At 45.3% G+C, this 144,179-nt stretch overlaps 1 protein-coding gene across 1 annotated transcript; it reads right to left on the bottom strand.

Moving 5' to 3' along the window:
• Positions 1 to 41,645: 41,645 nt before the first annotated feature.
• On the bottom strand, positions 41,646 to 137,308 carry DHH (desert hedgehog signaling molecule). Its single transcript, XM_068267677.1, has 3 exons — positions 136,413 to 137,308; positions 48,518 to 48,779; positions 41,646 to 43,424 (listed from the first exon to the last, which is right to left on the bottom strand). The coding sequence occupies exons 1-3, from the start codon at positions 136,710 to 136,712 to the stop codon at positions 42,796 to 42,798; spliced, it is 1,191 nt and encodes a 396-aa protein (XP_068123778.1). The 5' UTR covers positions 136,713 to 137,308; the 3' UTR covers positions 41,646 to 42,795.
• Positions 137,309 to 144,179: the final 6,871 nt, after the last annotated feature.

The raw sequence follows: 144,179 nt of genomic DNA, 5'->3' as shown, positions 1-144,179 counted from the left end.
AGTATTAGTACAGAAAATTTGCCTTTGGATATTCATTTTTAGTGTTGTTAGGAAATGGATTATTAGATGATACCAGAGCTGATCAATGAGATGCTAATTTTCTGAGTTGATGCAAATCTTGTTTCAATTTGAATTCAGCTTGTAACTTTTCAGTTGTCCTTTAAGCCTAGGCTATTTAGTTATGCAGCCATCTCCTCCCAGTGCACTCTGGGAGATCAGGTATTGTTTCTGCTCACTTGGTAACACACAACAAACAAACTTTCTGCAGTGATGCACCCCACCAGCAGTAAAAATGTTGCCATCTGTGATACATTTAAAGGATACCCCAACTGACATGTGACATGATGAGATAGACATGTGTATGTACAGTGCCTAGCACACAAATAACTATGCCGTGTTCCTTTTTTTCTTTCTCTGCCTGAAAGAGTTAAATATCAGGTATGTAAGTGGCTGACTCAGTCCTGACAGACAGAAAGTGACTACAGAGTGACCCTTACTGATAAGAAATTCCAACTATAAAACACTTTCCTAGCAGAAAATGGCTTCTGAGAGCAAGAAAGAGGTAAAAAGGGGAATTTCTTATCAGTGAGGGTCACACTGTAGTCATTTCCTGTCTGAGTCAGGACTGAGTCGGCCACTTACATACCTGATATTTAACTCTTTCAGGCAGAGAAAGAAAAAAAAAAGGAACACAGCATAGTTATTTGTGTGCTAGGCACTGTACATACACATGTCTATCTCACCTTGTCACATGTCAGTTCGGGTATCCTTTAAGATTGTAAATCAGGGATAGTAAAGATTTTACAATGGGCAAACGATTATTAAATAATTTCTAAAGTAATATTGTAAAAGAAAAAAATAAGACATTTTAATTATTCATTTACATTCAGTAAAGTTACTCTTTAACCCTCCTGGCGGTATAAAAAATTCCGCCAGGAGGCAGCGCAGCAGTTTTTTGTTTTTTTTTAAATCATGTAGCGAGCCTTCGGCGATCTCCAATCAGGAAATCCTGTTCAAAGAACGGGATTTCCTGGAGGGCTTCCCCCGTCGCCATGGCGACTGGGCGGGATGACGTCACCGACACGTTAGCTGTACACGTTAGCTGTTGGACACAGGTCTGCTGGTCGTAGTGCATCAACCATAACCCAATAATCCTTCACCACCACTACTGGCATCTAGTATCCACTCAGTGGCGGACACAGCCAGCAGTGGGCCCCTGTGCAAAATTGTAATTGTGGGCCCCCTATGACCTGCGGCGCGCGTGGCTACAACCTGCGGTGCGCGAAGCGCGCCGCGGCAAAAAATAGGTGTGGATAGAACCTGCGGCGCGTAGCGCTGCGGCAAAAAAATGGGCGTGGCAATGACTGGCAATGAGGGCGGAGCTAACTAACTTAAAGCGAACCTGGGGTGAGGGTTTATTTCCTTTTAAACAATACAAGTTGCCTGCTGGTAACGCTGATCTATTTGGCTGCAGTAATAAACTGAATTACACCAGCAACAAGCATGCAGCTAATCTTCTCAGTTCTGACAATATTGTCAGAAACCCCTGACCTGCTGCATGCTTGTTCAGGGTCTATGGTTGAAAGAATAAGAGGCAGAGGACCAGCACGGCAGCCAGGCAACTGGTATTGCTTAAAAGGAGAGAAATATGGCAGCCTCAAGATTATTCTCACCTCAGGTTCCCTTGAAAAGTGCAATGCAAAGACAGTGGGCCCAAGTTTTGGTGACCCTTTCCCCAGAAAATTCACATAATTGTGCAGGTTTTCTCAAGAAAATACACATCATGTCGGAAGATATGCCCAGAAAATACGTGCAATCATGTCGGTAGATATGCCCAGAAAATACGTGCAATCATTTCGGCAGATATGCCCAGAAAATACGTGCAATCATTTCGGCAGATATGCCCAGAAAATACGTGCAATCAAGTCGGCAGATATGCCCACAAAATACGTGCAATCAAGTCGGCAGATATGCCCAGAAAATACGTGCAATCAAGTCGGCAGATATGCCCAGAAAATATGTGCAATCAAGTCGGCAGATATGCCCAGAAAATATGTGCAATCATGTCGGCAGATATGCCCAGAAAATACGTGCAATCATGTCGGCAGATATGCCCAGAAAATACGTGCAATCATGTCGGCAGATATGCCCAGAAAATACGTGCAATCAAGTCGGCAGATATGCCCAGAAAATACGTGCAATCAAGTCGGCAGATATGCCCAGAAAATACATGCAATCAAGTCGGCAGATATGCCCAGAAAATATGTGCAATCATGTCGGCAGATATGCCCAGAAAATACGTGCAATCATGTCGGCAGATATGCCCAGAAAATACGTGCAATCATGTCGGCAGATATGCCCAGAAAATACGTGCAATCAAGTCGGCAGATATGCCCAGAAAATACGTGCAATCAAGTCGGCAGATATGCCCAGAAAATACATGCAATCATGTCGGCAGATTTGCGCAGAAAATACATGCAATCATGTGGCAGACCTGCCCAGAACATACACCTGCTAATATAAATAAAAAAACAAAAACATTTACTCACCTGCAGCAGCAGACCTCCTGTCCCAGCCTCCATCCGGCGCGCAGCTCCCATGGGTGGTTGGGTGGATAGGTAGCCTGGTGGGTGGGTGAGTGGGTGGGTGGGTAGGTAGCCTGGTGGGTGGGTTGGTAACTAGCCCGGTAGGTAGGTAGCCTGGTGGGTGGGTAGGTAGGTAGCCTGGTGAGTGGGTGGGTAGGTAGGTAGCCTGGTGGGTGGGTGGGTGGGTAGGTAGCCTGGTGGGTGGGTTAGTAACTAGCCCGGTAGGTAGCCGGGTGGGTGGTTAGGTAGGTAGCTGGGTGGGTAGGCAGGTAGCCGGGTGGGTGGTTAGGTAGGTAGCCGGGTGGGTAGGTAGGTAGGAAGCCTGGTGGGTGGGTAGGTAGCCGGGTGGGTAGGTAGGAAGCCTGGTGGGTAGGTAGGTAGCCGGGTAGGTAGGTAGCCGGGTGGGTAGGTAGCCTGGTGGGTAGGTAGCCTGGTGGGTGGTTAGGTAGGTAGCCGGGTGGGTAGGTAGGTAGCCAGGTGGGTGGTTAGGTAGGTAGCCGGGTGGGTAGGTAGGTAGGAAGCCTGGTGGGTGGGTAGGTAGCCGGGTGGGTAGGTAGGAAGCCTGGTGGGTGGTTAGGTAGCCGGGTGGGTAGGTAGGTAGGTAGCCGGGTGGGTAGGTAGCCTGGTGGATGGGTAGGTAGCCGGGTGGGTGGGTAGGTAGCCGGATGGGTGGGTAGGTAGGTAGCCGGGTGGGTAGGTAGGTAGCCAGGTGGGTGGTTAGGTAGGTAGCCGGGTGGGTAGGTAGGTAGGAAGCCTGGTGGGTAGGTAGGTAGCCGGGTGGGTGGGTGGGTAGGTAGGTAGGAAGCCTGGTGGGTGGGTAGGTAGCCGGGTGAGTAGGTAGGAAGCCTGGTGGGTGGTTAGGTAGCCAGGTGGGTAGGTGGTTAGGTAGCCGGGTGGGTAGGTAGGTAGGTAGCCGGGTGGGTAGGTAGCCGGGTGGGTGGGTAGGTAGGTAGCCCGGTGGGTAGGTAGGTAGCCAGGTGGGTGGTTAGGTAGGTAGCCGGGTGGGTAGGTAGGTAGGAAGCCTGGTGGGTGGTTAGGTAGCCGGGTGGGTAGGTAGGTAGGTAGGAAGCCTGGTGGGTGGGTAGGTAGCCGGGTGGGTAGGTAGGAAGCCTGGTGGGTGGGTAGGTACCCGGGTGGGTAGGTGGTTAGGTAGCCGGGTGGGTGGGTAGGTAGCCGGGTGGGTAGGTAAGTAGGAAGCCAGGTGGGTGGTTAGGTAGCCGGGTGGGTAGGTAGGTAGGAAGCCTGGTGGGTGGTTAGGTAGCTGGGTGGGCAGGTAGGAAGGAAGCCGGGTGGGTAGGCAGGTAGCCCTTTGAGTATCCGGGTGGGGGGCCCGACTCCCATCCTCCCTCTCTCCCTTCCTCACCTCGGAGGGCCCCCCTCTCGATATGCGTGGCGGGAGAGCGAGCGAGCGGCAAATGCAGGAAGTCTTCAGGGCTCCAGGCAGACGCTAGAGGCCCAGCCGCTTGGTCTCCAATATGTCGCCAACTCTGTCGACATATTGGAGACCAAGCGGCTGCCGGCGGAGCCCTCTAGCGTCTGCCTGGAGACCCGGATTTGCCGCTCGCCGCGCATACCGGGAGGGGGGCCCCCCGAGGTGAGGGAGAGAGGGAGGATAGGAGTCGGGGCCCCCCGGGGGAAAATAAAATTAAAAAAATATATATATATTAAAAAAAAAAAACTTAATGGGCCCCTGAAGAAAACGGAACTTCAGGGGCCCTCGTGCGGCGGCACGGCCTGCACGGCCGTATGTCCGCCACTGTATCCACTACTGCCTCCGGTATGAGGCCTCAGTGCAGAATCAGTGTTTTTTTGGTCTTTTAACTGTCATTAAACTACCTCAGCCTGACCATAGGGACTTGAAAACCGCGATCGCCTGCATTCCCACGAACATGCACACAAGCACGGCGGCCACACACCACTACACAAAGATTGCCACTGAGAGGACTAACATTTATGTCCTGGAAGTGTCAACTAGAAAAACAATGATATGCTCACCTGACGTGATCACTAAAGCTCTTTGCGGTTGTTTGCGGTGCGTTAAACGCAGCGTTTCGTCTGTTAGTGAGAACTGGGCCTAACCTTTACACTACTTATGGCTGTGTATGCATGCCAGATGTTTTAAATCATTTAATTCCACAAATTAACGAATATACTTGTGATTGCTGCCCTTTAGAGATTAAAACACGACTCTGCGTCAACTACGTAATTTTTGGTGGGACTTTTGCCATGGATCCCCCTCTGGCATGCCACAGTCCACATGTTAGGCCCCTTGAAACAACTCTTCCATCACTTTTGTGGCCAGAAACAGTCCCTATAGGTTTTAAAATTCCCCTGCCCATTGAAGTCTATGGCGATTCACCTGCTTGCCAACTTTTGCAGAAAATTTGATGTTTGCTACATCACTATATTAACCACTTTGAAACCCTTGCTACGCTTATCTACTCCCCACAGAACTTTACCTGGGGCTCAGGGGAGTAAATAGGCGTACTTGTGGTAAACAGTGTGCTGTATGCCCAATAAACTATCGGATTATGTATATAGGGTATCATTTTAACCGTGACAAGTGAGAGAATAGATTTTGTGGTGTTTGACAACTGAGGGATAAGTCATGTGATTTTTTTTACCGGAAAACTGAATGAAAAGCAATAAAACTGTTATTTTCATGTACTCTATACCCCCAAATAAATACTTGTAAAAACAACAAAAGTGACAGCATTGAAAAGAGAATACATAGTTACCCTAGGGACTTAGCTTTTAAAATATGTATGCCATGAGAGTGTATTACTGTTAATCATGAAGAAAAGGGCTTTTAATTACTGATAGAGTACAATGAGAAAACAAAAAACACAAACCAGAAACTAATATATTTTCACCATACATTGTACTAGGAACATTATTTAAATGTTGAGATAACCAGGACAAATTAGCAAATAGAATGTGTGTGTTTTACCTATGGTAACATTGTTTATTTGAAAACTATAGTGGATGGAAATGGAGAAATAGTGTATTTTTTCTTTTTTTTTTCTCATTTTTCCCTTTAAAATGCACAGATAATAACATAATTACTAAAAGCAAATATCACCCTCACAAAGCATAATTTGTGGCAAAAAAAACAAGATATAGATCATTTACATCTGATGAGTAGCAATAAAGTTATTGGTGAATGAATGGGAGGAGCGCTGAAATGTGAAAATTGCTCTGGTTTTTAAGCAAAAAACCCTGTGGTGCTGAAGTGGTTAAAATACATTCAGACAGCTCCTTTGTCAAATGGCTCAAAATATTTGCAATCCTTATGTGCAATGTACTATGGGAATCCTTCATAATTCTTTAACTGATGGCAGTACCAAGCTGTCACACTAGATGGCAGTGGTGTAAAACTTCCAGCAAATTTTATGTGTAATTCATAAACTGCATAGAAGACAAATTGATGGATTTAGGGCTCGTTCACACTAAGGGAGTTTTTGCCCTTTATTCAAGCGCAGGCGATTTTCAAAATCGCCCTAAAATCGCTTGTGCAATGATTCCCTATGAGAGAGTTCACAGCTGAGCGTTTTGTTTCCGAGTCGCTCAGGAAAGCGGTGCCTGTACCATTTTTGAGGCGATTTTTGCTTCAATGGAAGGTATAGGAAAAATGTAAACACTCACAAATTTGCTTTGTGCAGCGATTGCGTTTGCGGTTTTCAGAATACATTGTATTTATTCTTTTCCGGGTCAAAGAGTTCACTTCCTGATTTGTGTCAGGGAGTGAATTTAAAAACTGCTCTGGAAAAGCACTTAGAACAGCGCTTTTAACAAAAATTGCGTTTGCGTTTTTCGTTATTAGATGTGAACAAGGCCTCAAAGTGAGTGTAAAGGCAAAAAGAAAAAAGAAAGTTTGGAACTTACCTATGGACAGAGTAACCAAGCATCACAGGGTGACCCAAACTACTAGGAATGTATAGGGGGGTAAAAGGAACCAAAAAGCCCTCCTACTAAAAAAGCAAAGCTTGGTGTAATTGCCTTCTTAAAACAGAAGGAAATTTGCAATAATTCAGTTATAAGTGAACATTTGTGGGTACCCACAATGCACTACCACTGAATATGCAAATTATCCCTTTTCGCCCCTTGTTAAGCCAAGCAAGCATCCAGAACCGCTGGTGTACAGCAAGCCTATAGCTTTAAGTTTTACACAGCCATATCAAACCCACATGTAGACAGCCTATTTCGGACTTTTAGTCCTCATTAGTACATGGCAGGGATTAATAAGGCTGTATGAGATAGGGCTTGGACCAGTACAACAGAGTAACCAAGCAGCTCAGGGTGACTAGTGCCGGGCCGAGGCATAGGCTGGAGAGGCTCCAGCCTCAGGGCGCAGTGTAGGAGGGGGCGCACAATTCATTCAGTTGTCATTCCTAATTGTGTATGAAGCAGAAAGAAATAAGAAAAGGGGATACATAGCAGTGACTTCAAGCCAGATAACTAGATATTAAGGTGTTGGGGAGGTTGTGGGCCCTGTGGCCCTCTTAGTCTAATAGCAATCAGTGTGTGATGGCTGGGGTGGGAGGGATGGAGGGGCGCACTTTGGTGTCTCAGCCTTGGGTGCCGGAGGACCTTGTCCCTGCTCTGAGGGTGACCCAAACTACTAGGAATGTATAGGGGATAAAAGGAACCAAAAAGCCCTCCTACTAAAAAAGCAAAGCTTGGTGTAATCTGCCTTCTATGGACAGGGAAGGCTCTGGATTCTATAGAGCTTTCCCTGTCATCTCTTACCCCTCATTCCAGTGTCATCAACCCCGTTTAATTTGCTGCCTCAGTCGGCTTTGGAAGTAATTGTGTACCCAAGTGCTTCCGAAGATGGAAAGCTCTGTACAAGCACAGGCATCTATGCCTGGCTTCCTATACAGGGGCACCTATGCCTGGCTTCCTATACAGGAGCACCTATGCCTGGTTTCCTATACAGGGGCACCTATGCCTGGCTTCCTATACAGGGGCACCTATGCCTGGCTACCTTTACTGCGGGCACCTATAGCTGGCTGCCTATACAGGGGGCACCTTTTTCCTGGCTACCTATACAGGGGCACCGATGCCTGGCTTTCTATACTGGAGGGATAAATACTGCATCGCATCGCAAACAACGTTCTCAAGTCCATTGGGAAGGGGGGGATGACAATTTCTACTCCCTCCCCCTGCGTCCAATTTAGCCTAGAAACTGCCCTGATCACAGTGGCTGTACTGTTATGGAGCATGGTGGAGGGGGGGGGGGGGGGGGGGGGTGGAATCATAGTGACTGACCACACCTGTTATATAATCCCTGGCAATTTAGAGGTACAGACTAACCAGCAAGCTCATGGTGACCCAGAACTCATTGGAGTGTGTAAGGGACTACAATGGTCCTAAAAGCCCCCTTACTAAGATGTTAAGAAAAACAAAAATTTGCTTTCCTAAAACAAAGAATTTGCGATAATTCAGGTTGGAGTGAGCTCGAGATGTCTCCCAGGCACCACTGCTGAATATATGCAAATTAACCATTGTACCCTTAGAAGCTAAACACACCTCCAGAACCGCTGGAATGCAATGATGTGTCAGCTTGTAAATATGTACAGAGCCATAATAATCCAACATGCATACAGACTGTTTCGGATTGTTTGATCCTCATCAGTGCATGGCATGGATTAATCTGGCTCTATGGAGTAGGGCTTGTAAACCGAGAGGTACAGACTAACCAGCAAGCTCATGGTGACCCAGAACTCATTGGAGTGTGTAAGGGACTACAATGGTCCTAAAAGCCCCCTTACTAAGATGTTAAGAAAAACAAAAATTTGCTTTCCTAAAACAGACATGTTGGATTATTATGGCTCTGTACATATTTACAAGCTGACACATCATTGCATTCCAGCGGTTCTGGAGGTGTGTTTAGCTTCTAAGGGTACAATGGTTAATTTGCATATATTCAGCAGTGGTGCCTGGGAGACATCTCGAGCTCACTCCAACCTGAATTATCGCAAATTCTTTCTGTTTTAGGAAAGCAAATTTTTGTTTTATTTTTGTTTTTGTTTTTCTGGCAATTTAGGGGAGGGGAAAGGGGGCAAGAATGAGGGGAGAATCAATGTTTTGTTGCGGTGCCCAATGATTACACACTGCTTAGGTATCATGTTTTGTTTGTATTTTGCTTATTTTTGTGATTTTTTTTGTGTGTAAGAAATGTGATCTGTAATATTTACAGGATCTTCTCAAAAAATTAGCATATAGTGATAAAGTCCATTATTTTCTGTAATGTACTGATAAACATTAGACTTTCATATATTTTAGATTTATTACACACAACTGAAGTAGTTCAAGCCTTTTATTGTTTTAATATTGATGATTTTGGCATACAGCTCATGAAAACCCCAAATTCCTATCTCAAAAAATTAGCATATTTCATCCGACCAATAAAAGAAAAGTGTTTTTAAAACAAAAAAAGTCAACCTTCAAATAATTATGTTCAGTTATGCACTCAATACTTGGTCGTGGCATGGAGGCAATCAGCCTGTGGCACTGCTCAGGTGTTATGGAGGCCCAGGATGTTTCGATAGCGGCCTTAAGCTCATCCAGAGTGTTGGGTCTTGCGTCTCTCAACTTTCTCTTCACAATATCCCACAGATTCTCTATGGGGTTCAGGTCAGGAACGTTGGCAGGCCAATTGAGCACAGTAATACCATGGTCAGTAAACCATTTACCAGTGGTTTTGGCACTGTGAGCCAGGTCATGCTGAAAAATGAAATCTTCATCTCCATAAAGCTTTTCAGCAGATGGAAGCATGAAGTGCTCCAAAATCTCCTGATAGCTAGCTGCATTGACCCTGCCCTTGATAAACACAGTGGACCAACACCAGCAGCTGACATGGCATCCCAGACCATCACTGACTGTGGGTACTTGACACTGGACTTCAGGCATTTTGGCAATTCCCTCTCCCCAGTCTACCTCCAGACTCTGCCACCTTGATTTCCGAATGACATGTAAAAGTTGCTTTCATCCGAAAAAAGTACTTTGGACCACTGAGCAACAGTCCAGTGCTGCTTCTCTGTAGCCCAGGTTAGGCGATTCTGCCGCTGTTTCTGGTTCAAAAAAGTGGGTTCATGCTTCCATCTGCTGAAAAGCTTTATGGAGATGAAGATTTCATTTTTCAGCACAACCTGGCACCTGCTCACAGTGCCAAAACCACTGGTAAATGGTTTACTGACCATGGTATTACTGTGCTCAATTGGCCTGCCAACTCTCCTGACCTGAACCCCAGAGAATCTGTGAGATATTGTGAAGAGAAAGTTGAGAGACGCAAGACCCAACACTCTGGAGGAGCTTAAGGCCGCTATCGAAGCATCCTGGGCCTCCATAATCCTCACAAGTTTGTGTCAGGCAGCAAAAAGTCTAGAACCGGCCCTGTATATAGGGGGCATTTATATTTATTAGCAGATGTTTTCATGCCATCACCGACACGCAGCCTTCTCTCTGTCACACATACACAAGCAGGGCCGGATTTGTACTCTTTACCACCCAAGGTCACTGTCAGCAACCGTTCCCCTTCAGTAAAGATAGCCAGATGGCACCCCCCCCCCCCCCCCCCCGGTATAGGTAGCCAGATGACTCTTCCCCTCCTCCAGTGTAGGTGGCCTGATGAACCCCCCTCCCCCTCCAGTATAAGTATCCTGATGACCACTCCCCCTCCTTCTAGTATAAGAAGCCAGATGACCCCCCCCCCCCCTTCCGTATAGATAGCCTGGTGAACCCCCCCTCCAGTATAGGTAGCCAGATGACCCTTCCCCCCTCCAGTTTAGGTATCCTTATGACCCTTTCTTCTAGTTTAAGAAGCCAGATGATGGTCTGATAACCCACCCCCTCCGGTATAGATAGCCAGGTGACCCTTCCCCCTAATATAGCCTGCTGCTCACCTGTCCTTTATCCTGTGGTGCCCTAGGCAATGGCCTATGTGGCCTTGGCTTAAATCTGGCCCTGTACACAAAAGAAGACAAGTTCTCCTGCTCTAGTTACTTATCTCCTGTGTTTTTGTGACATTTGTTTCATGTCTTGTTTATAATCAACACCCCCATTTACTGTACAGGGCTGTATTTTATGTTGATACTTGATAAAGTATGGGTAAGGACGACCTGCAAAACTTCATTCAAATGACATTACAAACATTGACCGGCAGAGGGCAGTATATACTATTATTACATAAATAATTTGCTTCTGTTCTGTTTTCAATAATAATAAAAATCTCCATTTGCTCTCTAAATTGGGGGAAAGCTACCATGGGAACAAAGTAAAATAAATCAGTGATTCTTTTAACCACTTAAGGACCATGAGCTTAAACTTAAAAGACCAGGCCATTTTTCACAAATTGGGCCACTGCAGCTTTAAGGCCTCGCAGCAGGACTGCACAACTCAGCACACAAGTAATTCCCCCTACCCCTTTTTCTGCCCACCAACAGAGCTTTCTGTTGGTGGGATAATCGCTCTCAGGTTGTTTATTTTTTATACAAATATTTTTTTTTTATTTTTTTTTTTAATAAACCTATTTTTTTTTCTAATTCCCCCTCCCTCCCACAGCCAGCCAATCAGTGCGATTGGCTGTCATAGGCTTCGTCTCCTAGCGGCAATTGCCATGCAAGCGGAGATGATCGCGTGCGCTCTCCTGTAAAACACGCCCAAAGAACCTAACGCCGATCGGCATTAGGCGGTTCTGAGGCTGCCGCCACGGTCATGCCTGTTGGCGTGTCGCAGTCCTGAAGAAGTTAATGGAAAATTGCATTGTATAATTGAAGTAAAGTTATTTAATTTATCTCCTGCCTGTGATTTCTATAATTCCTAGAAGGAGGAAACTTCGCGGGTGAACTTCGGAGTTGGACTGCAGCCTCTAATTACATGACTCCATGGTGTGTAAACTTCCAGCAATGCCACACGTTGTCTGGGTGATGTGGAAGACAGTGACTCAGTGGTGTAGAATTAGGCTACATTCACAGTAGCACGATGCGGTGCGACTTTATGGATGCTTCTCAATGCAAAAAGTCGCACTACAATAGTAAGTCTATGAGACGTTCAGAGAGCATCTGGTGTGATGCGTTCTAATGGACAACAGTATCCCAACGCAGTGCATGCAGTGCATTAGGGCCTCAATATACAAAATAATAATAATAATTCACTAAGGGCAGTTCGGTAAAATGATTTAGGTCCGTAAAATATCGCATTCGGTATTTTACACTTTATTTTCCTGCATGCAGTAGAAGTTTGGTAATATACCGAAAAAACATGCTTCAACCCACTGAGCCCAGCTTGGTAAGACTCACTAGCTTTGGAGCAGGTCAGGCAGGAAGTTGTGAGTCTTCCCACAAGTGGTGTGCATGAGTCAGGGTTTTTTTTTCTGTGTAGTGCATCCCCAGCACCCCTTTAGATTTAAGATGTGCTGCAGCAACTAGATGGAGCTCTTCTGTATACCAGTATATAGATTTGTACATCTACATAAATACAGAAAAGCTTTTTTAAATGTCTCCTTTCATTCTGCCACTCTAAAGTCCCGCACTCCAGAGTATCGGATCAAATGAGGTGAGAAGCAGGGCTGTGTGGCTATTCCTATTGGCTGTCTGGTTCTCCCTATTGGCTGTCTGCTTCACAGTGGCGTTTCAAGGGGGTGGCACAAGGAGCAGCCCCCGCCCCCGGTCTCAGCATGGAGGGGGGTTAGTGCTGCCCAGAACCCCCCCCCCCCTGCTAGAGAAGATGCCTGCCTGATCACCTGCCCCCACCAAGGCGCCCCCCCCCCCCCCCCCGCCGCTTTAACTTCTCTGCCTCCCGGTCCCCTCCTCCAGAAAGCCCGGATCTCCCTCCAATACCTGGCGGCTGATACTTCACACTGCATATCCGCAGTGACCGGCAAGCAGGCAGTGAGCAGTGCCCAGTAAAGGCGTTTTGTACAGAAAGTAAACAGGTGTCACTTCCTGTATACAGCGCTGTTACTGGGCACTGCTACACTGCCTGTTCGCTGGTCATTGGAAGTATTAGTCAATGGAGGGGGATAGGGGCTTCTGGAGGAGGGGACCGGGAGGCAGAAAAAGAGGTAAATCGGTTGCGGGAGGTCGGGGGGGGGGGGGGGGTACCTATACTGGCTGCATCTATTTCTGGCTACTTGTACTGGCTGCACCTATTCCTGCCTACCTTTACTGGATACACCTATTCCTTGCTATATATACTGGCTGCATCTATTCCTGGCTATCTATACTGACTGCACCTATTCCTGGCTACCTATACTGGCTGCATCTATTCCTGGCTACCTATACTGGCTGCATCTATTCCTGGCTACCTATACTGGCTGCATCTATTCCTGGCTACACCTATTCCTGGCTACCTATACTGGCTGCACCTATTCCTGGCTACCTGTACTGGCTGCATCTATTCCTGGCTACCTATACTGGCTGCATCTATTCCTGGCTACACCTATTCCTGGCTACCTATACTGGCTGCACCTATTCATGGCTATCTATACGGGCCTAGGGCATCTGACACCCGGTGCTGAGTATTAAACGACACCCCCATGAATAGGTGTAGCCAGGAATATCTGCAGCCAGTATAGGTAACCAGGAATAGGTGTAGCCAGGAATATCTGTAGCCAGGAATAGGTGTAGCCAGGAATATCTGCAGCCAGTATAGGTAACCAGGAATAAGTGTAGCCAGGAATATCTGTAGCCAGGAATAGGTGTAGCCAGGAATATCTGCAGCCAGTATAGGTAACCAGGAATAGGTGTAGCCAGGAATAGGTGTAGCCAGGAATATCTGCAGCCAGTATAGGTAGCCAGGAACAGGTGCAGCCAGTATAGATAGCCAAGGGGTGTCATTTAATACCCAGCACTGGGTGTCAGATGCCCTAGGTACACTTCTGCTACATCTGTCAATGTTACTACATGGAGATAGTAAGCTACCAGCTGGTCAGACCTGGAGGTACCGTATTTCGCGCCGTATAAGACGCTCCGGCATATAAGACGCACCCAGGTTTAGAGGGCAAAAACCAGGGAAAAAAAATATAAACTAAACCTGGTGCGTCCATATTTCAGGAGCGTCTTGTACATGACCTCCCCCAAATGGTGCCCTCCTGTGTCCCCATGTCTCCCCCAGGTGTCCCCCTGTCACCCCCAGTTGTCCTCCTGTACCCCCATGTGTCAGTGCTGTACCCCCATGTGTCAGTGCTGTACCCCCAAGTGTCCTCCTGTCCCTCCCAAGTGTCCTCCTGTCCCCCCCAAGTGTCCTCCCAAGTGTCCTCCTGTCCCCCCAAGTATCCTGTCCCCCCAAGTGTCCTCTTGTCCCCCCCAAGTGTCCTCCTGTACCCCCAAGTGTCCTCCTGCCCCCCCAAGTGTCCCCCAGTGTCCTCCCAAATGTGCTCCTGTCCCCCCCAAGTGTCCTCCTGTCCCCCCCAAGTGTCATCCTGTCCCCCCCAAGTGTCCTCCTGTCCCCCCAAGTGTCCTGTCCCCCCAAGTGTCCTGTCTCCCCAAGTGTCCTCCTGTCCCCCCCAAGTGTCCTCCTGTACCCCCAAGTGTCCTCCTGCCCCCCCAAGTGTCCCCCAGTGTCCTCCCAAATGTGCTCCTGTCCCCCCCAAGTGTCCTCCTGTCCCCCCAAGTGTCTTCCCAAAGTGCTCCTGGCCCCCCGAGTGTCCTCCCGAGTGCCCTCCTCACTGTGTATCCCACTGTGAGCCCCCCCCCCTGTTGCCGGGTCCCCCCCCTGTTGCCGGGTCCCCCCCTCTGTCGCCGCCCCCCCCCCCCTCTGTCGCCGGGTCCCCCCCTCTGTCGCCGGGTCCCCCCCTCTGTCGAAGCGGCAGCGTCAGAAGCTTACCTCCTCCATCTTGCCCGCGGCGACTGAAGGCCTCCGGCACCTGTGGGCGGCTTCCTCTAGTGCCGGCTTGTAATGACGCGTCATTGATGACGCGTGATTACAAGCTGGCACTAGAGGAAGCCGCCCACAGGAGCCGGAGGTCTTCAATCGCCGCGGGCAAGATGGAGGAGGTAAGCTTCTGACGCTGCCGCTTCTCACAGAGGGGGACCCGGCGACACAGGGGGGGTGACCCGGCGACACAGGGGGAGGTGGAGACAAGCGGGGAGGACTCACAGCGGCAAGGCAGGGAATACCCGATGGCGTCGGGTCGGCGGTTTGTATCGGCGGGCGTCCGTAAGTCGGGGATTCCCTGCCTTTGCCGTATAAGACGCAGGGACTTTTTCTCCCCATTTTTGGGGGAGAAAAAGTGCGTCTTATACGGCGGAAAATACGGTAAATACTGAACACTTTTACTTGATTAACTGAATTCTTTAATCTTTGTAAATTGCAATTTCTTGACATCTCTTTAGGTATTTACCACACAAGTAAGTAATTTACCTCACTAGTCGGTAATTTAACTTTTCAGTGCAGTAATAGGTTTAGCGAAATGGCATTTGGCAAGGTGATCGGTAAAATCAGCTGTTTCTGCATTACTGAATGCGGCAATACTTAGTGAATTGAGGCCAATTTGTGTGTTAAAAGTGCCAATGGAGCGTTCTTCTTATTGACTGTAAGCTTTACTCAGAGCCAGATCATCCACAAGGCAAACCTAGGCAGTTGCAGAGAGTCTAGGGGCATGGCAGATGCAAGCCCCCACCAAATCTTACGGAAAAAAAAAACAGGTGATCATCAGAGGTGGGCAAACACTGCTATCTTGCCTAATTCCATCTTAAACTTTTTCTAGCTTTACTGTATGCAACACAAATATTGCATATCGTGTGATGCGTCTTTTTTGTTCCGGTGCATTGCGTTTCTATTTTTACAGGGAACACAAAGCTACTCCCACTATGAACTTAGCCTGAAAGCTTGCAGCCACAACCAAGTTTCTGTTCCAGAGGGCCTGCCTAGGGCCCTTCACCATCCCAGCACTGCCAGACATAGAGTGCTGATGACTCCAGCCTTGTGTTGCAGAGGACCATTGATATATCAGTGGACCCCAGCACTGCCAGACATAGAGTGCTGATGACTCCAGCCTTGTGTTGCAGGGGACCATTGATCTATCAGTGGACCCCAGCACTGCCAGACATAGAGTGCTGATGACTTCAGCCTTGTGTTGCAGGGGACCATTGATCTATCAGTGGACCCCAGCACTGCCAGACATAGAGTGCTGATGACTCCAGCCTTGTGTTGCAGGGGACCATTGATCTATCAGTGGACCCCAGCACTGCCAGACATAGAGTGCTGATGACTTCAGCCTTGTGTTGCAGGGGACCATTGATCTATCAGTGGACCCCAGCACTGCCAGACATAGAGTGCTGATGACTCCAGCCTTGTGTTGCAGAGGACCATTGATATATCAGTGGACCCCAGCACTGCCAGACATAGAGTGCTGATGACTCCAGCCTTGTGTTGCAGAGGACCATTGATATATCAGTGGACCCCAGCACTGCCAGACATAGAGTGCTGATGACTCCAGCCTTGTGTTGCAGAGGACCATTGATATATCAGTGGACCCCAGCACTGCCAGACATAGAGTGTTGATGACTCCAGCCTTGTGTACTAACAGAAAAGGGAAGCGGAAAAAAAGAATTCCGTTGCCATAATGCATGTTTGATGGTTTATTCATTTGTTCCTCAAGAAACTCTGCTATATAAAATGCATACATATCCGGCCGTCCCAGCACCTTAGTGGGGGTGGTGATAAAGCCTTTGTGTGTTTACACTGAGAAATTCCTTTTTTAACCTATAAACCAAATACATAAATGACAGAATTCTATTAAACATTAACTGTAACAGGGTGTGTATCAGAGATCATAACAATGACAAAGTAACTATTTATTTGTGTTCAATGTGTGCTCTTCAACTGCCACCGACAAAAGGCACCAGCATGTTTTCCCATTCTCAGAGGTGAACTCCGGGTGCCCAGGTTAAAAAACTTGCGTTAATGTAAGCTCCTGTTTAAATACAAACTATATATACAGTGGGTTGCAAAAGTATTCGGCCCCCTTGAAGTTTTCCCCATTTTGTCATATTACTGCCACAAACATGAATCAATTTTATTGGAATCCACATGAAACACCAATACAAAGTGGTGTACACATGAGAAGTGGAACGAAAATCATACATGATTGCAAACATTTTTTTTACAAATAAATAACTGCAAAGTGGTGTGTGCATAATTATTCGGCCCCCTTTGATCTGAGTGCAGTCAGTTACCTATAGACATTGCCTGATGAGTGCTAATGACTAAATTGAGTGCACCTGTGTGCAATCTAATGTCAGTACAAATACAGCTGCTCTGTGTCAGCCTCAGAGGTTGTCTAAGAGAATATTGGGAGCAACAACACCGTGAAGTCCAAAGAACACACCAGAGAGGTCAGGGATAAAGTTATTGAGAAATTTAAAGCAGGCTTAGGCTACAAAAAGATTTCCAAAGCCTTGAACATCCCATGGAGCACTGTTCAAGCGATCATTCAGAAATGGAAGGAGTATGGCACAACTGTAAACCAACCAAGACAAGGCTATCCACCGAAACTCACAGGCCGAACAAGGAGAGTGCTGATCAGAAATGCAGTCAAGAGGTCCATGGTGACTCTGGACGAGCTGCAGAGATCTACAGCTCAGATGGGGGAATCTATCCATAGGACAACTATTAGTCATGCACTGCACAAAGTTGGCCTTTATGGAAGAGTGGCAAGAAGAAAGCCATTGTTAACAGAACAGCATAAGAAGTCCCATTTACAGTTTTCCACAAGCCATGTGGGGGACACAGAAAACATGTGGAAGAAGGTGCTCTTGTCAGATGAGACCAAAATTGAACTTTTTGGCCAAAATGCAAAACGCTATGTGTGGCGGAAAACTAACACTGCACATCACTCTGAACACACCATCCCCACTGTCAAATATGGTGGTGGCAGCATCATGCTCTGGGGGTGCTTCTCTTCAGCAGGGGCAGGGAAGCTGGTCAGAGTTGATGGGAAGATGGATGGAGCCAAATACATAGCAATCTTGGAAGAAAACCTCTTGGAGTCTGCAAAAGACTTGAGACTGGGGCGGAGGTTCACCTTCCAGCAGGACAACGACCCTAAACATAAAGCTAGCGCAACAATGGAATGGTTTCAGTGTTCTCCCCAGAATTTTTTTCCAGCCGGGTGGCATGAAATAGTAGCCGGGTGGCATGAAAAAGTAGCCGGGTGGGTTGAGATGAAAATGCAGGGCAACTCTGCTTACAGCATAGAAGGAGGTGAGGAGGTGAGCCGATGACAGCCGGGTGGTCACCAAATCTAGCCGGGTGGAGCACCCGGCTAAAAGAGCTTGGGGAGAACACTGGGTTTAAAACAAAACATATCCATGTGTTAGAATGGCCCAGTCAAAGTCCAGATCTACATCTAATCGAGAATCTGTGGCAAGATCTGAAAACTGCTGTTCATAAACGCTGTCTATCTAATCTGACTGAGCTGGAGCTGACTTGCAAAAAAGAATGGGCAAGGATTTCAGTCTCTAGATGTACAAAGCTGGTAGAGACATACCCTAAAAGACTGGCAGCTGTAATTGCAGCAAAAGGCAGTTCTACAAAGTATTGGCTCAGGGGGCTGAATAATTATGCACACCTCACTTTGCAGTTATTTATTTGTAAAAAATGTTTGGAATCATGTATGATTTTCGCTCCATTTATCACGTGTACACCACTTTGTATTGGTCTTTCACGTGGAATTCCAATGAAATTGATTCATATTTGTGGCAATAATGTGACAAAATGTGGAAAACTTCAAGGGGGCCGAATACTTTTGCAAGCCACTGTGTGTATGTATATATATATATATATATATATATATATATATATATATATATATATATATATACCATCTGCTGCCTTAAAGGACAACTAACCCGGATCACACTTTATAAATTAAGCACAGAGGTATGTTTGCAAGGAGGATACATACCTCTGTGGGCTTAGTTAACTAAGTTCTGCTTCCACCAGTTTCTGTTATACCCCCCAGAAAAGTTTGACTTTCTCCAAAAGTCAAATTTAGGAACAGGAAGAGGCAGTCCTCCCTACCCCGCCTGTTACACATCTCTTTTCCACCTCCTTGCCACCATCTGTGGAAGTTCCCGTGCTTAGTGTCCTTGGGCTTCTCATCGGTCCGAAGTGCTGCAGTTCCCCATTGGTGCCTCTCTCATGAACAGAACTTGTGTCAGTATGGGACTGGCTGCTGTGATTGCCAGTTACAGTTGCTTGCTGCTGGAGAGGGGAGGAAGGTAATACTTACTGCTGCTGATTTGGGGTGGGGGGGCACTAGACCACCAGGGGGATGTTCAGGGAATGAGGGACCACTAGATCTCCAGGGGTATAAAGTGGGCGGACATATACTTATCAGCATATGCAGCAAAGATGGAGGTGTGGAGGAGGGTCAACCCTCCTCTGCGCCTCCTTCTTTGCTGCTTGTGCTGATAAGTGTATGTTTTATGCTGTTCTGATTTTAAAGAAATCTTGAATTAAAGCTTAGGAAGTTTTTATATAGAATATAGCGTTGTTGCTCCTGGATTCTGTTTCTGTTTGTAAGCCATGATTTATAATTACTCTCCTGCTTAATTCCTAACTGCTACTGCACACAATTGCTCTTCTGTGACCAGTGTGAATTTGTATTCCCCCCCCCCCCCATCTTGGTTTCCAGACTCAGGAATTGCTGCTAGTGATGGTCATGTCTAGGAGAACTCATGGAGAAGCACGTGATCAGTTTGGTCAGGTGATATATAGGTAAGTCTCTGATTTGCTAGTCATGATCATGTGCTAAAGCAGGATGAGATCACAGCAAATCAGAGCTTTGCAAATCTAGCAGCTGATCAAACAAATCACATGCTTCTCCATGCGTTCTCCTAGACATGACCATCACTAGTGGTTTGCCGACCAGACTTGCAGGTTTCATGCACCAACTCTCCCATTGTGATAGCACTGAAAGCAAGGTTGTAACAATCACCTCAGGCCTCCCCCCCCTCCAAAAATGTCAGCAGTGGCAGCGGGCAGGGAACTCAGACTCACCTCTTCCACGTTCCATGCGATGGAGGTCTGGTCTTCTCTGTTGCCGCGCCTCACTCTACTTCCTGCCTAACAGTGCCTGCTGCTGCTGTAATTTCTGGAGGAGGGACCGCTAAAGGTACAGCCCAAGGTGAGGAAGGCGGGAGTCAGGCCCCCCTCCCCACCGCTGTGTGTGCCCGCTGCTCCCTCCTCCTGTGTTCCGCCCCTAAAAAGGACCCTGTACTATCTATACTGTGGGGAACGTATACCTGGCTATACTGGGGGCACCTATACTTGGATATCTATACAGGAGGCACCTATACCTGGCTATCTACACTGGGGGAACCTATACCTGGCTTCACTGGGGGTTCCAATATCTGGCTATCTATACTGGGGGCACCTATACCTGGCTATACTGTGAGCACCTATACATGGCTACCTATATTGGAGGCACCTATACCTGGCTATCTATACTGGGGGAACCTATACCTGGCTTTACTGGGGGTACCTATACCTGGCTACCTATACTGGGGGCACCTATACCTGGCTATACTGTGAGTACCTATATCTGGCTATCTATACTGGGGGCACCTATACCTGGCTATACTGTGAGTACCTATACATGGCTACCTATACTGGGGGCACCTATACCTGGCTATACTGTGGGCACTTAATTATACCTGGCTACCTATACTGGAGGAACCTGTACCTGGCTATCTATACTGGGGGCACCTATACCTAGCTATCTATACTGGGGGCCCCTACTATCTATAGTAGGTATAATCTATGAGCCCCATTATATACCTGGCTAATGGCTATACTGGGGGCACCTATACTAGTTATGCCCCTCACTGAATGGATAGTTAGAGTACGAACTTTAGAAAAACCAGCAAGCACAGTCGGGTGCTATGGTGTTAATATTTTGTGATGTGTAATTCAGCATTCTTTCAGATAGCCACATGTGTGCTAATCTGTGCAGCAAGTCGCCGGATTTCCAGCTATAGAGCTTTCAGTGGGCTAAGCTTGAGGGAAATGATGTGTGATCATTCAGAAATTATTTTTTATAAAGCGTTAGTGTAAGAATTAATATAATGAATTCACTGTAGTTAAGGCTTTAAAACCTTGATCAGATTATTAACCAAAAATCTCTTTTTTTCATATGATTAGCTTGTGTAACAATAGTACATTTCCACATTTCCTTGTTCTCACTGGTGGCGTGTCCTCGATTAGTTTAGGTGATCTCCTCCTGCCTTATGTGTGCATAAGAGCCGTGGCTGGGGCCAGTGCTCCAGTCTGAACCATAAGGCCCCTTTTACACGTGCATTGAAAACCTGCGTTGCGATACTGTTTTACCGCTAATGCAACAGCAATGCAAGTCAATGGAGCCTAGCACACTTACCGTGTCGTGTTGTGCCGGTAGTGTCTGATCCGCCACAGAGCCGACGCAAGGGCAGCAGTGCAATACCGCCAGACTTCGGCGGCAGCGGAAGTAATGTAAGTCAATGGACGATGCAAACCCTTTAAAAAGGTTGGCAGAGGCATTGCGGTGCGCATGCGCGGAACAATGGAAAATGACAGGGAATGCCAGTGATGTACTTCCTGTCCAGCAGGGAGTACATCACTAGGCGGGAGGGGGGAGAGACACTTTGCATATGACCCTGTCAGCGTACTCTGTCTCAGGCTCATATGTTTGTGGTTTTGTGAGTTGCAGTGCGATTTAATGCACACAAGTGTAAAACTGGCCTTAAAGAAGAACTCCAATAAAGCATCATAGGATCAGGCATTGAATATGAATATACTTAGTCATTTCTTTCAGCGTTTTTTGTTTTTCATAAATTATCAATTGCAGAACCAATCAGTAGGCCCATCCATACACCTGATGTGGCAAAACGACTGATTACTCTCTAATTGGAGTCGATTTAAAGAGGAACTGATTCTCCACACACAGCACATTGATTTGTAATAGATTCCAGATGGGAATCTACTAAAAATTGCTTGAACCGCATCCTTGTACTGTTTGCAGTGCAATGCTAGGGGACCATCAATCTGTCCCCGTTCTTGCCCTGCTTCCGATTGATGTACATCTTCCGCCCTGTCCTACTGAAACTTTCCATAGATTTTTGGTCAAAACCGATTGATAGTTGATTAATCAGACATTTTAGGGGAATCAATTCCCAGCAGATTTGAACAGGAAGATCAATACGTGTATGGGCACCCTAACAGAACAGAAGACTATTTGACTTTCAGGCCCCCTGCACACTGCAAATCCAAATTGCGATTGTGATTTGCGATTCCAATTGTCACTGTATGCACTAATTACCTTCAAGGCTGGTTCACATACTGTGTGTGCGATGCTCTGACATGTATGTCATTGTAATGCAATATGTCTCCAGCACTTTGCTGCACTGCATGAATGGCAGCACAGCTTCTGTCCAGACAACTGTGCAGTACTGAATTATATTGCACCACACTGATCATCCACAAGGCAAACCTAGGCAGGTTCGTAGGGCCTGGAGAGAGTCTAGGAGCCTGTTGGATGCTAGCCTGCACCAAATCTTGCTAAAAAAGCAAGGTGACCATCAGTGGTGGACAAAAACTGCTATCTTGCCTTGGGCCCCATTTCATCTTAATCAATTTCTACACTGATCCACAATAGAGATGTGTGTTGGGCTCCTAAAACCTGTGCTGTGCACTGCACCATTGCACAATGGATGTTGTGCGTCTGCTGTCCACTGCGCTACTGCACATTGGATGTGTGTGCCTGCTGTGCACTGCACTACTGCCCAATGGATGCTGTGTGCCTGCTGTGCACTGCACTACTGCCCAATGGATGCTGTGTGCATGCTGTGCGCTGCACTACTGCACAATGGATGTTGTGTGCCTGCTGTGCACTGCACTACTGCACAATGGATGCTGTGTGAATGCTGTCCACTGCACTACTGTACAATGGATGCTGTGTGCCTGCTGTACACTGCACTATTGCCCAATGGATGCTGTGCGCATGCTGTCCACTGCACAAAGGATGTTGTGTGCCTGCTGTGCACTGCACTACTGCACAATGGATGCTGTGTGCCTGCTGTGCACTGCACTACTGCACAATGGATGCTGTGTGCCTGCTGTCCACTGCACTACTGCACAATGGATGCTGTGTGCCTGCTGTCCACTGCACTACTGCACAATGGATGCTGTGTGCATGCTGTCCACTGCACTACTGCACAATGGATGCTGTGTGCATGCTGTCCACTGCACTACTGCACAATGGATGCTGTGTGCATGCTATACACTGCACTACTGCACAGTGGATGGTGTGTGCATGCTGTGCACTGCCCATTGGATGGTATGTGCCTGCTGTCCACTGCACTACTGCACAATGGATGCTGAGTGCCTGATGTCCACTGCACTGCTGCACAATGGATGCTGTGTGCCTGCTGTCCACTGCACTACTGCACAATGGATGCTGTGTGCCTGCTGTCCACTGCACTACTGCACAATGGATGCTGTGTGCATGCTGTCCACTGCACTACTGCACACTGGATGCTGTGTGCATGCTATACACTGCACTACTGCACAATGGATGTTGTGTGCCTGCTGTCCACTGCAGTACTGCACATTGGATATGGTGTGCCTGCTGTGCAATGCACTACTGCACATTGGATGTTGGGTGCCCGCTGTGACTACTTCACAATGGATGTTGTGTGCCTGCTGCTGTGCACTGCACTACTGCACATTGGATGTTGTGTGCCTGCTGTCTACTGCACTACTGCACAATGGATGCTGTGTGCATGCTGTCCACTGCACTACTGCACAATGGATGCTGTGTGCCTGCTGTCCACTGCACTACTGCACAATGGATGCTGTGTGCATGCTGTCCACTGCACTACAGCACAATGGATGCTGTGTGCCTGCTGTGCACTGCACTACTGCACAATGGATGCTGTGTGCCTGCTGTGCACTGCACTACTGCCCAATGGATGTTGTGTGCCTGCTGTGCACTGCACTACTGCACATTGGATGTTGTGTGCCTGCTGTCTACTGCACTACTGCACAATGCATGCTGTGTGCCTGCTGTCTACTGCACTACTGCACAATGCATGCTGTGTGCATGCTGTCCACTGCACTACTGCACAATGGATGCTTTGTGCATGCTGTGCACTGCATTACTGCACAATGGATGCTGTGTGCCTGCTGTGCACTGCACTACTGCCCAATGGATGTTGTGTGCCTGCTGTGCACTGCACTACTGCACATTGGATGTTGTGTGCATGCTGTCCACTGCACTACTGCACAATGGATGCTTTGTGCATGCTGTGCACTGCATTACTGCACAATGGATGCTGTGTGCCTGATGTGCACTGCACTACTGCCCAATGGATGTTGTGTGCCTGCTGTGCACTGCACTACTGCACATTGGATGTTGTGTGCATGCTGTCCACTGCACTACTGCACAATGGATGCTGTGTGCCTGCTGTCCACTGCACTACTGCCCAATGGATGCTTTGTGCATGCTGTGCACTGCACTACTGCATAATGTGTGGCTGCTGTGCACTGCACTACAGCCCAATGGATGTTGTGTGCCTGCTGTGCACTGCACTACTGCACAATGGATGCTGTGTGCCTGCTGTCCACTGCACTACTGCAGAATGGATGCTGTGTGCATGCTGTCTACTGCACTACAGCACAATGGATGCTGTGTGCCTGCTGTCCACTGCACTACAGCACAATGGATGTTGTGTGCCTGCTGTCCACTGCACTACTGCACAATAGATGCTGTGTGCCTGCTGTCCACTGCACTACTGCACAATGGATGTTGTGTGCCTGCTGTGCACTGCACTACTGCACACTGGATGTTGGGTGCCTGCTGACCACTGCACTACTGCACAATGGATGTTGTGTGCCTGCTGTGCACTGCACATTGGATGTTGTGTGCCTGCTGTCTACTGCATTACTGCACAATGGATGCTGTGTGCATGCTGTCCACTGCACTACTGAACAATGGATGCTGTGTGCCTGCTGTCCACTGCACTACTGCAGAATGGATGCTGTGTGCATGCTGTCCACTGCACTACAGCACAATGGATGCTGTGTACCTGCTGTCCACTGCACTACTGCACATTGGATGTTGTGTGCATGCTGTCCACTGCACTGCTGCACAATGGATGCTGTGTGCCTGCTGTCCACTGCACTACTGCACAATGGATGCTTTGTGCATGCTGTGCACCGCACTACTGCACAATGGATGCTGTGTGCCTGCTGTGCACTGCACTACTGCCCAATGGATGCTGTATGCCTGCTGTGCACTGCACTACTGCACAATGGATGTTGTGTGCCTGTTGTGCACTGCACTACTGCACATTGGATGTTGTGTGCCTGCTGTCTACTGCTTTACTGCACAATGGATGCTGCGTGCATGCTGTCCACTGCACTACTGCACACTGGATGCTGTGTGCCTGCTGTCCACTGCGCTACTGCAGAATGGATGCTGTGTGCATGCTGTCCACTGCACTACAGCACAATGGATGCTGTGTGCATGATGTCCACTGCACTAGTGCACAATGGATGCTGTGTGCCTGCTGTCCACTGCACTACTGCACAATGGATGATGTGTGACTGCTGTCCACTGCACGACTGCACAATGGATGCTGTGTGCCTGCTGTCCACTGCACTACTGCACAATGGATGCTGTGTGCATGCTGTCCACTGCACTACTGCACAATGGATGCTGTGTGCATGCTATACACTGCACTGCTGCACAATGGATGTTGTGTGCCTGCTGTCCACTGCACTACTGCACATTGGATGTTGTGTGCATGCTGTGCACTAGGGCAGTGCACAATGGATGTTGTGTGCCTGCTGTCCACTGCACTGCTGCACAATGGATGCTGTGTGCCTGCTGTCCACTGCACTACTGCACAATGGATGTTGTGTGCCTGCTGTGCACTGCACTACTGCAAACTGGATGTTGGGTGCCTGCTGACCACTGCACTACTGCACAATGGATGTCGTGTGCCTGCTGTGCACTGCACATTGGATATTGTGTGCCTGCTGTCTACTGCATTACTGCACAATGGATGCTGTGTGCATGCTGTCCACTGCACTACTGCACAATGGATGCTGTGTGCCTGCTGTCCACTGCACTACTGCAGAATGGATGCTGTGTGCATGCTGTCCACTGCACTACAGCACAATGGATGCTGTGTGCCTGCTGTCCACTGCACTACTGCACAATGGATGCTTTGTGCATGCTGTGCACTGCACTACTGCACAATGGATGCTGTGTGCCTACTGTGCACTGCACTGCTGCCCAATGGATGCTGTGTGCCTGCTGTCCACTGCACTACTGCACAATGGATGCTGTGTGCATGCTGTCCACTGCACTACTGCACAATGGATGCTGTGTGCCTGCTGTCTGCTGCACTACTGCACAATGGATGCTGTGTGTATGCTGTCCACTGCACTGCTGCACAATGGATGCTATGTGTATGTTGTCCACTGCACTGCTGCACAATGGATGTTGTGTGCCTGCTGTGCACTGCACTACTGCACAATGGATGTTGTGTGCCTGCTGTGCACTGCACTACTGCACATTGGATGTTGTGTGCACGCTGTGCACTGCACAACTGCACACTGGATGTTGTGTGCATGCTGTGCACTGTACTTCTGCACACTGGATGTGGTGTGCCTGATGTGCACTTCACTACTGCACATTGGATGTTGTGTGCATGCTAGGCACTGCACTACTGCACAATGGATGCTGTGTGCATGCTGTACACTGCACTGCTGCACAGTGGATGTTGTGTGCCTGCTGTGCACTGCACTACTGCACAATGGATGTTGTGTTCATGCTGTGCACTGCACTACTGCACAATGGATGTTGTGTTCATGATGTGCACTGCCCTAGTGCACAATGGATGCTGTGTGCCTGCTGTGCACTGCACTACTGCACAATGGATGTTGTGTGCATGCTGTGCACTGCACATTGGATGTTGAGTGCCTTTTGTGCACTGCACTACTGCACATTGGATGTTGTGTGAATGCTGTGCACTGCACTACTGCACAATGGATGTTGTGTGCCTGCTGTGCACTGCACTACTGCACATTGGATGTTGTGTGAATGCTGTGCACTGCACTACCCCACATTGGATGTTGTGTGCCTGCTGTGCACTGCACTACTGCACAATGGATGCTGTGCACTGCACTACTGCACAATGGGTGCTGTGTAAACTGGTGTTAAGAGAGAAAGGATAAACATTCAGTGAAATTATAGTTAAAATATCCCCTCTGCTCCAATAGATTAGCCACACCATAAGAATTTCTAGAAACAATCATTTGCTTGCTGGCTACTGAAGAGGTTAATAGACTGCGCTTCACTTTTCTTGGAAGCTTATCGGTTACATTGCTGCGCTGTCACACAGCTTTCCTGATTGTCTTTTGATCAGTAATTGCAGTTGATAAGGATCAGCAAACAAACCGCATGTGTGGCCTAATTGAGAACCGATTTGACTCCAGTTCAGTCCATCTTGAACTAGACACATCCACCTTTCTTCTTATTGGAGTAGTGATTCTCCACACCGTCATTGTCCACTGACTGTCTATCACATAAAGAATCCAGTCTGAGCTTCTAATTTACATTGTAACACTCTCTATAATACAGTCACTTCCCACATTGCTGAACGTGTCCTTAGAATACTAGTACTACCCAAAATGCAATCTCCTCTCATTTCATCAGCATTAAGCTGTGTACTCACCGATCGACGGGTCCAGCGACGTCCCCTTGACGACGGTCGCTAGCGACGCCTCTACCTGTCAGTGGGTTAAAGCGTGAGGTGACACGATATACATGGCAGCGCAAGCAAAACTTTCACGATTGCGGTAGTTTGCGCGGTGTCGTCAGGGATCTCAAAGATCAAATCTGCCGTGTCGGTCCGTCGGCATTGGCTTGACGCTGGGCAACGTTTGCAATTGTGCGCCTGTACCCACCTTGCAAACTCATTTAAAAATCGCCGGTGGTCGGGCAAATTGTGGGGAAAATCGCCAGGTGGGTACGCAGCTTTAGTCTTGATTAGTTGTTTCATTACATTTTAGCTCTAAAATTTCTCTATCCGGAAGAAATTTCTGCTATCACCATAATCACCCAGTGGAGTGACACTCACCTTAGATGTTTGACCACAGTCATTTACCTGTTTACTCATCCACTTTGATCAAGACTTACATCGAGCTTCTCTTCTGCTCTGAAACCTACACAATCCATTTGACACTCTCTTTCCCTCAAACACAACCTTAAAACTCACCCATTCAGTCACTTATACGGTCCGACTTAGGACATGTGAGCTACTGATGCAGCTTGTTCTCACAGTTTCCAGTAAGGCCACTACACTTTACATAAACGAAAGAGAGAGGAGCGCTCTTCTGGTGCATTAACCTCTTTAAAATCACGCTTAAATTTGCACTTACAGTGTGTGGGTAGAAATCAAGCGCATCTTAGACCTGCCAGCGAGTCCTCTCCCCTCTCCTGTGCTTGGCCGGAGAAACCGAAGTGATGTTCAGCGTTGAGCGAAGTGCAGTGGGCAGGGCCTGGTCACGCCGGAGCCATCTGACGTCACTATGCGTTTCGGCACTAAGCCACGCCTTCGTCAGCAAGAAACGTGTAGTGACGTCAGATGACTACCCACACATTGTAAGTGCAATTTTAAGCATGATTTTATTCATTAAAGAAGTTAATGCAAAAGAGGAGCGCTCCTTTCTCTTTCGTTTTTACATAGGACTACTGGCACCAACCAGCACCTGGAGCAGCAACTATAGCCTTAAAGGATACCACAACTGACATGTGGCATAATGAGATAGACATGGGTATGTACAGTGCCTAGCACACAAATAACTATGCTGTGTTCCTTTTTTTCTTTCTCTGCCTGAAAGAGGTAAATATCAGGTATGTAAGTGGCTGACTCAGTCCTGACTCAGACAGGAAGTGACTACAGTGTGACCTTCACCTCATAAGAAATTCCAACTATAAAACACTTTCCTAGAAGAAAATGGCTTCTGAGAGCAAGAAAGAGATAAAAAAGGGGGAAATTCTTATCAGTGAGGGTCACACTGTAGTCACTTCCTGTCTGAGTCAGGACTGAGTCAGCCACTTACATACCTGATATTTACCTCTTTCAGGCAGAGAAAGAAAAAAAGGAACACAGCATAGTTATTTGTGTGCTAGGCACTGTACATACCCATGTCTTTCTCATTATGCCACGTCAGTTGTGGTATCCTTTAACCACCATCATACTGTCAAGGCAGCGCAGGAACAGTTGCTTGAGTTTTTTCACCACACTTTACATGTGGGTGTGTGTGGGACGTCACACACGCACCAACGTTCTAACGGCAATCACGTGAAGCCCAGAGCGGACACAGACAGGTTAAGTTTACTGCACAGGGCACCGGGGGGGCACATTTTACATTGGCAGAACAGCACCGGTGGGTGTATGCGGCGTCACTTGGCCAGTTTCTGAGATACTTCATGCTGAAATTGATTAGGAATTGGCCTGTAGTGTATGGGCAGGCAATAGATCTCTCTACGATCAGATTTGATCAGAGAGACCTGTCTCTTGGTCGATCTGCGCATACATCGTCTGATGTATGGGCATCTTAACTGGTAGATCATTTTCAATTCATCATTTTCGAAGTAGCTCACAAGATGAAAAAGTGTGGGCACCTCTGCTCTAGCCTGTCTACAAGGCTATATGTAGATGCATTATCTATGTAGCTGGATGATGTGACTAAACTATCTTTCATTTGAAGTACTGATAATTTAAGATACGTACACATGCACAATTACTTTGGCATGCAGGGATTTGAACTCAAGAGATAGTTCTAGGCCAAGTTCTGGACAGATATGTCGCTAGCCTACAGTCTACAGGCTAGTGATGCATCCTGCTGTTAAGGAGGGGTTGGAAGACAACAGTGCAGCGCATGAACGAGTAGCTTCAAGTAGGAGTGGTAAGGAGGAGAACAATGTGTCTGGCCTGTGCTCAGCCAAGACAATCCAGCACTCTGGATCTCTTGGCAATGCCTCAGGGCCACCATATACATGGTATATTCTCACCAAAGATGGACCCGACCAGACAGCTCTACTGAAGACCCTGTAGCTGCTACAGGGTCTTCAGTAGAGCTGCTTGTTCACTCGCGAGGCTTCAGTACTTCTCCAGAGCAGCCCCAATGGTATGGAACTCCCTCCATCAGTCCCGCTGCCACCTTCAACTCCTTCAAGCAGGCCTTGAAGACCCATCTGTTCACCACTGCATACTCGTCATCTTCATAGCTCCAAACCCCTCCCCCCTTAAGCCTCAAGTACATGGTACAATTTTCCATCAGATGGTTCTATTAGATCAGGGGTGTCAAACTCAAATACAAAGTGGGCTGAAATTGAACACTGGAAACAAGTCCCGGGCCAACCTCAATGTCTAGTGACCACCTCCCTTCCTGGTGTCTAGTGGTCCTCCCTCCCCTATACAGTTTCTTGGTGTCTAATGGCCCCCTTCCTTCCCTTATACAGTTCCCTGGCTTTTAGTGGCCCCCCTCCCTTCCCTATTCAGTCATTTAGTGTCTAGTGGTCATCCTCCCACCTCTAAATAGTTCCCTGGTGTCTAGTGAACCAGCTACCTCCCCTCTACCGTTCCTTGGTGTCTAGTGGCTGGATGGTGTAATGGTTAAGGGCTCTGCCTCTGACACAGGAGACCAGGGTTCGAATCTCGGCTCTGCCTGTTCAGTAAGCCAGCACCTATTCAGTAGGAGACCTTTGGCAAGTCTCCCTAACACTGCTACTGCCTATAGAGTGCGCTCTTGTGGCTGCTGCTCTGGCGCTTTGAGTCCGCCAGGAGAAAAGCGCAATATAAATGTTATTTGTCTTGTCTTGTCTAGTGTTTTCCCCCCGCTTCTAGGGCTTCACCATCTATATAGCTTCCCTGGTAGTCGAGAGTGAGAAAAATCTAATGCAAAGTGGGGAAACCACTGGCGGGCCCAATTTGATGGCTCTGAGGGCCAAATTTGGCCAATGGGCCAGAGTTTAACACATGTATGCTCTAGCATGTGTACGGGGCTTTAGCCATAAAAAAGTTATCTTTTATTCCTACAATTTCTTTTGAGCTTCTTCAGATAAATGTTGTTTTCTCTTTCCCGCAGAACTCTTGACAGACAGACTCGGAATGCAGATAATAAAACTGGTTTGAATACAAAGCCTTCCGAGTTTCAGTGGTTAAAGATGGTCAAACAAAGGGGAGGTATCAGCAGAGGAAGAAGATCATTAACAGGTTAACAATCATGAACTATTCACTCTTGGCAAATACTTCACATGGAAGGCTGAGAGTAAACCCCACTGCCCTCAATATACACACAATCTCAGGTCCCGCTCTACCTGTACACACACTCTGACACACATCCACATATCTGGACAAACACTGCCTCAAACAGAACAGCTACAATTGTATCTACACATGCAACCTCCAATGCAAACACACAAGTACTGACATTTTCCGTCATACATTGGAAAAGAAATACATGGCAAACATGTATGCAGAAAACACTCCCTCTGATAGCCATACACATGTAAATACTGTAACTTATAGACATCATAAAATACTGCTGATCAACTGACAAGCAGGCTACAAAAGATTCTTATTTAGTGGGAAATTAGTGACTTGCTGTAAATCAGTCTGGACAATTGCTTTCTGTTTGTAAAGTGTTCTAATTTGCCCAATCAGCAAAAACATCACACAATATATGGATTCAGTCAGTTATGTGTAATGGATTCAATGATTCTCTGTAGCTGTACTGCTTTGAGCACACTGAACACGTAAATCCCATGCAAACTCGCAAACACATATGGAATTTTGTATACACATTTTCTGTTTTTCTGAAAACAATGTATTTAAGAAACAAAAAAATAAAATAAAAAATAAAATATATGGTTGTAGGTTGGGATGACGCATGTTCATGCATAAATGCACAGATTTTTCCACACAGTTTTTCGCACATGCAGCATGTTTCTGTATGTTGAACACATACGTTTTTCCCCAGCAGCTGATGATTTTCAATGGAAAAATATTTGCAATGTGCGATATTTGGAAACAAAAAGCAATTTCTTTTTTTTTTACCGCATGCGAAATTGCATTTAACTGGGATCCATAGTGTTGGCTTACATTGGTTTTCAGTTGAAATGCAATTTCGTACGTGGGAAAAAGGTTTTGATAAATGTCGTCCCACACACATATGAAAATTGAATGGTGTGTGGTAGATTGTCAATTACGTGACAAACAGACTCAAGCAATTTTTTTTTGAGTTTTAAATATTTTTTTTCATAATTGGGGAAAAATGTAACATATGTGTGTGGTACATTGGTCAGATTTTTGAAATATTACAAGAGCAGTTCATCTGTAAACACAGGATGTTAACAATACAGTATGTCTGCTTCCATGAAAGCAGGAAGTAGACACACAGCAGGTTTATTGCAGGATTTGTATCAGCTGTAGCAAAGAAATGTTTTCTTTAAAGGCTATTATGCTGTTGCTTATCTTTTAGAGCAGAGAGGAAGTTCTGTGTTCAGTTCTGCTTTAAAGGCAATCTGAAATGAGAAGAATATGGAGGGTGCCATTTTATACTTATTAAAAAACGTACTTGCTTGGCTGATGTGCCATCGTTTGGCACCAGTATTTTCTAAAGCCGATGGTGACCAAGACCCAGCATTCTGGCGGAATTCTACATACTAAAGATTACAGCTGGGCATGTGGTATTACAGAAGGAATACCAGTGCCGGGGGGCGTTGGTAGGATCCTAGGAGATCCGGGGCACTTTTGGGCACTTAAAGGGGTTCTGTGGTGGTGTGCTGCGGGTAAAAACAGACACTACCTGGGGCTTCTATCAGCCCCCTGTAGCAGTCATGTCCCACGCCGTCCTCCTCTGATCCGCCGTTCTCTGCCGCTGACTCCAGTCTAGCACGGCATGCTTTCTAACTGCGACTGCACGCCTGCTAGGGTCCGCGCACGTCATCGGAAGCATATTACGCAGGCGCAGTACAAGAAACCTTCATACTGCGTCTGCGCAGTAAGCTCCTGATGACGCGAATGGGAGCACGCATTATTCCTCTGTGTTAGACGAACAATTGTCCGGTCCCGGCGGTGGGGAACGGCAGATCGGAGGAGGACGGCGTGGGACATTACTGCTACAGGGGGCTGATAGAAGCCCCAGGTAAGTGTCTACTTTTACCCGCAGCACATACAGCCGAAAAATGGGTGTGGCCTTACACCATAATGTGGGTGGCGTCGTGGGTGGAGTCAAATTTACATTAACTAAACAGCGGTCTAAGTAGACCTGCCCAACAAAATGCTGGATGAAGCCTCCTTCTCCATTAATACAAAAAAAAATTGCAGCATATCACAGAAATAGGCAGTATCACTGAAATATAACTAGGCAGAGTTACCTGCCTTCTGTGCTGGCTGCTGGGCGAGCTGGCCCCCATAGCATTCCCTGACCATCTAGTGGATCCCATCCCATGCTCCTCCCATTGAGGCACCACAACTCCCAGCATGACTCCATACAAGAACCACAGCTCCCTGCATGCCCCCATAAAGGCATCACAGCACCTAGCATCAGTGGCTAAGGAGCTATGGTCCCCGGTGCAAGTTTTCCATGGGGCCCCCCAAGCACTCCATACATAACAATTGATACGGCCCACCAAAACCTGCCAAGGATTTCCACAGTGTCAGAGGTGCAAGTAGGGGATGAGGAACAGTTTGTTAATGAATACCTCTATTTTAAGCACATATAGAAGTGATTATTACCAGCACAGGGCCAATAAAGAGCTAATACTGTGCTTGAGGCCCCAGTGCTGTCGCTACCTCTGCAATCCCTATTGCTACGCCACTGCCTAGCATGGCATCACAGTACCCAATATGCCCACATAGAGGCACCATAGCACTCAGCATACCCCCCATTGCTGTGGTGCCATGCTGGGTGCTATGGTGCCTCTATGGGGCATGCTGGGTGGTGTGTAGTGCCATGCTGGGTGCTGTGGCACCTTTGTGGGGCATGCTAGGTACTGTAGGGTGCCATGCTGGGTGTTGTGGTGCCTCTACTTAGCCTGGGGGACATCCGGGTAACTCCAGAATAGATCCAGGGCACGTGCCACTGATCTTTGGGGCTAGCACATCCCTGCCAGTGCCAGCCTCCACAGTCCTGTCACTATAGGCACGTTGTCTCAGCACACCTGTGGGGATGCTGTGTCATCCTGGTACAGCTCCGCTGTCACAAGCAGCTTGGGGTGAGTGAGGCAGCTGCAGGGGTTCCGCAGAGGAAAGCCCCCTCCAACACACAGAGCTGCTGCCCTTGCATTGAGCCTGCTAATCACGCTGAGATTAGACTCAGTAAACCCACCATTAGCTTGTCCGCTTATGATGGTAATCCCGTCCGCTCCCCCCAGATAAACGCATTCTTTCAGGGCTTACACAATGTTTACTGGGGGCGGCCTCAGAGTCCTCAATGCAAGTGTTGTTTTACATGTTCTTTTCCACTTGCATCTGAGGGCATAACGCGAAGGTTGCAGATGGGGTGATGGGTAGCTGGTTCATGTAGTGTTTCAGCGTGTGATACATTCCACAATCCATCATGGAGCTAGTCCTGAATTTGTATGATTCTGTGACGTTTCTGTGGTTGTCATTCTATTATCTCTTTAGTTTTATACATTGTGTAGAGCTATTTTTATTATTAGTGTTTATTTATATAGCACCAACATCTTCCACAGCCATGTACAGAGTACATGGTCTTGCCACTTAACTGCCCCTCAGAGGGGCTAACAATCTAATACCTACCTAGTCATATGTATGGGTGTATCGTGTAGTCTAGGGCCAATTTAGGGGGAAGCCAATTGACTTATCTGTATGTTTTTGGGATGTGGGAGGAAACCAGAGTGCCCGGAGGAAACCCACAAAGACACGGGGAGAACATACAAACTTTGTGCAGATACTACCCCGCTTGGGGTTCAAACCGGAGACCCAGTGCTGCAAAGTGAGAGTGCTATCCACTATGCAGCCCTCTTTATATGGTTACTTGTACTGCTGTTTCTGGAATGCTGCAGGCAAACTGCTGCTCAAGCTATACACTACTGACACAGATATACTGTGCAAGAATCTGCATAGGACAACATTATCCCAGCAGCCAAGCACCTTGGATATTTTTATCATCCATGCTTATTCGTAACAATTCGTACACACTAGATTGATGTTGCCTGATGGGAATCAGGACGCGATCCCTCAGGCGTCATCGCTAGGCCAAGTCTATACAGACGTGTAGTCAGCCTATAGGCTGATGATGCATTCTGTTTCAATGCAGGGGGGAAAAGGGCTGACAGAGTAGCACAGACATGACATCATTGGGATGACAGTGCGAGCACAAAGCTAGCAGCCTTTGCTTGGCCAATGTGATCAGATGGTAGTTATCAGCCAACATCAGCTGACTTTAAAGTGAACCTCTGGGCTAAAAATCTACTCAGCAGAACTGAAAAGGCTTGGTGTTTCTTTAACAGTTTCACAGCATCAGAACTTTGTTTTTCTTACCAAAGCATCATTTTTAGCTGCATCTTTAGCTAAACTCCACCCATCAAATAAAACTGCCCGGGCTTTTTTTCCCTGATGCTGTGCAAAGCATGATGGGATTTCCTATGTTGTTATTCACGTTGCCTAGCAACTGGGAGGGGTGATCAGCACACAGGACAGTTGGAACTGTGTCTCATGCTCCGTCACCTCCTTTCAACCAAAAAGATGGTTGCCCTCATGAAATCAAACATTTGCCTGTTCTTTTAAAACAGGGTGGGTAAGAGATTATATTACCTATCTATTTTAATTAACATAACTAATGTAACTTAATGACAGTATGTTTGTTTAGGCTGAAGTTCCTCTTTAATCTAGTGTGTGTACAGGCCTTAAAGCCCTTGTTCACCTTTCAGTTTTTTCAGCATAGGTAAATAGGGGGCTATACTATTGCTCACACAATTTCCATATTTTATGCACCGTTTGAGCATAAGGTCATGGTCACGTGACTGACGAATTCCTCTTAAAGTATGGAGCTTGGAGAATGGGTGTTGCTTCCCCAGCACAAAGCCATCACCGGACCTCGCCCATTTCCTCCCAACACTCTGATTGGACTGATAACAGGACTGGCTTCTGACTCATTCATACAGTAAAATATGCCCAATGCACTGAAAGAATCAAGACCATAACATAGGATAAATTATAACCTTGTTTATTATCAGAAAACGCATTAAATAAGATTACTTGTTAAAAAGATATTAAATTCTGTTTTGTACATTCATTGTCTCACATCTCTAGAAAGCTGAAACATTAAAATGGACAAATTAAATTACAATTTATAAGTAGAAAAATATACTCTAAGACTGATTGCGCAGCAGCTGTGTTAAAGCAGATTTCCTTCGGAACGATATAATAAGAATTGATCTAAAAAAATATATTTTACTTTGGCAACATAGCATCCTCCATATAAAAATGTCACCTTCTGCATGCGAGGATGGAGTTTTTTCATATATCTGTAAAGCACTGTCAACAGCATTAAGACTGACAATGTACATACAAAAATATATGAAAACTGATACAAAATTGAAAATATTTGGAATAAAGTATATTACAAGGTTAAAGTACAGCTGAAGCATCCTTAAAGAAAAGTCACACATATATCACAATAGTGGGAAGCTCTGAGTGGTCCAGGGGCTTCCCATATCCTCTTACACCCCACCATTCCAACAAAGGGTTCCTCTATACTTATAGTATTTGACTCTATCTAGTCATATCAGTTTCTTCTTACCACAACCCAAGCCCTGGGCGAGCACATCCTGACTGTGCATATGCAAGTAAGGTCGGGCAAGCCCAGTGACTACGCATGTGCAAGTAAGGTCAGGCAAGCCCAGTGACTGTGCATGTGCAAGTAAGGTCGGGCAAGCCCAGTGACTGTGCAAGTAAGGTCGGGAAAGCCCAGTAGAACGAAACCGCTCATGCACAGAGGAAAAAAGCCATGCTGTAGTGACTTTGAGTAAAGTCCGCACATGCCCGGTTGAATGAATCCGCTCATGCATAGAAAATCCATAGGCTTCACACTATTAAGGTAAGTATGTAGCTTTTCTTTTTTTTTTTAGGATGCTTCAAGTGTATCTAAACACTTGCTTTTATTTTAGAACTTTGTAAACTAGCTTTCTTATGTGACTCAGCAGGGTAGAGGGAAACACCACCTGCTGATTTTACATAGTCTCCATGCCAAGAAGAATTTGGCTTCCTTAAACAGTTTGCAAGTTGGCTTATATGGCTTTGGGAAATTAATAACGGTAAGCTATGCGTGTGCTGTACTGTGTATCGATGGTTCTGGACAGTGACGTAGCAGCAACAGGAAATGCAGAGGTTGTGACAGCACTAGGGCTCCTGGAACTGAGGGGTCCATGTGGGGTCCTCCTCCAGTCAGTGCATTAGCTCTTTATTGATGCCAGAGTTGTAATGATCACCTCTGTATTTGCTTTCAGTAGTGGTAATCAGTATGAAACCATTCCTTTTCTCTGTGCACACATGTTATTAATGGCCTGTATCATGTGATTACTATACATAGAATGAGGGGGTTCTCCATGGCTTATCTTATCTGTGTTGTCAGAATACATGCTAAATGTATAAAAAACAGAAAAAAGCCACCTTTGTCCATTAAGAATGAAGAAGTTACTCCATAGGAGTAGGGAGAGTCTCAGTTGTGTGAGCACTGAGTAAACAAAGGGTCTTATCTGTTTGTAATATATCACCTAACAACCTATCAAAAGCCATTTTTGCTGTTTTATTTCAATGAAGGCATCATAATGACATGTATCCCCTTTGATGTTGCATGTATATTAGCTGTCATGTAAGCATACAGGATTGAGTCTGACGAAGGCTCAAAAGCTAAAAGTTAGCTCATATATATTTTTAAGTTAGCCAATAAATGGTATCCTGCTGATTCAAATATTTTGGACATTACCATGATCTGAGAACCTGCACAGAGCAGAAGGAATAGCCACTCAACTAAAGTGAGATCAAATGCAGACTGTGTGTATTGTACTGCGGCTTTTATTAAGCTGTCTTCTGGAAGAAGGTGCCACCCTAAATGAAGAGATAGATAATGAATCTCAGTCTAAACTTATCACAGAAGTGAATTTCTATAATATTGCCTCATACCTTTAAACTGATCATTGCGAAGATAGAATCTAGCATCTATGAATGCTAGAAAGAACAGAACCTCATTATAGTGGCCAAACAAAGCTAAATGTCTGTGGACAATGTACTTATTCTGAGCATTGCCTACATGAATGCATGATGATCAGGTCATGCAAGGATCTGCTGGTGCTATTACCAACATCCAAGGCCATATTTAAGGTTTTTCTGCACGTAGGAACCCTTTTTTGTTACTCCCCTCCCATTCTATATGCAGCCCCCAATTCCATGTGCTAACATCCATCTACAGAAGCCCCTCTTGCATGTACAGCTCCCCTGGGCATCAGCTCCTCTCTTCCATGTTTTGCTCCCCATTTCCAGCCTCTCTATTCTATTTGCAGCAACCCCTCTTCCATCTCCAGCTGTTCCCTTGGACAGCAGCCACCCAAGGCCAGGGCCTATGTGGCCTTTCCAGATATCTGGCCCTGACGAGAACGCTAATTCTCAACACATAAAGATATTTCCTACCTTTTTGGGAATCCCTATCTCTACTGTTAACAGCTAATGGGCAAATCAGTGATAAGAATATGGCAGTTCCTGGTGGCACAATAAGACATCGTACAATAGTCAGCTCTATCACTACCCAGGTTTACTGCTGAGACACCTGTAGTCTTACCAACGTCTCATATACACTCCAATCCTTTTGTATGTTCAAAAAAGGTGAGACACCAGTACTACCACGCAGGGAGCCTGCTTCTGCTGTATTACCACATGCTCTCGTGCTGAAGCTGCAGCATGGTCTGGACTCTGAACTGCTGTTGAAGCTGACCTATGCCTGATGGCCGAGGCAAAGAGCTTCTTCCCCGGCAAATAGAAGCTCCTACGGAGCAAAGCGGCCATCAGGATTCATCTCCTCTTCTTACACTGCAATCCTTTGGTGCCTAAAGCATCTTTTCAGGTCATTTCAAGTAAACGTTTTAGTGATCACCATAAATATACTGTTCAGCTTCTGGCTGGCCAATGTTTTCTTCTCTGTGGAGAGGACAGGCGAATAATAGCCATTGCACATAACCTTCCAGCATGTCTGATGTTCTGAATGGATGTTGGGGACACCTGTACACACTTGGAAAAGGCTCCAGAAATACTCTTGATTCTTGAACAATCATTTTGAGCAGCCCAAGGTACAAGTGAGTATGGGCTTTTACTGGTGCTTCATTGCTTTGTCTACAAATATAAACTTTGAACTTTCAATGTTGTTTGACCATTTCAAGACTCATTAGACAGAAAACAAATCTTCGGGGAAGACAAACGTTCAGCTTTTACCAACTCCATTATATAAGTGGTGCAGATGGTTTGTGGTGTCCTTTATGAAAAGACTGAGATAGCATAGTACTTGCGTGTGGTCCGGTGCTCTGGTTCTGATCCAGCTCTGAAACATGCCTGAAGAAGAAACTTAAATCCCTATTATTGCACGCATTATGCAGTAACGCAATGCTTGAATCCCAACGCACTGCATGCACTGTGGACGATCCATAGACTTACTATTGCAGTGTGACCTTCTGCCATAAAGGATATCCGAGGCAATTAATAAAATGTAGCTTTACTTACTTGGGGCTTCTTCCAGCCCCTAGAGGTCAAGAGTGTCCCTCGCCGCAGCTCTGTCTTCACCGAGGTCCCGATGGCAGCCTCTGAAGTATCACTGAATCCCAACGAGTCGGCGTATTTTGCGCATGCGCCCACATGTCATCGGGAGCATGCTGAGCCTGCACAGTAGTACTGCGCAGGTGCCGTACGCTCCCAGTGATGTGGGCGCACAACTGCACATGCACAGAATACGGCGACCCATCCGGAGTTAGCGACACTTCAGAGACTGCCATCGGGACCTGGGAGAAGACTGGAGCTGCGGTGAGGGACATACATGACCTCTAGGGGCTGGTAGAAGCCCCGGGTAAGTAAAGCTACATTTTATTAATTGCCTCGGATATCCTTTAAGTTGTCCGCTTAAAAAGATGCACTGCAACGTCCCACTGTGATCCTAGCCTAATGCTGGGCATACACGGCTCCATTTTGCCGCTCGATTCCGCACTCGATTCTCTTACCTTCCCCTCAATTCTCTTATCTTTTCTCATTGTCCTCCATGCAGAATCGAGCACGGAATCGATCAGGCGGGAGATCGGACATGTCGGAAATTATCTATCGAGCCATCTAAATGGCTCAGAATCGAGCTGTGTATTCCCAGCATAATAGTTACCACTAGGTAATAACAGGCAATTACTTCTTGTGCCTTGGCAACATATCCTTGGTCTCTCTCCCACCCACAAAGACCACTGCAGAAGACGAGATTGGTACCACTAGAATAACTCGTCAAGGCATTTGATTACATAGGTGTTGTTTTGTTATAATTCAATTTCTGAGCAGCAAACTCAGCATGTGCCAGTTGATCCACACTTATAACATCACCCTAAATAAACATTTTACATAGTACTTTAGTATATGAAGAAAATAGTAGTACTGCATTTAAAGCAAACTTGAAGCAGAAAAAAAACGTATGATATAATGAATTGTATGTGTAGTATGGATAATGAATAGAACGTTAGTAAGAAAGAAAATAGTCTCACATTTGTATTTTCTGTTCTATAGCGTTTTTGTATAACAATGCTCTTCTTTTAACCACTTGAGGACTCACCCTTTACCCCCCCTTAAGGACCAGCGCTGTTTTAGGTGATCTGTGCTGGGTGGGCTCTGCAGCCCCCAGCACAGATCAAAGGGCACTCAGAGCGATCAGATCGCCCCCCTTTTTTCCCCACTAGGGGGATGATGTGCAGGGGGGGTCTGATCGCTCCTCCTGGCTGGCATTTTGCGGGGGGGGCACCTCAAAGCCCCCCTCCGCGGCGAAATCCTCCCCCTCCCTCTCCTACCTGCCACCCCCGGGAGATCTGGGCTGCACAGGACGCTATCCGTCCTGTGCAGCCAGTGACAGGACGTCCCCTGTCACATGGCGGCGATCCCCGGCCGCTGATTGGCCGGGGATCGCCGATCTGCCTTACGGCGCTAGCGCCGTACAAATGTAAACAAAGCGGATTATTTCCGCTTGTGTTTACATTTAGCCTGCGAGCCGCCATCGGCGGCCCGCAGGCTATTCACGGAGCCCCCCGCCGTGAATTGACAGGAAGCAGCCGCTCGTACGAGCGGCTGCTTCCTGATTAATTAGGCTGCAGCTGGCGACGCAATACTGCGTCGCTGGTCCTGCAGCTGCCACTTTGCCGACGCACGGTATAAGCGTGCGGTCGGCAAGTGGTTAAGCTATAAAACAAAGTAGAAATATTGACCCCTTGAACTTTCCTGCAGTTAAATCTTATCTCAAGATGTCTCTTGTTGCTTGGCAGTTTAAGTGCTTCAGAAACAGAAACAGGACTGTATTCGACCCAGTGGGTCAAAAAACTCAGAGAAGCTCTTTTGCATAGATAACAGCTGAAGTTTTTTTTTAAAACTCTTCCTGTACTGGAAAACAATATGAGACTCTTTTCTTTGCTACTAATCTTCTATTACTTAGCTGTACTACACATACAATTAATTGTCTCATAAGTTTATTTTTGCTTCAGATTTGCTTTAAGCACCCAAGCAGAAGGAGACTCTGCGTTCTCTGATAGATCTCCAGAGGACGGGTGTTCAAAGATCATTATTGTTAAGTGAAATGTAGAAATAAATAATCAGTGCACAATGACCTTTGCCTCCTCCTCCTCCTCCTCCCTGTAGCACTTTGACATCCAGGTACTACACACAATAGGTGTACAATCTTGTGCTCAGTTGAGCAATTGGTTAATTGTGCAAAACAGTCCACACAAGACAGACACAAGAAAATATGTTGTTGACAAGGGGGTCAGTGCATATTTATTTAACATTCAGTCTCATCTGCTGTATGAGAACCAGCTTTTGTCTATTGATATTTGTTATTTATGTGCATGTCTACTGTCACAAAAGCTAGGAGACATCTAGTGTAGATGATCCTAAATCATGAATGCCTCCTTGGTGTTAGAACATATGTCACTCGCTAATATGAAATTGCTTGCACTGCTATGTAGTCACAAGAACATTTATTCTACCATATAATCAATAGATGACATGTACTCACCAGCAGGCCCAGATTTACCTCCCTGGAACCTATAGGCACAGATGTCCTGGCAGTGCTGGCACCTTAGACTTCGACCTCCATGAACCTACAAATCCCCACCAAGCTGCACCACAAGTGGGCTGGCTATTCCAACTGTCACTTCTCTCTTACTTCCCTTGGCTGTCATAGATAGCTATTGGTGCCCCTTAGTATTAGGTAGCCACTAGCCAGAGGCACCATCAATATTAGGTAGCTAGAGGTGCCCCCAAGTATTAGGTAGCTAGAGGAACCTCAGTATTAAGTAGCTGGAGGTGCCCTTGACTGAAGGAAGATCTCGTCAGTGGATGCTTTGCTCCAGATTCTGCATAGGTAAGGTAGGAGGAAGGCACTTTGGAAGGGGCGTAAGCTGCCTTTCCATCATCGGGCACCTATAGTCACATGCTTACAGTGCCTTATGGTAAACCTGGCCTTGCTCACCAGTGAATTCTGCCCTGGGCTGTCCACAAGGCTGCACCACGTTTTATAAAACAAAGGAGCTACAAGTGACATGACAAATAGGCATACTCAAGATGTAACTGAAAACCAGAGGTGCCCTTCATTTAGTGGATGAACATCTACCCGCTGTAACTACAGTAAAGTTAGCAGTTACCTTTTAAGCAATTAACAGCACAAATCATCTTCTGACACATTCACAGTCCATCTTAATACAATTAACATCAGTCATCAGCTTCTCACTCTCGGGGGAATCAAGTTCCCTCAAGGCCCTGATTGGTGATCTGTGAGTTGGTTGGTTGGTTGTTTGGTTGGTTGCATTCAGCAGACTGGTAGTGCAGGAGATTGGAGGCCTGTGAGACCACATTTCAGCAGCAATTCCAAGTTAATCCATCCTCATATATGGCATCAATCAAGGCATTTCCCACCCAAGGACTTTCTTAGCCAGAAAATAGAGGAAGTGGCAGTACCAGTGAATCCCATCATTTCCTATAAATTCTGGTAGTACAGAGAGTATGCTGTGAAGCAGCCTTATTGGAGCAAATGATCTATGTGCCCATTCGTGCCATTCGATGGTTGCATAGCAAGATGTCAAAATACCATCTACCAACAGTGTGCCATGGGCAGTCAATGGAGCATAAATCCCTGTCTCTTGCTGTATGGACACATTCACAACTTTAGATGGTAGCAGCTGAGTGCCATTGATATAAATTTGAACAAAGTCCCCCACCTGAACGCGATGGGCATAAATTGGCAAGAACCCTGCCAGTGGGTCTCTGGTGGCAAAGATCAGATGGTTTGGAGTAAGCCAAAGGCTATATGGGTGTCCTTCCGCTTCAATGACTATAAAGGTGGCTGCTTGGTCCAGATCTTTGTGCAAAAACAACAGCAGCTCTGTTGATGTCAAATGTCCATCTTCATCTGTGGTAAGGATCTTATCACCTAGCTCCAGTTCTGACAGAGGCTTTCGTTGCCCACTTATAAGGTTTACCATGGCTGTGCCCGGAAAACAGCCACCAGAACGGACAGCTAGGGAATTGTCTGAAAGATAAGAGAAAAAAAAACAACAAATGGGTTGGGTGCATTACAAGTGCAAGGACTTGAAAAGAAAAACATTTTGGAACAAAATACAGAGAATTTTGGAAATTGAATAACGGTCAATTTCAGAGAGGAATCCTACATCCAACTTTAAACTCAGGAATAGCTTTTAAACAAACTAGGCTTATTTAATAAGATAGTATAGAGAATCAATGTCTCAGATTATTGCTGAACCCGGGGTAAAATCTGTCAAATACAGCCCATGGTAAGCTAGATAACCTTTGCAAAAGTGGCCTGGCTCTGCTTGTTGCTGTTGGGGTTCCCCCGTTCCCTGTCCCCTGTTGCCCCCACACTACCCGGAAGTTCTTCCAAAAGATGCAAAGCTATTGTGAAGTGCGGAGGTGCGAGTTTCAAGCTGAATCTGAGCAGTGAAACAAAGTGCTTGTGAACAAGTGCTTTCTTTTTCTGTGCTTGCGTGAATCAAAATTTGCGCCCGTGCAGTTTCAATTCACCAGCTACTGCTAGGAGGGGGGCTTCCTGGTTTTTGTATTCAACTGGAGGATTCCGTTGAATATGAAAACAAGGGGAGACCGAGAACGGAGGGACCCAGGTGGCAACGAGAAATGCTAGGCCAATTCTACCATCTTAATCTAGCCCACCATAGGCTTTATTTGACAGATTTAACCCCAGTTCAGGGGTACTTTATATAACAGTAGTGTAAAGAACAATGGGTTTGCATGCAGTCAACATGCCAATAATCTCATACACAGTACAAAAATGCATCCCATGGGATGCACTCTACAACTACTGCCTGCAAGAGCTTCGCCAGATATAAAACAGTTCGCAGTCTAAAATTGTAGCCGTGCCAAATCCACTACCGGTATGGAGTCCATCCACAAGGATTTTTGTACCTTGCAAGGAGAAAGTGGCACAAATAAAACTGCAAACACACCCATGTGGAACACAGCAAACTAAAAGCACATGCCGCCAGTAGCAGTAAAGGGGAATCAATGTACATTGCCCCCCATGATGGCACCAAACACCCGCATCTCTGATACACTCTTGCTGTATAATAACAACATAAAAGATAAGGTTAAAAGTATCAGCAGACCCTCCTGGTGTTCTGTGACAGCAACAGTATATAGCGGCATTAAAAACTCCATCCTATTCCTAGCCTGAAGAAGACACAAAGCCTGGCGTCTGGCTGCACATACAGCCAATGCTCCTACAATAGATTTCATTATTTTGATTCAAGCAATTCTGAAGCAGACATGTGCAAGTCAGTAAGGTCCATGAAATGGCCAGTAGAGGATAGTGCTTGTGTATAGCAGAAACATACAGCAGAACTTGCTGATCAGCATTTGTGTACAGGGAAAGGCCATCTGAAACATAATCAAATACAGTCATTTCTGCCAACCATAATTATGCGTAAATGTAAAAAGAGTGCCTGTGAATATCGGAATAGTGCCTGAAATATCGGCGAGTAGAACAGCTGTAAATTTTACTGATATTCTACTATTAAGAAGTGCAAATTAGGAAAGTAAAATACAGGGGCAGTAAATTATACCAGTATTTTACTACAGCTAAACATAACCCTATTCTCACAAAGAACCCTCCCTCTACCTATGCCTAATCCTAACCATTCCCCCTGCCAGTACGTAACCTTAACCACACACCTAACCTTAAATCCCAATTCCAATCCAATTAAAGCTTCAATCACAATCCAAATATCCTGCTTTCCACAGACAAGAGGTATAGGATTTCCCTGTCTCGCTTTGTATCTCTTAAAGGTTTTTTGGTTTGAAGGAGATTGTGTCCAGGTGATTGGAGGGCTGATGTGCATATAGATCAAGAGGTGACACTGTGAGTGAAACCCACTACGGGGGCGTAGTACCCCAAAATATCAAGTGTTCCTGGTGGAGGCTTAACACATCGGTCCTGGAGTGGTCACAGGGTGTTTTAATTTGAAGCAGTATTGCGCTATGTAAAGTCTGTCTCTACAGGGAAATCCTATGCCTCTTGTCTGTGGAAAGCAGGATATTTGGATTGTGATTGCGGCATTAACCACCCTGGCATTCTATTAAGATCGCCAGGGCGGCTGCGGGAGGGTTTTTTTTCAATTAAAAAAAAACTATTTCATCCAGCCAACTGAAAGTTGGCTGCATGAAAGCCCACTAGAGGGCGCTCCGGATGCGTTCTTCTGATCGCCTCCGGCTGCCAGAAGTAACATGGAAGGCCGCAATGAGCAGCCTTCCGTTTTTCGCTTACCTCGTCGCCATGGCGACGAGCGGAGTGACGTCATGGACGTCAGCCGACGTCCTGACGTCAGCCGCCTCCGATCCAGCCCTTAGCGCTGGCCGGAACTTTTTGTTCCGGCGATCAGGCAGCACACGCGGCTGGCAAAGTGCCGGCTGCGTGTGCTGCTTTTTATTTGATGAAAATCGGCCCAGCAGGGCCTGAGCGGCAGCCTCCGGCGGTGATGGACGAGCTGAGCTCGTCCAGACCGCTCAGCTGGTTAATTGGATTGGAATTGGAGAATATATGTGTTCTTTAGAAGCCAGCGCATCCCCTATCTAAAAAGAACTGGTGAAATATCTGTTTTTCATTAATAACTGTGTTGTGGAGCGCAATCTTTAATCTTTGGGTATTGGAATTTGTAACCTTAAATCCCCCCCCACGGACGCCACAACGTAACCGCCTCCTGCCCCTAAGCCACAAACCTCCCCCCAAATATCATTTATAGCAGAAACCACTAAATATTATTAGAAAAAAAAATATTGGGCGCCATGCACACATTGTTTATAGCAGGAAATTTGGAGCCCGATAAATAGCTGGTTGCCGGAATTATTTATCAGGTGCCCAAATTTCCTGCTATAAATAATATTTATATGGGCACTTATAGACTCCCAGACGCATTCTCGCTCATCTCTATATGGGGGTGTAACAGGAAGCAGAAATTTGGAAGCAAAATTGTATTGAACTGTCTTGAGACAAGTGAAGTATGATTTGTAGTATTTCTAGTAACAGGTACAAATAATATAACAGTATTGCTCTCAGCATATTATACAGTCAGAGATATATTTTGTCTCCCTCACCACATTCCCCATGGCTGAGTACATTACTGACAGGAATGTAGTGTGATCCTGGGAAGATAGATGGTAACAAGCAAACAATGCTGAGAATCAAGGTACAAGACCTGAGAACACAATGGTGGGAGTCAGAGTGGGCAGAAACAATAGGCGTGGAGTGTGAAACCATTACTGGTATGTGAGAGGCTATAACCGCTGGATTATAAAATCTAACAGTGGTTCATTCGTTGCCTCTAAAGAATGCTTTTATTGCTGTATCAGAGAGGGTTGTAACTTTCTCTCATCAGTGGGACAATCACAGCTGACTACACACAGGTAAATGTTATCATGTGACAGAGACCCAAACAAGCTTGGTGTTCCTCTGCATGCACATATTCATTATTAGAGAACACTAGAGATTATAGACGAGGAAGTAAATGGCAAAGCAGGTAAAAATTAAGCAGGAGAAGCACCAGTAAAAATGGCAGCGCCAAAAACCACAATTTTCAGCAATGAACAACAATCATGGCACTGGATAAAATAGCGGGTATCCAGCGCCCACAATTTATTGGGTGCAATAATTATAGTTAATTGCCGCTTTCACTATTGCTGCCTATGGTGGTGAACATATCAAGATTAGGGGTGGTTTTAGTGTTAGGAGTAGGGGGTTCATTAGGGGTTAAGCTTAGGAACCAGGGGGGTTAAGGTCAGACACCAAGAGGTGAGTTAAGGTTAGGCACCAGGGTTTGGTTAAGGTTAGGCAGCATGAGGGGGGGTGTCTTATGGTTAGGCACCAGGGAGTTTGGGTTAAGTTTAGGCACTGGAGGGTAGATAAGGTTAGGTAAGGTTAGGCAGCACCGGAGGGGTTAGGCAATAGGTAGAGGGAGGTGTAAGAGTAGGGCCACAGCCGGACTGATATATGGAGTAGCGCATGGCTTAGAAGAACAAAAGGGTCCTTGCCAGTAGCAGAGGGGTCTATGAAGATCAGGGAAGACACTGGATGAGTTGATTTTCACTTTAGGCTTGCTTTAAAGCAGTAGGATCAGCCATACTACGCCAGGGGGAAAAGACACATATATAAGTAGATAAATACTTGATCTACTTACATAACACATGTATTGTACTGTCCACGTTTTGATTTCAGTGAATTTTATATAGTAAATTAAGAAAATTCTGTTCCTGGTGGGAACCATGTCTTTTGTCCACAGTTTGAGGCTAAATACTGATGTAATTTCTTCCCTTATGTTTTTTTTCTTTTCTCCTCCAATCGCTGAGTTACCTCAGCCTTGTTTTTAAACACAAGTGAGCAGAGGGTCATGTTTCAGCTAGGCAGCTAAGCAGGGAAATAAAGGGAAGAGGGGGGATATATTATAGATAAAAAGGACCCCCAGCATGCAACTGAATAGCAATGGCTATTAAAGGGCCAGTGCTCCTAAGGTATGTGATAACTCCAAACCATAACAGCAGAAACAGTTTTGAAAGTTTTGAATGCAGGATTAGCATCTTTATCACTTAATACACTCAGACCAGTTGCTGTTGAAATTTGATTTTTATGGTGACAATCCCGCTTTAAAACAATATAGAGGTGAAAGTAAAGATCAGTGACATGACAACATGCACGATGTAAAAGTACTGAGAAAGATGTTAGGGTTATATAAATACACAATAATAATAATAATAATATAATAAGTCACTTAATTCACACATTCAACACATTTGTGAGTCAAACTTGTTTTATCAGGCATATTGCAATTTATGATGCATTGGAGTGCATACAAAGTACCTCTGTCAGCATGGAGCTTATACTTTATGTTTTTCCCATCTTTGTTTGGGTTTTGTCCAGATTCTTTGGTTGCCTTCTAGATCCCACAAATATACTGTCAGGGAGACTAGATTGTGAGCGTCTGTGAGGGACTGTTAGTGACATGAATTATTGAATGCTCATTGGAAAGCACTATGGAAAATCTTGTCAGAACCTACAAAAATACACATAAATTATAAGAAGATAGTAAGCTCCAATAACTGTACCTGCTTTCACTGAAACATGGATGTGCGCTTTAGATTCATAGTACACCCAGTCAAAGCCAGCTTCAACCGCCAGACGGGCCAGCATACCATACTTGTTTTTGTCTCGGTCTGAAGTGGTGATGTCAAGTGCGCGTCCCTCATAGTGCAGGGAATCATGGGAGTGGTGTCCATCCTCATCCCAGCCTTCTGTCACCCGCAGCCTCACTCCCGGCCACATGTTCATCACAGAGATGGCCAAGGCGTTCACTCTGTCCTTGCAACGCTGGAATCACAAGGGGGAGAACACAGGTCATTGTACGCAAATATGTGGAATATTCCATAAGCATATATTACACTTTCAATCAACAGGAAAATATGCAGACTAAGTATTTATCAGCAGGACTACTTAAAGCCGCTGCAACATATAATGCGTTTATGGATGGAAAAAAATAATCACACATAAACAGTACAAAGATTAGCTTCATAAGAGTTCATAAAATGTATACCCCTTCTGCAGACAACTGTTTGGACTTTTATTACTATTTCTGCATAAATGTTTATTTTTTATATAAGGCCCCGTTCACATCACAAACGCGGACGGCCACGCATGCGGAACGCAACGCATGCGAACGCACGCCATTTGCGTTTGTGTGCGTTGCGTAGCTGATCCCATCACTGTAAAGTGAATGGGACAGCCGCGCGTTTTAGCAAAATCTGCGTCCAGCATGTGTTCCCGGACCGCACAGGTCCGGAACGCATGCAGTGTGAAGATCAGACAGTGCACTCTATGCACTGTCTGATGTCGTGCGTGTCGGCCTCCTGCACGCGTTTCCAAAACGCGGCTGGAAACGCGTGCAGTCTGAACGGGCCCTTAAGCCTGCATTTAGCAAAATAAATCAGTAAGTTAAATTAACCATTAACAGCATACATCCCAACATTTTGAGATAATTAGGGACACTTTAAGACACGCCCCTGCCACAACTCTAGCCACGCCCTTGCCACACCCCTCACCATACATATCACAAGGAATTCAGGATCAAAAGATATCATTTTTTTTCATGCAGACCACACTGGTCCTTTTATCACTGTTAGTTTTTATTCATTTTAAGATTTGAAAATAAGAAATATATCAATTTAAGTGATGGGAACAAAGTTTTGAGACCGTTAATCACATTTTTCAGTAGAAAAATACATAAGTTAATATATATCTATACCAGTGCTGGGCGTAATTGAAAAAACTACGCTTACGGATCATTACGCGTAATTTTACGCTATTACGCATTACGGAATTACACTTACGGCGTAGACATTCATTTACGGTACATGTCTGTAATTACGCATAGCCCTTACGCAATTACACGTAAGAATACCGTAATTCAGGTTGTTACGTTATTGGCTTACGCGTAAATTCCTACTAGCAATTAATGCGTAAGGTCATGCTGCCAAGCGGAAAAGTTGACGCATGGATCAATGTTAGGTAGCCGACGACTTTAAGGGTTAATAGCAAAGCCCCCTTAATTGCTTAGAGCCTCAAATTTGGAGAATACATTAAGGAGATCAGAAGGAATAAGAGGAAAATTCTTTTTTTTCAAAAAGACCTTATAGTTTTTGAGAAAATCGATGTTAAAGTTTCAAAGGAAAAATATATACATTTAAAAACCCGCCGACTTTAACGGTTAATAGCAAAGCCTGCTTAAAATTTAGGAACACCAAATTCACAGGGTATATTAAGGGGATCAGTGGGAATAAGAGGAAACATTTTTTTTTTCAAAAAGACCTTATAGTTTTTGAGAAAATCGATTTTTAAGTTTCAAGGGCAAAAATGTCTTTTAAATGCGGAAAATGTCAGGTTTTTTTGCACAGGTAACAATAGTGTTTTATTTTCATAGATTCCCCCAAGTGGGAAGAGTTTTACTTACTTCGTTCTGAGTGTGGGAAATATTAAAAAAAAACGACGTGGGGTCCCCCCTCCCAGACCTCTTTAACCCTTTGTCCCCCATGCAGACTGGGATAGCCAGAATGCGGAGCACCGGCCGCGTGGGGCTCCGCACCCTGACTATACCAGCTCGCATGGTCCATGGATTGGGGGGTCTCGGAAGGGGAGGGGCAGCCAAGCTTTCCCCTCCCCCTCCGAGCCCTTGTCCAATCCAAGGACAAGGGGCTCTTCTCCACCTCCGATGGACGGTGGAGGTGGAGGCCGCGATTTCCTGGGGGGGGTTCATGGTGGCATCTGGGAGTCCCCTTTAAAAAGGGGTCCCCCAGATGCCCACCCCCCCTCCCAGGAGAAATGAGTATAGAGGTACTTGTACCCCTTACCCATTTCCTTTAAGAGTTAGAAGTAAATAAACACACAAACACATAGAAAAAGTATTTTAATTGAACAAAAAACATAACCACGAAAAAAGTCCTTTAATATTCTTAATTAACCATTAATACTTACCTGTCCCTTTAAAAGCCAGTTCCCACGCAATATCCTCGGAAATATACTAATCAGTTACAATGTAACAAAGTTGTTACAATGTAACAACTTTGTTACTTTGTAACTCCACCGCACCCGACGTCACTCGCCGCTCACCCGCCGCATACACTAACGCTAAGTCCCCGCCGGCTCCCGCCGTCCACTCCGCCCACACCTGTCACCCATATACATGCTGGCACCCATGGGTGCCAGCATGTATATAGGTGACATGTGGGAGAGGCGGGGAGGGCAGCGAGAGCCGGCGGGACTTAGAGTCCTGCACGGAACACAGAGCTCTGAGCTATATAGCTCAGAGCTGTCTAAAGCATCTTTGTATTTGGGCTCCAAGGAGCCCCATTGGTCCTTAGCAGACCAATGGGGTTCCTTCTGATTTGAAGGAACCCCATTGGTCTGCTAAGGACCAATGGGGCTCCTTGGAGCCCAAATACAAAGATGCTTTAGAGAGCTCTGAGCTATATAGCTCAGAGCTCTGTGGTCCGTTCAAGACGCTAAGTCCCGCCGGCTCTCGCTGCCCTCCCCGCCTCTCCCACATGTCACCTATATACATGCTGGCACCCATGGGTGCCAGCATGTATATGGGTGACAGGTGTGGGCGGAGTGGACGGCAGGAGCCGGCGGGGACTTAGCGTTAGTGTATGCGGCGGCCGGCGGGTGAGCGGCGAGTGACGTCGGGTGCGGTGGAGTTACAAAGTAACAAAGTTGTTACATTGTAACAACTTTGTTACATTGTAACTGATTAGTATATTTCCGAGGATATTGCGTGGGAACTGGCTTTTAAAGGGACAGGTAAGTATTAATGGTTAATTAAGAATATTAAAGGACTTTTTTCGTGGTTATGTTTTTTGTTCAATTAAAATACTTTTTCTAAGTGTTTGTGTGTTTATTTACTTTTAACTCTTAAAGGAAATGGGTAAGGGGTACTGTACCCCTATACTCATTTCTCCTGGGAGGGGGGGTGGGCATCTGGGGGACCCCTTTTTAAAGGGGACTCCCAGATGCCACCATGAACCCCCCCCCCCCCCAGGAAATTGCGGCCTCCACCTCCACCGCCCATCGGAGGTGGAGAAGAGCCCCTTGTCCTTGGATTGGACAAGGGCTCGGAGGGGGAGGGGAAAGCTTGGCTGCCCCTCCCCTTCCAAGACCCCCCAATCCATGGACCATGCGGGCTGGTATAGTCAGGGTGCGGAGCCCCACGCGGCCGGTGCTCCGCATTCTGGCTATCCCAGTCTGCATGGGGGACAAGGGGTTAAAGAGGTCTGGGAGAGGGGACCCCACGTCGTTTTTTTTTAATATTTCCCACACTCAGAACGAAGTAAGTAAAACTCTTCCCACTTGGGGGAATCTATGAAAATAAAACACTATTGTTACCTGTGCAAAAAAAACTGACATTTTCCGCATTTAAAAGACATTTTTGCCCTTGAAACTTAAAAATCGATTTTCTCAAAAACTATAAGGGCTTTTTAAAAAAAAATGTTTTCCTCTTATTCCCACCGATCCCCTTAACCACTTGAGGACCACAGTCTTTCTACCCCTTAAGGACCGGCCACTTTTTTTCCATTCAGACCACTGCAGCTTTCACGGTTTATTGCTCGCTCATACAACCTACCACCTAAATGAATTTTGGCTCCTTTTCTTGTCACTAATAAAGCTTTCTTTTGGTGCTATTTGATTGCTCCTGCGATTTTTACTTTTTATTATATTCATCAAAAAAGACATGAATTTTGGCAAAAAAATGATTTTTTTAACTTTCTGTGCTGACAATTTTCAAATAAAGTAAAATTTCTGTATACATGCAGCGCGAAAAATGTGGACAAACATGTTTTTGATAAAAAAAAAAACATTCAGTGTATATTTATTGGTTTGGGTAAAAGTTATAGCGTTTACAAACTATGGTGCAAAAAGTGAATTTTGCCATTTTCAAGCATCTATGACTTTTCTGACCCCCTGTCATGTTTCATGAGGGGCTAGAATTCCAGGATAGTATAAATACCCCCCAAATGACCCCATTTTGGAAAGAAGACATCCCAAAGTATTCACTGAGAGGCATAGTGAGTTCATAGAAGATATTATTTTTTGTCACAAGTAAGCGGAAAATGACACTTTGTGACAAAAAAAAAGAAAAAAAAAAGAATCCATTTCTTGTAACTTGCGACAAAAAAAAATGAAATCTGCCACGGACTCACCATGCCCCTCTCTGAATACCTTGAAGTGTCTACTTTCCAAAATGGGGTCATTTGTGGGGTGTGTTTACTGTCCTCGCATTTTGGGGGGTGCTAATTTGTAAGCACCCCTGTAAAGCCTAAAGGTGCTCATTGGACTTTGGGCCCCTTAGCGCAGTTAGGCTGCAAAAAAGTGCCACACATGTGGTATTGCCGTACTCAAGAGAAGTAGTAGAATGTGTTTTGGGGTGTATTTTTACACATACCCATGCTGGGTGGGAGAAATATCTCTGTAAATGACAATTTTTTCATTTGTTTTACACACAATTGTCCATTTACAGAGTTATTTCTCCCACCCAGCATGGGTATGTGTAAAAATACACCCCAAAACACATTGTACTACTTCTCCCGAGTACGGCGATACCACATGTGTGGCACTTTTTTGCACCCTAACTGCGCTAAAGGGCCCAAAGTCCAATGAGTACCTTTAGGATTTCACAAGTCATTTTGCGGAATTTGATTTCCAGACTACTCCTCACGGTTTAGGGCCCCTAAAATGCCAGGGCAGTATAGGAACCCCACAAATGACCCCATTTTAGAAAGAAGACACCCCAAGGTATTCCGTTAGGAGTATGGTGAGTTCATAGAAGATTTTATTTTTTGTCAAAAGTTAGCGGAAAATTGATTTTTATTGTTTTTTCACAAAGTGTCATTTTCCACTAACTTGTGACAAAAAATAAAATCTTCTATGAACTCACCATACTCCTAACGGAATACCTTGAGGTGTCTTCTTTCTAAAATGGGGTCATTTGTGGGGTTCCTATACTGCCCTGGCATTTTAGGGGCCCTAAACCGTGAGGAGTAGTCTGGAAATCAAATTCCGCAAAATGACCTGTGAAATCCTAAAGGTACTCATTGGACTTTGGGCCCTTTAGCGCAGTTAGGGTGCAAAAAAGTGCCACACATGTGGTATCGCCGTACTCGGGAGAAGTAGTACAATGTGTTTTGGGGTGTATTTTTACACATACCCATGCTGGGTGGGAGAAATAACTCTGTAAATGGACAATTGTGTGTAAAAAAAATCAAAAGATTGTCATTTACAGAGGTATTTCTCCCACCCAGCATGGGTATGTGTAAAAATACACCCCAAAACACATTGTACTACTTCTCCCGAGTATGGCAATACCACATGTGTGGCACTTTTTTGCACCCTAACTGCGCTAAAGGGCCCAAAGTCCAATGAGTACCTTTAGGATTTCACAGGTCATTTTGCGAAATTTGATTTCCAGACTACTCCTCACGGTTTAGGGCCCCTAAAATGCCAGTTCAGTATAGGAACCCCACAAATGACCCCATTTTAGAAAGAAGACACCCCAAGGTATTCCGTTAGGAGTATGGTGAGTTCATAGAAGATTTTATTTTTTGTCACAAGTTAGTGGAAAATGACACTTTGTGAAAAAAACAATAAAAATCAATTTTCCGCTAACTTTTGACAAAAAATAAAATCTTCTATGAACTCACCATACTCCTAACGGAATACCTTTGGGTGTCTTCTTTCTAGAATGGGGTCATTTGTGAGGTTACTATACTGCCCTGGCATTTTAGGGGCCCTAAACCGTAGTCTTGAAACCAAATGTCGCAAAATGACCTGTGAAATCCTAAAGGTACTCATTGGACTTTGGGCCCCTTAGCGTACTTAGGGTGTAAAAAAGTGCCACACATGTGGTACCGCCGTACTCAGGAGAAGTAGTATAATGTGTTTTGGGGTGTATTTTTACACATACCCATGCTAAGTGGGAGAAATATCTCTGTAAATGACAATTGTTTGATTTGTTTTACACACAATTGACCATTTACATAGAAATTTCTCCCACCCAGCATGGGTATGTGTAAAAATACACCCCAAAACACATTATACTACTTTTCCTGAGTACGGTGGTACCACATGTGTGACACTTTTTTGCAGCCTAGGTGCGCTAAGGGGCCCAACGTCCTATTCACGGGTCATTTTGAGGCATTTGTTTTCTAGACTACTCCTCGCGGTTTAGGGCCCCTAAAATGCCAGGGCAGTATAGGAACCCCACAAGTGACCCCATTTTAGAAAGAAGACACCCCAAGGTATTCCGTTAGGTGTATGGCGAGTTCATAGAAGATTTTATTTTTTGTCACAAGTTAGTGAAAAATGACACTTTGTGAAAAAAACCCAATAAAAATCAATTTCCGCTAACTTTTGACAAAAAATAAAATCTTCTATGAACTCGTCATACACCTAACAGAATACCTTGGGGTGTCTTTTTTTCTAAAATGGGGTCACTTGTGGGGTTCCTATACCGCCCTGGCATTTTACGGGCCTAAAACCGTGAGTAGTCTGGAAACCAAATGTCTCAAAATGACTGTTCAGGGGTATAAGCATCTGCAAATTTTGATGACAGGTGGTCTATGAGGGGGCGAATTTTGTGGAACCGGTCATAAGCAGGGTGGCCTTTTAGATGACAGGTTGTATTGGGCCTGATCTGATGGATAGGAGTGCTAGGGGGGTGACAGGAGGTGATTGATGGGTGTCTCAGGGGGTGGTTAGAGGGGAAAATAGATGCAATCAATGCACTGGGGAGGTGATCGGAAGGGGGTCTGAGGGGGATCTGAGGGTTTGGCCGAGTGATCAGGAGCCCACACGGGGCAAATTAGGGCCTGATCTGATGGGTAGGTGTGCTAGGGGGTGACAGGAGGTGATTGATGGGTGTCTCAAGGTGTGATTAGAGGGGGGAATAGATGCAAGCAATGCACTGGCGAGGTGATCAGGGCTGGGGTCTGAGGGCATTCTGAGGGTGTGGGCGGGTGATTGAGTGCCCTAGGGGCAGATAGGGGTCTAATCTGATAGGTAGCAGTGACAGGGGGTGATTGATGGGTAATTAGTGGGTGTTTAGGGTAGAGAACAGATGTGAACACTGCACTTGGGAGGTGATCGGACGTCGGATCTGCGGGCGATCTATTGGTGTGGGTGGGTGATCAGATTGCCCGCAAGGGGCAGGTTAGGGGCTGATTGATGGGTGGCAGTGACAGCGGGTGATTGATGGGTGGCAGTGACAGGGGGTGATTGATGGGTGATTGATAGGTGATTGACAGGTGATCAGTGGGTTATTACAGGGAAGGACAGATGTAAATAATGCCCTGGCGAATTGATAAGGGGGGGTCTGAGGGCAATCTGAGCGTGTAGGCGGGTGATTGGGTGCCCGCAAGGGGCAGATTAGGGTCTGATCTGATGGGTAACAGTGACAGGTGGTGATAGGGGGTGATTGATGGGTAATTAGTGGGTGTTTAGAGGAGAGAATAGATGGAAACACTGCGCTTGGGTGGTGATCTGATGTCGGATCTGCGGGCGATCTATTGGTGTGGGTGGGTGATCAGTTTGCCCGCAAGGGGCAGGTTAGGGGCTGATTGATGGGTGGCAGTGACAGGGGTGATTGATGGGTGGCAGTGACAGGGGGTGATTGATGAGTGATTGACAGGTGATTGACAGGTGATCAGTGGGTTATTACAGGGAAGGACAGATGTAAATAATGCCCTGGCGAATTGATAAGGGGGGGTCTGAGGGCAATCTGAGCGTGTAGGCGGGTGATTGGGTGCCCGCAAGGGGCAGATTAGGGTCTGATCTGATGGGTAACAGTGACAGGTGGTGATAGGGGGTGATTGATGGGTAATTAGTGAGTGTTTAGAGGAGAGAATAGATGGAAACACTGCGCTTGGGTGGTGATCTGATGTTGGATCTGCGGGCGATCTATTGGTGTGGGTGGGTGATCAGTTTGCCCGCAAGGGGCAGGTTAGGGGCTGATTGTTGGGCGGCAGTGACAGGGGGTGATTGATGGGTGATAGGTGATTGGCAGGTGATTGACAGGTGATCAGTGGGTTATTACAGGGAAGGACAGATGTAATTAATGCACTGGTGAATTGATAAGGGGGGGGGGGGTCTGAGGGCAATCTGAGCGTGTGGGCGGGTGATTGGGTGCCCGCAAGGGGCAGCTTAGGGTCTGATCTGATAGGTAACAGTGACAGGTGGTGATAGGGGGTGATTGATGGGTGATTGATGGGTAATTAGTGGGTGTTTAGAGAAGATAACAGATGTAAACAATACATTTGGGAGGTAATCTGACGGCGGGTTTGCGGGCGATCTAATGGTGTGGGTGGGTGATCAGATTGCCCGCAAGGGGCAGGTTAGGGGCTGATTGATGGGTGGCAGTGACAGGGGGTGACAGGGGGTGATTGATGGGTGATAGGTGATTGGCAGGTGATTGACAGGTGATCAGTGGGTTATTACAGGGAAGAACAGATGTAATTAATGCACTGGCGAATTGATAAGGGGGGGTCAGAGGGCAATCTGAGCGTGTTGGCGGGTGATTGGGTGCCCGCAAGGGGCAGATTAGGGTCTGATCTGATAGGTAAAAGTGACAGGTGGTGATAGGGGGTGATTGATGGGTGATTGATGGGTAATTAGTGGGTGTTTAGAGGAGAGAATAGATGTAAACAATGGATTTGGGAGGTGATCTGATGTCGGATCTGCGGGCGATCTATTGGTGTGGGTGGGTGATCAGATTGCCCGCAAGGGGCAGGTTAGGGGCTGATTGTTGGGTGGCAGTGACAGGGGGTGATTGATGGGTGATTGATGGGTGATTGACGGGTGATTGACAGGTTATCAGGGAAGATAGATGCATACAGTACACAGGGGGGGGGGTCTGGGGGGGGGTCTGGGGAGAATCTGAGGGGTGGGGGGGTGATCAGGAGGGGGCAGGGGGCAGGGGGGGGGGTAAAAAAAAATAGCGTTGACAGATAGTGACAGGGAGTGATTGATGGGTTATTAGGGGGGTGATTGGGTGCAAACAGGGGTCTGGGGGGTGGGCAGGGGGGGGTCTGAGGGGTGCTGTGGGCGATCAGTGGGCGGGGGGGGCAGATCAGTGTGTTTGGGTGCAGACTAGGGTGGCTGCAGCCTGCCCTGGTGGTCCCTCGGACACTGGGACCACCAGGGCAGGAGGCAGCCTGTATAATACACTTTGTATACATTACAAAGTGTATTATACACTTTGTAGCGGCGATCGCGGGGTTAACATCCCGCCGGCGCTTCCGTATGGCCGGCGGGATGTTACGGCGAGTGGGCGGAGCCAGTTGCCGGGGGAAGCGCGCGTCATCAATGACGCGATCGCTCCCCCGGCATGCCTAAAGGACGCGCCGCCTGAAGGCGTATTGCGGTCCTTTAGGCGTCCACTTTGCCGCCGCCCATGGGCTGTGGGCGGTCAGCAAGTGGTTAATATACCCTGTGAATTTGGTGTTCCTAAATTTTAAGCAGGCTTTGCTATTAACCGTTAAAGTCGGCGGGTTTTTAAATGTATATATTTTTCCTTTGAAACTTTAACATCGATTTTCTCAAAAACTATAAGGTCTTTTTGAAAAAAAATTTCCTCTTATTCCTTCTGATCTCCTTAATATATTCTCCAAATTTGAGGCTCTTAGCACTTAAGGGGGCTTTGCTATTAACCCTTAAAGTCGGCGGCTTTTTTATATTATACGGGAGCGTAATATTACGCGATTACGGCAGACTGTGTAATTTCAATGGGAGTTTACTGTCTTACGCGTAATTTGTTACGCGTAATAACGTAACCTACGGTCTACGCGTAATTAATTACGCGTAATACCGTAACCTTACACGTAACGCTTACGGTGCATTTGTAGTGAATTACGATGCGTAATTACGCTAATGCGTAATTTCGGCCCAGCACTGATCTATACATCAAAGGGACAATTGAGGAAGAAAGAGGGACAGGGGGATTTGGTTCCCAAAGAGGGACTGTCCCTCCAAAAGAGGTACAGTTGGGAGCTATGATTAACATTACAATTTATAGAAAAAGACAGTATTTTTGATGAGATTTTTCACAGATCATATTGTATGAAAACAGAGAACCCGGTGGGCTCAGCACTGATCTTGAATGATCCTATTATTGATTGTTTCCATTAAACATGTTTGATCAGCATGGTGTTTTTTGTCATAGATAGGATTGCTACTAATTTTTATACAATCGCAAGCGCACACAAAAACATCGCCACAGACAAATTTAGGCATAGAATGAAGCTGAAAGACGGCTCATCCTGCCCCTGCTGAAAGTCCGAGGTGGCGCTAAAGCCCCATTTACACTTAATCAGTTGGTATGCGTTAGTCCATAGCAGTGCAATGGGAAGAAGATTTCAGTTAAAACGCGTTAAGTGTGAAAGGTGCCATAGGAAAACATGGGCATTACTTTGAAAATTAGTTTTCTTTCAGTTATAACTGAGAGCAACTGATTAGTGTAAAAGGGGCCATATGCTATTCCCCCTCTGGGGTGTACATGTAATTCGGGCTATTGCTGGCAGCTAAATTACCCTTTCCTTTTCTATTTTAAGCTCCAGCAATTGCCGGCACCTAAATTAGTCTCTGAGTGCTGCTATAGCTGTAATTCTCATTACAGCCTATGGCTGCACCCAAGTCATTGGTGCAGCTCTGCGCCACAATTAGCTGTCTTGTTGCAAGTTGCATTCTTTAAAATAAATTAGAATTTTTTTTCTTTAGATCTGAGCGATCTTATCCAAAATACGACCATTTGTAAAAACAGCACTGTTAATGGCCACCTTAAGGTGAGTTGAGCCTTGGCTGAGATAGGACCGGTGAGAACTTTTACCTTTTTGTCCTTGATTATAAATTTCATGTGTCTAACATCTGTTGTATCATGGTATTGTCCAGCTCAAATAGTGAATTTAAGGTGCGTCCATACACAAAGGCGTAACTATAGGGGTGCAGCCCCTGTGGCTGCAGTGGGCCCAACTCCTTACCCTATCCCCGATATAGGAGCCTATCCCATCCTCCAGCTTAGGTGTTGCTGTGCATCCTGAAAAAATCCAGAGTGCCAGATCATCGTGGCCAAGCGCACTGTTCCCCTACTTACTCAGCCTGCCAGGAACCCTCCATCACCCCTCCTCCCCCTCCCTCCTTAGCAACAGAACTGTCTCTAGGCTAGCATCAGTCGGATGTCTGTACAGCACTCCACCCTGATCTGCCACCCAAGAGATAGCGTCCCGATCCCTGTCTGAGACCATAATTGTGCATGTGTGCACACCCACTGTCTGCATAGTCAACTTCATACTTTAACATATAGATAATATTTTTATAGATAATCATAATAATTAATATATAGCAAGGAAGTATTCTGCTTTAATTTAAACAGAACAGAATTAATAATACAGAAATATACATTTCTGTCCCTAAGGGAGAATATAGTACATAGACTGGGAGAGAACAGAATATCCACAATCATGCACGCACCCTCTATGGCCAATTTGCTTGGATGTACAGCTACAAGAGCAGCAACTGATTCTCCCACTTGCTGAAACCTGATCAATATAAGCTCAATGCAGAACAAAGCTATGCAGCCATTTAGGCTGGATTCACACTGTGAAACCAACATGCGTAATACTGAGTGGGAACTGCAGTGGAGACTGGACATAGACTTTAATACAAAGCCTGCATGCAGTGAGTTAGAATAACGTAATCAGTTACAACGCAGTACTGTGAATAGGCCCATAAAATTGTATGGGCAGTGAGTTGAAATGCAGAATTATCCTGCAATGCAACTGATGCAGTGTGAAAAGACCCTTATTCCCCACTACTCCCTGCTGAATGAAAGTTCTTGCATTTGATTGATTATCCAAAACAAATTAAGGCCAACATACATAAGTTTGAGAATATCTCTCGTTTACTGCAGATGGAGTGTTATTCTAGACCAGTGGTTCCCAACCTTTTATGAGGTTTCGCCCCTAAGGGGAAGATGACTCACCCCTGTCGCCCCCCTTCTCTTAGTACGGAATACCCTTACGCCAGGTGGTGGTGCTAGTGGAGGGGGTAGCGCTGTGACCTTGCCAGCTAAAAATAGCCGATGACTCAACTACTTTGCGCCAATTCCCTTACCGGTGTAATGTCAGCTATTGCAGCCCCGCACGTTGTGCAGCCCCGCATGCGCAGTAGGAGCCTGCGTCCCATTAAATTGTGCAGCCACGTAAAACGTCCTAAATATCGCCGCTTCCGCACCACGTACACTCCCGAAATTTTCAGGGGAGGGAGGGGACCCCCAGATCTAGCTCTGTGCCGAATTGCAGCCCCCGAGCCCCGCTGGTTCCCGAGACTGACTGCAGCAAACCTATCTCGGGAACTAGCGGGGCTCGGGGGCTGCATTTCGACACAGAGCTAGATCTGGGGGTCCCCTCCCTCCCCTGAAAATTTCGGGAGTGTACGTGGTGCGGAAGCGGAGATATTTCAGGTAAATAATATCTTACTTCCCACTGAGCATGCGCGATACTCAGTGAGGAAGGCTGCTTCCGGGCTGCTATATCTGACATTACACCGGCGCGTGACCAACGAGCCCTGAGGAATTACATAACTCTATCGTGTACACTTGCATATTTTATACAGATCATATTTTTTGCCCATAATTTTCTTAAAAACGAGTGACACTGCGACACTTTATTTTTTCTGCCTTTTCATACTGATCGCCCCCCCTGTCGCCCCCCACAAATTTACCGCCCCCCTTAGAACCCAAATCGCCCACCTGGGGGCGATCGCCCCCAGGGTGGGAACCACTGTTCTAGACCAATTTTCTCCATCCATCTAATTCACTAATTTCATTGACCAGGATATCTATTTTTAACACAATATTCAGCATTCTCTTATTCCATTATATTGTCACCTTTTCTTGTTTCATCCTGCAAAAACAATTTTTCCCCTAAAAGACACAAGTTTCCTGTAAACTAATAGATATTTCCATTTTAAAGCTCACAGAACAGCTTCTGCAAAGTTCTTGGGCTTGTGCCCATCCTCCTTCCAGCACCCACGGGCACAGCCAGCAATCTCTGGTATGCCAGCTCTGCAGTCAATGCCCAGGGCAAGGCAGAGTTTCTGCCGCCCTTGGCATTAAGAAGTTTCATGTGAGGTGAAACAAAACCCAATACATCCCTTATTGCTGTGGTCAAGTCAACCAGTTTCCCAGTAGGCATCATGTGTGAGCAGCTACCATACCCATACATTAAGGCCTTCTTCACACTGGAAACCGGCATTATGGGAGCGCTACGGTGCAAGGAGCGCATCATATCGCAATGCTAAAAATAGCCTTAGGGGATCACCGCGGTAATGCGCAGTATTGCGCTCTCTTGCTGTGGCCGAAATTTTAATTGTGCGGAAGTGTATAGATAAAATATGCTGTCACTCATGCACGCCACAAACGCAGAAAATTTAAAAAAAAACTGCATAGACATACATAACTTCCACTCACCACACAAGTTGCCTGACAACACACTGTTGCTTTCACATTAAAGTGGCGCTTCGCATCACATCTGGTATGAAATGCCTCATAGACTTTAATTGGCACCAAAATAGGATAAAACAGCACGCCAGTGTGAAAGGGGCCTAAAGGTTTCATAGGAAGTACCATGATACATGGAGAATCCTTGTTTCATCCTTTACATCCTAGTAGATGGCAGCAGATTCTAATCAAGAATGTCCTGGTACATTCCATCCTTTCATCAGCTATATTTCAGAATCAGAATCAACTTTATTCGTCAAGTACGTCTTGGCTTGGAGCAGTCCTTGGAAAACTCCTCCGATTTCTCTGTCAGATATATTGTGTTATTGTGGCCACTTTATAGAACACTTAAAAACTTAAAAACATATCTGTAACTAGTGCTCTCGGTATGCTTTGCAACAAAAAGGTTGTGAAAGTCTTGAAAAATCTCTTTGCTATTACCCCTCATGAGATGCTTGTGTGATACCCCTCTCACAGATAGGGCAAACTGTACTGCGCATGTCACAGAATGACATGCATAGTACACTGTGAGACACCGTGAGAATTAGGATGTCCACAGCTGAGCTGTATTTATCTGGCTGGGGTCCTATATGTCCGTACAGCAGCATAGCTTTCATCCACAGGTAACACTTGCAGTGTTGCTCCTGCAGGAGCTGTGGGTGACATTAGAATGATTCTAGACACTTCTGTAGCCACACAGAGGGATCTCTTCAATCTGTAAATGGCAGCATGTTTGCTCCCCTGAGAGGAGAATAAACGTGACCAAACTCCATCAGTTTGTGGATTTCCAGACAGACTAGTTTTTAGATTTACACTTTATACGTGGCTTATTTTTAGTCTTACTAGTGACCAGTAACCAGTAGTAGTGACCAGCCTATATTATACTGAATGTTTTGTGTTTTTTTTTTCCCACTATTTTCAGTACAGTGTTCCTTTAACACTTGTTGTGCAGGAAAATAGAAAAGGACTCCAGACAATTTCTTAGTAGAACTAGTACTATATGTACCTATGTTTATCTCTTCATGTCACATGTCACTTCAGGTATGCTTTAATTAATTGTTTTGTTATCTTTATATGTGTGGATTACTTACATTGTTACTGATATCTGGTGTAAAGTTCTTTCCAAGAGCCTTATTAGAAATGTATTTACTGCAATAACCATTATTTTCCCAGCTGTATTCATTTATTTTGAGAAATATCTATTTTATGTATATCCCTATGCTCATTCCAAGATAGGGGGAGACTTTTTGTTCTCTTAAATATAAATAAATATAAATATGACAACCAGTAAACAGAGGGTGACATAGTAAATCTGTGGGTGTTAAGTGCGCAATGCTAAAGAAAGCTCAGCAAAAGCAATAAAAATCACCCTTAAACCAGTTCACCACTAAGGGTTTTTCCCCATAAGGACCAGAGCAATTTTAACCTTTCAGTGATTCTCCCCTTCATTCGACAATAACTTTATCACTACTTATCACAATGAACTGATCTATATCTTGTTTTCTGCCGCCAATTAGGCTTTCTTTAGGTGTTACATTTTGCTAAGAATTATTTTATTCTAAATGCATTTTAATGGAAATAATAAGAAAAAAATTGGAAAAAAAATAATTTCTCAGTTTTTGGCCATTATAGTTTTAAAACAAAATGTTCTACTGTGGATAAAACCAACACATTTTATTTGCCAATTTTTCCCGGTAATTGCAATGTTTAAAATGTTTCCCTAGTAAAATGTATGGTTCCCCGTGGGGGCAGGGGAGAAGTTCACTCTCACCAATGGGTCACGAAGAGAAAAAGCTTTCTCCTCTCTGCACAATTGTTCTAATGACTGTATTTGCTCAGCCACTGGTAAAGAATCATACAAAGTTTTGTAGACAGTCCCTATTCATTGGTCAGTGGGATCTTGTGTACAGTGCTATTCTCCCCCCAGCCTTTCTACCCCTCCCCAAGTGCTGTGTACTGTAGTGATTCTTGAGGAGTCTGGGCACAGAGAAAAAAAGCTTTCTGTTCTCTGCACAATTGTTCTAATGACTGCATCTGCTCAGCCACTGATAAGGAATCATCCAAAGATTTGTAGGCAGTCCCTAGCCAGTGGGCAGCAGGGTCTTGTGTACAATGCCCAGCCACAATCATCTCTGTGTATTATCACAGAAGCTAATGTAATTAATAGAGAAAATATGTGCAGTGCTTCACTGCAATCTGTTTATCTCTGCATGGGGAAAACACATTCAAGTGTGCACCAGCCAATTGAATAACATTGGTTCTCAGTTTACCTGTGCAAAAAGCGGGGGTGGGGAGCACATCCAAAGTATCACAGGGGGCCCAGTGATTTCTAGTTACGTGCCTGTGTATGGCGTCAATATTTTATTTGGAAATAAAAAATAAAGGCGTATATTTTCTGTTTTGCGTCCATCAAAAGTACAAGCCCATATATGCAGGAAAAAAAATCTGTATATTTTTTTAATTGTAATTTTTTTTCAATATGCATTTTTTTCTAAGTAACTATGAGACACTGGAGGAGGTAAGTAGATATTTGTTTTTAGATAGGTTTTATTGATTTTCACACAATATACATCATAACAATGTACACAACAGTCATTCCCTCACCCATACCTAATAGGCTCTCTAATAGGCTCTGCCATACATCACAATGTTAGGGTAATTGTGGCTATCGTGCCGCCCGGTTTGTAATTTGGGCGTCGGCAATAGCTGGAGTCCGAATTAAGTTGAGAATTGTGTAATTTGGGCGCCAACAACAGCCAGGGCCTGAATTACATTAAAGAGAATCTGTATTGTTAAAATCGCTCAAAAGTAAACATACCAGTGCATTAGGGGACATCTCCTATTACCCTCTGTCACAATTTCGCCGCTCCTCGCCGCATTAAAGGTGGTTAAAAACAGTTTTAAAAAGTTTGTTTATAAACAAACAAAATGGCCACCAAAACAGGAAGTAGGTTGATGTACAGTATGTCCACACATAGCAAAATACATCCATACACAAGCAGGCTGTATACACCCTTCCTTTTGAATCTCAAGAAATCATTTGTGTGTTTCTTTCCCCCTGCAGTTCTCATGCACTGAAGTTTCAGGCTGCTCTTTTCTTCCTGCAAACAGCTTTGCCCTTGTTTGTAATTCCTCAGTATGTGAAAACCCAGCCAGCTCAGAGGACGATTTATCCAGCTTGTAAAAGATAAGAGAGAAGAGAGAAGCTGCCCTAATCTAAATAATACACAGGCGGTGTGCATAGAGGGGCCTGGAAGGGGGAGTTCATAGCAGAACCACAACACTGAAGAACTTGGCAGCCTTCCAGACACAGGCCGACAAGTCTGACAGGGGAAAGATACATTGATTTATTACAGAGACTGTGATAGTAGAAAGTGCTGCAGTTAGCCAGAACACATTAGAATAGCTTTTGGAACTTGTAGGATGATAAAAAACAGGATGCAATTTTTGTTACGGAGTCTCTTTAAAGTAAAACTGAAACCACATAAAAAATGGTAGATACTTACCTATGGAGAGGAAAGGCGCAAGAACCTTCCTGGTGCACTCTCCCTGCCCTCGGTCCACCACTTTATTCAACCAACTGGTCGAATACGCCTTTGTGAGTCCCCGTGAATGCTTCAGAAGTATTCGCATCCCTGAGTTCAGCCTACAGTATGGATGCGCCAATATTTGGAAGCAATCATGGGCACAGCAGTGGACCGAAGGCATGAAGAGAGGACTGGCAGTGCTCTATGGGATCAAGAGCCTTCCCTCTACTTAGGTGAGTATCTAACTTTTAAAAGGTTGTTTCACATTTGCTAGGTGTTTGTTAGATGTATGGGTTTACAGTAGGGGCTAGATTTGGAATTGGCTAGGGTAAGTGTTATTGTAGGTATAGGCAGTATTCATGGGTGTAACAATAGAACCTGCAAGGGATGCAGCCGCAGGGGGGCCCATAAGCCACAGGGGGGCCTGTCCTGAAAGACTGACAACTAAGGGCAAGGAGAGAAAAAAAACGTTCTGTTCTCTGCGTAATTGTTCTAATGACTGTATCTGCTCAGCCACTGAATCATACAAAGTTTTGCAGACAAAGATTTGTAGACAGTTCCTATTCAGTGTTCAGCAGGGTCTTGTGTACAGCCCTGTTCTACCACCAGCCTTTCTACTCCTCCCCAAGTGCTGTGTCCTGTAGTGATGTTTGAGGAGTCTGGGCACGAAGAAAAAAAGCTTTCTATTCTCTGCAAAATTGTTCTAATGACTGTGTGTGTGTGTGTGTGGGGGGGGGGGGGAAGGGGGGGCCCATCCAAATTTTTGCAGGGGGGGGGGCAGTGATTTCTAGTTACGCCCCTGGCAGTATTGCCGATATTCTGCTAGCAGCTTCACTCAGGACCCAAATTACCTGGTGCCTTTTTCCTATGAACGCCATTAAAACAGCTTCTTAAGCGAAGGATGTTTGTTTTTAGGCTCCTTTCACACTATATATTGTATGTTGCATTGCGCATCCAGAATAATAGGCTTGCAATGGTGATGTAAAGCTGCGACGCAACATGTACAGTGCAGCATACAGTCTATAGATTTTATGCTTGCGCCACAGGCAGGCCTGGTAACGCACTGCATCCTTTGTGTTATCCTGTCAGAAACTGTTGTACCGTACCACAAAATTTACAGTGTGAAAGCACCAATTGAAAAATAACTGTATTGCGTTTTTATGCAATTATATTGTCCATTGGGCCATGATGCAATGGAAGTAGTGTGAAAGGAGCCTAACAAACAGGGGAGTCAAGGCCTGTATCCACACTTCATTGATGTCATCTAAGGGATCAAGACCCGATCCCTCAGCTGGGATCGCTGGACTGAGGCTGCCTGCAGGCTGACTTCGCACTCAAGTTTCAATGCGGGGAGGAAGATGCCTTACTTAGCGGCACGGACGTAACGTCATGTTGTGGGCGGGGCAGTGGCGAGTTGAAAGCAATCGGCCATCACTCAGCTGATATGATTCTCCCGGCGGTTCACTGGCCAGGAGCATGGTGGTATCAGCGTTAGATTTTGAGCGCTCGCAGTGTAGGCAGTGGAGATTAAACTCCCCTGTCCGACGCCGCACTTCCCGTGCCATCTCTCCACCACCAGGTGCTCCTCGCTGCCTCTTTTCTCCGGCGCCTGTGTCAAGTGATAAACACTGAAGGCCGAACACTAGAGGCCTCTACTGGTCCCATAAGGTCCGTGCCACGGTGCCTCTAGTGTTTGGCCTCTAGCGTTTGTCACATGACACGGGCGCCCTGGGAGAGAAGAGACAGGGATCAGTACCGGTGTTGGTGTTGTGTCTGATTATGCTGCCTGAGGATTTGCGCTGCCCCGCATGCGCAGTAGGAGACTGCGCGGCCACATTTCCTATAGAATGATGCTGCTGGAGGTAAAATACTAAATACCTCCGCTCCCACACCTCTTACACTCCCCAAATTTTCAGGGTAGGGAGGGAACCCCCAGAACGACCTCTATGTCAAATTGCAGCCCCCGAGACCCGCTGGTTCCCGAGATAGGTTTCTGTAATCAGGAACGGATCTAGACCAAGTTGCGCCTGGGGCAAGGTCAGGTTTTGGCGCCTAAACTGCCATTCCCCACACAAATTTTGCCGCCTTTTTAAGAATTCAACAAACTGCGCCTGGGGCAAGATACCTGCTTGCCCCCCCCTAGATCCGTCCCTGTCTGTAATCTATCTCCTGAACCAGCGGGTCTCGGGGTCTGCAATTTGCCATAGAGGTCGTTCAGGGGGTCCCCTCCATACCCTGAAAATTTAGGGAGTGTAAGAGGTGGTGGAGCGGAGATATTTCGTATCTTATCTCCAACAGCATCATTAACTTCACACTGAGCATGCGTGCTACTCAGTGTGGAAGGGAGCTTCCGGGCAGCGCGATCAGACATTACACCGGCTGCTATGGAGAGAAGACAAGCGACCTATCCAACTTCTGTGTACAGTGTGAGGATTCCATCACATACATCCCTTTTATCCCTAGCTCAACATTAAATTACAAAAGACTTATGCAACAGCGATTTTATTTATTTATTATTAATTAAAAAAAAGAATCTTCCTTTTACCTTTGTAACATCGGTGAATAGTATATTCTTGGAAGAAAGAGGTTTTTATTGTTTTATTTTTTACATCGCTCCCTTGCACCCTGAAGATGCTGTTGCTGTCCTCTGAGCATATGGGTCACACAGATGTATAAGGAAGATGCTCTGGCATGTTTGTGATCACACAGCTGTAATCGGCTGTCTATGTCTAGATCTACATTACACTACACTTGTGCAGTGTGACATTACAGGCCTGGCATCTCCTATCCTGCTTCATGTGCCTCTATAGCTGTTTCAGCGGCTGCTTGTGGCCTGCAGCATACGGCTCAATGACTTCACTTTAATAGTTAGTCATTAATTAACCAGTTTCTATGCAAATTCATGATTTGGAATGTAGAAAATCTAAAAACTTTCAGATTTGGCTTCCTGCTGTACTCCCACGAGAGGCATTCCTCCCCAGACACCCTACACGAAATCTGCAAAGCTACAATTAACGTTATGCACAAAATTCAGAAAAGACTATTTCTGTTTATCCGGAAAAATTAAATTCCCAAGGATGCAAATGTTCTTTAAGCAGAATAGCTGTAAATTGATGCTGCCAGAGCCTCCTACATATAGATGGAATGATAGCCACCTCTGATACCTATAGAATTATTTATTTGCTTAATAAACCCAACCCCTCCCTTTCCATGGGCAGCGAACAGCTTTATACATTATACAGGAATACCTTATATTATAAATAGCAAATCAAGTTACAGTATCTTCCTGATATTGATTATCTACCTGCTCTCTCACCATAGATGTTGATCTCACCGCTGACGCTGCTAGTTTAGCAGTGCTTGATGAAGTGCAAAGCATTACTTGTGCACTGCAGTATTATGCATCACTCAAGCTACTTTCACACAATATCCAATATACTTCTTAGGTAAGTATGTGATTTTGTACCCAAATTTGGCTCGGGTACACTTTAATCATACTTGTTATAAGGGTATGGAATGCGAGCCAAGGCTTTGTCCTTTTTCCCAAGTTAACTTATAGTATATTTGAGCACCGACAATTTCTGCATTAAAGGGAACCTGAAGTGTGAGCTACATGATGGAGGCATGCCATATTTGTTTAGCACTTAAGGACCGGGCTTGTTTCTTCACATCTGTGCTGTGTGGGCTCTTCAGCCCACAGCACAGATCATGTGGCAGCCAGGGCAACCAGACTTCCCCCCCTTTTTTCCCCACTAGGGGATGTCCTGCCGAGGGGGGTCTGATCGCCGCACGCTATTTGTGGTTAGCGGGGGGGGCCTTCTCAAAGCCCCCCTCCACAGCGATTCCCAGCCTCGCAAACCTTTCCCTCCCTCCCCTCCTTCCCCTGGGCGGCACAGGACGGCGATGTGTCCTGCGCCGCCTCTGATAGGCTTCAGCCGTATGATGCCGCCGTATGATGTAAACAGCGGGGATTTCTTCCCCGCGTGTTTACATTTAGCCTGCGAGCCACGACCGGTGGCTCGCAGGCTGTTCACGGAGACACCCTCCGTGAACTGACATGGAAAGGCCGCTCGAACGAGCGGCCGTTTCCATGGGAAACCACTTACGACCTGCCGCCGCCTATCTGCGTTAGGCGGTCGTTAAGTGGTTTTTAAAGAGTACCCGAGCCGAAGATTGGGTACAAAATTAGATAGTTACCTAAAGAGAGGGAAGCCTCAGGATCCTTTTGAAGCTTTCCTCCTTGCTCTGATGTCCCCCATCACTGAGCACGCCCCCCCCCCCCCTCCAGAAGATTAGCGACAATAAATTGTTGTTAATCATATCGGGAGCGCACAGCTCTTCTTGCTCCAGCGTGGCCACACAATAGCGGACCAAGCCCGCCCACGCATGCACAGTAAGTCGGAGCCGCGGGCTCTGTGGTACTGCATATACTAAGGTGGGCTCGCACGGCTACTGTGCAACCACGCTTCAGAATGAGGAGCTGCGCGGCCCTGATATGGAGGGAGGCAGCAATCAGCAATAGGGGGCTTCAGATCCTCTGCCTCAGATTAGAGGCAGAGGGTCAGCATCACCAAGACAGCCAAGCAATTCACTTCAGGCTCCCTTTAAGAAGGTAAAAACACGAGGATCATCAGAGTAGACATTTATGCTATAGTTGGCCAGTATTTACAGTACAGTTTAACAATTCATTTTTATCTTCAAAAGTTTCATTTTAGAGGCTGAGATGTATTATGGCTCCACATAAAACCTCATGCATATGAAGTAGTGACTCACATGTTGACTTTTTGTGGCTTGGTTACCAAAAACAAATCACACACTGAAGCTAGAGACGCAGCTCAAAGGTCATGTGCTGAATGAGACATGGATTTCTTACGATCAATAAATGTTTTATGAACTGAGGAGATCTCCTAGTGACAGAAAAAAATATAAAGATGTTTATAATTCACAGGGAAGGTAAGGGAATACCAAGCTTGTTGTAGGTATTTACCACACACTCAACAAAACTGTATGTTCTGCTCCATCCAGGGCTGTCCTACTGAGGCAGTGCAGGACCCAGGCCCAACAACCCTAGTACATGGAAGAGAAGAAAGGTTCGCACAATGCCATTTCAATGCAAAAACAGCTTTATTAAACATCCATACAAGGTCCATGCGTACGTTTCAGACCATACAGGCCCGCAATCATAGCATAATTACCGCACATTGCTACTAACATACTTCTTTATTTACTTTATCTCAGTTGAATTGTCCCTGGCCATACACTACAGTTTGTCCTGTTCCCCCTTCCCCGACCCACCATAAGTTCAAGTTCATCATTAATCTGTTTCTTAAATAAATTTAAATACAGTTGTTAATCTTACTAATATTATAAATGTGAAAGTTTGGATGTTTGTTACTCGATCACGCAACAGTGACTGAACGGATTTAAATGAAATTTGGCACAAACATAGTACATTACCTGGAATAACATATAGGAAGCTTTTTATCCCCCTAACCAAAAGGTGGGCGGAGACAAATACAAATTTCACTGGGAAAATGTAAACTGCAGCCATTCTTAAACTGTTAATGGTAGGGTTCTCAAACTTTGCACAGTTGGTCTCTGGGATTATTATTCAGAAAAGTGGGTGGAGCCTACAAAAGCCACTCACCTATTGATTTTCAAGGGGAATATTTCATTGCTGCCATTCTTGCACTGTTAATGGTTAATGGCACAAGCCTCAAACCTGGTACAGTTTGTCATTGGGTGACTGGGGTTCAAATTCAGAAAAGGGGGTGGAACCACAAACAGCCAATCAGATTTTTTTCATTTCAATGCAAATTATTAATGCCAAAAACTGCAAAGCTTATTAACTTTGTCATTGAGTAAGTGGGGGGAGCCAACACCAGCCAAATACATACCCGGGCAACGCCGGACCATCAGCTAGTTAGTAATAAAAATGAAAAAAAGAAGCCACCGGCATTTATTGTCCAATTTAAATTGTGCATTTTTTTCTTAACCATTTAACGACAACCTAGCGTATTAAAACGTCATGCTTTTGCCTGTTAATGGCAACATGACGATTTAATACGTTGCGCGTTCCTGCCGCCACTCCGCACGTGTGCACGCCGCTACCGCCGCCGTTTCCGTTGGGTTCCCGTGCTGGGTGATTGGGGAAGAGGACCGAGAGGTCCTCTACCCAATCGCACTGCCTGGGGTGAATGGACGCGACCGCGAACAGCGGCCGCGTCCATTCATAAAACAGGAAACTGTTAAAGTTTAATAAAGTGTAAAAAAAAAAATCACTTCCAATACGGGAGAGTGTTCACTATCTTGTGGCCAAAAAGTATATTACACATACAAAGCACATACATATGCAAGTACATACACACTATTAATAAAATTAATAAAATTACACTTACAACCCTCCCCCCCCCACCCCCCCAAAAAAAAAACACTTGTAAAAAAAAAAAAAAATCAGCTTAAAATAAATAAATAAATAGTTGCCCTAGGGACTCAGCTTTTTTAATCTATATTTTATGGGGGAAAATTAATTTTAATTTATTATATAGGGGCAAAAAAAAAAAAAACAGAAAAATAACACCTATATTTCAAAATAATACATTGTCCCCAAACATTGTGATAGGGACATAATTTAAACGGTTTAATAAACGGGACAACTGCGCAAATAAAATGTGTTTGTTTTATCCACAGGAGAATGTTTAATTTTAAAACTATAATGGCTGAAAACTGAGAAATAATGATTTTTTTCATTTTTTTCCCCCATTAAAACGCATTTAGAATAAAAAAATTCTTAGCAAAATGTACTACCCACAGAAAGCCTAATTGTTGGCGAAAAAAACGAGGTATAGATCATTTTCTTGTGATAAGTAGTAATAAAGTTATTAGGGGATAAAAGGGAGGAGCACTGACAAGTGAAAATTGCTCTGGTCCGTTAGAGTAAAAACCCTTGGGGGTGAACTGGTTAATAAAAATAAGCAGTTGTACAGAAATATATATTTTTTTAATCGAGCGAGAAATCAGATTGAATTTCCTATTTTTGTCGATCAAGAGTGGCTGATTTTTCTGATCAATTTTTCAGAAAATTGAATGGTGTAGGATAGATTGTAAATTTTTTGATCCAAGCAATTATTTCTCAGTTATCAATCTTTTTAAAAAAAAATCTTACAGTTAATCAGAAAAAATGATTGCCATTCTCAAAAAGAAAAAATAAATGATTGTGCCACCTTTATCCTACGTACCATAAGTCAGAATGCATAGCAGATAGATATGTTTATTGTGCTTCCAATCATTCCATTGGGGAGCGTGGCCTCAATACCAGCATATACAGCTGGCTATGAATGAATGAGGCTCAATGGCTAGGATGAACAGACACACTGGGATACAACATACAGTTTCTCACAAAGTCATCAATGAAATTAACACATATACTGTATGTGTGATCAAATACTCTGTCCCTCCTTCACCACTTCAGACCCACCTCAATGCAAATTAACCTGAAGCGTTTAGCTTTTTATACAGCCCATAACACAGGCTTTTTATGTCTTTTGTGGGCTAGATTTGTAGCTTGACAGTAATGACTATTTTGACATCCAGCATTTGAATATTATCATGAATGATCCATACTACAGCACTATGTAAGTAGCAGAAGGAAGAGACTATCATTCTGACACAACCTTAATTATCCAGCCCCACCCTTCTGATTAATGGAGGAGTAGATGGAGCTGAATTTCTCCAGAAATACAAATGTCCACGAACACAAGTGACAAAATATGAAACAAAATGCATAAGCAGTAAGCACAGCCAGTCAATTTCTTCTTGTTTACAAAATGCATGCTTATTATAGGTCTGATTTACTTGGTAGGCAGAAAGACAATATTTAAGGCTGTGTATACTCTACTGTATGCTATAAAGTGCATCAACATTGCTCATTACCATAACCTAAAGAAGTTCATCAATGTCCACAAGCAGCACATAGTGACAGCCAATCAAAGGCAGGTTTGGAACGGAAGATAAACATTTCACAAAATCAAGGAAGCACATATCTCCAGCCACACTCAGAGTGCACCCACTCACAATCTTTACCTAAAATAATAAAGCATGTTAGTATTACCAGATCATACCATTATGTTGAGTAAAATGTTCCTCTTTCTTGCTACAAATCAAAATTCTGAAGCATATACAGCAAAACCAGCGCAAGTAAAATTGGTGCAAAACTGGTGCTAAAATCGAGGTGATGTCCTAGTTAATAACTTTTAGCAGTAGCAGTGTCGCTTCAATTTTGCTAGATCTTTACTACTGTTCCCATATTTCTGCTTCCTGTGTGTGTGTGTGTGTGTGTGTGTGTGTGTGTGTGTGTGTGTGTGTGTGTGCACGTGTGTGTGTGCGTGTGTGTGTGTGTGTGTTTTTGTGTGTGTGTGTGTGAGCATGTGTGTCATTGCCACGGAAAAGGAAGTAGAAGCTGGGAAAGCTTCATTTTTTGTTATCATTATTATTATTATTATTATTGATTTATAAAGCGCCAACATATTCCATGGCGCTGTACAAAGTAAGAAACAAACATGGGGTACATAATACAGACAATGGTGTACACTAATATACAAGATACTGTAACAATAGTGTCAGCAGGATAACAGGTTTCCAATTATGTGGTGATCTGCAGTATCACCAATAATACAGATACTATATCTGATTATATGGTGATCTGCAGAATCACCAATAATACAAAAATAGTTAGCAAATGGCGTGTAAGACGTGACAAAGTCACTAGTTTTATTGTACAAAGTGTAGTGATTGGTGCAAACAGTAGTTTTCTGATAGATCCTCAGCAGTAACCTCACCAGTGGCGATGGAGGTTACAGATAGAACCACAGCGGTAACCTCACCAGTGGCGAGGGCCCACTGGTGAGAGAGAGTAGTCGGACAGATCAGGTAGGCAACAGACGGGCAGACAAGGTACAGAATCGGCAGGCAGAATCAAAGTGGAGTTCAGGCAAAAGTCGGCAACAAGATCAGATGGGCAGAAGCACAGAATCACAAGGCAAAAGGATAGTCGAGAGTTCTGGCAAGGTTCATACACATAAAGACAATAATATCAATTATAATTATAGCTATCAAACAATTCCTATCTCTGTGTGAAATCCCCGGTTTCCTTCCGGATCAAAGCACACCGGAACTATCTAAGGTCTGAGCGCTAACACAAAGTATTCGCAACAACAGACAATGAGCAAATGACATCTCCCAGCTTAAATACAGAAAGCAAACTCAAACTGCCCGCCCAGAGGGCTGGACCAATCAGCAGTGTGTGATTGGCAGGTTGGTGTCAGCTGACTGCAAGATCAGCTGACCCGTCTCCTCAGATTATAAAGGTCCTGCCGCCCTGCCTGCGAGCGTGCTGACCTAATCTGATGTGCAGAGGAGAGACCTGTCCTGCCAGGGGCTGTGCAAGATGACTGAGAGGATGCGGACGCCGTTGGGGCGACGCCAGACACAGATACATAATTAGTGACAAAATACAAAAAATGATACAGCATACAGAATACAAAATACAAAATACAGAAGTGGTAATGACAGTGATAAAAGTAACATGATGAATAAAATGTATAATGATTTCCAAGACACAAAAGGGGGAGAGAGCCCTGCCCTTGCGAGCTTACCATAATTATTATTATTATTTAGTATTTATATAGCGCCGACATCTTACGCAGTGCTGTACAGTATATATATATATATATTGTCTTGTCACTAACTGTCCCTCAAAGGAGCTCACAATCTAATCCCTACCATTGTTATATGTCAATGTATCTATTATGTAGTGTAAGTACTGTAGTCTAGGGCCAATTTTAGGGGGGATCCAATTAACTTATCTGTATGTTTTTGGGATGTGGGAGGAAACCAGAGTGCGTGGAGGAAACCCACACAGACACGGGGAGAACATACAAACTCCTTGCAGATAGTGCCCTGGCTGGGATTCGAACTGGGGACCCAGCGCTGCAAGGCGAGAGCGCTAACCACTACGCCGCCATAATGACGTATTGTCTTTAATTAACTATGATCCATGACATTGTTGCTCCTGCTTTGACTGTATCTTACGGTTTCTTGTGTAATGAACCTCTAGCTACAATGGGCCTGATCCAATTCACTTTTTCTCCTAAGTTTTCTCCTAGGTGACATTTTCACGTCTTATCAATAAAATGCCTTTTAACGGAAACCTAAGATAAAGAAATGGTACATATTCATACTTACCTGGGGTTTGTTCAGCCTCCTGTAGGATGTCTGCTTGATCGATGTCCTCCCAGGCTGCTCCGTTGTCCCAAAATGTGGCCCAGTAAAATTCTCCACTGCGCATGCGCAATTACAGTCTTAGGGAAGTACACATACGCAGAACGCTCCTGGCCATGGGAGTACGATTGGGAGACATGCACCGCCAGGACTGCGCAAGATAGGTATAAATCTACCATTTCTTTATAGTAGATTCAGTCACCAGCAAGCACAAAAATACTCAGAATAATTTTGACAATACTTTTTCACCTATTTTTTAGTACTTTTTCAATTGCAGGTTGCTGAATTGTTATTTTAAACAGAAGATGAAAAATGATCTTCTAGCCCTAGGAGAAAACTTTGGAGAAAAAGTGAATTGGCTCAGGCACAATATATCCTCCGCTGGAACAAATATAGAGATTAGGAGTATCAGAGAAATATTAAAAATCCTTAATTGCACATGATTCCCGTGAGCAAGTCAGGAAAAAGTATGACTAGAGGATTCACACTAGAGCCAGAACACTGAAGGAATTCAGCAACTTCAGCCCAATCTACACGATACGATTCTATTTACGATTCGATTAAATCCAACATGTCCGATCCTGATTCGATTCGATTCAATACGATTTGCCATTGCAAAACATTGCAAAACCCCACAGAGTACTTTACATATGCCATATAAATTCCTGAGATACTCCACAATCAATATCTTTGGACTTTGCTACTATATCAGTTGTAGGTGTGATATATGAAATATTTAACAAAAAATAATTTCCACTTCAGAGAGAAATGTCCATCTGTGATCAATGTAATTAATCCTAGATTCCTTTTCTAGAACTGAGAAGAATTACAGAACCTGTGCTGTATAACAGGTGTTTTATTCACATGACTCCAGAGTTCTCACCATGAAGAACTAATGAGGAAAATGATAATTATAATGCAATAGGCAAAACCCTTCAGAAATGAAATGCAATACTGTTTTTAATTACATGTTTGTATTGTTAAATGTTACAATATTGTATAAACTGTTTAAAGTAGTTTAACACCCTTTAAAAACAACAACAAAAATGTATACTGTATGGGTCATCCAATAGTTCAGCTGTTACTTCTTGGCTTTCCAACAGAAAATTAGACAGAATTATTGGCTGGCATGGTGGTTAGCACTCTCACTTTGCAGCCCTAGGCCCCAAGTTTGAATCCCAGCCAAGGAACTATCTGCTCTTGTATGTTCTCCGTGTCTGCGTGGGTCTACTTTGGGCACTCTGGTTTCCTCCCACATCCCAAAAACATGAATTGGCTTCCCCTAAGCCAATACATATGACTATGGTTGGGGGAAGATTGTGAACTCCTCTAAGGGACAGTTAGAGACAAGTCTATATATTCTCTGTACAGCTATGTGGAAGATGTTGGGGAAGAGTGCCATAAATAGTAAAATGTACTAATCTAGAGTTGTCTGAAAGTAAATAATGTTTCCATATTTAACACAGCACTCAACTTATGAACACATTCAACTTACAAACAATCTCCCAGAACAAAACCTGTTGACCATCTGTAATAAGAATATATCCAATAACAATGAATTACCTAATGCATCACCGTGACTGTATGGGGTGTGACTTGACCCAAGCTGGTAAGATTAATATACGTGCATTGGCAGGATCGAGGTTACAGCTTGGCACCAGTGATTTTCATTTAAGATAGAATGGAAAGGGGTTTCAATTCATCACAGTTGCTTCTTTCCCTACTTTTTTTGCCACACTTCCTGTTCCTTAAACCTACATATAATGGACTTCCACAACTTTAATATAAATCCTGGTGGCCCCAGCAACGGGAAATAAGGTATAGCCATTAAAAAAAATAAACAAAAATTTAAAAAAAACTTGACGGGAGTTCAGACTCTTCCCTCCACCACAAAAAAATGTTTTGGACTTGTGTATATGCGTGTTTGTACTTTACCATAGTTTAAAAATGTTTCACTTACATAGGTATTTCATTTGAGTTTGAATAGTGACAGGTTATAACTACAGACAAACTATGTACAATCAGAAAGCACTGTGAACACAACATTACATACAAAGTATATCCCATATTTCTTCACTTCTTGCCGACTTCTCAATGATATGTACAATATATTATCATATGTGCTCAGGGCCGGATTACCAATAAGGCACTGTAGGCATGTGCCTACAGGCACCTGATGATGGAAAGGCGAGCTGCTTCCCCTCCCCTAGTGCCTACTTCCCTGTGCAGAGTCCAGAGCAGAGCATAAATGAGAGGTTATGCCCCCAGCTCTTGGCATTCAGTTGTGGACACAATTAGCTACTTAAAGGGGAACTTCAGCCTAAACAAACATACTGTTATTAAGTTACATTAGTTATGTTAATTAGAATAGATAGGTAATATAATCTTTTACCCACCCTGTTTTAAAAGAACAGGCAAATGTTTGTAATTGCGCAAAAAAGTGGGATCAGCGCATCACCAGGCCGCCTCTGAATGGCCTTTGCTCAGAGATGCGCTGAGCCCCCCCAGAAACTACAAACGCACCTTGAACCCAAACAGAGGCTCTGCATATACCCCAAAGGCAAAACTGTGAAGTGGGAGCAGCTGACCAGAAATAAATTAAAACATAGCAAAGAAATGAACAGCACTACTTAAAAACAGATGAGTGCTTACCTGCAAAAGAGTGCAAGCCCTCAATTTTTTGCGCAATTTTCAATTTTACTTGGTAGCTCGCCCAGGCTATGCATATGAATAGGTAGGATTTAGTTAGTGTTAGGTCCCCTCCCATGGAGGAAAGACTTCTTCGACAGTGGGAGGGACAAGTATTTAACAAGTTGCATGCAAGCTGTTATAGGAAACTAACATCCTCCAAGTGGTAGACAGGTCATGTGTATGCTCAGTGTGTATTTTATCCCATAAGTGGGGCTTGCACTCTTTTGCAGGTAAGCACTCATCTGTTTTTAAGTAGCGCTGTTTATTTCTTTGAAATGTTTGTGATTCATGGGGGGCTGCCATCTTTGTCATGGGGGCAGCCATCTTTTTGGTTGAAAGGAGGTGACAGGGAGCATGAGACACAGTCCCAACTGTCCTGTGTCCTGATCACCCCTCCCAGCTGCACACACTAGGCTTCAAATGTCAAATTCAAAATGTAAAAAAAAAAAAATTGCACCAAAACAGCAGAACAAGAACAACAACATCAGAAATCCCATCATGCTTTGCACAGCATAAGGGGAAAACTGCCCGGGCAGTTTTCTTCTGTGCAGCTAAAAATGAGGCTTGTATAAGAGAAACAAAGTTCTGATGCTGTGAAACTGTTAAAGAAACACCAGGCCTTTTATAGTGCTGCTGAGTCGATTTTTAGTCTGGAGGTTCACTTTAATACTGAGGATAGCTCTGGATACCTAATGCTAATGGTGGCCATACACGGTACAATAAAAACGTTCGATTTTCCCGTTTATTTGATCTAAATGATCGAATTGAATGAAAGTTGAAAATATTTTATTTTTCGATAAAGAAATTCGAACGATTATCCCGTTTTTTCGGGAAAAATGATCGGACATGCTGGAAAAATCTTTATATTCGATCTAATGGAATAATCGAACTAAATTATCTAATTGAAAAATTGTACCATGTATGGCCACCATAAGGGACACCTGTAGCTACCTATGGCAGACAAGGGAAGTAAGGGAGAAGTGACTGGTGGTCCAGCCAGCACACCTGCTGTGCGGTTCAGGGTTTGTAGGTTCATGGGGGGCGAAGTCTTAAGTGCTAGGACATCTGTGCCTATAGGCTCCTGTGAGATAAATCTGGCCCTGTATGTGCTGTACTGTAAAAGGTTTGTACTTTCTGCATTTTCTGCCAAGCCAGGCACAACCACCCATTTAATTTGTTATGATATATCAGTAAAGTCAGCTGATGACAGGCTGAGGTAGGTCCAGTATTCTAGGCTAGTCTGACCAGCACTCACACTGTTAAGCTTGGGATATTTGTGACTCTGCAAATGCAAACATTTTGGAAACAATGGCATTGCGTTCCTTGGGCAAATACAGCCGCACAATAAACATCTGTTTCGTTCTCTTTGAAAATTAACAATTTCTTATTTTTCACTAGGGGCTGCAGAAGAGGGTGGGGCTAAGAATGGGCGTTGGTTAACTGTTTATTGACATCTATCTTAACTTTGTTAGAATAGAGAACAAAGGGCAGAATGCAGGAATTTCAGCCAGAAGCACTCTCCGAAAGGCCAAAGATTAACAGAGAGGATAGCATTTGTGTATTTTCTTCATAGGAATAATGAAATAATGCCTACTTTTTCAAAATTTCCCAGAGTCATAAGAACCTGATGTTGAGAAGACTATCTCTAGCAATTGGTGGTTTAATGAAGACATTATTCTTTTGCATTTATTTAAAGTGCATTTCCACATTTCTTAAACACTCCTCAGTGCCTCAGAAGTCTTTTTCTGAAGTTATTAAAATTATCTACAGGTATTTAAATTTGCAAGCAGGTGTGCATTTCCCCCAAAATGTATATTTAAAATGCACTTCTTTGGAAGTTTGGAATCTGTATGCCCAGTATTTCACATTTTACTGCATGAGAAATTAGTTACACAGAGCAGGAGCATTTGTTATTCATCACTTGCACCAACTGAAATAGAAATGATTGTCAAAAGAAAAATCCCACCCCACATCTGCACACAGATAACACTATTACATACTAGTGGTGACACATAACATCTTAGCTCTTATTCAGCCATGACAGGTACTCCTCCTGAATCTTCACAACCAATCAAGCACTTCCTCACTGTGTGAAGTCTGGGCCTCCCCCATAGTGTGACACATGGTGTACAAACAACCGATGGGCCAATTAGCGTCATGGTGTGTATATTACAGTTGAAGTCCTGAGTTTTGGACGTTTTCAACATGTGTTGGGGGCTTTTGGCAGGAATGGGGAAAGTATCAGAAAGAGCTGACTTATTATGGTGCCATGTGGTGAAATAGATATTTTTCTGTAGATGCCAATCTGTCTCACCCAAAAGTAGCAGTTAGCTAATCAAAACATCTAGCTGCCAATGAAATATACAGCAGCTCAGCCAACATTGGACACTAGTCCCAATCTCCTTCTCCCTCGCCACCCCAATCAGAGCACACATAAGGGGACATTATCCAGACGACATGTGTTCCATCTGCCCAACTGTTAACCTGACAAACAGCTGGCAGAGTGTGGAAAGTCTCCTCCCTCTTCTATGAGGTCATGGCTACTCATCGCTGCTACTGAGTATTGACTCATAAATATGGCCAGGCTAGTGACAGGGTTCTTCCTGCTGCAGAGACAGGATCAGTATAGGAGTGGGATGAGCTGTCCTGGCACTGTCTGCACAGCAGGACCTGAGAGGAAACACGTGGAACCAGCTGAGTCCTGAGGAGCAGCATGGAGGAGCGTGTGCTAGGAATGGACAGAACTTGACTTAACCTCTGCCTTCCTATTAAGGCTTTCTTTTGTGCATATATTTTTTTATACTTTCTATTGTTTTAACAAAGGCCCAACCTGGCTAGCCACGAATATTTAAAGCATTTCTGAGGTATATGCATTCCTTAGTCTTCGTTTTTGGGCTGGGAGTTAATATATTAGTCCAGTATGTGTTCCATTTGGGTCTGGGATTAGGAGATACTAGTCTGCGCTGGTAAATTTCCTGTATGCAAATATCCTCCTCCCTGACATGCTAAAAATTACCAAATTTTACCATCCTAATTACCGGTACATATTGTAATATTGGTAATTTTACAGATATTCTTCTAGCAGCTATTTCTGGTGCCCAAATTACCGTAGCACCCAGTCCTGGGAAAAGAGGTGAGTGGACTCACGCTAAAAAATGGGCGTGGTCATGGGTGGGGCCAAATATACATGACCTTAGCAGTGGTGTAAAAGGTCTTCCGGGAAAGTTTGAGCTCTGAGTATAAGTAGCCATGAGTATAGTTGTCCCCAGAATAGGTAGCCAGGTGTATAATGTCCCCAAAATAGGTAGCCAGGTGTATAGATATCCCCAGAATAGGTGGCCAGGTGTATAATGTCCCCAAAATAGGTAGCCAGGTGTATAGATGTCCCCAGAATAGGTAGCCAGGTGTATAGATGGCCCCAAAATAGGTAGACATTGCCTGCTGCCACACATTCTGTACTGTGGAATTTATTATTAAGGATTGAAGGTGATATTGCTTGATACAAGATTGTCACTTTGAAGAGAGATTAAATTCTACCATGGTTTGATTCATTTCCTTATTTTTATTGGTTTAAAGTGTCGGTTTGTGACCTAAAAGTTATAGATGGCATTAAGATTGCACCTTCTGTTAATATCAATTCAATCATTTGTTTATTAACTCCATTTCGAATCATAACCTATAAAACCATGAAAAACTAAAATGCCAGATTTCCCTTATATGATATATAAGTAGGTAATTGATCACATAACAGTTCTATAAGAACCATTTCTGTGCTGTACCAATTTTCATAAACATGTTAAAGTGGCAGTAGCATAAAGTGCAAAAAACAGTGCAGTGAAAAAAATTATGCAAGAAAAAATTCAGACAAAAAACTTTTGCAAAAACTCATACAAAATTATTTCATAAATCCCAACTGATAATCCTAATAAAGTGCAATGAAAGAACATACAGATCTGCTAGAAGGTGCAATAGCGCCGGTAGCGAGAAAAAAAGTGTGTATATTATAAGGCAAAAGGGTGAACAATGAGAATCCACAATAGTAAGTCAATCACAATGGAGGTCCAAGGAAGTCCCCAACACTGGCTGGAGGCAGTACATGCTTAGGATAAATATGGTACAAGGGGATGGAGTATGCCAGATTTCACAGATTCAGTAAAGGGGAGGATAGGGAGGAGGCAATTTACCTATACATAACATTGTATGTGATGATGTACATGAATTACACCTGGTGAATGGAGAATGCTGAGGAATCTCTTTTTACGGCATAAACAGCTCATTCCTCCTCAACGTCTACCCCTTCCACCTGTCCTACCTCGTAGTACCTCCCCATGGTACATGTCCTCACCTGGACACTATAGATGCTCCATCAGATACTAATCATTTGAAGGTGATGCACATTTTATGTTACTGTCATGCACATTTTTGCAGCTAGGAAATGGACCAATTAAAAGCATCAGGTCCAGGCTGCATACATCCTCCTCTCTGCAGACCACCACATGCACCATGCCTCGCTTACAGAGATCAGTCCAGAACTATACTTAATAAATGGGATAAAGATGGGGACATCAAACTAGGAGAGGGATTTAGAAATACTCGTTACCAGCAAGTTAAATAATTGTATTCAATGCCAAGCAGCTGCAGCTAAAGCAAATACAACTTTGGGATGCATTAAAAGGGAAATGAAAACTCGGGATGCTACCATAATACTTTCCCTGATTAACTCTCTAGTAAGGCTGCATCTGGAATCTGGAATTCAGTTATGGGCACCACATTACAGTAGGGACATTGCAGTTTTAGAGCAGGTGCAAAAACGAGCAATAAAGTAGAAGGTCTCACTTACAGGAAATGTTAAATAAACTGGGCTTATTTAGGCTTTTTTGTTTGCTTGTCCCATATGATCTTTTATTGACTCCTCCATCCCTCAGAGTCTTCTTCATCCTCCTGTGGTACTTACTGGTTTCCTTGCAGTAATGTTTATCATCTCATGACCTCAGTGTGATGAAACGCGGAAAAGCCGCTGTCTCTCAAGGCGAGGCGGCTGTTTCCGCGTCCAGCATGGCGTCACAACGCGGAAAAAACGCCGCATGCCGCTTAGGCAGAGCGGCGGAATCCGCATTGGAGGCGGCTCCCGCACTCAGTTCACTGGATACATTGCAAGACAGTACTGGTGTGGCTGGGACTGATAGTCCACCAAGATTCAGACTTACACGCGCGCGAGCACAGAGGCAGAGTTTAAATAGCTGTTAGAAGGGAGTCGGCTGACCAGCTGGGTCAGCTGACAAATTCCACTGCTCCCATTGGACCAGCAATTAGGGAGGTCCTGGAAAGGTCCTAGAGTATATATACTGCTGGTTGTTCACTTGCTCTTTGTCTGGCGTGCGATCACATATGTGGGAGCACCCAGATCCGTAGTCAGATCCGCAAGTGTGCCGGGACCAGCTGGAGCTGTAATCCTACACTTAGCTAGATTCTGTTGATAGCTAAAGTACTAGTTTGATTGTGATTATCTGTTATGACTTTTGCCTGCCTTGACTACCCTTCTGAACTCTGATCTTGTACCTCGTTATTTCTGATACTCTGTTGCCGAACCCCGGCTCGCTCCTAGACTCTGTTTCTGCCTCCTGATTTTGTACCCCGATATATCTGATACCCCGTTGCCGAACCCTGCCTGTACTTTGACTCTGCCTTTGTCTGCTGATCTTGTACTTTATCTGTCTGTGTGTTTACGACCTGGCTTGTCCGACCTCGAGAACCGACCTTACCGTTAGAGGCGGTTCCTCGCTCTGTTAGCGATCCTTCCTCCTGAGGGTCACTTTCAGATATACCTTCCTACTGTCAGTCTGACTCCTCCCGTCTTGGAGAGCTCAGGTCTACGGAAGGAATCTGTGCAGTACTCCTTGCTGCATTGAGGCCTTGTCCTCTAAGTGTTACAGTTACACCAAACACTACACTCTACTCAGGTGAACAGAGGTTAGTTTGTATATCGGATTATCGGTGAGACTGCAGATCACTTATAATCTGGTATATATCTGTATTTCCGGTGATACTGCAGATCACCGGTAATCAGATACTCTCTGCGCCCACCGATCGTTACAGAACGCCAGACCAAATACAAAATGGACGCAAACACTGATTGTCTGGGTGTACTTGCCACTTCGGTGGACAACATCAATCAAGTACTGGGCACCCACATGACTCTTATTGATGCCCTATCAGGGTCTGTACAAATCCTCCAGACATCAGTGGATCATGTGCGATCCTCTCCTAGCTCTGACATACGTATGCCTGTACCTGAAAGCTTTTCCGGCCACAGATCTGACTTCCGGAATTTTAGGAGTAGAGTATTGTCCTATTTTGAGTTGAGACCCCAATCTTCGGGTACTGAGACCCAGAGGGTCACGTTTATAAAGACTTTGTTGTCCGGCGACTCCCAGTCTTGGGCATATAGCCTGCCCGCCGGAGACAAAGCTCTTACCTCTGTAGAGGAATTCTTTAACGCTATGGCAGTAATTTACGACGATTCGGACCTTGCTTCGACTTCTGAGCGGAAGCTCAAGCTTTTGCGTCAAGGCGAAGGTCCGGTCGAAGATTACGCGGCCGAGTTTAGGAGGTGGTCAGTTACGGCCAGGTGGGACACTTATGCCCTATTAGATCGTTTCTTGTCAGGGCTGTCCGAGGAGGTCTCTGATTTGATGTTAAGCCAGCCCGAGCCCAGAACAGTCGATGAGGCCATCTCAGCGGCCATCCGAATCGACCGCAGGCTGTGCTACCAAAAACAGACCAGGGGTAGTTCCCGTGTCAGAGGGGTATCTTACACTACGGTCCCAGTGACTCCACCTCCTACTATTGCACCTTCTCCCGTCTTGCCTCCATCCGAGCCAATACAGATTGCTCGGTCAAAATTGACCCAGGTAGAGCGAAGACGGAGAATGACCGAACAGCTGTGTCTGTACTGTGCTGAAGGGGGGCATATAGTACAAAACTGCCCTAACAAGCCGGGAAGATGCTACCGTTTAGGAGTGGTAGGGGGTAGCACCCTAGGTGCCCGGCTCATACCCTTAAACGAAAAACGTTTGCTCCTTCCCTGTATGATTACATGGGGGGACAAATCTGAAGCCACAGAAGCCTTTGTTGATTCAGGCTCCGCGGCTAACTTTATGAGTTCAGAGTTTGCAGAAAAGTTGGGCATTCCGCTCACCTCAGTAAAACCACCTATCCAGGTTACTGCTGTGGACGACTCCCCGCTGCAAAGGGACCGTCCGCTGTCTCAGACACCAGAGGTGGAAGTCACTATTGGGGTTCTGCATAATGAAAGTCTAAGTTTCTTTGTATTACACATGACCACCTCCACAATTGTTTTAGGAATGCCCTGGCTGCAGCTCCATTCGCCACAGATTAATTGGGCTGCAGGACAATTAACTAGTTGGTCAGACTTCTGTTCCCAACAGTGTCTAGGGAAGGTGACTTTAGGTCAGACCAAGTTGCATGTGGAGGGGGTTCCCGAGCAATACTCCGAGTTCTCGGATGTATTCTGTCCCAAGGCTGCTGACAAGTTACCTCCTCATCGCCCTTTCGATTGCCCCATCGATCTCCGTGCCGGTTGTATGCCCCCTAGGGGTCACTTGTATAATTTGTCTGGACCAGAGAAAATAGCGATGCAGGAGTACATTCGTGACAATTTAGCCAAAGGGTTCATTCGCCCCTCCCGGTCGCCTGCAGGGGCCGGTTTCTTTTTTGTTAAGAAAAAAGACGGAGGGCTGCGACCATGCATCGACTACCGTGGCCTGAATAAAATCACGGTGAAGAATCGTTATCCGTTACCATTGATAGACGATTTATTTACGCAAGTCACGAACGCTAAGATCTTTTCAAAATTAGATCTGAGGGGTGCATACAACCTGGTCCGCATTAGAAAGGGTGATGAATGGAAGACGGCCTTCAACACTCCCGACGGGCATTACGAGTACTTAGTGATGCCCTTCGGGTTGTGCAATGCGCCAGCCGTCTTTCAAGAAATAATCAACGAGGTATACAGGGAGGTGTTGGGTAGATTTGTACTAGTATACCTTGACGATATACTAATCTATTCCAACAACCTCCCCGAGCACAGGGTCCACGTTAAATTTGTGTTGGACAAATTGAGGCAAAATATGCTGTATGCCAAGGTGGAGAAATGTATTTTCGAGGTGACCACTGTCACATTTTTAGGGTATGTGATCTCCACCTCAGGCCTGTCAATGGATCCTGCCAAGGTCACAGCTGTCCTGGAATGGCCACAGCCAGTGGGGTTGAATCCCCTGCAAAGATTTTTAGGTTTTGCGAATTACTATAGGAGGTTCATAAAGGGATACTCCACGATAGTTGCCCCTCTTACCAGTCTCACAAAAAAGGGGGCAGATACCAACCACTGGTCTCCTGAGGCTGTGGCAGCTTTTTCTCACTTGAAAAAATTGTTTTGCTCTGCACCCATATTGAGACACGTAGACACCTCTTACCCATTCATTGTGGAGGTTGATGCCTCAGAAGTTGGAGTAGGGGCTGTGCTGTCTCAACGCTCTGGGCTGCAGGGGAGGTTGCACCCGTGTGCCTATTTCTCTCGGAGGTTTTCACCGGCAGAGAAAAACTACGACATAGGCAACCGGGAACTTCTGGCCATTAAATTGGCATTTGAAGAATGGCGCCACTGGTTAGAAGGGGCAGAACACACGATCACGGTGTATACTGATCACAAGAATCTGGAATACATCGAGGGGGCTAAGAGACTAAGTCCCCGACAGGCCCGTTGGTCGTTATTTTTTACGAGGTTCAGATTTATTATCACATACACTCCAGGCAGCAAAAACATCAAGGCAGATGCCCTGTCCAGATGTTTCCAATTAGAGACAGCACAGCCCCCCGCTCCTGAGTCCATCATCCCGCAGAGGCTGGTGTTAGCAGCCACAGAGACCTGGGAGGATTGGACAAAGGTTTTGGGTCCCTTTCAGCAGGATGTCCCTGAGGGGAAACCGGAGGGGGTCTTGTTTATCCCACTGTTTTTTCGTCTACAGGTCTTACAAATGTTTCACGCCCATAAGAGTGCTGGTCACCCTGGTGCTGCCAGAACGCAGGATCTGATTGCCAGGTGTGCTTGGTGGCCTTCTATGGCAACAGACTGCAAGGAATATGTCAGGGAATGTGCGGTATGTGCCAAAAGTAAACCCTCCCGGCAGGCACCTGTCGGTACCTTACAGCCTTTGCCCGCCCCGAGTGAACCATGGACCCACTTGTCCATGGATTTTGTGGGTGAGCTCCCCAGGTCTGAAGGCATGTCGGTCATTTGGGTGGTAGTCGACCGCTTCAGCAAAATGGCCCATTTCATGCCCTTGAAAGGACTCCCCTCGGCCCAAGAATTGGCTGACCTATTCATCGTCCACATTTTCCGGCTGCACGACATTCTGGAGAACATTGTGTCCGATCGGGGAGTCCAATTTATCTCTAAATTCTGGAGGGCATTCTGCCACCAAATGGGCATGAAGCTGTCTTTCTCGTCAGGCTACCACCCACAGACGAATGGGCAGACTGAACGAATTAATCAGTCTTTAGAACAGTTTTTAAGATGTTACGTTGCGGAGGCACAGAATGACTGGGTGAAGTTTCTGGCTTTTGCAGAATTTGCGCAGAATAATTTAAAGAGTTCTTCTGGTTTTTCCCCGTTCCAGATTGTGACAGGGTCACAGGGAGGTCGCCCAAGTTCTCCCCTTTGCCAGTTGCCTCTTCTCCATTCCCAGCGCTGGAGGATTGGCAGAGGTCACTCAGGGACAATTGGGGAATTGTTAGAGATAATTTGCAGAAAGCGTTCCAAAGTCAAAAGGGTCAAGCGGACAAGAGACGTTCCATGGAATGGAAGTTTCAGCCAGGGGATTTAGTCTGGGTGTCCACACGTCACTTGACCCTGAAGCAGCCTTCTGCCAAACTGGGCCCCAGGTTTGTGGGTCCGTTTTCTGTGACCAAAAAGATCAACAACGTCACTTATACCGTTGATCTCCCCGCCAGCATGCGTGGGGTGAGATCATTTCACGTATCCCTGCTCAAACCAGCAGTCCATGTGGGCCCTACTCCTCCTCCTCCTCCTGTCCTGGTGGATAGTCATCCTGAGTTCGAAGTAGAGAAAATTTTGGACTCTCGCATTGTCCAGAACTCGGTACAGTATCTGGTACACTGGAAGGGATATGGCATTGAGGAGAGACAGTGGGTACCGGGGACTCGCATGCATGCGGATGAGTTGAGGAAAGAGTTTCATGCCTTACACCCCGAGAAGCCTGGTAGGAGTTGTCTGGAGTCCACTCCTCGGGGGGGGGGGGGGGGGGTACTGTGATGAAACGCGGAAAAGCCGCTGTCTCTCAAGGCGAGGCGGCTGTTTCCGCGTCCAGCATGGCGTCACAACGCGGAAAAAACGCCGCATGCCGCTTAGGCAGAGCGGCGGAATCCGCATTGGAGGTGGCTCCCGCACTCAGTTCACTGGATACATTGCAAGACAGTACTGGTGTGGCTGGGACTGATAGTCCACCAAGATTCAGACTTACACGTGCGCGAGCACAGAGGCAGAGTTTAAATAGCTGTTAGAAGGGAGTCGGCTGACCAGCTGGGTCAGCTGACAAATTCCACTGCTCCCATTGGACCAGCAATTAGGGAGGTCCTGGAAAGGTCCTAGAGTATATATACTGCTGGTTGTTCACTTGCTCTTTGTCTGGCGTGCGATCACACACGTGGGAGCACCCAGATCCGTAGTCAGATCCGCAAGTGTGCCGGGACCAGCTGGAGCTGTAATCCTACACTTAGCTAGATTCTGTTGATAGCTAAAGTACTAGTTTGATTGTGATTATCTGTTATGACTTTTGCCTGCCTTGACTACCCTTCTGAACTCTGATCTTGTACCTCGTTATTTCTGATACTCTGTTGCCGAACCCCGGCTCGCTCCTAGACTCTGTTTCTGCCTCCTGATTTTGTACCCCGATATATCTGATACCCCGTTGCCGAACCCTGCCTGTACTTTGACTCTGCCTTTGTCTGCTGATCTTGTACTTTATCTGTCTGTGTGTTTACGACCTGGCTTGTCCGACCTCGAGAACCGACCTTACCGTTAGAGGCGGTTCCTCGCTCTGTTAGCGATCCTTCCTCCTGAGGGTCACTTTCAGATATACCTTCCTACTGTCAGTCTGACTCCTCCCGTCTTGGAGAGCTCAGGTCTACGGAAGGAATCTGTGCAGTACTCCTTGCTGCATTGAGGCCTTGTCCTCTAAGTGTTACAGTTACACCAAACACTACACTCTACTCAGGTGAACAGAGGTTAGTTTGTATATCGGATTATCGGTGAGACTGCAGATCACTTATAATCTGGTATATATCTGTATTTCCGGTGATACTGCAGATCACCGGTAATCAGATACTCTCTGCGCCCACCGATCGTTACACTCAGGCTGTGAGTACAGATAGTCAATTAGATGGTACACATTTCAAGTTGATGCAAACGGTATGTTAATGTTATGTAAATGTATGCACCCTGGAAATGAACCAGGCAAAACGATCAGGTACTGACCTTGACTGGTCCATTTCCCAGCTGCATCAGTTTGCACAAAATGTCCATAACACTTGCATGAGCTAACACTTGTTAGAAGATTATTTCCATATATAACTGTGATTAAAGGAAAAGAATGATGTAGGATGAGTGTGGGTGCCCAGTTGCTCAGGAGATTACTATAGGAAAGACAAGGAGACTTACGGATGTCATATAAAGTTCTTCCCTCCACCATATCCCTGACCTAGTCTTCATGGAATGACCTGTGTGCCCACCTGGTTGCTATACCTGTGCCCGAGGGAGCTTCTAATATTTCCAGACAGGTGTAAGGCAATGGATCACACACAGCAATATCCTTTCCTTCAGGCTGGAGTTGGGCGACGGGTTTACAGCAGCAAACAAAACTCACCACTGTATATGGAATAAGAACTGCACCTGTTACCGGTAATCTAGCTCCCCCACAACCTAACTACAAGGCTGTGCCATGGTTAATGCAGATGTCATGGAGCCTGGGGCGTAGCAATAGGGGGTGCAGAGGTTGCGACTGCATCGGGGCCCTTGGGCCAGAGGGGCCCTACCTCAGCTTCAGTATTAGCTCTCTATTGGTCCTGTGCTCATAATAATCACTTCTAGAAAGACTTTGAATAGTGGTAATCATTAGCAAACTGCTCCCCATTCCTTTCTTGCACCTCTGACACTGTAATTGTCATTGGCAGGTTTGGGTGTGCCGTATCAATTGTTATGTATAGAGTGCTTGGGGGGGGGTCCATTGTAAAACTTGCATTGGGGCCCACAGATCCTTAGCTACGCCACTGCATGGAGGCCAATAGCACTAGAGGGGACCTCAAAACTAAGCTCTGGCCATGGTCTCACCTGAGCCTGGAGTACTTCCTAACCCCAGACATTATTGTTTGATGGTTAATCTAAGAAAGAGATTGGGTCTGATGGAATTCACTTTTTCTCCTAAGTTTTATCCTAGGGGATAATTTTTCATTTAAAATACATTTTCAGCACTGCAATTGAAAAAACTCCAAAAGGAAGGTAAAAAACTACTGTAAAAATTATTCTCAGTAATTTTTTTTTTTTTTTGCTTACTGGTGACTTAAAATGCATTTTAGCGATAAGATGTGAAAATACTGTATTACCTAGGAGAAAGTGTGGAGGAAAAGTGAATTGGATTAGGCCCAATGTCTCTAACTACATCAGCTACTATGGACAAAGCACCCCATCCCATTGCTGCCCCCAAACTTTTCTGGAGGAGGTAACAAAAATTCTAGTTACAAGTCAGGTAAAACGATCAAATAAACTTACGGTAACTTAAGCCAAAGGGGGATTGACTACAACTGAAACAGTGAAACTGAAATTATGCATAAAAAATAGATATTTTTTTCTTCCTCTTTTAGAGCACAGCAAAGGTGGTGCTAGTGAGGAATGGGAACTCCGACTCAGATTTGTGGAGCCCAAAACCCCTCTTTTAAAATCACACATCCAACACAAACTAAACCATTATCATTAGAAACCCAAAGAAATGTGCTTACCTTCATAACTTACATGTCCTCCTGTTTTACTGAATTCTGTTTGAAAATTTGCAACTATGCTTTGCATACCTTCTTAGAAATTACTTCAAGGGCCCATTCTACTAAGAAACCTCTAAGCATCTCTGGGGATATCATAGATGGTCAAGAAAACCTGGACTAGATCCATTTGGAATTGTCTGCTATTGATTGGGATGTAGAGTAAGTGAATGGTGGTCTTGTATTATGGTTGAGCTGTTGCATGCTGCATCCACTGCAAAATGTTTTATTTATTAGTTGGCTTAAAATAAAGCTTCCCAGCTTCCCTACACCACTATATCAATAGAATGCGTCGCTAGCCTAGAGGCTAGCAATGCATCTGTACTGCACTGGGCCCTAATTCTTGCAGGAGAAAGATATTTAATGAGTGTACGAACATGTAAGTACCCTACTATGTTTCAGAATAGCCCAGAAAAGGGCTGAAATCTGTTACTGCCTGATAGCAGATAGCTGTCAAACAATCCAGAGCAGGTATGCAGCTCACCTATGAGAATCACCACTGGGAGAATCTCAGAGACTTCTGAAGCTGCCTTAGTAAGGGCCAGTGCACACCAAAAACCACTAGCGGATCCGCAAACACTAGCGGTTTTTGAAGAGGTTTTTCTGAGCGAGTCTAGGAATGTTTCAAGCGATTTTCTAAGCATGCCTAGTGTTTTTTGGAGCATTTCGGTGTAGCGTTTTTTTCATTTTTTTGTTACAGTAGAGCTGTAACTGAACAGCTTCTGTAACAAAAACGCTTGGAAAATCGCTCTGATCTAGAGTTTTTTTCAGAGCGATTTTCCACTTTCCTATACGCAGGACCCGAGTTTGCGTTTTTGGAAAAAACAAATTGCTCTGGTGGGCACCATCCCATTGAAATACATTACCCAAACGCTTTTCAAAGCGCTAGTGTTTTTAAAAACGCTCTGAAAAGCTCTTGGTGTGCACCAGCCCAATCTCAGGCTCACTCACAATCTGGGAACATTTCACAGAAAGGGCATCATATTTCCATGATTGAGCTGTAAGATGGCTAAATATAGCATCCAGCATTTTGTTCTGTTCTATGAGGAGCCTTTACAATCAAGCCATCTTATTTTAGAATGGTTTCACAGAGAGGCATCCTGTGTGTACCCAACATTCCATTTCCTCCCCGATAAAACTCCTTTGTTGATACATTTCAAAGAGTCACGTGCTTGTGTGTGTTACACTTCCATTGGCTCTGGTAGGGTGGTTATACTAAATCTACAAGAAAGGAAGCAGAGGCACTTGCTACTGTTGCTGTTTAGCTCATGCAGTGCTGACTAGAGCTTTCTTCCCACTCTCAACAAACTGCAACACAAGGATGACTGAACTTCCTTTCATTTCACTATGCCTTCCTTTCCAAAGGATCTATGCAACATCTACAGGCAGACATATTTCACCACAACAAACATGATATTTCTAAATTGAAGATTAAATAAACTGATAACATAGATATGCTAAATTATTCTCCTAGCTGCCCATACCCATGATGCAGTTATGCACTATTCTTGATTTTGCCCCAATAAGGAGACCTGGAAATTCCCTGACCAGTGTTTACTTGTATTTTCCCCTTACCAGCCATGGGCTCATCATAATTAATTAGTTGCTATAATCTGCATAAAACTTGGCATGGCAGATTCCCCAGCTCATTTCCACACTGCAATCCATGGCCATTCCTGTGTCGGCATTGATGAGTTGATCAGTGCTCTCTGCATGCAGTCCACAATGTTTCTGTTTGTGTACACATCATTAATTAGTATCAGACTTGATCATAGATATGTGAGGGCTGGTTCACCCATGCGATAAACACAACGTTTTTGCCATCTGACAAAAGCGTAGTTCAAAATGTATCTACAGCTGTTTGTAACGATTGGTGTCAGCAACACAGAGTTTTTTCTGATTATTGGTGATCTGCAGTATCATCAATAATACTAGTATAGCTAGACACAGGACACCCAATGTGATAAAGTGTTTGGTGCAACAGTAATCAGAGAAGTTATCTCCCGAGGAGCGGGAGTTACAGACAGTACTGCAGCCAGTGGACCCCTGAGGGGCAGGTTGCCACTGACTGTGCTGAAGACGATCTCCTTATGTGGAGGAGATACAGACTGTACTGTAGCCGAGAATTCCCTGAGGAGCAGGGAACCTTGGATAGTACTGCAGCCAGTGGACACCTGAGGAGCAGGGACCACTGGCTGGGCTGCAGGAGAGAGAACTGAGTGAAAGAGAGGTATAATAGAACTGCAGTCGAGGATTCCCTGATGAGCAGGAAATCAGATGGTACTGCAGCCAGTGGACACCTGAGGGGCAGGGACCACTGACTGGGCTGAAAGAGTGGTAACTGGTGAAGTGAGAGATGTGATCGGGCTGCAGCCAAAGATTCCCTGAGGAGCAGGGAATCAGACTGTGCTGCAGCCAAGGATTCCCTGATGGACTGGGAATCAGACTGTACTGCAGCCAGTGGACTCCTGAGGGGTAGAGACCACTGACTGAGCTGCAAGATGGTCTTTCCGAGGAGCAGGTGACCCTTGCAGCTAATGACACCTGGAGCAAGTGTCACGGACAGTACAGTAAGGCTGATCACCCAAGGAATGAGTGACAGCCAGACAGGTCAGACAAGCCAGGTCGGCAACACTTGGACAGTTAAAGTACAGAGACGGAAGACTGATTCGGTATCCGGGTACAGGCAAGGTTGGCAACAGGTTATCAGATAGGCAAAGGTACCGAATCAGTAAGCAGGAGAGTCAGGAAAGCCAGAGATCATAACAGGTAACAGTATATATCTCAATCCTCATCTAGGTGTGAAGTCCTTGATTTCGACATCTGGGAACTAGTCTACAGAATGGTAAGCAAGTCTCACAATACAATAATACTTTTAAGGCTATCAACGGAATCTGAAGTGTGAATTCCCAGCTCCGGCTGGTTCTAACACACTGTAAGATCTGACTGGGGTCTGAGTGCTCACACGTAAGCATTCGCAACAGCAGACAACTTGCAACTGACAGGCAAGTCCTATATATACCCAGAGCGCTCTACAGCGCAGCCCCAGTCACTCAGCCAATCCGGAGCATAGCTGGGATCAGCTGATCGGCATGATCAGCTGACTCCCCTTCTGCTAGCATAAAGGTCCTGTCGCCTGGCGCGCGCAGCTCTCAATCTGTGTGCACTAGAAGGACCAGGCGAACCAGCAGCATGTTGCTGCGCGGCAGAAGCCGCCAGCTGAAAAGCGGAGATAGCCGCCCTGCTGCTTGCCCACGCGGCGGCATCTCCGCTATTCATTACACTGTTCCATTGAAATGCAGGGAAGCGTTTTCTACAGGTGGTGACAGCAGTTGGAATCGTTCGTTTAGATCCTCTGGCACTAATACTTTCAGCCAGGCAACTGGTATTGTTTAAAAGGAAATAAATATGGCAGCCTCTGTATGCTTCTTTAAATCTCCAGGTTCCTTTTAAAGGTTAAAGGGTACTTAAACGAACATGTGACATGGTGACTTGTTCTGTTTAGAAACAGTCTGAAGTCCCTTTCTGTTTTTCTATACAGTAGGTGTTAAAAAAGTAGAGTTCTTATACGTAGATGAAAATGACAGTCAAATAGAAAGCGAAATTTAGTCTAATGTCCTGAAAAATGGACAGCAAGATACTTTTATCTGGCTGAGGAAACAATGTTGACAAGGTTTTAGTGCTGAAAAGTTTAAAGAGTCTTTACTTCTCTTTGCTTTGCAACTGAATGAAGCAGATTTTTGCATCAGACTTACATAGCTGCTGTTTAGAATTCAGTCTTAAAAATTCAGATCTTAAAACCGAAATAAAAATACGAGACTCTGTTCTATGTTACTAGTAGTCTATTAATAAAACACATACCATTAATAATTATCTCACATATATACATTTGTATATATATTTCATATTTATATTTTACATTTGTATTCAGGATCTTTTCAAAAAATTAGCATATTGTGATAAAGTTCATTATTTTCTATAATGTACTGATAAACATTAGACCTTCATATATTTTAGATTCATTACAGTACAACTGAAGTAGTTCAAGCCTTTTACTGTTTTAATATTGATGATTTTGGCATACAGCTCATGAAAACTCAAAATTCCTATCTCAAAAAATTAGCATATTTCATCCGACCAATAAAAGAAAAGTGTTTTTAAAAGAAAAAAAGTCAACCTTCAAATAATTATGTTCAGTTATGCACTCAATACTTGGGTGGGAATCCTTTTGCAAAAATGACTGCTTCAATGCGGCGTGGCATGGAGGCAATCAGCCTGTGGCACTGCTCAGGTGTTATGGAGGCCCAGGATGCTTCGATAGTGGCCTTAAGCTCATCCAGAGTGTTGGGTCTTGCGTCTCTCAAATTTCTCTTCACAATATCCCACAGATTCTCTATGGGGTTCAGGTCAGGAGAGTTGGCAGGCCAATTGAGGACAGTAATACCATGGTCACAGTGGTTTTGGCACTGTGAGCAGGTGCCAGGTCGTGTTGAAAAATGAAATCTTCATCTCCATAAAGCTTTTCAGCAGATGGAAGCATGAAGTGCTCCAAAATCTCCTGATAGCTAGCTGCATTGACCCTGCCCTTGATAAAACACAGTGGACCAACACCAGCAGCTGACATGGCACCCCAGACCATCACTGACTGTGGGTACTTGACACTGGACTTCAGGCATTTTGGCATTTCCCTCTCCCCAGTCTTCCTCCAGACTCTGGCACCTTAATTTCCGAATGACATGTAAAAGTTGCTTTCATCCGAAAAAAGTACTTTGGACCACTGAGCAACAGTCCAGTGCTGCTTGTCTGTAGCCCAGGTCAGGCGCCCCTGCCGCTGTTTCTGGTTCAAAAGTGGGTTCATGCTTCCATCTGCTGTAAAGCTTTATGGAGATGAAGATTTCATTTTTCAGCATGACCTGGCACCTGCTCACAGTGCCAAAACCACTGGTAAATGGTTTACTGACCATGGTATTACTGTGCTCAATTGGCCTGCCAACTCTCCTGACCTGAACCCCATAGAGAATCTGTGGGATATTGTGAAGAGAAAGTTGAGAGACACAAGACCCAACACTCTGGATGAGCTTAAGGCCACTATCGAAGCATCCTGGGCCTCCATAACACCTGAGCAGTGCCACAGGCTGATTGCCTCCATGCCACGCCGCATTGAAGCAGTCATTTCTGCAAAAGGATTCTCGACCAAGTATTGAGTGCATAACTGAACATAATTATTTGAAGGTTGACTTTTTTTCTTTTAAAAACACTTTTCTTTTATTGGTCGGATGAAATATGCTAATTTTTTGAGATAGGAAATTTGAGTTTTCATGAGCTGTATGCCAAAATCATCAATATTAAAACAATAAAAGGCTTGAACTACTTCAGTTGTAGTGTAATGAATCTAAAATATATGAAAGTCTAATGTTTATCAGTACATTATAGAAAATAATGAACTTTATCACAATATGCTAATTTTTTAAGAAGATCCTGTATATATTTGATATTCAGTTCAGATTTTCAGTTTTTTGTTTTGTTTTTAAATTCTCTCGAACCAGACAATCTCAAATACTCAAAACATAAATTAATATAGTATATCACAACCTCCACCAAAGCCTACACTGCATCCCAATGGAAAAGGGCATAATGAAGAGACTCTGATATTGTAGATAAAATTATTTCACAGTGAGAAAGTTATCTTATCACTTCAGTCCTCTGTAGTTATTTTCACATGCAGTTAAAGACAGGCTGTCTTTAACTTTAGAATTTTGTAGTTATTTTAAGGATTGAAACATTAACTTTAGAGATATCTCCTTAACTTAAAGGACTTCCGAGGCCAAATAAAAAAAAAAGTTTAATACCTGCATCATATTTGAAGGCCCGGAGGACACCGTCCGCGCCCTCCGTGCCGTTCCGCCAGGTCCCCGCCGCTCAATAGCCCCCCGGGCCGGGCTCTCCTGCCTCTACAAACATGGCCGCATGAGCTGTCCGCGGCTGCGCAATCCGCTTAGCCACGAGTGCTGCTGCGCAGCTCTAGGGCCAACCCCCCAATCCACGCTACAGGCTGTTTCCTGTAGCGTGGATCAGGGGGTTGGCCCTAGAGCTGCGCAGCCGCACTAGCAGCCATGCGAACTGCGCAGCCGTGGCCAGCTCATGTGGCCATGTTTGTAGAGGCAGGAGAGCCCGACCCGGGCCGTGAGGTCGGGAGCCAGCCCGGGGGGCTATTGAGCGGTGGGGACCCGGCGGAATGGCACGGAGGGTGCGGGCGGTGTCCTCCGGGCCTTCAAATATGATACAGGTATTTAACTTTTTTTTTTTATTTGGCCTCGAAAGACATTTAAAGACAGAAGAGTTAACTTGAGGTAAAATGTTTCCTGAATACTACATGCCTTATCACCATGGTGATAACTCTAGAAACAGCTCAGAAACGTTAGAGACAGGAGATAAGTTTAGTTAATTGAGGCTATTGATTAGGATTTCCAGTGTGAAACAGGCCAGAGTTTTTATTGTCTCAGGTGCATGTAGAGAGTTTTTTAAAATGTTTCTTAGCTCCCATATAGACAAATTTAGAACTACTGAACTCAGGAATGCTACTTAAGGTGTGTACACACCTGTCGCCTGTTGGGGATTGTGTGGCAGCTGTACACACACCTATCGGCTGAGGCGGTCGTTATTGGTACAGGCCTTATGCCACACAGAAATTCATCAGCTCTAATTAGTTATCATTGAAAGTTACCCAACAGTTCGACTGTAGCCTGACTGCAGAGAAACTGACTTATGGTCCTGAATTCTTAACCCTTACAGTGAGAAAGAAAAAGAAGAACACAGCCATTTCAATACAGGAATGCTATAAGCCAGTGGCTCTGGATGAAGTTATGACGTTCAATTACCTTGTTTAAAAAACAAAACACCATTGTTTGCAGTGCTGCAAAAGTAAAGCTACAAGTGGTGAATTAGCTGCTGCCCTGTGGGGTTTGTTTATTTGCTTAGGAGAATGTGTCTGGGCATTTGTGATGATGAACACAATCAGTGGGTTAGTGAGCATGGTGCAGCTGCAAAGTCAATGAATAATAAGGCTTATGTTGTATCTTCTTATCCTACTGTAAACTGGGATCACCTCCTCCTACACGCCGTTCATTCATTGTCTGTCTAGCAAATATCTTTCCATGAGATTCCCCTCCGCAGCACGCAGCCGGCACAGGCGGAATGTTGATAGATGGTGATTTTTTGATAGTTCAGAGTTATTCTGCAGCACAACAATGCTCTTTGTTATGCGGGTCTCTCTGCGCTGGCTGCAGGTTTTGTCCTTTGGGTTCCAGATTGCGTTTCACACATCCTCTTGCTACCCTCCCACAGACAGGAGGTTCAGAGACGAGGACAATGACTCCCTGCTTTCTGCTAACAGACATAAAAATCTCAGAACTCAAAAGGCCTCAGAAGGAATATGGGAAAGAAGGGCAGGATTGTGCGGACGAAAGACATCCATTTATGAGGTGGAAATAACAGAGGCCAATGAAGAGCGGTTCCCAGAAGGCGTGTGTTAATTAGTGTGCCTGCACCTTTAAAGTAGGGAAAGGGGTCCACATGCGGAATGGTTGTTAGAGTTGTTGCCAAACCCAAACAATACCCATTTTCCATTTTCTAAATGACTTAACAGAGTGAGAATTTGCCAGCACAGAGTTCAGAAGCAACATACCAGCTCACTCCCCAGCCTGCCCACAAAAGAGCTTTTCAGAGACGTCACTGCTGTCAGGAAGCGGGGCAAACGGGGAAAGGGCAACGTGGGACTGAAGAGAAATCGCTGTGCCCTATGTGTGTCCTTCCCCTCCTTTTCCAGCAGGCACAAACAAACCCTTGTGGACACCTCTCTCTTGTCAACCTGAACTCCTTCACCCTGTGACTACACAGTCACCACAAGCTCTGCCTCATGAGGAGACTGAATGGCACAAGCCTCAGTTCACTCATCACAGACCAACCTGTATACAATGTTCGATTTAGGCACTAAGGTTGCCCTGTAATTTAAAATGAAATGTTTTAGAGTCACTTTTAGGCTGGGTTTTTTTTCTGTATAAATGTTTGTACTATGTAAAGTGTAACTCCAGTCACAGAAATGTTATAACATTGGTCTCAGTATTGTCAAGTTAATAAGCAATAGCAAGTTATACAAATAATTTCCTGTAGTTCACAAACCACTGTTTCCATATAGGGTGCTGTGCTGCTAGACCTTGATTCCTGTATGAAGACTGACTGCTTGGAAAAATTCAAGGGAATGTCTGGCAGGCTCACCTGTCTGTGTTTATCTCCTTCAAGTGTATTGCATAACTGCTGTTACATGTCTGCTCTGTGTGCTGTACTTATCCAGAGGTTCCAAATTGTGCCCCCCCCCCCCAATTGTGCCCCCCCCCCAATTGTGTCTGCCCCAATATAGGTTGAAAATGTACCCCCAGTATTAAGTAGGTCCCTCCACCCAGAATAGATAGCAAGATGCACCCCCAGTATTAGGTAGATTCCCTTGGAATAGGTTGCCGGATGTGCCCCCAGTAATAGGTAGGTCCCCCCAGTATAGGTAGCCAGATGTGCCCCCTGTATTAGGTAGGTGTCCCCCCCCCCCTGTATAGGTAGCCAGATGTGCCCCCAGTATTAGAGTTGCAGCGTCTCCTCTCTTTGGCTCCCTCTTGCGACATCATGTAATGAGAAACACTGCTGGAGGAGTCAGAAAGATAGGAGATGCTGATGGGACTGAAGAGCGATCCCTGTGGCAAAGGGTATAATAACTGCTGCAGCAAGCTCCGCCCATGCAGACTTCATCAACCCCAAACATAAACTGTGTTTTGCCCACGTTTGTCATAAAATAACAGAAGTGCTCCGGAGCTTACAAAAGAGAATTCTTCATGCCCCTCCAATTTCACTTTATACAACCAGCACCATAAGATACTGGGGAAGAAGGCAAAAATACCATCTTTTTTTTTTTAAGAAGGCAAAATTACATTTAGCAAACTCCCTGCTCCTGGCCTGCTGCTGCAACTCACATTCTGACACACGTTCAGGAAATTCCTGTGTGTGTGTCTGAGGTAGTAATCATTAAGCTCAAGTGTTGCAAGTTGGGGTAAACAGGTATGTTATTTTCAAAGGGGTTTTGAGACTGGTATATGCGAGTCAAAAGGCTGTAGAGATGTTGTACCTGCCACTTTATGGTGTTGACTATTTACAACCAAATCTTGGCGAAGTGTTTTTACACTCCTCAGGAGTGTAAAAACAGACTCCTCCCATCTGTTGCTACCAACTCTAAATTGTCTCCTACAAACCTGCTGTTACAATCACTGGAACCCCCAAGAGCTCTAACAATGATAATGTCAATAATCGTATAGGACTTTCCTCCTGCTGGACTTAAATCACTTGAGAGTTGAAGCCACCAAGTACTTGCTCAGTAGGCCCAACTGGAGTGTTACAAAGTCTTATTGAACAGGTAACTGGCTGCAGCCAGGATTTAAACCTTCATCTCCTACATCAAACATGGTGTCTCAAGGCGGTATAACACTTTTCTTCTGTCAGACTCAAAGCAATTGAGATCTACAACCACTAAAGGTTGTCAGTAGGCCAACTTGGAGCATTAGGGATTCTTGCTCAAGGACTCTAACAAAGGCTCTAACAATGATTTCCTGCTGGGACTTTTGTGCAGGTTTCTGCTGGCTCCTGGAGGAGGGCTTCAGTGTTACTGCAGTAGCCTGGCCTCCACTTCTGGAAGGTGGTATGGTGCTTGTGCCACTCACCCCCTCCCTTAACTGCTTCCTGGAGGGAAGGAGTGACAACTGCAGCCTCTGACCTTCTCCCAGTGTATCCAGCAGCACTCCAGCACTGGGGATGTGGTTTCAGGAGGGTGGGTACACCAGTGTGGGACAAAGATAGAGGATTCTGGGAAGTGGCATGAGGGGACGGGGAGAGGCAGGAGCACAGATAAGAGTTGAAATGGCTGGAGTGTTTCAGCTTAATGAGATGTTCACATGACCACCACTGAGTTGAAGAACACCAGATAATAGTATGGGGGGGGGGTGTTAGGGGGTGTACAATTAGAGAGAGGAAAGGTTTGGGAAGAAGAATAATTCATGTAAATGGGATTTAAAGGGAACATGAGGTGAGAGGGATATGGAGGCTAACATGTTAATTTCCTTTTAAATAAAGCACATTACTTGGCTGTCCTGCTGATCCTCTGCCTCTAATACTTTAGCCATAGACCGTGAACAGACATGCTAATCAGATGTCTATGACAAATCTGACAAGGTTTGCTGCATGCTTGTTTCAGGTGTGTGATTTAGACCCTACTGACGATAAAGATCAGAAGCACTGCCAGGCAACTGGTATTGTTTAAAAGGAAGTTAATATGGTAGCTTCCATAGGTGTCACACCTTGAGTTCCTTTTAAGTTCAGCTATTCTATAACTCTGCTGTCCTTTGTAACCAATATAGCGCTCAAACACTTGATATATTTCATTGATATACTCTGTTTCTTTGAATAGTGTGACTCTTCTGATGTTCAATATTTTTTTAGAAGATTTAAAACAATTTCTCTTTAATCTGATATTAATGATGAAAACACAGGACTGTGCCAACCAGGCTGCAATGTTTCCCCCAGTCTATGTGATAATGCAAGCTGTAGGCAAGCGAAGGAATAGAACAATGCACAGTCCTGGTATGTGCAGGGCATAGTATGAATTCCACTGAAGTTACATAAAGTATAGTAAAGTGGCACTCAATAGCCTGACAGTGCTCTTACTGGCACAAGGAGTTCATGCTTTCTTATGGCAGACAGGAGTCTGACTGTCTTAAATAGCACCCATAACTGGAATATATTCCCTTCTAATCCAGAAACACCATGGTGTAGAACTGAATACTGATAATACAGTTATTTCTTATCACATGGAACAGAGTTGTAAATTCTGGCAGAATGACAATGATTTTACATCTACTGAGCTCAGAGACTGAAGGATGTCCAGGACTCCTTCTCTATCTACCTTCTATGCTGAATAAGTAGCTTCCATATTTGCTTCCCACCAGGGCCGGGCCGAGGCATAGGCTGGAGAGGCTCCAGCCTCAGGGCGCAGTGTAGGAGGGGGCGCACAATTCATTCAGCTGTCATTCCTAATTGTGTATGAAGCAGAAAGAAATAAGAAAAGGGGATACATAGCAGTGACTGCAAGCCAGATAACTAGATATTAAGGTGTTGGGGAGGTTGTGGGCCCTGTGGCCCTCTTAGTCTAATAGCAATCAGTGTGTGACAGCTGAGGTGGGAGGGATGGGGGGCGCACTTTGGTGTCTCAGCCTTGGGTGCTGGAGGACCTTGTCCCTGCTCTGCTTCCCACTGCCAGTAAGCATCAGCTGTACAACATCATCATGCCATCACAATGTGCCTTCTATGATACTACAGTCAAACCCCAGTTATTTAGAACTCTCAAGCAACCAGAAAAAATATCTTGAACTTGCACATGCATAAATCTACGTTTACTCTTCTTAATACAGTAGTAAACCTCTGTTACATTAAGTTAAGTCTGTCCTTTGTTCTAATTTGTTTTTAATTACTGTATTTCAACTCTAATACAGAATTCATAGTCAGTATACAGTGAGGTTTGTTTTTTTAGTTAGGCCTATCGTTAAGGCCCCGTTCACACTTGCGGTTGTTTGCCAAACGGACCGGATGACCTGACCGGATCCGGATCGGAACCGTACGGTTCTGATCCGGATCCGATCCGGATCCGGTCAGGTTGCATCAGGTGTTCATCAGGATGCGATCCGGATCCGTTTGGCAAAAGTAACGTAAAAAACAAAAAAAATGTTGGGGTCTGGGAGGTCAGCAGAAGGGGGACCTGTGGAATCAGGCCCTCTGCTGTTTAGCACTCACCTCCACCTGCGACATGCTGCCAACATCTCCGGATCCGGATCCAGCTGTGCTGCTCCACTCCAAAATGCTTGCCCATGTGTCCCCATCCAATATCGCCGCAACAATCCGCATAGGAAGTGGGGTAGAACATCCGGATTTCTCAGCCAGTGTGTTGTGCGCTCTCCGGTTCCCATTGGTTTGTATTGGCCGGATGGTGCAGTCCGGCTCCGCCCCGGATACGGCTGCCGGAGGAGCCGGATCAAAAAATAGCGCATGTTGGAACGGAGGCCGGAGTCCGGATCCGGCTCCGGTCCGGCAGAACGGACGCATGTGAACGGACGCATAGGCTTTCATTGCTATGCCGTGCGTCCGTTCCGTCCGTTCTGCAAGCGGTGCGGCTCCGGCACGGCGATTCCGGACGGCCACCGCTAATGTGAACCGGGCCTAACATTGACTCTCAAACAACCAGAAACTACACTTATTTGGCATCAGCCAATCCCCATTGTTGCCGGATAATGCGGGTTTTACTGCATTAACAACCTCTCCTAGTCATAAGAAATTAAACCAATGTAATGTTTTATTTATGGCTTCCTGCTACTGTAAATCGCGATCACAAATACACTGCAAAATGATTGTGATTTTGCCTATTTTCAACGCATACATATTTTCCTTATGTTGCGAGATTTTCCATGTGATCGGTTGGGTTTCACATTGCGTTTGCGATCTACAGATGAGGAGGGGAAAATAATGTCAAATAAGAGTAATCGCTATTGGGTAATACACATTTGCGACTTAATTTACTTGATTTAGAAAACCGCAGGAAAAATGCCGCATGCGCTATGTTTGCGTTTATGTAAAAATCAAATCGTATCAGTGGGAACAGGGCATGGGGATTACATTGATAATCACGGTGCTATGCGATCGGGGAAGTGCTGACAACTCACATGCAATCAGATTTTCAGATCAAAGTTCAGCCAGTGAAAATCGCCCTTACAAAGTGTTATACACATTGAGCACTTTTCATTCCTTCAAACATTTTCAGCACAATATTCTTCAGGAAACGGCCATGCTGCAAAATACCATGTGACCTGAAAATGGGCGGGAATGTTGTGTTTTAAGAGCCTGCATTAGCTGGATCTAAACTGATGCTAGGTATGCTTAACACACATACTGCACGTTGCCCATTCATGCTTTGTGTTACAGGTTTTCAGAACTAATGTTTCTAGTGAATGAGTTACCAAGAATTTACTCCTTCCTTTGTCACACAATAGTCATCAGAACTACAAACACAAGTCATCTGGGTTCTGCATTGTCAGATGGGTATCACAGCAAATGCCTCTAGGCCTTTCCACACCTACTGGTATGATGCAATTATCAGAATCTGGTCCGGTTTTGTCATGAAGCAAGGAGAAACATTTTGCATCAGGCGCAGAGATTACAGGGGCAGCATTTTCCCCTGTGGGGGAAAAGTCTTATGGTCCAAAGGTGTCTCGTGGATGCTGCTGACCCCAGCGTCATTTCTGTCCCCGGTGTCTCTTCTGCCCCCCGGACAGACACAGAGGGACAGAAGAGGCATTGGGGGACAGAGGAGACACAGGGGGACAGAAGAGACACAGACGAGGCACTGGGGGACAGAAGAGACACAGTAGAGCCACTGGGGGACAGAAGAGGCACCAGGGGATAGATAAGACACTGGGGGACAGAAGAGACACAGGACAGGGGGACAGAAGAGACACAGAGGACAGAGGAGGAAATGGTGCCATGGAGAACATAAGGGAACAGAGAGAAACAGGGACAGAGGAAGACACAGGAAGGTTCAACGGGGAAATAATTGGGCAGGGCTGAGGGGAAAAGATCCAGAAGATGCCCCTGCGCTAAAAAAACCCTGTTTTTTTGTCCTCTACACCTAGGTGCATCTTATGGTCCGAAAAATACGATAATTACCTTTGCAATTGTATCCCATGAAAAGAAAATCACAAAAACAAAAAATTTAATTAGCAAGTACTGCTTTTTTTCTGGCACCATTTTGCTTATCATTATTGCATGCTATATGCATTTTAAGGGGCAAATACTGATTTCTCAAGTTTTTTTTGCTGATGTACGCTATTATGGGGAATCTGCATTTATGATCAGCAATTGCGGTAAATTTATGCATTCTCTGATTGGCCTAATACGTCCGAGTCTTTTGACTGGCCTAAAAGTTTGGCGTCAATCCGATGTCGAGGGTACATTACTAATTCTGTGATTGGTTCAATGCTTCCGAATATTGTGATTGGCCTAAAATGTCAGGGCCTCGGTAATGCGGTATTTCTGCATACCAATTTCCGCGGTATTCATAAACTCGTCACCCCTAGTGCTGATTTCTGCTTACTGCTGCCGACCTCTGCTGAGGGGGTGATGTGCACAGGTGCATGCTAGCCCACATGCTATGCTCATCTGCACCACAGTAACACTCACATCCTTCTGCCAACACTGGTGGCAGAGACGGGAATATACTGCAGTGCCAACTACACATGGTTAAGTGTAGGGATGGTCGGAAATGCCCATTTACAATTCCACAGAAAATCCGATTTCCACCAATACCAATTTCCATTTTTCCAATTTCTGATTTTTGAGGAGTATTGTATTAGTCATTTCTTTTCATAAGAGAATGCAAAAAATGAAGAAAAAAAAATCGGAAAAATGGAAGATCAGTCTAGGGATTGGTCTAAAATTACCGCGGTGATCTGATTTTTGCTGATAGATTCTGCATTCTCTGATTGGTCCAATTCTTCCGAGCTCTGTGATTGGGGTAAAATTAATGCGTTGCGGTAAATCAGATTTCCGTGGAATTCCATTTTTCTATTTTCTGTTTTCCGAATTCCGATCGGAAAAGCCTATTTCTGATGGAAAATGCGGAAATTTCAATTATGCAGAATCAGAATGAGCATCTCTAGTTAAGCAGCAAGAGAACAGAGGTGCCGGCAGGATAAAAAGTACATACAACTCTTAAAATTAGGAGAGGCAGTGGTGGACTTACAGTACCTACTCCCAAGGATACCAAATACACGTTGGTGATGTGTTTAAAAAAAGGACTTTATTTCAATACTCCACATAAACGTGCAATGCGTTTTGCAGGTGTGACCACGCTTCATCGGGCCATAAAAAGGGAGAAAAACAACTGTTAGCATCCAGGTCTGTGTAAAACGCCTCTGTGAGAATCAGAGGCACTCTTCTCGGACCAGGATACTAACAGTTGTTTTTCTGCCTTTTTATGGCCTGATGAAGAGGGGTCACGCCTGCACAATGCGTTGCAAGTTTATGTGGAGTATTGAAATTAATTCCTTTGTTTAACACGTCACCAACATGTATTTTGTATCCTTCGGAGTAGGTAATAAAATTTATCCTGCTGGCGCCTCTGTTCTCTTGCTGTTTACAGTCCACCTTTGGTGGAGGAGTGTTTTACCCCTTTTAATCCTTTCCGATCTACAGAGAGCGACTTCTTAATCTTGAGTGGGAACAGGTCTAATCTTCCCACCTGCCTATATAGTGGTTACCTGAACGGTAACCCTTGTTTGTGAGTATAACTATACTTACCTTAAACTCTCACCTTTCTTGCTAATATATACTGCACCATATTGGGCTCTCTGTGTCCCTTTTCTTCTTATCGTTATTTACTAATCTCTAGTTAAGAGTAAGGAAGCAGATTTACTAATATTGATTTGATGCTAGCTTGAGACAGATATACTTTAAGTATCAATTTACTGACTTTATGAAAAAAAAGTAGTGTATAAAATGTGAAATAAAAATATGCACCTTCTCACCTACCCTCTTCCCAGACATAGGCCTGGCATGATTTACACTGAAATTTCCTTTGCTTTTAAGTGTCTTGCTGGAATTTGAACAAAGAGTGGCTTATTCCCACTGCAGAGTGACTGCAGTATAGAAATATACCATGCATTTTTTTTACATGCAGCGCAGACTACAGGCCTAACAGGCCCATTGTGTTTGTCATTACATTTGGTGAAAAATGCCTGGAGATCATACGTGTTTGCTTTTAGGCCTTGTTCACACTAAGGACGCTTTTGGCATTTTTTAAGCGCCAGCAATTTTGAAAATCTCCCTAAAAGCGCTTGTGCAATGATTCCCTATGAGAGTGTTCACATCTGAGCAGTTTGATTACGATCCGCTCACCAAAGCGCTGCCTGTACCATTTTTGGGGTGATTTGCCTATAATGGCAGGTATAGGGAAATCACTAAATTCTTGAAAAAGCTCTAATGAGAATAACTCTATAGTCATTTTTTATCCATTATAAAATGCATTGGCGTGCTTTATTCCATAGACCATCACATCCACTTCCACACCTATGCTTTGTGTTTTGCTCCTGATGCTTTAGGCCAGGTTCACACTGTTCCGCTCATCAAAACAGAACAGAACGGATTACTAGATATGCGAACAGATCCTATTTAAAACAATAGGATCCGTTCACATTAGTCATTTCAGAATAGATCCATTTGTTCAGTTCCAATGAACTGAACTGAAGGTTGTGAGGTACACGAAAATCCCGGATCACCTACGAAGCAGGACAAATGGAAGCCTATAAGAACGGACAGTGTGTTTTTTTTTAAATGGATTAAAATATTTTAATTTAATAATGTATAAAAAAAATGTTATTTAAAAAAAGTTTGAACTTACTGCAAAAAAAAAGAAAAATCTGTGGCACCTATCCATTATTGCTCACCTCCCCCATGGTGATGAACTACTGACTGATCGTTTCCCTCATTGCCCTCTCAGGAGGAACCCCACCCCATTTACTCACAAGTCTAGCACAGCAATGCAATCCACATAGCAGGGAGTAGGCTGAGACTCTTCTGCCTGCTGAAGCCACGCCTACCCATTACAGCAGTCAACTGTGACTATAAGGGCTCATTCACACTACAGAGCGCATACACAAACGCGATATCGTGCATGCGTTGCCATCGCACAGAATACACATTGTGGTGCGCTAGAGTGCTGACGTCGGCAGCCGTACCCATCGGGAGATGTGTGTGTTGTGCGATAAATGTTCCCAGAAGCGTTACATCATAATGCATGGGAACGCACATCTTAAATATGAATGGTAACATGAAAGTCTATGGACTTTCATGTTGCCATGTGGATCGTACACTATGTGCGTTGTGTCAAAACTGACAGCGCAGCACGTAGTGTGAATGAGCCCTTAGTGTTTAGAAGGGGGTGTGGCTTCAGTAGACTGAGAAGTCACACCCTCCACTCCACTATGTGGAATGTGTCACTGTGGTAACCACATGGCTAAAGAGGGGTGTGCTTCATCTAGTAGAGGAGGAGGTGTGTACTTGCAGATGTATGTCACCAAGTTGTGAATGAGCACTGATGAATTGCAGTCATATTTTCCATTTTTATTTTGCGAACACTTCATCTTTATAACTGCATTGGTTGCAGTTATGCTGTGCTGGGGCTCCATCAGCTTTAGGAGGAGGGCTGTCATGTGATTGCAGTGGCCATCGTTCATGGTCACTTTTGGGAGGGGCATAGTATGTGCACTCATGTCCTCTACCATTCATAACAAGACAAGAAACAGAACATTTATATCACGCTTTTCTCCAGGTGCTTCAGCCACTCAGGACGCACTCCACAAGTAACCTTGCCCAAATACTCCTGTTTTACTTACTGGCTTGGGCTTGGATTTGAGCCCTGGTCAAAAGCTCACCTCAAAAGCAACAGCCTTACCAGCACACTATCCACCTGACCAGCCATACTGGTGGGGGGGGGGGGGGGGCATGGTTGTCACAGTCATTAAATTCTGCCTCCAATTTTTACTACCAGAGGGTGTGGCAGCAGCAGGAGAGACTCAGCTCAACATAAGAGATTGGGGGGTGGGGGTATGGCCAGTCTGACACTCAACCTCACTATCAATTTTCATTGTGGGAGGGATCTCAGGAACAGAATGGAACCAGAACAGTACAATCCCAGTGACAGTCTTCTCGGTGGGTTGGTCACACGATGACCCCCAAAGCTGAAAACCCTGAACGTTAAATATAAAGGTGGCCATACATGGTACAATTTTTCAATTAGATAATTTAGTTTGATTATTCCGTTAGATCGAATATAAAGAATTTTCCAGCATGTCCGATCATTTTTCCCGAAAAAAACGGGATAATCGTTCGAATTTCTTGATCGAAAAAAAATAAAAATTCAACTTTCATTCAATTCGATCATTTAGATCAAATAAACGGGAAAATCGAACATTTTTATTGTACCGTGTATGGCCACCATTAGGAGGGATTTAAAAGAGTGAGGTATATTTGTAGGTTATGTGGGGGGAATGGTGAGGCAGAGGGAAAAGATTACAAAAATTATTAGTGTGTGTGTGTGCGTGCGTGCGTGTGTGCGTGCACACGCATGTGTGTGCTTGTGTGTGTTTTTCTTTAATGGTGAAAAGGTAAAAAGCAAAGCAGACACATCAGGACATCAGCTCTAGAATCTCAGTGTTTGCTTGTCAAACTAGAGCAACAATACACTGTTTGCATTGCGTATAGCACATCAATTAAAATGCACTTGAAAAGTACTTGGGATGACAGTACCAGGAAATCATGATACATAGAGCAGAGTGCGCGAATCATGCACACTAAGAAAAAGAAGAGAACCAGTATTTGCTACACACTGTATTATCTATAACTAGTTCTATTCCAAAAGCCATCAGCATACATGGATGGTAGAATGTTCATAGCTCCATATAGTGAAAAACATGTTTATACATAAACCCATGTCCTGGCCTAAATATCATAACAATGCCTATATAACAATAAGTGATATGACTTAAGGCCCAGACCCACTATGCGATTTTTGCAACAATTTCTCCAAAGACCGGTGATTTTTTTTTTGTGAGCGACGCGCAATCATTTCCATGCTCTTGTGATGTGGGTACAGGTACACCATTACGTTAATAACGTTTGGTGACGTGCGTCGATAATGGCCGCGATGGCAGATCAGATCTTTAAAATCCCTGATAACTCTGAGTAAAGTACCACAATTGCTTGACTTCCCATTCGCGCCTGTCGTGTGCCATCACGTGCCGTCACGTCTACTTGCTGACAGAAAGATGGATCGGGGAAAGCTCGTCGTCAGGGGACGCTAGTGAGATCCATCTTCATGAGTCGTCAGTTGAGTATTCAGCTTTATAAGTGGTGCATGTAAAAATACGCATCTGGTCTTGAGAAAGCCCAGATTGCGGGCGAAACGATCGCCGACCCTCCTCCGCACCTCTTACTACTATGATCTGAGTCCAGTAAGTACCATATATGTTTTTTATCCACTGCTTATTGCAATTTTACTACCTTAAGAGGACTTATTAAAAGTTTTGGAATGTATATGCATGATACTCCTGGATTGCCTTTCCCTGTTGAATTATATGATGCTGGTAAAGAGAATAATGATATGAAAGTGTTGTCCAACCACGCTACAGTATACGGTGAAATGACCTCCAATGTAGGAGTAGATGGGGCCTATCCTCCCTGTCCCCATGGCCACCTCTGCAGCAGCACCTGGGCCTGTGCAGGTATTGGTATAAGGTGGAGGGAGAGACTGAGGTGTGTATGCAGAAGGGATGTGAGGGGGGGAGTGTGTTTTCTGAAGGGGGTGGTGGTTTGTGAGTTCAAGGAGTGCTGCAGGGTCAGCTAGAGTTTATCACCCATAAAAAGAAAAAAATAAATAACACTTCAAAATCCTTGAAATTACTGCCATTCCAGTGGGCTGAGAAAAATGTACGACTACCTCGGAGACAGAATGACAATATCTAAAAAGCTGATTTAATGCTTTTTTTCACCCATAGAAGTATGGAAAGACATTCATAGAGTGAATCCAATATGTAACAAGGCGCACCAATAATATGTATAAAACGTTGCAGTCAGTATGCTCTATAGTTCATTGAAAACTGTATCCCCGCAAGACAATCCTGCACAGAGTAACACAGAGGGCCCTCCTCATGTCTCTTTTTGTTTTGTTTTGGGGACTATCACAGAGGAGATCAGCATAATTAGTGGCATTGCCGATTTAATGTTTTTTTTGTATGTTTCAGGCACTCCTCTAGCGCTATAAAGTGCCAGCTGAGAAGTTGCCCGAGTGGCTGCTCCGGTGGCATTTCAATGTCACACAAGAGGACACTCTCACACCTAGGGCAACTCAGTACCTCTGCAACCAGTCACTTACCTCCTACTGTTACCTATTTGTATGCCCCCCACCCCCTACTTCTGTCTCAGTACCTGCATGTCACACCTCACCCTACTGATCCTCACCAATCCCTGTCCATTCTACCATGTCATGCTTAGATAATCCCAAGGCACAAATTCAGTTCCATGAGGTAATATCCGTATACATTAAGCTTTGGCAGAGCACCCCCTCCTTTCACCACCACCAAACAAAAAACTGAAGAGAAGGTAAGGCTGTATTTGAGCAGCGTTCAGGCATAATAAATATATACGGGTTCAATCTATGTTGCTCTTGATGATCAATAATCGTTTGGTGATATGCTAATTTTGGGGAAGGGGGGGGGTAGTTCAGGGGGAACCTTAAAGGGTGAAAGTATTTGTGCCACATCTATACACATGATAGATTCCCATCCACAATGGGCCAAAATAATCATCTCAGCCAAAGTGTATCCATCATGTGTATGAGGCTTGAAGGTGCACATATACAATTTACCCTCAATTTGTGTCACCTGCCAGGATCACAATTGATGCCTAGCTGGCACAATGATGAAAATGTAAAATTTAATTCAGTAATCAAAAGCAGGATCAAACCTAGAGATGGCCCGAACGGTTCGACCGCAAACTTATTCGCGCAAACTTCGGTGGTTCGCGTTCGCAAATGAACGCAAACTTTATGGCGGTTTTTTTTTTTTGTGTGTATCCCACAGACACTTGTGTTGCATATACAGCCCTGTCAGTCAGTCTTAGCTGCTGGACCTTGGCCCCTTGGTAATTCCTACTGTTTCTTACTGTGCCACTGCCAGGCCCAGCACATTCAGTGACTATCTGTGTCAGAGGAAGCACTCTGGGGAGATGGGGATGTTCTGGCCGAAGAACTAGACACTCATGTGAAATGCCTGCAGGCTCATGCGGCTGTTTGAGGAGGTGACAAACCTGGTCAGTCGCAGTGAAGGCGCCATCAGTGACTTGATCCTGTGCGCTTTCTTCCTGGAGTGAGCCATGCGTAGAGTGGTGGATCAAGCTGTGGACGAGCGTGAACAGGAACAGGAGGAAGAGTTGTGGGATCAATTCTCATCAGAACAAGATGTTTCCTCAACACCTGCGGCAGCACAAAGGGAGGAGGAGGTGGAGGAGGAAGAGTCGTGTGGGGAAAAGGAGTTAGACTCAGATGATGAGGAAGGTGTTTTTTTTTTTTTGGAGGAGGAGGAAGCGGCAGAAGAACAACCGCAGCAGGCGTTGCAGGGGCTTGTGCTGCTCAACGTTCCCGTGGTATTGTTTGTGGCTGGGTGGAGGAGGAGAACTTACCTGACGTCACTGAGGAAGAGCAAGAAGAGATAGAAAGTATGTCTGGATCCCTCACCTTGGCCCTTCCGGATCCACCCTCCACCAACGCCTCGACCGGCAGGTAGCCGACTACCTGGCCTTAAGTGTGGATGTAGACACTGTGAGCAGCGATGAACCCTTGGACTACTGGGTGCACAGGCTTGACCTGTGGCCAGAGCTGTCACAATTTGCCATCCAACTTCTGTCTTGCCCTGCCTCAAGCGTCCTGTCAGAAAGGACCTTCAGCACAGCTGGAGGCATTGTCACTGAGAAGAGAAGTCGCCTAAGTCACAAAAGTGTTCAGTACCTCAACTTTATCAAAATTAACCCTCCTGGCGGTCTAATGTTTTCCGCCAGGAGGAAGTGCAGCATCTTTTTTTTTAAATCATGTACATGATAGCCGCTGCTCAGCGGCATCCCCTGCCCGCTTCAATCGCCTTCGGGATCTCAGATCAGGAAATCCCGTTCAAAGAACGGGATTTCCTGGAGGGCTTCCCCCGTCGCCATGGCGTGACGTCTTTGGGAATCCCGATCCACCCCAGTGCTGCCTGGCACTGATTGGCCAGGCAGCGCACGGGGTCTGGGGGGGGCGGTGCGGCAGAGCAGATAGCGGCGATCGAGCGCGGGATGGCGGCGATTGGTGTGCTGACGCAGCTAGCAAAGTGCTAGCTGCGTTCAGCAAAAAAAAAAAGCAAATCGGCCCAGCAGGGCCTGAGAAAACCTCCTGCGCGGCTTATATCGCCAGGAAGGTTAATGAGGCATGGATCCCGGAGGACTACTGCCCGCCCGAAGACTAAGTCAGTCCCACACACAGCATCTCTTCCTGCACGCCGTATGACTGGCTGCCTGCCCCAAGACTAAGTCGCTCCTCACACAGCATCTCTGCCTGCAGGCCACTTGACTACCTTCTCCGCCACCACCAACAAGGTCCTGGACACCAGGCGGATTCCTGAATTTTTAAGGCCACTGCTTCATTGTGGACAGGCCAAATTCGATCAGCTGGACAGTCACTGTTGTTCTGTCATTGAGCTACCTCAGCCCGGCGACCATATGGGCTTGAAAACCGCCATCGCCTGCACTCTCGCCATGGTGAGCACCAGTCCAGCGCGGCCGTCACTACACAAACAGCTGTTTGCGGTGCGTTACACGGTGAGTTTGGTCTGTCAGTGTGAAGCAGTACTCTAATTACACTACCTGATTGATGTATACACATGCAAGATGTTTTAAAGCACTTTAGGCCTGCAATTTTACATTGCAATGTGATTTCTGCCCTTAAAACGCTGCTGTGCGTCAAATCCAGATTTTTCCCCGGGACTTTTGCCGTCTATCCCACTCATCCATGCAAAAACTCAGATGTTAGACCCCTTGAAACATCTTTTCCATCACTTTACTGGCCAGAATTAACGTTTCTAGTTTTCAAAGTTTGCATCCCCATTGAAGTCTATCGTGGTTCGCGATAGTTCGCGCAAACTGAACTTTTGCGGAAGTTCGCGTTCGAGGTTCTCGTACCGAAAATCGGAGGTTTGAGCCATCTCTAATCAAACCCTTAAACTGTACCAAAGGCAAAGCTAAGGGTAAAAAAACAGATACTTATATAAGGGTAAAAAACAGATACTTGGATCCAGCAGAGGCTTTCCACGTCTTCCTGGCCCCCACCATTGCTGCGTGTGGACCCCCAAAAGAAATCCAACAGGAGCTTGTCAGATTTCTGATCACAGCCATACTGCACAGGAAGCCGGAGCCACTTGTGCTGCTGCTCAGGCAGGCAGAGGAGCACAGTCACGATCTTCAGGAGGTGTCCTGGCCAGCCCTGGTAGGACCTAGGAGAACATGGGAAGTATCTGCAGGATCCAGAGGCTTCCCTCTTCTAAGGTAGATACTATTTTTTTTACCCCTAGCTTCGCCTTGGTTACACTATAATATTCCCTACATGTGCATACAGTACCATGCATTTTACACTGTACATACAGCATGGAATGGGCAAATTAAATGATGTGAGATGAAAGTAGTCTACTAGTCAGTATTTTATGGCAGGTGGTCACTGTGAGCTGAGTTTTAGGCCTGTGGATGTATAGCCTATGTGTTATGGCTCATACTCTCCTCATACAAGGGAATATGGCCACACAATAGCAGCCTTTAGCTGTGTGGAGGTCACTGCCTTATGCAAGGAGTGTACAACCCCGATGCCTCATACCCTGAGCGGATTTCCTGGTCACGGCTGGCTGAGGATTATATACAGAACCCAGCACCGCTCACTAGTGACGTGACTAGCACATTCCCGAACGGATCATGGTCAACCTTGATCCTATTTAAACCAGAAGCTTGGGACTGAGGAGGGGAGATCTGGATGATGGGGGGGGGGGGGGGGGGGGGGGGTTATAAGGACAAGGGAGGTAAAGGTATGGTTTGCTGAACGCAAGCATTATTTCTAATGTTAGGCTGAGTGCATTGTTTTCCATAGGAGATGAATCAGACTTGTGGGTGTACATCAATTTCAAAGTATAACACAGTAATAAGATCTCAGAAATGTTTAATTCTGTTTTTATTACTGCGCTGTCAAAATAACACACACAGCAGCTGAATGAACAATGGTGTATTAAAATGAACAATGATACAGTGTATTTCATTTTCCATGGCAACAAAGAACATTACAATCAGCAATGTATGCAGCAAATATATCAAACACATTATAGCTATTACTGCAATCACATGCAGGCATGCTCAGCAAAACTATTCTACAAAATCCATGATAACCTGAGGGTGCGGGGAGACACTTTTCAGGAAAACTACATATGGTCAATACGTGGTGCGCCCACCGATGGGTACCAAGGCATATATATGTACGCCCCTCTCAGGTTTAACGAAGAGAAAATTGTTCAATAATGCCGGACCATCTCAGATCGCAGATGACATTGTTTATGTGAGAAAACGCGGAAAAGCCGCCGCGTGTGCTGACAGCAAGGCGGCTAATTCCGCGTCCAGCACGGCGGTTTGCACGCAGAAGCATGCGTCTGGTCTGGGAATGAACGCGGAAAAGCCGCCGCATGTACTGATAGCGGGGCGTCTGGTTCCGTGTCCAGTGCGGCGGTTTGCACGCAGCAGCATGCGGCTGGTGTGGCTGGGTCTGTTAGTTCACACAGATTCAGGAATACGCGCGCTGAGAGGCAGAACTTTTATGATGGCCAAGGGGGGATCAGCTGACCAGGCTGGTCAGCTGACCTCAGAGCTAGTGGCTATTGGTTTATCACTTAGGGGTGACGCCAGAGAGTGCTACTCTATATATAGTTACGGCTGGACACTCACAAGTTGTCTGCCGGTGTGAACACTACGTGGAAGCACTCAGACCTTAGTCAGATCCAACAGTGTGTTTGAACCAGGAGGACCTGGGAATTCACACTGAGCCAGATTACTACTGTTTTATTATTGTTTTATACTTCAGACTAGTTCCAGGGTGTAGAGACCACGGACCTCACACCCAAGACTAGGGAACTTGTGTTATCATTCTGTTATACTTCAGACTAGTTCCAGGGTGTAGAGACCACGGACCTCACACCCAAGATTAGGGAACTTGTGTTATCATTCTGTTATACTTCAGACTAGTTCCAGGGTGTAGAGACCGCGGACCTCACACCTAAGAATAGGCATTGTTTGATATCTGTTATGACCTATTGCTTTCCTGACTATCCCTCCGCTCGCTGATTCGGTACCACGCATATCTGATTATCTGTTGCCAACCCTGCCTGTCTTGGATACCGAACCAGCCTTCTGTCTTTGTACTTTATTTGTCCGTGTGTTGCCGACCTGGCTTGCCCGACCTCGAGAGCTATCTCTCTCCTTTAGGAGATAGTCTCCAGATCAGTTAGTGACATCCACTTTCAGGTGTCACTCACTCACTGGTCCTTCCTACCTTCAGCCTGAGACTCCACCCCTTGGAAGATCTCAGGCTGCTGGAAGGTTCTCGTGCTTCTCTAAGAGCAGTGTTGCCCACACTGCCAAGGATCACCTGCTCATCAGGTGGATTACTCAAAGTTAATACTGTTGCAGCAAACACTCACGATATATACAGGTGTCCAGAGGTTAGCACTATATCTGTATTATTGGTGATTCTGCAGATCATCAATAATCAGGTATATATCTGTATTCTTGGTGATACTGCAGATCACCAATGATCAGATTCTCTCAGTGTGCTGACACCGATCGTTACAGTTTATAGCAGAAAATGGATCACTATGGGGTCCTGCAGACAAAGTAGTTCAGGGTGGGGTTGTTGTGGTGCTATTAAAGAATTAGATATATAGGTGAAAGACAGTGAATAACACTGCATGTGTGACAAAGAAAAAAACAGGGACACCGAGAGCCCAATACAGTGTAGTAAATACTGGTATTTGGTGAAGAATTGAAAAGGTAAGGATATTTATACTCAAACCAGGGTTACCGCTTAGGCAACCACTGCCTATGCAGCAGGGAAGAATAAACCTGTTCCCACTCAGGAGTAAGAAGTCGCTCTCTGCAGATAGGAAAAAAGGATGTAGATATCACCCCTCCACCAGGGATGTTCTTGAACAATAAGCGAGAGAACACAGGCGCCAAAAGGATAAAATAAGCGAAAACTTTTAAAATCAAGGAGTAACAGTGGTGGACTTACCTACTCCAAAGGACATAAAGACAAACGTGTTTACATTTAACAATTTAAATTTATTGATACACTCCTCGGTTGTAACGCATTTCGCAGGTGTGACCCCGCTTCATCAGAGTCAGACAGTCAGGTGGGAGTATATAACAAAAAGCCGTCCAGGTCTGTGCCAAGCTCCTCCGAAATGGAAATGGAGGCGCTTGGTGCAATCAGCTGTTTTCTGCAATACTGTATGCTGTAATGCTTAGTGAATTGAGGTACTTGTGTAGTTGTATAATTAAATAATAGCCAAAACTCCGTACTACAAATGATTAACAGTAGTGGGCTACTTTACTTCAGCACCAGGCACAGGAAAACCCGGAAGGTGAGTGCTGGATAGGTTTAATCGTTACCATACGCATAAAGGGCCTAATCCAATTTAGTTTTCCTCCTACGTTCTCTCCTAGGAGATCATTTTCACCTTCTGTTTAAAATGACTTTTCAGCACTCTGTAAAAGAAAAAGTACTCACAAGTAGGTGCAGAGATGGGACAAGGTCCTCCAGCACCCAAGGCTGAGACACCAAAATACGCACCTCCATACCTCCTACAACAGCCGTCACACTGATTGCTATTAGACTAAGAGGTGCCCCAGGGCCCCCAAACCCCACCAACACCCTAATCACTGCCCTGTTTCCCCTTTTCTCATTTCTCTCTGTTTCAAACACAATAGGTGAATGATAGCTGAGTGAGTAGTGCGCCCCCTCCTACACTACACCCTGAGGCTGGTGCCTCTCTTGCCTCTGCCTTGGCCCAGCCCTGAGTAGGTGAAAAAGTACTGTCAAAATCATTCCGAGTATTTTCTTGCTTGCTGGTGGCTTAAAAGGCATTTTATTGATAAGAAGTAAAAATATCACCTTGGAGAAAAAGTGAATTGGATCAGGCCCACAGTGTTAGGAGGTGTGGTAGGATCTGAAGAAAGTAGAAGCCGGCACCATCAATATGTATTAAAGCTATTTAGTTTATTAAAGACACTTAGACATATTGCAAACAGCAAACAGTGCAATGTTTCGGAGGAGAACCTCCTTTATGAAGCTATGTCAGTGTCTAAAGGATAATGCAACATCACAGGCTTTACATATCCACAAGACTTGTTGGCAAACCTAGTCAATGTGTCTTCTGTCAACCAGCTGATACAAACAAGAATGCTTGGTTTGCTTATATGGAGGGGATAATGGTGGTGAGAGGGCAGCAGAGTAGGTATTGCTTATCTGAAGGAGGAACAATGACAGACAAATATCACTGACAGTGGTCATCCAGGAACTGCTGTCCTCTGGTGAGATAAACATTAAATCTTTATCTAATCAAGATGAATGTCACCTTATGTCAAGGGTTTCCTCATGCTAGGTACACACAATACAATTTTCTGACAGATTCACTGTCAGACGGACTATTTCCAACAGGTCCAATCTGATTTACGATTGATTTTACGATTGATTTTCTGTTCACTTCTATGGAAAATCGATCAGAAATCAGATCGGAACTGTTGGAAATAGTCAGTATTAATCAGAAAATTGTATTGTGTGTACCTAGCATTAGGGCTAATCTGCAATGTTTTCCCGCATGCGATTTTGAGCGGCATGATTCAGACAGCATGCTACAGTTTACCGAAGCACGCATCCGGATCCATACAAAGATTTCCATACACATCAATTTTCCCCTTTCAATTCCCAGCAGATTTGCTTTGATCACTCTGATTGAATCTGCTAGGAATCTAATCGATTAATAAAAAATGTTTGATTGATTGACATTCAATCTATTCTGACCAAAAATAAATCCCAAGTATGGATCAGACAGGATGAAAGATCTAGGAAGATCAAGGGCAGGGCAGTAACAGTGGTCGATCAATGGCCCATAGCATTGAACAGTGCAGTATCTGCTGTTTGGTCAACTTTCAATAGATTGTCTGTTTGCCCCCCCCCCCTTCCTTTCCCAAAGGACATCTGAACTGAAAGGTAAATGGAGGCTGTCATAATTATTTCCTTTAAACAATACCAGTTGCCTTGCAGCCCTGCTGATGTATTTGGCAGCAGTAGTGTCTGAATCGCTCAAGGATCAAGCTTGCAGCTAATCTTGTCAGATTTTACAATAATGTCAGTAACAACTGATCTGCTGCATGCTTGTTCAGGGGCTGTGGCTAAATGTATTAGAGGCAGTGGATCAGCAGGATGCCAAGCAACTAGTATTACTTAAAAGGAAATAAATGTGTCAGTCTCCATATCCCTCTCACTTCAGTTTTCCTTTAAAGGAGTCATCAAGCAAGTAATAGTACGCAGAGAACTACTCACCCGGGGGTTCCTCCATGTCCCTTGCTGCATCTCCACTCTCCGCCACTGGCTCCCGATCCCTAGCGGTGCCTCGCCACGAGTCTTCTACTCAGCCTGCGTGAACGGCGCTGTCAATCACCTCCACGTGATCCGGAGCGTAGTGCACATGTGCATAACTACTGCTTCTGCGCAGTCCGCTCCGGACCACGTGGAGGCGATTGACAGCGGCAGAGAGCACAGCTGCGTCTAGGGACATAGCGGCTGCCAGGGGCTGGCGGAAGTCCCGGGTAAGTAGTTCTCTGGATACTATTACTTGCTTGATGACTCCTTTAAGGTGCATCAGAGGGAGGGATGGTTTGTGGTTGGAGGCCCTCCCCAGCTCTGGGCCCCTCATACAGTTGGCTTTTCCCTGCCAAAAGCTACACCTCCTGTTTACATTCAGAATCATAAACAAAGAAAGGGATGTCCCGCTACACCGTTGTAGGGTAAAAAGATCTCTCCGACTTTATTGAACACATCAGCAAAAACACAGACAAAGGCTCACGCGTATCGGAGCTCTACATGGCTCCTTAATTATAGCTATGATTAGGGAGCCATGTAGAGCTCCGAATACGCGTGAGCCTTTGTCTGTGTTTTTGCTGATGTGTTCAATAAAGTCGGAGAGATCTTTTTACCCTACAACGGTGTAGCGGGACATCCCTTTCTTTGTTGCTGCTGCTGGATGCTCTGAGTCCTAGGCTCCTGTTGGCTGCATTGGTGGTTGCAGCGATCCACCCTACTTTTATTCAGAATCATAACTGTGAAAATTACACAAAATGGGCTTGATTCACTAACCAGTGCTAACTCAGTTAGCACGTGTTAAGGCTTTGCTGCGCGCCGTTCGCGTGATAAGCTGTGACTTTGCGTGCTAAGTCTCCTTAGCATGTGAAGTCATTGTTTAACATGCTAGTGTGCATGCAAAGCGTTGCACGCAAAACCTTTCGGAAACGTTACACGCGTGAACTCTTACATGCATATTAGCGTGTGAAGTGGCAGTTTGCACGTGCTAAGGGGCTTTTCACTGGCGTGCTAACACTTAGCATGCTTTAGTGAATCAAGCCCAATGTCATAAAACCAAAACTACCCATTACGATCTACACTAATCCTAGGTAAGGCACACAGCTTAGCTTTTGATGTGTTTGAGGGGCATAAGATGACTTATGCACCCAAATATAGTTATGCTTTAATGTAAATTGATAGCTTCAAAAATGAAACTCCCATGCAATAGACATGTTTTCAGGTAAAAAATCTCTACCATCTCCACCCATTAGTTTGGATCATCCCACCCTATCCCCAGAGATGGAACCAAAATATACAGAGACGGGTGGTGATGAGTGGAGAGTCTGTCCCAGCACACACCTCTTGCCCTGTTCAAAGTACATAGTACATATTTGCAAAAAAGTCATAATACAGGACCTTTTTTTAGTCTTTACCTCAAAATAGCGGTCTTGTGACTTGTACACAGATTTTCTGCTTACTCTTGACAATGTCTTCAGCTCTCTCCCTGCCATTTTTATTTGTCTAAATCAACAACTCATTATGATTGCAATGAAGAATACCACCAACTTTGCGGTTAATGGCAAAGCCCCCATATTTGCTATAATCACCAACTTTGCTGGGTATGTTAACCTCCTGAGCGATAATCCCGAGCTGAGCTCGGGGTATATCGCGCAGGAAGATTTCTCAGGCCCTGGTGGGCCGATTTGCATAATTTTTTTTTGTTACACGCAGCTAGCACTTTGCTAGCTGCGTGTAACTTCCGATCGCCGCCGATCCACCGCTACCCGCCGTGCCGCGCAGCCCCCCCCCCTCCCCGACCCCTTGCGCAGCCTGGCCAATCAGTGCCAGGCAGCGCTGAGGGGTGGATCGGAACTCCCTCTGACGTCACGACGTCCATGACGTCGGTGACGTCATCCCGCCCCGTCGCCATGGCGACCGGGGAAGCCCAGCAGGAAATCCCGTTCTGAACGGGATTTCCTGCTTACTCTGATCGTCGAAGGCGATCGGAGTGGGTGGGGGGATGCCGCTGCGCTGCGGCTATCATGTAGCGAGCCCTGGGCTCGCTACATGATTTAAAAAATAAAAAATTTAAAAAAAATAGTGCTGCGCCACCTCCTGGGCGATATATTTGTATCGCCCAGAGGGTTAAGTAGAATAGTGGGAACAAGTATGTTGGTACGACTGACCAAAAGGAAACCAGGAAACCCTGGCAGGAAATCCACCACTGTTTCTGAGGATATATGTAAATTGTCAATTCTGTTGGGTAAATACATTGGCTATCATTCATAAAGCTTTCCTGCATGCGGTAATGCTGAAAACAGCTCACTTTACCGACCACTTAGCAAAATGTCCATTCATAAAAGCTGTTACCGCATGAAAAGTTGACATTCCCGAGCAGAGCGTTAAAGTGAATGTTTACCGTTTCAAAAAAGAAAAAGTCAGATACTCACCTAAGGAGAGGGAAGGCTCGGTCCTAATGAGCCTTCCCTCTCCTCTCCCAGTGCCCGGTGCCGCGCAGGATCCCCCCTGCCAGTTCGGTCAAATACTGCCACTTCCGCATGCCGAAGGGAGCTTTCGGAAGCCTTCGGGAGCACTCGGGCTCCCGAAGACGGGCCGCTCCATACTACGCATGCGCGAGCGCCCTCTATGACGCACTCGCACGTACGTAGTATGGAGCGGCCCGTCTTCGGAAGCTCGAGTGCTCCTGAAGACCTCCGAAGTCCCTGCGGCGGCGGACGCGAACGGGGGAGCCAGCGCAGCACCGAGGGCACCGGGAGAGGAGAGGGAAGGCTCATTAGGACCGAGCCTTCCCTCTTCTTAGGTGAGTATCTGACTTTTTTTTTTTATAGCGGTACCCATTGGCTTTAAATTACCGCCTTGTGCGAGAACTGTAGTGAGAGGTATATGGAGGCTGCCTTATTGATTTTCTTTTAAGCAATACCAGTTACCAGGCAGGCCTGCTGAGCTATCTGCCTGCAGAATCACACCAGAAACAAGCATGCAACTAATCTTGTCAGATCTGACAAAAATGTCAGCAACACCTGATCTGCTGCATGCTTGTTCAGGGTCTAGGGCTAAAAGTATTAGAGGCAGAGGATCAGCAGGGCTGCCAGGCAACTGGTATTGCTTAAAGAGAATCTGAAGCGAGTTTAAAACTTGCTTTTCACCTTATATTCAACAGGGGCATGTTTGCCCCTGCTAAAACGCCGCTATCCCGCGGCAGAACCCCCCAAATCCCCTCTGTGGTGTCCGGGGAGCGCTTCCTGCTTGAGGCAGGGCTAATGGCCGCAGCCCTGCCTCTCAGCGCGTCTATCTGCGCTGATCGCCGCCTCTCCCCGCCCCTCTCAGTCTTCCTTCACTGAGAGGGGTGGGGGAGAGGCGGAGATCCGCCGCTGATAGACGCGCATGGAGGCAGAGCTACAGCCGAAAGCTCTGCCTCCATGAGTAGCAAAATCTACGACCAAGTTGGTTGTGGATTTTGCAAGGGGGGATTTGTGGGGTAAAGAGCCCTCGTTCTGCCGCAGGATGGCGGCGTTTTAGCAGGGGCAAACATGCCCCTGTTAAATATAAGGTAAAAAGCGAGTTTTAATCTCGCTTCAGAGTCTCTTTAAAAGGAAATCAATATGGCAGCCTCCATATTCCTCTCACTACAGTTCTCCTTTAATGGAGACAAACCACCCAGGTAGCAGCAGTGAGAGCAGAACAAAAAAGGCATCCCAGAATACCCAGGCTGTGTTTTTTAACCTCTTGAGTACCTGTTTTCAGATATATTTCACATCAGAAAACCTGCATGTGTAACATTTCTTGAAATTCTTCTAAGCTGCGGCAATTAAATAGATTGTTTAAAAAGACTATTAGACAGATTTAGAGCAGATTCAGGGCAAACAGAGGCAGTTTAAAAAAAAAAGCACATTTAAAGGGATGCTGGGGCTGCCTCTTTTATTGTAAGGCTGTCTCTGCACTGAGAAAATGTATCAACTCAGGCAGCTTCTCATGTTATGCCAGCCTACCGCCAGCCTAGTTCGGGAAATCACTGCACTGCTATCGCAACTGTAAACATTTTTTAAGAAGTTTAATAAAGCATTTATACTTACCTGAGGCTTCCTTTAGCCTCGTTTAGGCCATTGGCTCCCTCGCTGTCCTCCCAGGCTGCTTTGCATTTATACTTACCTGAGGCTTCCTTTAGCCTCGTTTAGGCCATTGGCTCCCTCGCTGTCCTCCCAGGCTGCTTTGATCATCCACTGGCCGGTCCGTCTCTTTCTCAAGTCACCGCCAGTCCCACAGTACTGCACAAGCATGCGTCCCCATCACGCAGTACTACTACAGAACTACTACAGAACGCTCTAGGTGGTGGAAGCGCGACAGGGGTGCATGGCCGAGCCAGGCATGCGCAGTGAAGCACGACTGAGCCGCCTGGAGGGAGTGACCTGGGTAGACAGCAGACTATCAGAGCAGCCCAGGAGGATAGCGAGGGAGTCAACAGCCTAAAGGGGGCTGTAGGAAGTCCCAGGTAAGTATAAATGCTTTATTAAATTTCATCTCAGGTACACCTTAACCCGCATCATTGAAATTTAGTTCTTTCAAAAATGACAAGTTCTTTTTCAAAAACATTTTTCTCTTGTTCCCACTTTTCTCATTAACATATCTAGCAAATTTGGTGGTTGTGGCATAGTTTTGCTATTAACCATCAGGACCATTGACTTCAATGCAATCCAAGAAAGTGTTTTGGCAAAAACTTGCGGTATCACACAAAGCGCTCACTATGCTACTCTGATATGGCGTGTTAACTTTGATAAGGTGTGATATCTTTGGTAAGGTGTGATATTTGAGTTATTACGGTTTAGTGAATCAAGCCCAAAGTTTGAGGAAATTCTTTAGAGACTGCCAGAAGTGTTCTCGCTCATCCCTGCTAATCAGCTTCACATTTGTACAGTGCACATCTGTGCTTTATGCAATAAATACACTGAAAGTACCTATCTGGCAGGCAGCACAGCAAGAGCAAATGTGAAGTGGTTGGCCAGAGCATAGCCCAGAGTATCTTAGCACTTCTGCTCTGATTTTTCTTGCACTGGTATTGATAAGTTTGTCCCATTAAAACTGCAGTAAGCATGCGTCTCACGTGCATGAAATACAGGAGCGAGGAAACATGTTCTAAAGGATAAATACCATTGTGCATTGAGCACCAAGCGAAAAAATACTTACAGTGGTAATGACGATAGTAAAACACTGGTAAATGTTACCGATATTTTACTACAGCTAAATCTAACCCTACTCTCACACACAGAACCCTCCCTCCTCCGATGCCTAGCCTTAAAATCACCCTTCCTGGTCCCTCACCCTAAAACCCCCCTTCCTGACACCTAATGCTAAAACCCCCCTTCCTGATGCCGAACCCTAAAACCCCCCTTCCTGACACCTAATCCTAAAACCCCCCTTCCTGACACCTAACCCTTAACCCCCTTCCTGACACCTAATCCTAAAACCCCCCTTCTTGACACCTAACCCTAAAACCCCCTTTTCTGATGCCGAACCCTAAAACCACCCTTCCTGACACCTAGTCCTAAAACCCCCTTTCCTGACCCCTAACCCTAAGACCCCCTTCCTGATGCCTAACCCTAAAACTCCTCCTTTCCTGATGCCTAACCCTAAAACTCCCCCTTTCCTGAAGCCTAATCCTAAAACTTCCCCTTCCTGATGCCTAACAATAAAACTTCCCCTTTTCTGACGCCTAATGCTAAAACCCCCCTTCCCGATGTCTAACCCTAAAACCCCCCTTCCTGACCCCTAACCCCATATCCCCTCTTCCTGATGCTTAACCATAAACCCCCCTTCCTGACAACTAACCCTAAAACCCCCCTTCCTGACACCTAATCCTAAAACCCCCCTTCCTGACACCTTATCCTAAAACCCCCCTTCCTGACACCTAATCCTAAAACCCCCCTTTCTGATGCCGAACCCTAAAACCCACCCTTCCTGACACCTAACCCCCCCCCCCTTCCTGACACCTAACCCTAAACCCCCTTCCTGACACCTAATCCTAAAACCCCCCTTCCTGACCCCTAACCTCATATCCCCCCTTCCTGATGCTTAACCCTAAAACCCCCCTTCCTGACACCTAACCCCCCCCCTTCCAGACCCCTAATCCTAAAACCCCCTTTTCTTACACCTAACCCTCAAATCCCCCTTCCTGACACCTAATCCTAAAACACCCCTTTCTGACGCCTATTCCTAAAACACCCCTTTGTGACACCTAACCCTAAAAACCCCTTCATAACCTTATAATGTTCAAAACAATACATTTTAAAATGATAATTGCCAAAAGCAAAACAAATTTAAACACTATAACTTTCTAATTTTCAAAATGAAAAAAATGTCAAAAAACTATAATGTTGTAATATTCTCAAAACGATAAACATTTCAAAAACGATGACATTTTAATTTTCAAAACAATATTTATCAGGCACCCAAATTTCTGCTTTCAGCACCCAATAGCCGATATTTGCATTAGTGCCTATGGCAGTGCTGAAATCGTCCATTATCCACGGGAGCCTAGATTTCCTGCACCTCCTCCTTACTCCAGCCATCTCTCCTGTGTTGTGTTAGGGCCTAACTGAGCACACTTGCATGCTTCTGTGCATTTTTCCATAACACATCAATGTTAAAGACTGATATGCATTGCTGAAAAATGCACAGAAGTGCCAAGCTACAGTCATGCCGCCAGTGTGGGCATTTCTGGGCCAGTCTAGAGAGGTGAAGGCAGGATCAAGCTCCTTCACAATGAGGTTACCTAAACCCAAACACCAGAGGTAAATATATCAAACCTGATCATTCAAAAACAATATAGGCAAGAGACCAAATGGGCCCATTTCCAATTATTTTAATACAGAGCTGTGTGTAGCACTCTGCAACACCTTCTTGCAGCCACTGCCCATGGTGTGACACTAAGTGAAAAATGCATTCAGACACTTTTTCAGCACAGCTCCATCCTATTCAAGTAAATGCACCATATACAATGGTGGCCAGCAGCAGGTCGGTGTGCATTACTCAGCATAGCAACAGAGTGTGTCACGTGCTGTAGCCTAGCAACATGTCTCAACATCATTCTGCCCATAACTGTCACCAGTTGGGGGCCCGTTGCAAGTTTTACATGGGGCCCCAAGCACTCTATTGATATGACGACCCAAACCTACCAAGGAAAGTTTCAGAGTTAGAAAGGTGTAATCAGAATAAGGAAACAGCCAGTTAATGATTACTACTATTCAATGCACATATAGAGGTGTTCCTTACCAGCATAGTACCAATGAAAAGCTAATAAGATGCATGAAAGAGGGCCCCTAATGATAATTAGATGGAACTTCTGATTCAGTAACACAAGTGCAGATATACAAAATCAAACTGCCATTTGTTATGGACATTGGATTGGCGGTAATATTCTTCAATAACAATTACAGTTATACAGTTGTCTATTCTGATTCTGATGAGAGAGATGGAAAATGTAGTTCTATTTAAAAAGATTGTTTTAAAACTTTAAAATGAATGAATTTCCAATTGACTGCACACTGGCAACAAATGTATGGGACAAGGTGAGGCCCACTGCTGGATTACATACCCATAGCTTCCAACTGGCAATTCCTCTTTGGGAACTAAATCCCTCTTTCTTATGGTTATGTTTAACAGATTCACATGAATTCAGTGCAGCTAGGTTTGGTCCAGATTCCAAATACCCGTGATATATGCCTAGTGCCTACACTTCAGTAGTTGGAGTTTGCAATGCAGTCTTCAGTGGTGTTATCACTGTTTCTCCACCCTCAATCAGTAATCCTTAACTAAAGCCCTTATAAAAAAGGCCCTTCCTAATGCCTGACCTTAACCTTCCCCCAATCATTATTTGCTTCTGATGATTAACTTTAACTAACAGTAATATTGAATGCAAACCTTCCACTACCCTACCCCCTGGCCCTCAACATCTACACCTAATTCCAGATCCGTATTCACATCTCTAGAGTGTATAGGCTCAGAAGCAGAGCCAGATCATCCACAAGGCAGTTGCCTAGGGCCTAGGGAAAGTCTAGGGGTCTAGTGCAGTGATAGGCAAACTTGGCCCTCCAGCTGTTAAGAAACTACAAGTCCCACAATGCATTGCGGGAGTCTGACAGCCACAGTCATGATTCATAAAGGCAAATGCATTGTGGGACTTGTAGTTCCTTAACAGCTGGAGAGCCAAGTTTGCCTATCACTGGGCTAGTGGGAGCTGGTCCTCTTAGAAATCCAGCAGTGGGCAAAAACTGCTATCTTGCCTAGGGCCTCATTTCATCCTAATCCTTTTCTGCTCAGAAGCCCTGGTGTGCTAAACTGCCCACTCCTCTAAATGAGAAGGATAGATAAGTCCAACTGAAGCCTCATACACACGCTAGATGGTTCTTGGCTAAAGAGACCTGATATGCTGTTTCTACCAAGTATGTAGCATGTGTACTGCAGCCCGGTTGTGCGTATGCACCTAAAGACATTCAGACTGCTGAAGTCTGCAAGAATCTTGTTAGGGAAATGACATACAGGAGGATACTGTAGTAGTAGACAAGACAAGGGATTTGGAAGTGTGTATTAATTCTATAGTCTCTGTGGATAGGACAGGGCCAATACAATCTCTAGTAACATACTAACATACTGGTAATGGCATAGCTACAAAACCAATGCAATTGTAAAGATCCTGATTGCCGGTCAGAACCATCTTGGGCAAGCATACGGTTCCCCACCTTACCCCGCCCACTGAAAACCACTCCATTGTGTGCTGTGCCGTTGTCACTCCTCACACCTCCATAGCAACACAATGTGTTGTAGCCTTATGACATACATGTCAAAAAAATCTGGCCCTCAGAGCCATTAAATTTGGCCCTCAAGTGGTTTCTCCACTTTGCATTATGTTTGGCCCACTCTAGACCACCAGGGAAGCTATATTAGAGGTGAAACCCTAGAACACCTGTGAAAACATATGGGGGAGGGAGGGGGGAAGCACTAAACACCAGAGAACTGTATAGGGGAGGGAGGAGGGCCACCTGGGAATTTTATAAGGTAGGAAGGTGGCTAGTAGACAGTTGAGGTTGGCCCGCGACTAGGTCCCAGTGTACAATTTCGGCCCATTTTGTATTTGAGTTTGACACCCCTACCTAATAATGAGTCTGTAAAGCACTCGATCCTGAACTGTCACCTGGGGAATTAAGTTCCTATCCATATAGGTGACAGCAGGGTCGGACTGGGACACTGGGGGCCCACCAAAGAAATTTCAACCTGGAGCTTACACATCCCATGATTGCGGTGAAAAAAGGAAGGTGGGCGTGGTCATAATGTATTATGGACAGGGCCAAATATACATGATCTTAGCAGCATTGTAATTCAGAGACACTGCTGCCCAGCAAAACTTTGCATAGAGTCCCCTTCTTCAATATAAAGTAATGTCCTACTTTGCAGAGGTTGCGACCGCAGAGGTTGCAGAGGTTGCGACCACATCAGGGCCCTCGGGCCAAAGGGGCCCCGAAGGTCCCTCCCTCAACTACAGTATTACCTCTCTATAGGTCTTTTGCTCATAATAATCACTTCTATAGATACTTTGAACTGTGGTAATCATTAACAAGCTGTTCCCCATCCTCTTCTTGCACCTCTGACACTGTAGTTGAAATTGGCAGGTTTTGGTGCGTCGTATCAATTGTTATGTATTGAGTGCTTGGGGGGCCCCATTGGAAAATTTGCATCGAGGCCTACAGCTCCTTAGCTACGCCACTGCTCTCAGCATGAGTGATTACAGCACTGAGAACAGAATTTTTGTGCTGCAGGCAGCAATTAGAGCTCTGTCAGACAAGGAGGGGGGGGGGGGGGGGCACCAGAGACCTGGAGGGGGGGGGGCCCAGCGAGGGAAAAAACTGTACTACTGTGGCCCAGTCCGACCCTGGGTGACAGTCATTGTGCGTGTGTGTGTACCTTAAGGCCTTAGACTTTTGTTGACTCTAAACTATTATTAGTTTGGCTTATAGTCTGAAATATGCGAAGGTGCAGGACAGAGAAGTACCAATTTTTTTATTTTCTTGCGGTTAAACTCAGTGAGTTTTTTTCAACCATGAGTATTTTGACCAATCGCTGTAATGTCAGCTATACTGTCCTCCCCACTTTACAGATCAGTACACGCAGCTCACCTGAGTCTAGTCACATAAGATGTTGAGCAGACTGCCAATCAAAATCTTCATGAGCAATATCAGGAATCCTTGGGGCAATAAAGGTCTAATTTCAGTATAGCCGCTTAGGAGAAGGGAACACACTATACTGGTCCCAGGGCTGGATTACTGGAAAGGCCATGAAGGTCCTGACCTTGGCTAGCTGTTGTTCAGGGGACTTGGAAGAGGTTTGCTGCATATGGAGAAGGATGGAAAAGGAGGCTGCAAATCTTCAAAATTGATTTTACCATGTCTATTTACATTAAGCCACACCCACTTCATCAACCAGTCATGTCCCCGTTTCCTATGCCCAAAACTTGTGAGATATACATACATGTAGGTTAAAGCAAAACTCCACCCACGACTTATACTTCTGCCTAGGACAGAGTGTAAAAGGGTTAAGCCCTTGAATGAGAGAATTTCACCATGGTTGCACAAGCAGCAATAAAAACCTGATAAACATTATAGGTGATTCACTCAATCACTGGTATGTCAGAGGTAACAATAATCCCTCTAAAGGCAGGCATATATGTATCAGTTCTGCTGCACATTGGTGTAGGAATCACTATCTGATCAATTTACTCGGAAAGGGGCTAACTGACTTGGTGTAGTGGGCTGTGATCGACCCATGTATGGCTACTAGCTTAACAAGGAAATAGACAGAAAAACAAACATGAAAGTGTTTATAATCTATCCCCAGTATATTCAAAACCAACAAAATAAAAAGTTTGGGCAATTGGCAGCTGAACTATTTTATTGACTAAGGCCAAATTGGCTGTAGTGTTTGGTAGGAATATTAGATTGCGGGCCGCCTTGTGGAACAGTGTGTGATGTGGATTCTGCAAAGTGCTGGGATATGCATTGGTACAATATAAATAAAGGACATAAATTAATCAATTACTCCCAATATGGCTTCCTCCCCAATACTGGTAGAAAGAGAAACTACCCACCCTTAATAACTATTGCCCATTTAGGCTAGGTCCACACTAGGCACGGTTGCAGGACGGACGCTGCAGTCCGGGATCAGGGGAAGTACCACCAGACTTCAAACTGATCCGTTTTCATAAAAAGTTCATCAGTTTTGCATCAGTTTCCGTTCAGTTTTTTAGCCCAAAACACGGACAGAAAACGTCTCTGTCATTAGGAATTGTACAAGTAGATGTGGGATCGCACACCATTGGCGAGGTGCTGGACCCTAAGCGATACAACAGAAAATCCAAAAAGGTCCGCACACTCTGGGAATCAAATTCCAGCCTTTTATTCAGCCCATGTGACACAATTCCATTCCATTACACCAACGAATCATTTCGGGGCCCCGTAGGGTCCCCTTTGTCAAGGCAGTACAGACAGAATGGTAACAGTGTTCCAAGAAAACCATACACCTTATAAGCAGTCATGTGGTCACAGACCACTCCCCCATCAAATTCAAAAAACTCAATTAGCATATGTAAACATACCAAACATTGCACAAAACGCAGACCTTGTGGTACACAAATTGCAGCAAAAGCAATCAGTCTATGGCACAAACAGTGTTACTTCACATGCCTGCAAAATTGCAGATGTAATCTTACCCCACTTCTGCCTATGTGGACAGTATTGGCACCGGTGGCCCCAGTAGCGCGCAAAGGGCGGAACTCCCGCCTCTCCCAAGGTACAATCTCGCTGGGCGTATGTCCGTGACAGGCTCAGGAGAGGTAAAACTCTCCGAGCCCTCCGTGACCAGTCCCCGCCTACAAACGCGCGAGAACCTCCGCGATTCGCGGATCCCCCAGGCTACAACCAATAAATGGGCTAGTTCCCACTCACCGTCACACCCGTCACCATGGCGACGCCATAACGCCGCAAGCGCTCGGTGGTGATGGCTGCGCTTGCGGCGTTATGGCGTCCACATGACTGCTTATAAGGTGTATGGTTTTCTTTGAACACTGTTACCATTCTGTCTGTACTGCCTTGACAAAGGGGACCCCACGGGGCCCCGAAACGATTCGTTGGTGTAATGGAATGGAATTGTGTCACATGGGCTGAATAAAAGGCTGGAATTTGATTCCCGGAGTGTGCGGACCTTTTTGGATTTTCTGTCATTAGGAAGGTAGTGGGAGGATTTTTTGGGCCAATAAAAAAGTTCAGGCTATCCGTTTTTTCATCCGTTTTTGGTGCTATTTTGCCTGTGGAGATGGAGTTGCGTTTTCCCATTGCTTTTCACTACCCCTGCGTGTTTCAGGGTCCGTTGCGTGAAAATGCAGCAGACCCGGACCTTCCATTCAGGTTTTGAGAACGGGTCCTTGCAAACGCAGACGGATCAGTTTTTTTCTTGGGTGAGGACGGCTGCTATTTTTAACATTAGTATCCGGGACTCAGTTTTTCATCAGGGCTGAAAACCGCAGAGGGAAACGTCCGCTAAAAACGCAATAGTACGCATTTTTGATACGCGTCCATAGACTTTCATTGCGTCCGTTTCTATGCGTGACACACAGAACTGCGTGCAGCAATGTGGATGAGAAACGTATGTGTCTCATACGCATACATGTGAACGAGGCCATTAGAAAACATTAATAGCCGTTTCTATGCGGAAAGTCTGCCTGTACACGTTCTGGAAAAACGGCTAGGAACGCACATAGTCTGAACAGGCCCTTAGGCTGGTTTCACATTGAATATTGGCGGTAGCTGTGGGCCACACCGCCAAAAATAGGCCTTTGGATATTCCCATGTTAGCACGCAGTAATCCCCATCTGGCAGCAGGCCAAGCAGGAAGTGGTGCTCCTGTTGGAGAATCGATGACATGCACGGATGCATACTGTTAAAATACGATTCGCGCATGCGCGACGTTTAAAACTGCGGTGGCCGGTTAAAAAAAAACGCATCTTGCCATAGACTTAGAAGACTTCTGGTCAACAGCCTGCCACAGTAGGATCCACACAGTCACGTTGGCATGCGCTCGTGTTAGATAGGGTACTTCTGGCACAGCACACTGTGGGAAATGTGAACTCCTCATAGACTTTCATTGCCCTAGCGCTAGGCTGAGGTAAAATGCTGCACCGTGCCAGTCAGAAAGCTCCTTAGGTCCCTTTCCCACTCATGCATTGCTAATCATGTCTTCGGCAACTCAGTGTATATGATACGCAAGTACATCAGGAGTGCATAGACTAAACTGTCTGATGTTTCCAACCATGCATTTCACTTCAGCGCAGTACCGCAATGCATGGTTGCGTGCAATTTCACACAAGAGCAGTGCCATTCAATTCATTATAAATGAATGGGGTCTGCACCACATGGGAGAGAATCACAGAACAATATAAGTGATGTGCGTTGCTATGGCCACTTGCATTGCACACAGTCCGCAAGTGGGGTAGGGGCCTTATGGCTGCACTATAAGCATCCCACAGCAGTAATTGTGTGTGTAAATAGGGCTGCGGTGTGCCCCTGCAACCCACAAAAGTCACAGAATTCTGGGTAGTGTGTGTCTGGGCTTGGCCCATTCCCATACCAGACAGCCAATGCCTTGCTCCTATCCACCATCTGACAGGCCAAGTCACATGGGGTGTGGGGGGACTATTGCCTAATGCCAATCCAAATCCTGATTTTCAGACACCCACAAGGTTCTATAGAGCCCCATTTTGGAAACCACCGCTGCTATTAGCTATCAGGGTCTGCAAAGAAAACATTTTTTCTCTTCTTAAGGTGTTTAAGGCTACGTTCACAGTGGAGCGTTGCGGTGCTTAGGTACAGCTGCATTATAACGCAGAACGTTACACTGCAATGCAAAAGCATTGCGGCATTCACAGTGCTGCCATTGCAGTGCAGTCTGACGGAGTTCAGTATCTCAACCGCATAATGCCCACGTTATCAGTGCAGTGAAGCATACTTTCATTGACTGTATGCTTTACTGCATGTGATTCAATATGCGGATAACATGCGGTGCCACTTTCCAGATCCATTATATTCCTGACGTTACAGGAAACGCATCGCAACTCTCATTGTGAACCTAGCCTTAAATTATAGCTGGAAGGAGTGGAAATGAATGAGAACCTCAGCCTGTGTTGCCAATGAGCAGAATTCTCCTCATGTTCTGTCCCAGTAGCAGGTGTTGCAGGAGTTAATATACCCTCACAAGCTTTCTGTTCCTCACCTCTCCTCCTTGTCCCAGAACAGAAAGTGTTATTGGCATTGTCAGCACTAACAACCTACAGGGATGTTTTTACATTTTTCCACTCTTTCCAAGCTAAAATAAAAGTACTATTTTCAGTAAAAAAAAAGCTGAAAAGTTTTGACTACCATCAAATTGTAGGTTCCTGTCACAGTTCATGGTTTAATAAATGGGTAAAATTACAGCTTTTAACAGTACTAATCACCAGTGGTGTAAGTAAGGAGCTAGCGCCCCAGTGCAAGTTTTACATGGGGCTCCAAGCACTGTATTGAAAGGAAGCTCCAAAAACCTACCAAGGACAGCTGCAGTGTCAGAAAGGTGTAATGAGAGTAAGGAAACAGTTTTTTTAAGGATTGCTAGTATTAAAAATGCACACCTAGATGTGTTCATCACTGGCATAGCAGCAATGAAAAGCTTGTAAGCACTGAGCAGGGCCAGTTCTAGACTTTTTGCTGTCTGAGGCAAACTTGTGAGGATGCGCCCTCACCTTCCCCCCCCCCCCCCCCCCCCCCCCAAATTGCACAGCACCCAACAATTTTCACCGCACGTTATAGCTGCGGTGAGCCCCCCAAAAAACATCCTCAGTATAGGTAGGTAGCCAGGTGCCCCCAGTATTGGTAGGTAGGTACAGTTGCCCCCAGTATAGGTTGGCCAGGTACAGTTGCCCCCAGTATAGGTTGGCCAGGCACTCTCTTCACTTCCTGTTTCTGCCTCGAGCTGGCCCAGACTTCTGCCACCTGAGGAAGTCACCTCACTTGGCATCATGGGCGGACTGAGCCTGCTTATAAGATGGATGGAGGGCCCCTAATTGGCCCCTCCGGTCCAGGGGCCCCAGTGTGGTCACAACCTCTGCAACCCTATTGCTACGCCACTGCTAATGACCTATATAGGAAGATACTAAACTGGTCAGTTGTCAATGGTCATCGACTGAAAAATCATAATTTCAACTTCTTTTTCTGCCAACTGTCGGATTATTTGATGAATACACATAGGGCAATAATCAACTCCATGTAATAAAAAAACACTGCACCTTCTAATCACAGCTACTCTGCTATGTGTGCTGCAGCTATGCTCTCATCCAAGAAGTGCTGTATGTTCTCAACTGCTATCATAACTTCTAACTTTGCCAGTGATTGATCACATTGTTACCTGACTGCAGCAATATAACACTTTTTTTTTGAAGCAGAAACAACAGAGGAGGAGGACACTATATATATATATATATATAGATATATATATATATATATATATATATATATATATATAGATATATTTTTTTTTTTCCCCTTTCAGAGCAATAATAGATTGAATGCAAAGGGCTGGCATAATCCTCTAAAACTTATAAATGCATGTATCCTGAGTCCTACAAAATGTATTTTTTATTTTATTTAATTTTCATCTTCCTACTAAGATAAAAAACGACCATAATAACAGTGCAAAGAGGCGTTCAGCTGATGGTCAGCGGTGGCACAGTGATGCCAGCCGCAAGCATGGGCACAGTGGTGCCAGCAGCAGGCATGGGCACAGTGGTGCCAGCAGCAGGCACTGGCACAGTGATGCCAGCAGTGAGCACCCACCTCTGTCATGACCCGGTCTGCCATGGTGTTCTCCTCATCCTTGAAGATGATGTCCGGGTTGTAGTTGAGGACCAGCTCTCGGAAGCGCTCCGAGTCTCTGCGGATCTTGCCCTCCGACTTGCCGCTTGCCCCTAGGGTCTGCTCGGGCACGGCGGGCACAAACTGTTTATAGCGGAGGGGCACCAGCTTGCGCGGGTACTTGCGCCGACCCACCGGACCCCGGCCAGGTCCACAGCACTGCACCGGGACCAGAAGGAGCCACAAGCAGGCAACCAGCACCAATATCCGGGCCGCTGGCATCTCCCGTGCGGTCACTGCATGTCGGGCATCCCCGGGTGGCACCGCCCTGGGGGGTCGCCTACTCCAGCCTGCTCCTGGGTGTGACAGAGGGTGAGCAATATCCAGACACAGGTAGTCCCCTGCTATAGCGAGAGATGCCAGGCTCCCGGCAGTGCCAGTAGCACCTGCGTGTACCACCTGCCCCAGCTGAGCCACTGCCACCACCCTATCACATCGGTGCAGCTGACACCTGCTGTACAGGTGAGTTATCCAGTAACACCGCAGCTCATTGATCTGTGTGATCAGCAGGTAAAGGATTGCCCAGTGAAGTTCATATTCCAGAGTGTGAGAAGGTTAGGTTGGCAGCTGCAGAGTGGAAGTCCCTGGGCAGCCTGTGATGGTGTCTTGTAGAGCTCAGGGGAAGGTGAGTATACAGGTGAGAGAGTCCAGGCACCCCGATCTCCTGCTATGTCACCGAGTTCTGCACTCTGATTACTGTCCCGTCCACTGTACACAGGCACCTGTCATATCCTGCCAGCACTGTGCACTGCCTCTCCTCTGGGTGCCCCCTGTCACCCTCTGCTGCTCTATTCCATCTCCCGGACTTTCTTTCAGCACCGGCTATTTGCCTCTCCCCGGCCATCGTCAGCTTGATATAGGGACAAGGACAGTGCGCGTTCACAGCACCCACCCCCGGGCACGCCCCTGTGTGCGCGCACCCGCCTCCTCTATGCACTATACTAGAGAATACTAACAACTGAGTCTGTCCTCAAGTACTGAGTTCAGGTGTGCAGTGGTCACTTCACTGGTGTTATGATCCCCTCTGTGCTGGTAATCTAAAGATAACCCACTGGACCACTGATGTTACAACCCAACTCCACCAAGAATATTTTAAATTTAGTTCTTAAAGTGTGGAAATAGAATGAGACTTTCATTTCTTTGTGCATACCTCCCAACTTTTTGAGATGAGAAAGAGGGACACTTAAGCCACGCCCCTGCCACACCCCTGATCACGCCTCCGTCACACCCCTAGTCACTCATACCATAAAGATTTCATAAGAAAAATATGTTGTTTTATAATTCAAACCACACTGGTCCTTTCTATCCTGGTTAATTTTCCTTAATATTAACATTTTAAAATTAGTAATATATCAATTTATAGGATGGGAATACAGTTTAGAGTCAATCAAACACATTTTTTTAAGAAGAGAAATATATATATTTACATAGAAAGAGAGACAAAGTCCTGAAAGAGGGACAAATGAGGAGGAAAGAGGGACAGAGGGACAGGGCTCCCAAAGAGGGACTGTCCCTCCAAAAAAGGGACAGTTGGGAACTATGCTTTGTGGTTTGTGGTTTGAAGGGTAAGGCATGTATAAGGTGCTGTTCAATGCTGAGTTGGGGCTAATATTATGCAAATGTATGCAGTTTGAAAACTGACCATTAAGATGCAGCAGCAGTAGTTGCTGGCTGCATTTGACTGGTCGATTTATTTTAAAGCTGCATAAAATTGCAATTTGCATGAAATCACCATAAAGTAAGAAAATGGTTAGCTTGGGAAAGAATCCTAAACAAACACCGATTTGGAATGATCACACATCACACGACCTGGCACATTATAGCTGCGGTGCGACCAAAAAAAAAACCACCCTCAGTATAGGTAGGTAGGTAGCCAGGTATAGGTGCCCCCTGTATAGGAAGTCAGGTATAGATGCCTCCAGTATAGGCAGTCAGGTATAGGTGCCCCCAGTATAGTTTGTAAAGTATAGTTGCCTAGAGTGTAGGTGAGACAAGGTATAGGTGCCCTCCAGTATAAGTTAGCCAGGTAGGTTCCCCCAGTATAGCTAAGCCAGGTAGGTTCCCCCAGTATAGGTTATCCAGGTAGGTGCCCCAGTATAGGTTAGCCAGGTAGGTGCCCCAGTATAGGTTAGCCAGGTAGGTACCCCTAGTATAGGTTAGCCAGGTAGGTGCCCCAGTATAAGTTAGCCAGGTAGGTTCCCCCAGTATAGGTTATCCAGGTAGGTGCCCCAGTATAGGTTAGCCAGGTAGGTGCCCCCAGTATAGCTAAGCCAGGTAGGTGCCCCAGTATAGGTTAGCCAGGTAGGTGCCCCCAGTATAGGTTAGCTAGGTAGGTACCCCTAGTATATGTTAGCCAGGTAGGTTCTCCCAGTTTAGCTTAGCCAGGTACATTTCCCCAGTATGGGTTAACCAGGTAGGTGCCCCCAGTATAGGTTAGCCAGGTAGGTTCCCCCAGTATAGGTTAGCCAGGTAGGTGCCCCCAGTATAGGTTAGCCAGCTAGGTGCCCCCAGTATAGGTTAGCCAGGTAGGTTCCCCCAGTATAGGTTAGTCAGGTAGCTGCCCCCAGTATAGGTTAGCCAAATAGGTTCCCCAGTATAGGTTAGCCAGGTAGGTTTCCCCCTATAGGTTAGCCAGGTAGGTTTCTCCCTATAGGCTAGCCAGGTAGGTTTCCCCAGTATAGGTTATATTGTACACACACGTTTTCGAGCTACTCGCTCTTCCTCAGGTGTACACCTAATCAAATGCCATGCACCTGATCAAATGCACTCCCATGGCCAGGAGCATTCTGTGCAAGCGCAGTTACAAATCTGTACAATGTGTGCATGAGGAAAATGCTCCCGACCTCGGAGGCACTTCGCCAGGGCATCACATATGCAGTAGTCCACGACTGAGCCAGACAGTTACAGACTTTACCAGGGCTGAGACCGGTACAATGGTTTGGACTAGGAGGGAACTGACAGACTACAGGGGGTTGGAAGAAGCCCTATCTCAGCTGCACTTTAAAGAACAGAATTAGGAAGCTTTACCTGCTCCCATAACAGAATGAAACCTTTGAGTTCTATCCTATAGTGGGTGCATCAGTTAAGAAGTTGTCCCAATATGTTATTGTGCTCCCTCCTTTAGAGTCTTAATAGATAGGCATATAGACTTAGCGCTGAAGACCACTTTAGTGGTCTGAGGAGAGTGCAACTAGCCTAGGAGTGATCCTTACTTCAAGGATACCCGAGGAGACATGTGACATGATGAGATAGGCATGGGTATGTACAGTGCCTAGCACACAAATAACTGTGCTGTGTGATTTTTTTCTTTCTCTGCCTGAAAGAGTTAATTATCAGGTATGTAAGTTGCTGACTCATCCTGACTCAGACAGGAAGTGACTACAGTGTGACCCTCACTGGTAAGAAATTCAAACTATAAAACACTTTCCTAGTAGAAAATGTCTTCCGAGAGCAGGAAGGAGATAAAAAGAGTCAACCGTTTATAGATTTTAGCTCTGGTATACTTCAATGAATGTGTCATTGAGCAAAAACAATAGAATAGTTAAAACTTAAAAAGTAGATTTTAAAACTGTGGACTATCTTAAAAAGTCATTTTTAGGAGAAGGAAGATAAATACAATAATTTATTTCATTCGTTAATTTTTGTGGTTAAGTGCAGACTAGATGTTGATTTGATTGCGAAAACTCGAGAGGAATTGAATTGAAACTGTCCACTGATTCTGTGAGTGAACGGCCACAGTTTTTTGATGTAGAAAATGTATTTCAGCTACAGATGAAGAAAGTAATTCATAGGGCGACTGGGGGAAGCTTGGGTTAATCCCCTGAGACAGAACATTCAGATGACAAAGGTTTATTCAACCCACAAGACAACCTGATCAATTCAAAGCTATATTTTTTAGATCAAGAAAACACTTCCGAAAGAATTTCTTAATGCCAACAAAAATAGTACTTCAGCCAGAGATTGCCTTAAAATATTGGGCCATATGTTAGAAGACACAATTCCCATGATGCAGTGGACTCATTGGAACTTATGTCAGTTTAGAATTCCATCCTTAGTGGTTTATCTGTCCAGTGTCCCAAACAATTAAGCTGACTAGGAGTATGTTAAGGTCCGTACACACGCCGCACTGGAGGCAACGACGGGTCCGACGTCACCTCCCGCTGGGTGGGCGTTCCAACGACAGTCCGGCGTGTGTACGCACTGTCGGCGGACTGATACGGCTGCTTCTGAGCGATCCGCCCGGCGGATCGCTTAGAGAAAGCCGTATCAGTCCGCCGACAGTGCGTACACACGCCGGACTGTCGTTGGAACGCCCACCCAGCGGGAGGTGACAACGGACCCGTCGTTGCCTCCAGTCCGGCGTGTGTACGGACCTTTAGCCTCAGATGGTGATTGATTCACAACAATGTACTTACACATCATTCTCTTCTATATCTTCTATTTAAAACGTAGCAAGTTGTAACCTTGGCAGCCAGTGAAATGGGCGGAGATTGACTTTTAACCACTTCTCAGTTCAAAGGAATGGTCATTTCTAGCAGAAGACTTATCATCAAATGTCCTAGAGCTTTAAAGGGACACTTAAGTCAAACAAAAAAAATGAGTTTTACTCACCTGGGGCTTCCAATAGCCCCCTGCAACTGTCCGGTGCCCTCGCCGTCTCCCTCCGATACTCCTGGCCCCGCCGGCAGCCACTTCCTGTTTCGGTGACAGGAGCTGACAGGCTGGGGACGCAAGTGATTCTTCGCGTTTCTGGCCACAATAGCGCCATCTATGCTGCTATAGCATATATCATATACCATATAGCAGCATAGAGGGTGCTAATGTGTCTGGGAACGCGAAGAATCACTCGCGTCCCCAGCCTGTCAGCTCCTGTCACCGAAACAGGAAGTGGCTGCCGGCGGGGCCAGGAGGATCGGAGGGAGACGGCGAGGGTACCGGACAGCTGCAGGGGGCTATTGGAAGCCCTGGGTGAGTAAAACTCATTCTTTTTGTTTGACTTAAGTGTCCCTTTAAGCTGTACTCCAAGCATTGAAGACCTTTTTGCCTTACATAAAAGGATATTTGGTTCTTCTTGTTTGAACAACAAAGCAGATGTGTCTTACATAAAAAAGGCAATGGGGATGCAAGGAACTTATCTGTGTCTGGTGCAGATTGCGCTGAGAGCAGGGCTGTGAACTCCACTTCCGGGTCTCGGTGCTTGTTCCCTGCTGATGACGTACAGGCTGGGACACAGGCCGCAGTTCCTGAGAGGCAGAGGACACGTTCTGAGTACGCCCTCCGCAAAGGTAAGCAGTAGTCAGCTGATCTTACAGCTGATACTTAGGCAGGGTGAACTGCTGTTTGATTGGATGTGCGGAGTGTGGCCGGGCCATTGATTGGATGAGAGTTGTATTTAAACGTTGTGAGTGCTCCCAGTCATCGGCCTTGATAGCATAGCTGTGGCTAAATGCTGGGTGCGCTCTCTTACTAATATTGCTGTTATCTGGATTTGACCCTTGGCTTGTTATTGACCATTCTAGCCTGCTGCCTGGACCGACCTTTGCTTGTTACCTCGATACTCTTGCCTGCTGCCTGGACCGACCCTGGCTTGTTACCTGGACACCCTTGCTTGCTGCCTGGACCTACCCTTGCTGTTACTTGCTATCCTCTGACCCACTGCTGCCTGTCATCATTGTGGGCCTCATCCTCAGCACCAAGGTATTGCTACAGTTTGATACTTGTGAACTTTTGAACTCTGTTGATACTTGCCTCAGTGGGGCTCTGGGGGGTTATTGTCCACTCTACTTCAGTCTGTATGCCTTGTTCGTTAAGACCTGGGGGTAACCGTAGTCAGGAGACAAAGTGTCCTTTTCACGCGGGGGCTTGTCTATAGGTAAAGATCTTGGGCTGGGCTCAGAGTCACGGCATTAGTTTGGGGCATAGGGACTGATTGTGGGCATAACCTGTCACGCCTTAAGCCCCATCTACACGATACGATTCTTTGTGCAATTCGATTACGATTCGATTTACGATTCGATTAAATCCGACATGTCCGATTGGGATTCGATCCAATTCGATTTGCCATTGTTTTGCAATGGCAAATCGAATTGAATCCCGATCGGACATGTTGGATTTAATCGGATCATAAATAGAATCGTAATAGAATCGCACAAAGAATCGTATCGTGTAGATTGGGCTTTACAGGGGAACTCACAGAGAATCACTGTTGAAAGAAGTTGAACTAATTATGATCCTAAGTCAATTACATCTAGTCAATCTATCCATGATAGACCTTCCTGGCCTTCAGAATGTCAAGCAGACAAGTTAACCAAGATTGCTGAAGATGACAAGTGGGGACTTCATCAAGTAGCCTTCTCTCTGATCACTCAGGAATGGGGCCATCCAGTATAAGACCTATTTTCTTCATATCACAACAACAAGATTCCAGGTTCATTTACCCAATATCTGGACCCGAGAGCCCCTGTAATGGACTGTCTCCCAGCAACGAACTTTCACTCTAGGATAAGAGTTTCATCTAGTGATTCTAATTTTCAGATTTCTTCTGAAGGTAAGGAAAGGGATAAAGACAAGCTCTAGTGATTCTCCCATCCTGGCCAATCCCACTCACCCTGCTAAACATCCAAGATCTCCTGTCCCAAAAGAACCTGCTCAATCCAAATCCTCACAGACTCAGGTTGATGGTCTGGAAGTTGAGTGGGCTGGGTTATTAAATTCGGGTGTCCTTCTCAGGTGATACATTCCATCAGCTTCTATGGATAACATTTTATCAGTGTGCTCACCAAGCATCTTTTGATCCTTCCAATCCTAATGTGGTTCTCTTTTTGCAGAAGGGCCTAGATCTTGGGCTCTCTAACAGTATGTAAGACCACTATAGTGAAAAATTCTAAAATGAAAAATACATATATGTAAAATTTAGATTGCCCCCCCCCCCCCCCCCCGAGTAAAATGCAATATACAGTTAGGTCCATAAATATTTGGACAGCGACAACTTTTTTCTAGTTTTGGTTATGTACATTACCACAATGAATTTTAAATGAAACAACTCATATGCAGTTGAAGTGCAGACTTTCAGCTTTAATTCAATAGGTTTAACAAAATGATTGCATAAAAATGTGAGGCAACTAAACCATTTCATTTTTTAATTTTGCAGCTTAAGGATGGCTTCTTTCTCCTGCATGGAGAACTCTGTCGACCGTATGTTGTCTCTTCACAGCAAAATCTTCCATATGCAAACACCACACCTCAAATCAACTTCAGGTATTTTATCTGCTTAACTGATAATGACATAATGACAGATTTGCCCACACCTGCCCATGAAATAGCCTTTGAGTCAATGGTCCAATTACTTTTGAGCCCCTGAATGAAGGTATTGTGTAAGAAAATGCTTTGGTTGCTTCACATTTTTATGCAATTATTTTGTTCACCCCACAGTCTGCACTTTAACGGCATCTGAGTTGTTTCATTTAAAATCCATTGGGGTAATGTACAGAACCAAAAAAGTTGTCTCTGTGCAAATATTTATGGACTTAACTGTAAATTACCTTTTTTATTTTTCTGACACAGCAGGTAGTTAAAAGCTGACAGATTTTGGATTAGTCCATCATCTCATAGGAAATTCTCATGATTACCCTCATTCTTGATACAAGCACTCCCTGGAAAGGATCTATACAGAGATGTCAGCCAGCTTCT

The sequence above is a fragment of the Hyperolius riggenbachi genome, chromosome 2, assembly GCF_040937935.1.
Source record: "Hyperolius riggenbachi isolate aHypRig1 chromosome 2, aHypRig1.pri, whole genome shotgun sequence".
Lineage (NCBI taxonomy): Eukaryota > Metazoa > Chordata > Amphibia > Anura > Hyperoliidae > Hyperolius > Hyperolius riggenbachi.
The sequence above is the reverse complement of the archived record's forward strand: the minus strand, read 5'-3'. Positions and strand labels throughout refer to the sequence as shown.

Excerpts from the sequence above, each read along its gene's own strand:
- DHH (XM_068267677.1), bottom strand. The coding sequence starts at position 136,712 with ATGCCAGCGGCCCGGATATTGGTGCTGGTTGCCTGCTTGTGGCTCCTT. Across the intron at positions 48,780-136,412 it reads CAGACCGGGTCATGACAGAG|CGTTGCAAGGACAGAGTGAA; the intron begins GTGGGTGCTCAC and ends TTGTGATTCCAG. Across the intron at positions 43,425-48,517 it reads CCATGTTTCAGTGAAAGCAG|ACAATTCCCTAGCTGTCCGT; the intron begins GTACAGTTATTG and ends CTTATCTTTCAG.